General features: G+C 41.4%; 10 protein-coding genes, 1 long non-coding RNA gene, 6 other non-coding genes and 3 pseudogenes across 17 annotated transcripts in view; 12 read left to right on the top strand and 8 right to left on the bottom strand.

Annotated features, from left to right (window-relative positions):
* The first annotated feature begins 46906 nt into the window (after nucleotides 1-46906).
* On the top strand, nucleotides 46907-47580 carry LOC125525620 (zinc finger protein 2-like). Its single transcript, XM_048690631.1, has one exon. It carries the CDS (start codon nucleotides 47101-47103, stop codon nucleotides 47425-47427), a length of 327 nt encoding a protein of 108 aa, XP_048546588.1. The 5' UTR covers nucleotides 46907-47100; the 3' UTR covers nucleotides 47428-47580.
* Nucleotides 47581-62135: 14555 nt separating this feature from the next.
* LOC125519986 lies at nucleotides 62136-82910 on the bottom strand. The gene is made up of 3 exons (XR_007288385.1): nucleotides 82614-82910; nucleotides 64984-64985; nucleotides 62136-62150 (listed from the first exon to the last, which is right to left on the bottom strand). It is a non-coding gene; the product is annotated as an uncharacterized LOC125519986 (long non-coding RNA).
* A 6511-nt stretch (nucleotides 82911-89421) lies between these two features.
* On the bottom strand, nucleotides 89422-92133 carry LOC125523886 (30S ribosomal protein S18, chloroplastic-like). Its single transcript, XM_048688945.1, has one exon. It carries the CDS (start codon nucleotides 91525-91527, stop codon nucleotides 91015-91017), a length of 513 nt encoding a protein of 170 aa, XP_048544902.1. The 5' UTR covers nucleotides 91528-92133; the 3' UTR covers nucleotides 89422-91014.
* A 782-nt stretch (nucleotides 92134-92915) lies between these two features.
* Nucleotides 92916-92989, top strand: TRNAP-UGG. Its single transcript has one exon. It is a non-coding gene; the product is annotated as a tRNA-Pro (tRNA).
* Nucleotides 92990-93128: 139 nt separating this feature from the next.
* On the top strand, nucleotides 93129-93202 carry TRNAW-CCA. The gene has a single exon. It is a non-coding gene; the product is annotated as a tRNA-Trp (tRNA).
* An 8287-nt stretch (nucleotides 93203-101489) lies between these two features.
* On the bottom strand, nucleotides 101490-102755 carry LOC125525273 (ribulose bisphosphate carboxylase large chain-like). Its single transcript, XM_048690273.1, has one exon. The coding sequence runs from the start codon at nucleotides 102638-102640 to the stop codon at nucleotides 101558-101560; it is 1083 nt and encodes a 360-aa protein (XP_048546230.1). The 5' UTR covers nucleotides 102641-102755; the 3' UTR covers nucleotides 101490-101557.
* A 610-nt stretch (nucleotides 102756-103365) lies between these two features.
* On the top strand, nucleotides 103366-105492 carry LOC125524494 (annotated as a pseudogene).
* Nucleotides 105493-109994: 4502 nt separating this feature from the next.
* TRNAF-GAA lies at nucleotides 109995-110067 on the bottom strand. Its single transcript has one exon. It is a non-coding gene; the product is annotated as a tRNA-Phe (tRNA).
* A 1665-nt stretch (nucleotides 110068-111732) lies between these two features.
* TRNAT-UGU lies at nucleotides 111733-111805 on the top strand. The gene has a single exon. It is a non-coding gene; the product is annotated as a tRNA-Thr (tRNA).
* Nucleotides 111806-111910: 105 nt separating this feature from the next.
* On the top strand, nucleotides 111911-115786 carry LOC125524496 (photosystem I assembly protein Ycf3). Its single transcript, XM_048689540.1, has 3 exons — nucleotides 111911-113857; nucleotides 114602-114827; nucleotides 115553-115786. The coding sequence occupies exons 1-3, from the start codon at nucleotides 113726-113728 to the stop codon at nucleotides 115711-115713; spliced, it is 519 nt and encodes a 172-aa protein (XP_048545497.1). The 5' UTR covers nucleotides 111911-113725; the 3' UTR covers nucleotides 115714-115786.
* Nucleotides 113019-113105, bottom strand: TRNAS-GGA. Its single transcript has one exon. It is a non-coding gene; the product is annotated as a tRNA-Ser (tRNA).
* Nucleotides 115787-119567: 3781 nt separating the features above from the next.
* LOC125518613 lies at nucleotides 119568-120931 on the top strand (annotated as a pseudogene).
* A 777-nt stretch (nucleotides 120932-121708) lies between these two features.
* TRNAR-UCU lies at nucleotides 121709-121780 on the top strand. The gene has a single exon. It is a non-coding gene; the product is annotated as a tRNA-Arg (tRNA).
* Nucleotides 121781-122125: 345 nt separating this feature from the next.
* LOC125518617 (ATP synthase subunit alpha, chloroplastic-like) lies at nucleotides 122126-123283 on the bottom strand. Its single transcript, XM_048683446.1, has one exon. It carries the CDS (start codon nucleotides 123201-123203, stop codon nucleotides 122520-122522), a length of 684 nt encoding a protein of 227 aa, XP_048539403.1. The 5' UTR covers nucleotides 123204-123283; the 3' UTR covers nucleotides 122126-122519.
* Nucleotides 123284-125600: 2317 nt separating this feature from the next.
* On the bottom strand, nucleotides 125601-127112 carry LOC125518616 (ATP synthase subunit a, chloroplastic). Its single transcript, XM_048683445.1, has one exon. The coding sequence runs from the start codon at nucleotides 127020-127022 to the stop codon at nucleotides 126162-126164; it is 861 nt and encodes a 286-aa protein (XP_048539402.1). The 5' UTR covers nucleotides 127023-127112; the 3' UTR covers nucleotides 125601-126161.
* Nucleotides 127113-128061: 949 nt separating this feature from the next.
* On the bottom strand, nucleotides 128062-132157 carry LOC125519474 (annotated as a pseudogene).
* A 13-nt stretch (nucleotides 132158-132170) lies between these two features.
* LOC125519473 (DNA-directed RNA polymerase subunit beta''-like) lies at nucleotides 132171-133743 on the top strand (the record flags this gene model as incomplete). The annotated part of the gene is made up of 1 exon (XM_048684269.1): nucleotides 132171-133743. A coding segment is annotated over one exon (1566 nt), but the record flags the coding sequence as incomplete, so codon positions are not given.
* Nucleotides 133744-136619: 2876 nt separating this feature from the next.
* Nucleotides 136620-138195, top strand: LOC125519471 (DNA-directed RNA polymerase subunit beta''-like). Its single transcript, XM_048684268.1, has 2 exons — nucleotides 136620-136692; nucleotides 137316-138195. Exons 1-2 carry the CDS (start codon nucleotides 136620-136622, stop codon nucleotides 137831-137833), a joined length of 591 nt encoding a protein of 196 aa, XP_048540225.1. The 3' UTR covers nucleotides 137834-138195.
* On the top strand, nucleotides 138174-140414 carry LOC125518615 (ATP synthase subunit a, chloroplastic). Its single transcript, XM_048683444.1, has one exon. It carries the CDS (start codon nucleotides 138989-138991, stop codon nucleotides 139847-139849), a length of 861 nt encoding a protein of 286 aa, XP_048539401.1. The 5' UTR covers nucleotides 138174-138988; the 3' UTR covers nucleotides 139850-140414.
* An 8-nt stretch (nucleotides 140415-140422) lies between these two features.
* The window catches only part of LOC125519470 (ATP synthase subunit alpha, chloroplastic-like), a 5893-nt gene continuing 2136 nt past the window's right edge, over nucleotides 140423-144179 (top strand). Inside the window, exon 1 of the mRNA XM_048684267.1 lies at nucleotides 140423-140507. Coding sequence (XP_048540224.1) covers nucleotides 140423-140507 — 85 coding nt within the window. The remainder of the gene's footprint in view (nucleotides 140508-144179) is intronic.

The raw sequence follows: 144179 nt of genomic DNA, 5'->3' as shown, positions 1-144179 counted from the left end.
GGATGGTGTGAACACCAGCTCGAAACTGACAAGACATTTCTCCACATCACTCCTTAGCCTTGGTACGATTTCTGGATCGATCACCTTCTGAGAGATTGCATTGAGGAATGCACATAGTTTCCCAATGGCTAATCAGACGTTTTCCGGTAGAAGCCTCCTCAATGCAACCGGAAGCAGTTGCATCATAATCACGTGGCAGTCATGAGACTTTAGGTTCTGAAACTTTTTCTCTGGCATATTTATTATTCCCTTTATATTCGACGAGAAGCCAGTCGTGACCTTCATACTGAGTAGGCATTCAAAGAAGATTTGTTTCTCTTCTTTCGTAAGAGCGTAGCTGGCAGGACCTTTATACTGCTTCGGAGGCATGCCGTCTTTTTCGTGCAAACGTTGCAGGTCCTCCCGTGCCTCAGGTGTATCTTTTGTCTTCCCATACACGCCCAAGAAGCCTAGCAGGTTCACGCAAAGGTTCTTCATCACGTGCATCACGTTGATTGAAGAGCGGACCTCTAGGTCTTTCCAGTAGGGTAGGTCCCAAAATATAGATTTTTTCTTCCACATGGACCCTTTCCAAAGATTACGTGTAAATCATTGACCATAGCAAGTACGTGATCACCGGTACGCATGGTGGGCTTCTTCCGGTGATCTGCCTCGCCTTTGAAATGCTTGCCTTTCTTTCGACATTGATGGTTGGTTGGAAGAAATCGACGATGGCCCAGGTACACATTCTTCCTGCATTTGTCCAGGTATATACTTTCAGTGTCATCTAAACAGTGCGTGCATGCGTGGTATCCTTTGTTTGTCTGTCCTGAAAGGTTACTGAGAGCGAGCCAATCGTTGATGGTCACGAACAGCAACGCCTTTAGGTTAAATTCCTCATGTCTGTGCTCATCCCACGTACGTACACCGTTTCCATTCCACAACTATAAAAGTTCTTCAACTAATGGCCTTAGGTACACATCAATGTCGTCACCGGGTTGCTTAGGGCCTTGGATGAGAACTGGCATCATAATGAACTTCCGCTTCATGCACATCCGAGGAAGGTTATACATACATAGAGTCACGGGCCAGGTGATGTGATTGCTGCTCTGCTCCCCGAAAGGATGAGTGCCATCCGTGCTTAAAGCAAACCATACATTCCTTGGGTCCTTTGCAAACTCATCACAGTACTTTCTCTCGATTTTTCTCCACTGCGACCCGTCGGCGGGTGCTCTCAACTTCCTATCTTTCTTCCGGTCATCACTGTGCCATCGCATCAACTTGGCATGCTCTTCGTTTCTGAACAGACGTTTCAACCGTGGTATTATAGGAGCATACCACATCACCTTCGCAGGAAACCTCTTCCTGGGGGGCTCGCCATCAACATCACCAAGGTCATCTCGTCTGATCTTATACCGCAATGCACCGCATACCGGGCATCCGTTCAGATCCTTGTATGCACCGTGGTAGAGGATGCAGTCATTAGGGCATGCATGTATCTTCTCCACCTCCAATCCTAGAGGGCATACGACCTTCTTTGCTGCGTATGTACTGTCGGGCAATTCGTTATCCTTTGGAAGCTTCTTCTTCAATATTTTCAGTAGCTTCTCAAATCCTTTGTTAGCCACAGCATTCTCTGCCTTCCACTCCAGCAATTGCAGTACGGTACCGAGCTTTGTTTTGCCATGTTAGCAATTGGGGTACAACCCTTTTTTGTGATCCTCTAACATGCGATCGAACTTCAGCTTCTCCTTTTGACTTTCTCATTGCGTCCTTGCATCGACAATGACCCGGCGGAGATCATCATCATCGGGCACATCGTCTGGTTCCTCTTGGTCTGCAGTAGCTTCACCCGTTGCAGCATCTTTGGGCACATCGTCTGGTTCCTCTTGATCTTCACCAGCTCCCCCCGTTGCAGCATCACCATATTCAGGGGGCACATAGTTGTCATTGTACTCTTCTTCCTCGCCGTCTTCCATCATAACCCCTATTTCTCCGTGCCTCGTCCAAACATTATAGTGTGGCATGAAACCCTTGTAAAGCAGGTGGGAGTGAAGGATTTTCCGGTTAGAGTAAGACCTCGTTTTCCCACATTCAGTGCATGGACAACACATAAAACCATTCTGCTTGTTTGCCTCAGCCGCATCGAGAAACTCATGCACGCCCTTAATCTACTCGGAGGTGTGTCTGTCACCGTACATCCATTGACGGTTCATCTGCGTGCGTTATATATAATTAAGTGTCCAAATTAATAGAAGTTCATCATCACATTAAAACCAAAGTACATACATAGTTCTCATCTAACAACATATAGCTCTCCAGAGCATCTAATTAATTAAACCATACATTGAAACTATGTAAAACATTTCAATGCGAAAACAAATGCGATCATAATCGCAACGAAGGTAACAATTGATCCAACGGCATAATGATACCAAGCCTCGGTATGAATGGCATATTTTCTAATCTTTCTAATCTTCAGGCGCATTGCATCCATCTTGATCTTGTGATCATCGACGACATCCGCAACATGCAACTCCAATATCATCTTCTCCTCCTCAATTTTTTTTATTTTTTCCTTCAACAAATTGTTTTCTTCTTCAACTAAATTTAACCTCTCGACAATAGGGTCGGTTGGAATTTCAGATTCACATACATCCTACATAAATAAAATCTATGTCACGTTGGTCGGCATAATTTTCATAAACAATAAATGAACCAATAGTTATAAATATAATATATATACCACATCCGAATCATAGACAGGACGAGGGCCGACGGGGGCGGATACCAAAACCATCGCACTATATAAGATGCAATAATAAAAGTAAGAAAATAATACAAGTATCTATGTAAACATACAAGTAAGAATATTTTTTTCCTTTCAGAAAGAAGATAAGAACAAGAGGCTCACCACGGTGGTACCGACGATGAGCTCGGCGCGGGTGATCGACGGCGGTGAAGACGGGGATGGGGCGTGACGGACCGCTAAACCTAGACAAATATTGAGGAAAATGGAGCTTGAAGGTCGAGCTTGGAGAGGAGAAAGCTTAAGTAGTGTGGCTCGGGCATTCCATCTAACACCTTGTGTGCATAGGAGGTGAGCTAGAGCACCACCAAGCCCTCTCCCCCTCGGCCAGAAAAAAAATAGAGCAGTGTGCTCTGCTTTTACGCGAGGGGGTATATATAGGCACCTCATTGGTCCCGGTTGGTGGCATGAACCGGGACTAAAGGGGAGCCTTTGGACCCGGTTCATGCCACCAACCGGGACCAATGGTGGTGGGCCAGGAGCGAGGCCATTGATCCCGGTTCGTCCCACCAACCGGGACCAAAAGGTCCAGACGAACCGGGACCAATGGCCCATGTGGCCCGGCCGGCCCCCTGGGCTCACGAACCGGGTCCAATGCCCCCACGGGTCCCGGTTCTAGACTGAACCGGGACTAATGGGCTGACTCGTCCTGGACCATTGCCCCCTTTTCTACTAGTGAAGCACACTACACAGCTCTACAGAACTCTACCTTGGTGACCCCGTATGTCGATGAACACAAAAACAGTCTGCGGTCCAAACACCCGGAGCAGTGTGACGACTGGATTACATGTGAACACATCAGTACTTTCGGCAGTTGGTTGGAAACACGTCTCAAAGGTGACAACATTGTTTGTGATGAGCTGTACTCGTCGTCCAGGGGACCATCTTCGATTGTATTAACTTACAAAGGATACAAGATAAATGGGAATACATTTTACACGATCGCCCAAGATCAAAAGAGCATCAACCAAAACAGCGGTGTCCGCTTTGATGCAGCCACCAATAGGGGAAAGGACACATATTATGGTTACATAGTGGACATATGGGAACTTGACTACGGACATGATTTTAAGGTCCCTTTGTTTATGTGCAAATGGGTCAATCTGTCAGGAGGCGGGGTATAGGTAGACCCACAGTACGGAATGACAATAGTGGATCTGAACAATCTTGGGTACACTGACGAACCGTTCGTCCTAGCCAATGATGTGGCGCAGGTTTTCTATGTGATGGACATGTCTACCAAACCGAGAAAAAGAAAAGATAAGGAAGCGAACACATCATACGATGAGCCAAAGCGCCACATAGTTCTTTCAGAAAAAAGAGACATCGTGGGAGTGGAGGGCAAGACAGACATGTCCGAAGATTATGAAAAGTTTCATGAAATTCCTCCCTTCAAAGTCAAGGCTGATCCAAGCACCCTGATAAACGATGAATATTATCCATGGTTACGACGCAATAAACAAAGGGCACAAGCGAAGAAAAAGTGAAGACTTTTCTCTCCACAACTATTATGATGATGCCTAAACCCTAATCTTGATACTTCAAAAGATATTGTCCGTTTTGTACACGAAGTGCATTCAGTTTTTGCCGTAACCTTCTCTACTTTTTTGCACATGCTATGTGGATGAAATGATGATGTCATGCCAATTTTCAACCTTTTCAGAGTTTATCTGAAGTGTTTTTCAATTTCAGGGTCATTTAGCTCAAAGAATGAACTAATATAAAAAAGAATGATCTGGAAAACTTTAATGAAACTCTAATAGCAAAAATAATAAACTAAAAGAATGAACTAGAAAACTTTAATGGAACTCTAACAGAAAAAAGAATGAACTCAAAAACTTTAATGAAACTCTAATAGAAAAAGGAATCAACTAAAAACTTTTATAAACCTCTAGTATTGTTGAAACTAAAATTATATAAAATTTATGCAACTAAAACTATCAAAGTATTTTCTGTTCAAAACATTATAAGCAAAAAGAATTTTCATAAAGATTTTTTTGTTAGAAACTTTAATAGCAAAAAGAATTATCATAAATATTTATTTTGTTAGAAACTAAAATAACGAAGACTGCTTTTGAATATAATGATAAAACACAATAATATTCAATAGCAGAAAAAAGAATCACTCTGAAATCTATTTTTATAGTAAAGTTAATCACAAACTAGTCATTCACATAAATTTCAAAGAATTCAAATTGGAAAATTAATGGCACTGACAGAAAGTTTATAATTTGTATTACCTAAAACCAAAAAGAATAACTGAAAAACTAGTAAGTATTTTGCTGTTAGTAGAAAAAATTAAATAAAATAAAAAGAAAACAAAAAAACTGGAATTTTTTTAAAAAATGCCTCCTACTAGGCCACCACGGCCTGCATACGACTAGAAACCTGCTAGTTGAGCCAGGATGCAGGCCCTCAGTAGACCCAGTAGGCCCACAAGCACAGAGAGTGGATTTAGGCCCGTAAGCCTACAGTAGAGAGGAGCTCGAAGTGGTCGGCTCGGCAGGGCTTATAAACCACTCCGAGCCCCTCTCAGCTAGCGAGGTGGGACTAAACATCCCACCGCCCCGCGACAGTTCCAGTACAGGGTCTTTGGTCCCGGTTGGTGGCACCAACCGGGATGAAAGGGTGCCTTTGGTCCCGGTTCGTGGCACCAACCGAGACCAATGATCCCCTTTAGTCTCGGTTGGTGCCACCAACCGGGACCAAAGGCCTCTACTTCCCATCCTTTGGGCTGCTGAAAAGAGACCATTTGTCCCGGTTGGTGGCCCCAACCGGGACTAAAGGGTCACATTGGTCCCGGTTTGTGGCACTAATCGGGACAAATACTCTGTCTATATATCCAACACTTGTGAAAATTCCCGTTCAGTTCTTCGATTCTGCCCCGACGACGCCGCCAGGCTGCTGCCCCTCTGCCTTGCCGTCGCCGTCGTCGCCCCTCCCTCTGACGACGTCCCGCGCCGCCCCGCGCCACCCCTGCCCCGACGCCCCGGCCCTGCCTCCTCTCGTCGCCTGTCGCCGCGCCCCTACCCCACCGTCGCCGTCGTAGTGCCCTGCTTCCTCGTCGCCGTCGCTGTCCCCGTGCCCTGCCTCCTCGTCGCCGCCCCCTGCAGTGAGCTCATTCTCCTCATCGCTGAGCGCCCTAGCTAATTAAGTTTAGATGTGTAGTTGTATTAATTTAGATGTGTAGTTGTATTAATTTAGATGTTTAGTTGTTGTAATTTGTTCATAAAAGAATATGCAAAAGTAAGAATTTTTTCTGTTCATAGAATTTTTTGGTGCTATTATTGTTGAATATGCAATTTTTTATGATTTTTTCTGTTGTCATTTTGTTCATAGAATTTTTATGATTTTTTTTGTTCATAGAATTTTCTTTGTCAATTTATGTATATGTTCATATTGTGTATGTATAGGAAAATTGTGTATGATCAAAGTCATTTATGTATATGTTCATATTTAGAAGAAAAAGCAGGAGAGGAAAAAGGAAAAGAAGAAGAAGAAGAAGAAGAAGAAGAAGAGATGAAGAAGAGGAGAAATAAATAAGAAGATTAAAAAGAAGAACAAAAAAGAGGGAAAAAAGAAGGAAAAGAGGAGAAGAAGAAGAAATAGAATATTATTGTATGAATAATATTCTATTTCTTATTTATTTTAGTAAATACTACTTAGAAAGTGTTTAATATAATTAGTTAGAAAAATAATATAACTAGTTAAAGTAGTTTATTTTTAGTAAGTACTACTTTATTTTATTTATATAAAGTGCTTAGTAGTTCAACTAGTTGATTTAATAAAACTACTTTATTTCACTATAGAAGTATTTTATTTTTAGTAAGTAGTACTTTATTTTATTTATAGTAAGTGCTTAGTAGTTGAACTAGTTGATTTAAAAAACTACTTTATTTTACTATAGAAGTAGTTTATTTTTAGTAAGAAAATTAATAGAACTAGTTTATTAATTAGTTCAAGCAATTATTCCCGCATCGACGTCGACGATGCCTATCCCACATCCTCGTCGTCGACACGGCGGAGGAGGCCTGCTTGTTCAAAGGGGCCATGTTCGGGACTGGGCTCCGCCGGGCTGGTACTGGGAGGTGCTACCTTCAGGGGAGCGTAGGTTGGTGAGGATCCAGCCCGTCGTTGACCCGAACATTATTTGGTGGCGGTCGCGTGGGCCAGTGACGGTGCCGAGGCTTCCGGACACCGCGGAGGAGGTACGTCACCGTGTCAGTGAGGAGGACGAGCACGTCCATCGCTACATGGTTGCGTTGGAGGGCAGGTTCGACAATATCTGGCAGGTTCTTCAGGGATCTCACTGGAGCAATGATCCTATGATGGTTCCTTCTCTTTGGGTGTCCACCACCCGCGCCGATACCCGACGGGCGCTACGGTTCTAGCTAGTTGTATTAGCGATGCTATATGTATGATAATATTCGAGGTGTGTTAGTGATAATATTCGACGATGTACGGACGCAAAAGATGATGTAGTTTTTCTTATAATTGAATGCATGCTAATTTCAATACTACTTCTACTTTGAGTGCTAAAATTGGAGAGCACTATGCAAGGCGTATGCATTTGATTAGTTGATAGCTTACAGGGTTTTTTTAGTACATATATTTAATGGTATAAGTTTAATATTTGAATATTGAACATTGGAAATGTCATACTCAGACAACAAAAGTCTCCCGGGGGAGTGTGACTGGTGCCACACGACCGAGGTATGTGCGACGGGCCTCACCTGGATGAAGGTCGGCGCTTCAGCATTAAGCTCGAGGACACCTTTGATGTTGAAACGGTACGCAACGACAACAAGTGTGTTTTTTTTGTAATTAAGCATGATTTCAACTATTTCAACGTGTAATTTTCATCTTTTACAATTTGAGTAGCTTATCCCGTGAAATGCAAGATGCTATGTCTTGGAGGGGATGGGTTTTGAAGACCATGAAAATTTTGAAACAAAGAAAATTCACCTAAGGACCCATCATGATGTGGATTTTGAAGTAAATCTGTATAATTCTGAGAGCGTAACCCATTTTGGTTGCAAACATTCGGAAGGACTTTGCAAGATGTATGTTTTTTATGAGGGTATGCTTGTTGATGTCTACTACCTAACCTTCTTCTTGTAGGCGTTGTTGGGCCTCCAAGTGCAGAGGTTTGTAGGACAGTAGCAAATTTCCTCAAGTGGATGACCTAAGGTTTATCAATCCGTAGGAGGCGTAGGATGAAGATTGTCTCTCTCAAGAAACCTACAACCAAATAACAAAGAGTCTCTTGTGTCCCCAGCACACCCAATACATTGGTAAATTGTATAGGTGCACTAGTTCGGCGAAGAGATGGTGATACAAGTGGTATATGGATGGTAGATAAAGGTATTTGTAATCTGAAATTATAAAAACAGCAAGGTAACTAATGATAAAAGTGCGTGTAAACGGTATTGCAATGCTACGAAACAAGGCCTAGGGTTCATAATGTTGGAAATATGCCCTAGAGGCAATAATGAAAGGATTATTATTATATTTCCTTGTTCATGATAATTGTCTTTTATTCATGCTATAATTGTGTTATCCGGAAATCATAATACATGTGTGAATACATAGACACCAACATGTCCCTAGTAAGCCTCTAGTTGACTAGCTCGTTGATCAATAGATAGTCATGGTTTCCTGACTATGGACATTGGATGTCATTGATAACGAGATCACATCATTAGGAGAATGATGTGATGGACAAGACCCAATCCTAAACATAGCACAAGATCGTATAGTTCGTTTGCTAGAGTTTTTCCAATGTCAAGTATCTTTTCCTTAGACCATGAGATCGTGTAACTCCCGGATACCGTAGGAGTGCTTTGGGTGTACCAAACGTCACAACGTAACTGGGTGACTATAAAGGTATACTACAGGTATCTCCGAAAGTGTCTGTTGGGTTGACACGGATCAAGACTGGGATTTGTCACTCCGTATGACGGAGAGGTATCTCTGGGCCCACTCAGTAATGCATCATCATAATGAGCTCAAAGTGACCAAGTGTCTGGTCACGGGATCATGCATTACGGTACGAGTAAAGTGACTTGCCGGTAACGAGATTGAACGAGGTATTGGGATACCGACGATCGAATCTCGGGCAAGTAACATATCGATTGACAAAGGGAATTGTATACGGGGTTGATTGAATCCTCGACATCGTGGTTCATCCGATGAGATCATCGAGGAGCATGTGGGAGCCAACATGGGTATCCAGATCCCGCTGTTGGTTATTGACCGGAGAGTCGTCTCGGTCATGTCTACATGTCTCCCGAACCCGTAGGGTCTACACACTTAAGGTTCGGTGACGCTAGGGTTGTATGGATATGAGTATGCAGTAATCTGAAAGTTGTTCGGAGTCCCGGATGAGATCCCAGACGTCACGAGAAGTTCCGGAATGGTCCGGAGGTGAAGAATTACACATAGGAAGTGCAGTTTCGGCCATCGGGAGAGTTTCGGGGTCAACGGTATTGTACCGGAACCACCGGAAGGGTCCCGGGGGGTCCACCGGGTGGGGCCACCCATCCCGGAGGGCCCCATGGGCTGAAGTGGGGAGGGAACCAGCCCATAGTGGGCTGGTGCGCTCCCCCCTTGGGCCCCCCATGCACCTAGGGTTGGGAACCCTAGGGGAGGGGGCGCCTCCACTTGCCTTGGGGGGCACTCCTCCCCCTTGGCCGCCGACCCCCTAGGAGATCCCATCTCCTAGGGCCGGCGCACCCCCCTATGGGGCCTATATAAAGGGGGGAGGGAAGCCGCACCCTGAAGTCTTGGCGCCTCCCTCTCCCCTGCTACACCTCTCCCTCTCGCAGAAGAACGGCGAAGCCCTGCTGCGGTGACTGCTGCATCCACCACCACGCCGTCGTGCTGCTGGATCTTCATCAACCTCTCCTTCCCCCTTGCTGGATCAAGAAGGAGGAGACGTCACGCTGACCGTACGTGTGTTGAACGCGGAGGTGCCGTCCGTTCCGCGCTAGGATCTCCGGTGATTTGGATCACAACGAGTACGACTCCCTCATCCCCGTTCTTTGAACGCTTCCGCTCGCGATCTACAAAGGTATGTAGATGCATCCGATCACTCGTTGCTAGATGAACTCATAGATGGATTGAGGGAGTCCTGGATTAGGGGGTGTTCGGGTAGCCGGACTATACCTTCAGCCGGACTCCTGGACTATGAAGATACAAGATTGAAGACTTCGTCCCGTGTCCGGATGGGACTTTCCTTGGCGTGGAAGGCAAGCTTGGCGATGCAGATATTCAAGATCTCCTACCATTGTAACCGACTCTGTGTAACCCTAACCTTATCCGGTGTCTATATAAACCGGAGGGTTGTAGTCCGTAGGCAATCAACTCCATATACAACAATCATACCATAGGCTAGCTTCTAGGGTTTAGCCTTCTTGATCTCGTGGTAGATCTACTCTTGTACTACCCATATCATCAATATTAATCAAGCAGGACGTAGGGTTTTACCTCCATCAAGAGGGCCCGAACCTGGGTAAAACATCGTGTTCCCTGCCTCCTGTTACCATCCGGCCTAGACGCACAGTTCGGGACCCACTACCCGAGATCCGCCGGTTTTGACACCGACATTGGTGCTTTCATTGAGAGTTCCTCTGTGTCGTCGCCTTTAGGCCCGATGGCTCCTTTGATCATCAACAACGATGCAGTCCAGGGTGAGATTTTGCTCCCCGGACAGATCTTCGTCTTCGGCGGCTTCGCTCTGCGGGCCAATTCGCTCGGCCACCTGGAGCAGATCGAAAGCTACGCCCCTGGCCATCAGATCAGGTTTGGAAGCCTAAACTACACGGCTTACATCCACGGGGACTTGATCTTCGATGGATTCGAGCCACAGCCAAGCGCGCCGCACTGTCTCGATGGGCATGATATAGCTCTGCCGCCGAACAGCGCCTTGGAGGCCGCATACGCATCGGTTTCGACCATTGATTCGGAGCCTACTGCGCCGATCGAGGATCAGCGGTTGGACGCTGCCTCAGGGGCTGCGATCTCAGAGGCGATCGAGCCGAACGCTAGCTCCGCACTCTGCACTACCCGTGACTCCGAGGATCCGGACTCCTCCCTGGACTCTGAACCCCCCCGCGCCCCTGCCAATCGAATCCGATTGGGCGCCGATAATGGAGTTCACCGCCGCAGACATCTTTCAGCATTCGCCTTTTGGCGACATCCTGAATTCTCTTAAGTCTCTCTCTTTATCAGGAGAGCCCTGGCCGGACTACAGTCAGCGAGGGTGGAATACGGACGATGAGGAAATTCAAAGCCCACCCTCCACCCACTTTGTAGCCACTGTCGACGATCTAACCGACATGCTTGACTTCAGCTCCGAAGACATCGACGGCATGGACGACGATGTAGGAGACGAACAGGAACCAGCACCTGTAGGGCGCTGGAAGGCCACCTCGTCATATGACATATATATGGTGGACACTCCAAAAGATGGAGATGGAGATGGAACAGTGGGGGATGACGCCCCCAAGAAACAGCCAAAGTGCCGGTGTCAGCGGCGCCACTCTAAATCCCGCCAAAACAAAAACGGTGATTCCGGCACGGGAGATAATACTACCCCGGATAGCGCCGAAGAACACCCACCTCAGCAAGATTCGGCACAGGAAGATGGAGAAGCCAGCCCTCATGAGAGAGCGGCAGACCGAGAGGTCGAGGATGATAACTATATGCCTCCCTCCGAAGAAGAGGCAAGCCTCGATGACGACGAATTCATCATACCATCAGACCCCGCCGAACAAGAGCGTTTTAAACGCAGGGTTTTAGCCACGGCAAGCAGCCTCAAGAAAAAGCAGCAACAGCTTAGAGCTGCCCAAGATTTGCTAGCTGACAGATGGACTGAAGTCCTTGCGGCCGAAGAGTATAAACTCAAACGCCCCTCCAAGAGTTACCCGAAGCACAGACCGCTACCCCGATCAGAGGAGGAAGCACCTACATCACCAGCGCATGACATGGCAGACCGGCCACCTCGCGGCCGCGACAAAGAGGCCTCTTGGCCCTCCACCCAAGCCATGCCCCGACGCCGCTCAACTAAGGCACGGGAAAATGCGCCCGACCTGCGAGACATACTGGAGGATAAGGCAAGACAAACAAGATCGATCTACGGATCGCGCAGGCACCCTACAGCATGTGACAATGATCTTCACTCTGGATACAACAAATCCGGCCGGGCCGAACACAACAGACATAGCTCTTCCGAGCTGCGTCGTGATATAGCCCAGTACAGAGGCGCCGCACACCCGCTATGCTTCACAAATGAAGTAATGGATCATAAAATCCCAGAGGGTTTCAAACCCGTAAACATCGAATCATACGATGGCACAACAGATCCGGCGGTATGGATCGAGGATTATCTCCTTCACATCCACATGGCACGCGGCGATGATCTACACGCCATCAAATACCTCCCGCTCAAACTTAAAGGACCGGCCCGGCATTGGCTTAACAGCTTGCCAGCAGACTCAATCGGTTCTTGGGAGGACCTGGAAGCCGCATTCCTCGACAACTTCCAGGGCACTTACGTGCGACCGCCGGATGCCGACGACTTAAGCCACATAATTCAGCAGCCAGAAGAATCGGCCATACAATTCTGGACACGGTTCCTAACAAAGAAAAACCAGATAGTCGACTGTCCGGACGCAGAGGCCCTAGTAGCCTTCAAGCATAACATCCGCGACGAGTGGCTTGCCCGGCACCTGGGACAGGAAAAGCCGAAACCCATGGCAGCCCTCACGACACTCATGACCCGCTTTTGCGCGGGAGAAGACAGCTGGCTAGCTCGCAGTAACAACTTATCAAAGAACCCTGGTAATTCGGATACCAAGGACAAAAGTGGTAGGACACGTCGGAATAAGCAAAAGGGCCGCATTAACAGCGACAGCAATGAAGACACGGCAATCAATGCTGGATTCAAAGGCTATAAATCCGGTCAGCGGAAAAAGCCATTCAAAAAGAATACTCAGGGTCCGTCCAGTTTGGATCGAATACTCGATCGCTTGTGCCAGATACATGGCACCCCCGAAAGGCCACGCCAATCACACTAACAGGGATTGTTGGGTGTTCAAGCAGGCAGGCAAGTTAAGGGCCGAAAACAGAGACAAGGGGCTGCACAGCGACGATGAGGAGCCCAAGCCGCCGAACAACAATGGACAGAAGGGCTTTCCCCCACAAGTGCGGATGGTGAACATGATATACACAACCCACATTGCCAAGCGGGAGCGGAAGCGTGCGCTACGGGACGTATGCGCGATGGAGCCAGTCGCCCCAAAGTTCAACCCATGGTCCTCCTGCCCGATCACTTTTGATCGAAGGGACCATCCCACTAGCATCCGTCATGGCGACTTCGCCGCGTTGGTTCTCGACCCAATCATCGACGGATTTCATCTCACAAGAGTCCTCATGGACGGCGGCAGTAGCCTGAACCTGCTTTATCAGGATACAGTGTGGAAAATGGGCATAGATCCCTCAAGGATTAAGCCCACAAGAACGACCTTTAAAGGCGTTATACCAGGTGTAGAAGCCAACTGTACAGGCTCAGTAACACTTGACGTGGTCTTCGGATCCCCGGACAATTTCCGAAGCGAAGAGTTAATCTTCGATACAGTCCCGTTTCGCAGTGGCTATCACGCCCTGCTCGGACGAACCACATTCGCAAAATTCAATGCGGTCCCGCACTACGCATATCTCAAGCTCAAGATGCCAGGGCCTCAAGGAGTAATTACGGTCAACGGAAACACCGAACGCTCCCTCCGTACGGAGGAGCATATGGCGGCTCTCGCAGCGGAGGTACAAAGTAGCCTTCTCAGGCAATTCTCCAGTCTGGCCATTAAAAAGCCAAACACTGCCAAGCGCGCCTGGAGTAACCCACAGCAGGACCGCCTGGAACACTCTGAGCAAGCGTAGCAATGCGGCCCCAACCCCAGCCTTCGCGACATAGCGAAACCAGTACCTCGCGTACATAACCACACCCTTGAAATACCATGGGCACAGGGGAAGGGGCACAATAACGGCACGCCCAAAATACGGCTTAAAACGTACTAGGGGCTGCCGGATTCTTTTTTTTTATTTTTTCTTACTTTCAGGACTCCATACTTCGGACGACCTGTTCGGCAATTCGACTGCCGCACAAACGATGCAAGATCCAGGGAGGCAAACAAGCCATGCCACATTATGGAACTCCCAGGTGGTCTCTATTACGAGCGGTATACCTGTTTTAAATATAATTCCGCGGCCTGCCCCTGGTCAGGATATACTGAATAGTCCAATATCTTTTGCTTACCGCACTATTTGTATCGTTCGGCTTTGATAAATAGCCTCTCTATAAACAATGCATAGCTTTTGTCTATTTTCTGCATTACTCTCTTTTATATATGTTCATTAATGACATGTTGCACCTGTACACCGTGGTACGGCAAGTACGCTAGGGGCTTCAGTACCCTTTAATATGGTGTGAGAAGTCCATACACTTTCACAAGTGCGGCACCCCGAACTTATAGCACTATATGCATCGGCTCCGAATCATGATTTGGGTCAATAGTTGGGTTTGCCCGGCTCCTATGTTTTGGTGCCTTACGCTCCGCTATATCGGCTAAGGTAGCACTAGGAGAACCACTGCGATTTTGCCCCGGTTGAGCTGGGTTAAGCACCTCGGTGGAGAAAGCTAAAACTGACCGTCATGATGAGGCGAGAGACCGGTCGCTGTTCGAGAGGTTTTTCGAGTCCCTAAAGACTTATGCCGCTTCGAGCGAGGAGTCGTATTTGTCCGGCCAAGGCGTGGATAGCGCCCCGAACTCGGTCTTCCGAACTAGGGCTTCGCCGAAATTTAAAATTATAAAGTTCTATGGCTAAGTGAGAGTGTTCAAGCATTATAGTCTGATTGCCTGGTTCGTTGTGCTGAGCGCCTCCCTCGAAGGACCCAACTATGGGAAAAAGAGCGCTCAGGTTTATCCCGAACACCCCAGCACTAGTGGCATGGGGGCAGAAGCCGACGACTGGCCATCTCTCAATCTTTTAATAAACGGCCGCACAGAAAATAATATTTTAAATTCAACAAGCATTGCTTAAGCGCCCATGAACAAGTTTTCAGCGCACAGGATAAAAACGAGCGAGTTTATTCAAAAATTACATCCTTGGTACATTCATCCGCCACAAGGCGGGCACCCGCAAGAACATCCTTGTAATAGTTCTCGGGCTTGCGATGCTCCTTCCCCGGCGGCGGCCCGTCCTTCACAAGCTTCTCACCGTCCAGCTTACCCCAGTGCACCTTTGCATGGGCAAGGGCCCGACGGGCACCTTCGATGCAGACGGAGCGCTTGATGACCTCGAGCCTTGGACAGGCCTCCACCAGCCGCCGCACCAGCCCGAAGTAGCTCCCAGGCAGGGCCTCTCCAGGCCACAGCCGAACTATGAAGCCCTTCATGGCCTGTTCGGCCGCCTTGTGGAGCTCGACTAGCTGTTGCTGTTTCAGCTGGTCGCTCAAGGGCACAGGGTGTCCGGCCTCAGCATACTGAGACCAGAACACCTTCTCCGTCGAGCTGCCCTCTTCAGCTCGGTAGAATGCGGCGGTGTCAGATACGCTGCGGGGAAGATCTGCGAATGCCCCTGGAGAACTCCGGATTCGGGTAAGTAACAAGTAGTTTACTTTTATATTTCTGCTTTGTATAAAGAATGCCTTACCCACTGCTATCTTCTTCATCTCCTCCAACTCTTGGAGGGCCTTTTGGGCTTCGGCCTTGGCAGACTTGGCAGTCTCAAGGGCCGCCGCGAGCTCGGACGCTTGGGTCTTTGACTCAAGCTCCAAACTCTCATGTTTTTTCATGAGAGCCTGAAGCTCTTGCTGCACCTCTCCGACCTGAGCCCCAAGTTTCTCTCGCTCGGTGCGCTCCGCGGCCGTTTTCTTTTCGGCCTCGGACAGCGCCTGCTTGAGGGTCGCCACCTCAGTCGTGGCCCCTATAATAAGCAGTGCAATCCTGTTATTTTTTGCAATCACGCCTCTCTATAGGCACTTTTTCTGTAAGGTATTTCCTACCTTCTTTTTCCTCGAGCTGCCGCTTGGCAAGGCCGAGCTCTTGCTCGGTCCGCTTGAGGTCCTGTTTCAGGACACCCACCTCCGCAGTCAGTGCGGCGGTGGATAGCAGCGAAGCCTGCACACGCATATTGACTCTTTATTGTTGGACTCCTGCGAAAGTTACTAGATCCTCTATTCGGCTTTTCTTTCCAAACGCCAAACAGAGCATCCGGGGCTACTGTCTATGCGGTACTATTTTTATATATGTTTACTTACCTCGAAGCCTGTTAGAAGGCTAGCGCAACCTTCAGTCAGTCCGCTCTTGGCGGACTGAACCTTCTGGATCACCGTACTCATAATAGTACGGTGCTCCTCGTCGATGGAGGCGCCGTCAAGCACCTCAAGCAGATTGTCCGGCACCTTCGGTTGGACGGAGGCCGCCGGCTTAGAAGGCTTGCTCCTCTTGGAAGGAGTTCGCCTACCGCGGTCCGGAACTGTTGGAGATTCCGGCGCGGTGTCCAGCACAAAGCCGGACTTGGAGCCCTGGGGGGTCTTGTCCCCTTTACTCCTGGGGTCTGGGAGGTCGCCTTGTGACTCCTCCAGGACCACCTCCTCCTGCCCCAGAGCTCATTGCGACGCCACTTCGGTGTCGTCCGCAGTGCGGGGGGAGACAGCGGGCGGAACTGAGTTCATGTCCGATGAATCCAGGGAGCCGCTTGACGACTCGTTGAGTTCGGCCCGGGGCGGGCTGCATAATTATGTTCGACATTAGGGAAAGTTGTGCGACAAAGGAACGTCATGAGTTACTCTGATATCCGAATACTTACGGTTTCGCCGGACGCTTGGCCCTATCTGGCCACTCCTCTTCGTCCTCTTCGGTGTCGGGGGAGTAGTTCGGCGGAGGGGTCTTCCTCTTCCTGGACCCTTCGGCCTTCCCCGTTGGGGCGGCCTTCCTTTTCTTTCCTCCCCCCGCTGAAGGGGGAGAGTTTTCTTCTTCCTCCTCCTCGTTCTCACGGGAGGAGAGCGTCTCGGACTCGTCGGATGACGAGTCCGACACCACCACATTACGGGCACTCTTTCGAGTCCCCGTGGCCTTCTTCTTCTTGGCCTTCTTCTCCGGCACCACATAAGGCGCCGGAACCAGCAGCTTCACTAGGAGAGCAGGGGCTGGGTGTTCGGGCGAGGGAGCCAGACAGTTAATCGATCCGGACTGCGCCTGCCAAGCCTGTCAAAGGTGAGGGGGTTTAGATCCCGCATAGAGTCAGACTATGAAAAAACTTAACATCCTGTAAAAGGTGAAAATAGCTTACCTCGCTAGCGTGACGCCGCGAGCTGTATCCGCGGTCCTCGAAAGCGGATGTGGGAGCCTCGGCGCCTTTGGTTAGCACCTTTCAGACGTCTTCATACATCGTGTCGAAGAGCCTGTTAAGGGTTTGGTGCTGCGCCGGGTCGAACTCCCACAGATTAAAGTCCCGTTGTTGACACGGGAGGATCCGGCGGACGAGCATAACCTGGACTACATTGATGAGCTTGATCGGCTTGTTCACCAGGGACTGGATGCATGTCTGCAGTCCGGTCACCTCTTTTTCGTCGGCCCACGACAGGCCCGTCTCTTTCCAGGACATAAGCCGCGTGGGGGGTCCGGATCAGAACTCGGGGGCTGCGATCCATTTCGGATCGCGTGGCTCGGTGATGTAAAACCACCACGATTGCCACCCCTTCAGGGTCTCCACGAAGGAGCCCTCGAGCCATAGGACGTTGGCCATCTTGCCCGCCATGGCACCTCCGCACTCCGCCTGGCTGCCACGCACCACCTTGGGCTTGATGTTGAAGGTCTTGAGCCAGAGGCCGAAATGGGGGCAGATGTGGAGGAAAGCCTCGCACACGACGATAAACGCCGAGATGTTGAGGACGAAGTTCGGGGCCAGATCATGGAAATCCAGGCCATAGTAAAACATGAGCCCCCGGACAAATGGGTGGAGTGGAAAACCCAGTCCGCGGAGGAAGTGGGGAAGGAATACTACCCTCTCATGGGGCCTTGGGGTGAGGAGAAGCTGCCCCTCCTCGGGAAGTCGGTGCGCGATGTCTTTGGACAAGTATCCGGCCTTCCTTAGCTTTTTGACATGGCCCTCCGTGATGGAGGAGACCATCCACTTGCCTCCCGCTCCGGACATTGTTGGAGAAGGTTGAGGTGGGAAGTGCGGGCTTGGGCGCTGGAGCTCGAGTGCGCAGGAGATGGATAGGCAAAGGAGGAAGAAGGCGTAGGTAAAAAGGTGGATCCTTATCCCCTTATATGGGCGGATGCGGTTGTGCGTCCCCACCTGCCTAGTAAAACTCGCTTGCCTCCCAGGCACCGTGATAAGTAGCGCGATTGGATTACCCACGTCCGTATTGATGAGAATCCCGTAAAGGAGGTACACGATCTCTGCTTTGACAAGATGTGCCAAGGAAACCGCCTCGCAAAACATGCTGAGGTGGAAAAGTAAAAACGATTCGAGTAAAGGACTTGGCTGTAGTGTGATGACGCACTGCGGAATACGTCAGCAGATTTGATTTGTGTTAATATTATTCTCTCTATGGCAATATGTGGAAGCTTATTTTGCAGAGCCGGACACTACTCTTGGTGTTTACAATCTTCTATGAAGGACTTGGAGGAGGAACCCGCCTTGCAATGCCGAAGACAATTTGCGCGCCGGACTCATCGTCATTGAAGCCTGGTTCAGGGGTTCCTGAGGGAGTCCTGGATTAGGGGGTGTTCGGGTAGCCGGACTATACCTTCAGCCAGACTCCTGGACTATGAAGATACAAGATTGAAGACTTCGTCCCGTGTCCGGATGGGAATTTCCTTGGCGTGGAAGGCAAGCTTGGCGATGCGGATATTCAAGATCTCCTACCATTGTAACCGACTCTGTGTAACCCTAACCTTATCCGGTGTCTATATAAACCGGAGGGTTGTAGTCCGTAGGCAATCAACTCCATATACAACAATCATACCATAGGCTAGCTTCTAGGGTTTAGCCTCCTTGATCTCGTGGTAGATCTACTCTTGTACTACCCATATCATCAATATTAATCAAGTAGGACGTAGGGTTTTACCTCCATCAAGAGGGCCCGAACCTAGGTAAAACATCGTGTTCCCTGCCTCTTGTTACCATCCGGCCTAGACGCACAGTTCGGGACCCACTACCCGAGATCCGCCGGTTTTGACACCGACATGGATCTTGGTGAAAACGTAGAATTTTTTTTGTTTTCTGCAACGTTCCCCAACAGTGGTATCAGAGCTAGGTCTATGCGTAGTTCTCTTTGCACGAGTAGAACACAATTTGTTGTGGGCGTAGATGTTGTCAACTTTCTTGCCGCTACTAGTCTTATTTTGCTTCAGCGGTATTGTGGGATGAAGCGGCCCGGACCAACCTTACACGTACGCTTACGTGAGACCGATTCCACCGACTAACATGCACTAGTTGCATAAGGTGGCTGGTGGGTGTCTGTCTCTCCCACTTTAGTTGGAGCGGATTCGACGAAAAGGGTCCTTATGAAGGGTAAATAGAAGTTGACAAATCACGTTGTGGCTTTAACATAGGTAAGAAAACGTTCTTGCTAGAACCCTCTTGCAGCCACGTAAAACTTGCAACAACAATTAGAGGACGTCTAACTTGTTTTTGCAGCAAGTGTTTTGTGATGTGTTATGGCCAAAGTTGTGATGAATGATATATGTGATGTATGAGATCATGTTCTTGTAATAGGAATCACGACTTGCATGTCGATGAGTATGACAACCGGTAGGAGCCATAGGAGTTGTCTTTATTTTTTGTATGACCTACGTGTCATTGAGAAACGCCATGTAAATTACTTTACTTTATTGCTAAACGTGTTAGCCATAGTAGTAGAAGTAATAGTTGGCGAGCAACTTCATGGAGACACGATGATGGAGATCATGGTGTCATGCCGGTGACAAGATGATCATGGAGCCCCAAGATGGAGATCATAGGAGCTATATGATACTGGCCATATCATGTCACTATTATTCGATTGCATGTGATGTTTATCATGTTTTTGCATCTTGTTTACTTAGAACGACGGTAGTAATAAGATGATCCCTCATAATAATTTCAAGAAAGTGTTTCCCCTAACTGTGCACCGTTGCGACAGTTCGTTGTTTCGAAGCACCACGTGATGATCGGGTGTGATAGATTCCAACGTTCACATACAACGGGTGTAAGACAGATTTACACATGCAAACACTTAGGTTGACTTGACGAGCCTAGCATGTACAGACATGGCCTCGGAACACAGAAGACCGAAAGGTCGAGCATGAGTCGTATAGAAGATACGATCAACATGAAGATGTTCACCGATGTTGACTAGTCCGTCTCACGTGATGATCGGACACGGCCTAGTTAACTCGGATCATGTTATACTTAGATGACTAGAGGGATGTCTATCTAAGTGGGAGTTCATTGAATAATTTGATTAGATGAACTTAATTATCATGAACTTAGTCTAAAATCTTTACAACATGTATTGTAGATCAAATGGCCAACGTTGTCCTCAACTTCAATGCGTTCCTAGAGAAAACCAAGCTGAAAGACGATGGCAGCAACTATACGGATTGGGTCCAGAACCTGAGGATCATCCCCATAGCTGCCAAGAAAGATTATGTCCTACAAGCACCGCTAGGTGAAGCACCTGCTATCCCTGTAGAACAAGACGTTATGAACGCTTGGCAGACACGTATCGATGATTACTCCCTCGTTCAGTGCGGCATGCTTTACAGCTTAGAGCCGGGGCTCCAAAAGTGTTTTGAGAGACACGGAGCATATGAGATGTTCGAAGAGCTAAAAATGGTTTTTCAAGCTCATGCCCGGGTCGAGAGATATGAAGTCTCCGAAAAATTCTTCAGCTGTAAGATGGAGGAAAACAGTTTTGTCAGTGAGCACATACTCATTGTGTCTGGGTTACATAACCGCTTGACTCAGCTGGGAGTTAATCTCCCGGATGACGCGGTCATTGACAGAATCCTTCAGTCGCTTCCACCGAGCTACAAGAGCTTTGTGATGAACTTCAATATGCAGGGGATGGAAAAGACCATTCCTGAAGTATTTGCAATGCTGAAATCAGCAGAGGTAGAAGTCAAAAAGGAACATCAAGTGTTGATGGTGAATAAAACCACTAAGTTCAAGAAGGGCAAGGGTAAGAAGAACTTCAAGAAGGACGGCAAGGGAGTTGCCGCGCCCGGTAAGCAAGCTGCCTGGAAGAAGCCAAAGAATGGACCCAAGCCCGAGACTGAGTGCTTTTATTGCAAGGGAAGTGGTCACTGGAAGCGGAACTGCCCCAAATACTTAGCGGACAAGAAGGCCGGCAACACGAAAGGTATATGTGATATACATGTAATTGATGTGTACCTTACCAGTACTCGTAGTAGCTCCTGGGTATTTGATACCGGTGCAGTTGCTCACATTTGTAACTCAAAGCAGGAGTTGCGGAATAAGCGGAGACTGGCGAAGGACGAGGTGATGATGCGCGTCGGGAATGGTTCCAAGGTCGATGTGATCGCTGTCGGCACGCTACCTCTACATTTACCTACGTGATTAGTTTTAAACCTCAATAATTGTTATTTAGTGCCAGCTTTGAGCATGAACATTGTATCAGGATCTCGTTTAATTCGAGATGGCTACTCATTTAAATCCGAGAATAATGGTTGTTCTATTTATATGAGAGATATGTTTTATGGTCATGCTCCGATGGTGAATGGTTTATTCTTAATGAATCTCGAGCATAATGCTACACATATTCATAGTGTGAATACCAAAAGATGTAAGGTTCATAATGATAGTCCCGCATACTTGTGGCACTGCCGCCTTGGTCACATAGGTGTCAAACGCATGAAGAAGCTCCATGCAGATGGACTTTTAGAGTCTCTTGATTACGAATCATTTGACACGTGCGAACCATGCCTCATGGGTAAAATGACCAAGACTCCGTTCTCAGGAACAATGGAGCGAGCAACCAACTTATTGGAAATCATACATACTGATGTGTGCGGTCCAACGAGTGTTGAGGCTCGCGGTGGCTATCGTTATGTTCTCACCCTCACTGATGACTTGAGTAGATATGGGTATGTCTATTTAATGAAACACAAGTCTGAGACCTTTGAAAAATTCAAGGAATTTCAGAGTGAGGTTGAGAATCAACGTGACAGGAAAATCAAGTTCTTGCGATCAGATCGTGGGGGAGAATACTTGAGTCACGAATTTGGCACACACTTAAGAAAATGTGGAATAGTTTCACAACTCACGCCGCCTGGAACACCTCAGCGTAATGGTGTGTCCGAACGTCGTAATCGCACTCTATTAGATATGGTGTGATCTATGATGTCTCTTACCGATTTACCGCTATCATTTTGGGGCTATGCTTTAGAGACTGCCGCATTCACTTTAAATAGGGCTCCGTCGAAATCCGTTGAGATGACACCGTATGAACTATGGTTTGGGAAGAAACCTAAGCTGCCGTTTCTAAAAGTTTGGGGATGCGATGCTTATGTCAAGAAACTTCAACCTGAAAAGCTCGAACCCAAGTCGGAAAAATGCGTCTTCATAGGATACCCTAAAGAAAATATTGGGTATACCTTCTACCTCAGATCCGAAGGCAAGATCTTTGTTGCCAAGAATGGATCCTTTCTAGAGAAGGAGTTTCTCTCGAAAGAAGTGAGTGGGAGGAAAGTAGAACTTGATGAAGTATTACCTCTTGAACTGGAAAGTGGTGCAACTCAAGAAAATGTTCCTGAGGTGCCTGCACCGACTAGAGAGGAAGATAATGATGATGATCATGAAACTTCAGATCAAGTTGCTACTGAACTTCGTAGGTCCACAAGGACACGTTCCGCACCAGAGTGGTACGGCAACCCTGTCTTGGAAATCATGTTGTTAGACAACGGTGAACCTTCGAACTATGAAGAAGCGATGGCGGGCCCAGATTCCAACAAATGGCTTGAAGCCATGCAATCCGAGATAGGATCCATGTATGAAAACAAAGTATGGACTTTGACAGACTTGCCCGATGATCGGCGAGCGATAGAAAACAAATGGATATTTAAGAAGAAGACGGACGCGGATGGTAATGTTACCATCTATAAAGCTCGACTTGTCGCTAACGGTTATCGCCAAGTTCAAGGGGTTGACTACGATGAGACTTTCTCTCCCGTAGCAAAGCTGAAGTCCGTCCGAATTATGTTAGCAATTGCCGCATACTATGATTATGAGATATGGCAAATGGACGTCAAAACAGCATTCCTTAATGGTTTCCTTAAGGAAGAATTGTATATGATGCAGCCGGAAGGTTTTGTCGACCCTAAGAATGCTAACAAGGTATGCAAGCTCCAGCGATCCATTTATGGGCTGGTGTAAGCATCTCGGAGTTGGAATATTCGCTTTGATGAGATGATCAAAGCGTTTGGGTTTATGCAAACTTATGGAGAAGCCTGCGTTTACAAGAAAGTGAGTGGGAGCTCTGTAGCATTTCTCATATTATATGTAGATGACATACTTTTGATGGGAAATGATATAGAACTTTTGGACAGCATTAAGGCCTACTTGAATAAGAGTTTTTCAATGAAGGACCTTGGAGAAGCTGCTTATATATTAGGCATCAAGATCTATAGAGATAGATCAAGACGCCTCATAGGTCTTTCACAAAGCACATACCTTGATAAGATATTGAAGAAGTTCAATATGGATCAGTCTAAGAAGGGGTTCTTGCCTGTGTTGCAAGGTTTGAAATTGAGCTCAGCTCAATGTCCGACCACGGCAGAAGATATAGAAGAGATGAGTGTCATCCCCTATGCCTCAGCCATAGGTTCTATTATGTATGCCATGTTGTGTACCAGACCTGATGTAAACCTTGCCGTAAGTTTGGTAGGTAGGTACCAAAGTAATCCCGGCAAGGAACACTGGACAGCGGTCAAGAATATCCTGAAGTACCTGAAAAGGACTAAGGACATGTTTCTTGTTTATGGAGGTGACGAAGAGCTCGTCGTAAAGGGTTACGTCGATGCTAGCTTCGACACAGATCTGGATGACTCTAAGTCACAAACCGGATACATGTATATGTTGAATGGTGGAGCAGTAAGCTAGTGCAGCTGCAAGCAGAGCATCGTGGCGGGATCTACATGTGAAGCGGAGTACATGGCTGCCACGGAGGCAGCACATGAAGCAATCTGGGTGAAGGAGTTCATCACCGACCTAGGAGTCATACCCAATGCGTCGGGGCCGATCAAGCTCTTCTGTGACAACACGGGAGCTATTGCACTTGCCAAGGAGTCCAGGTTTCACAAGAAGACCAGGCACATCAAGCGTCGCTTCAACTCCATCCATGAAAATGTTCAAGATGGAGACATAGAAAGTTGTAAAGTACATACGGATCTGAATGTCGCAGATCCGTTGACTAAACCTCTCCCTAGGGCAAAACATGATCAACACCAGAACTCTATGGGTGTTCGATTCATCACAACGTAACTAGATTATTGACTCTAGTGCAAGTGGGAGACTATTGGAAATATGCCCTAGAGGCAATAATAAAAGGATTATTATTATATTTCCTTGTTCATGATAATTGTCTTTTATTCATGCCATAATTGTGTTATCCGGAAATCGTAATACATGTGTGAATACATAGACACCAACATGTCCCTAGTAAGCCTCTAGTTGACTAGCTCATTGATCAATAGATAGTCATGGTTTCCTGACTATGGACATTGGATGTCATTGATAACGAGATCACATCATTAGAAGAATGATGTGATGGACAAGACCCAATCCTAAACATAGCACAAGATCGTATAGTTCATTTGCTAGAGTTTTTCCAATGTCAAGTATATTTTCCTTAGACCATGAGATCGTGTAACTCCCGGATATCGTAGGAGTTCTTTGGGTGTACCAAACATCACAACGTAACTGGGTGACTATAAAGGTATACTACGGGTATCTCCGAAAGTGTCTGTTGGGTTGACATGGATCAAGACTGGGATTTGTCACTCCGTATGACGGAGAGGTATCTCTGGGCCCACTCGGTAATGCATCATCATAATGAGATCAAAGTGACCAAGTGTCTGGTCACGGGATCATGCATTACGGTACGAGTAAAGTGACCTGCCGGCAATGAGATTGAACGAGGTATTGGGATACCGACGATCGAATCTCGGGCAAATAACATACCGATTGACAAAGGGAATTGTATACGGGGTTGCTTGAATCCTCGACATCGTGGTTCATCCGATGAGATCATCGAGGAGCATGTGGGAGCCAACATGGGTATCCAGATCCCGCTGTTGGTTATTGACCGGAGAGTCGTCTCGGTCATGTCTACATGTCTCCCGAACCCATAGGGTCTACACACTTAAGGTTCGGTGACGCTAGGGTTGTATGGATATGAGTATGCAGTAATCCGAAAGTTGTTCGGAGTCCCGGATGAGATCCCGGACGTCACGAGAAGTTTCAGAATGGTCCGGAGGTGAAGAATTATATATAGGAAGTGCAGTTTCGGCCATCGAGAGAGTTTCGGGGTCAACGGTATTGTACCGGGACCACCGGAAGGGTCCCGGAGGGTCCATCGGTTGGGGCCACCCATCCCGGAGGGCCCCATGGGCTGAAGTGGGGAGGGAACCAGCCCATAGTGGGCTGGTGCGCCCCCCCCCCCCATTGGGCCCCCCATGCGCCTAGGGTTGGGAACCCTAGGGCAGGGGGCGCCTCCACTTGCCTTGGGGGGCACTCCTCCCCGTTGGCCGCCGCCCCCCTAGGAGATCCCATCTCCTAGGGCCGGCGCACCCCCCTAGGGGGCCTATATAAAGGGGGGGAGGGAGGGCAGCCGCACCCTGAAGTCTTGGCGCCTCCCTCTCCCCTACTACACCTCTCCCTCTCACAGAAGAACGGCGAAGCCCTGCTGCGGTGACTGCTGCATCCACCACCACGCCGTCGTGCTGCTAGATCTTCATCAACCTCTCCTTCCCCCTTGCTGGATCAAGAAGGAGGAGACGTCACGCTGACCGTACATGTGTTGAACGCGGAGGTGCCGTCCGTTCGGCACTAGGATCTCCGGTGATTTGGATCACAACGAGTACGACTCCCTCATCCCCGTTCTTTGAACGCTTCCGCTCGCGATCTACTAAGGTATGTAGATGCATCCGATCACTCGTTGCTAGATGAACTCATAGATGGATCTTGGTGAAGACGTAGAATTTTTTTGTTTTCTGCAACGTTCCCCAACACATACTTTCGGTAGTGTAAGTTCCCTCAACAATAATAACATATTTGGATCATATAACTATCCCTCAACATGCAACAAAGAGTCACTCCAAAGTCACTAATAGCGGAGAACAAACGAAGAGATTATGGTAGGGTACGAAACCACCTAAAAGTTATTCTTTCCAATCAATCCGTTGGGCTATTCCTATAAGTGTCACAAACAGCCCTAGAGTTTGTACTAGAATAACACCTTAAGATACAAATCAACCAAAACGCTAATGTCACCTAGATACTCCAATGTCACCTCAAGTATCCGTGGGTATGATTATACGATATGCATCACACAGTCTCAGATTCATCTATTCAACCAACACAAAGGACCGCAAAGAGTGCCCCAAAGTTCTACCGGAGAATCACGACGAAAACGTGTGACAACCCCTATGCATAGGTTCATGGGAGGAACCCGCAAGTTGATCACCAAAACATATATCAAGTGAGTCACGTGATATCCCATTGTCACCACAGATACTCACGGCAAGACATACATCAAGTGTTCTCAAATCTTTAAAGACTCAATCTGATAAGATTGCTTCAAAGGGGAAACTCAATTCATTACGAGAGAGAAGAGGGGGAGGAGAAACATAGGATCCAACTATAATAGCAAAGCTCGCGATACATCAAGATCGTGCCAAATCAAGAACACGAGAGAGAGAGAGAGAGAGAGAGAGAGATCAAACACATAGCTACTGGTACATACGCTCAGCCCCGAGGAAGAACTACTCCCTCCTCATCATGGAGAGCACTGGGATGATGAAGATGGCCACCGGAGAGGGATTGCCCCCTCCGGCAGGGTGCCGAAACGGGTCTAGATTGGCTTTCGGTGGCTACCGAGGCTTCTGGCGGCGGAACTCCCGATCTATTGTGCTCACGGATGTTTTTAGGGTATATGGAGATATATAGGTAGAAGAAGTACGTCAAGGGGGCCACGAGGGGCCCACGAGGGTGGAGGGTGCACTCCAAGTCTTCTGGGCTTCTTTCCTTCCAAAAATGAGTTCCGTGAAGTTTCAGGCCAATTGGACTCCGTTTGATTTTCCTTTTCTTCGAAACCCTAAAACAGAAATTGGCACTGGGCTCTGGGTTAATAGGTTAGTCCAAAAAATGATATAAAAGTGTATAATAAAGCCCATAAACATTCAAAACAATAGATAATATAGCATGGAGCAATCAAAAATTATAGATACGTTGGAGACGTATCACTTGTCACCATGGATCTTGGTGATCCTAACGTCGACCAAGATAATATGGACATTTGGGTCCTTGTTGATACGCTTCCAATTCTACCGCTATGTGAGTTTCTCAAACATAGTTATTAACTAATTTATATTGTTTTATTTCAAAATAGTTGCCAGCTTATTTCCATTGATAGCTTATTTTCATTGTTCAAACAATGTGCGGAACATGGTAGATAGAACCTACTACACCGATGTCTCTGAGTTAACTTATCAGGAGAAAAATCATCTGGTAGCATTTAGTACTGATCTTGAGAATTACAATATCTATAATAAAACTCCTCCACATTATGATCAGTACATGCCACTGGTGCACGTGTTGAACTACGGTAACATCCATGGAGATGCCATGGTAAGATTTTTTACTATTACGACATCCGTGCATCTTTTGCATTAATTCTTTTAAAACTTAACTACATTGCTAACTACGAAGTTATTACTATGTTTTTCAACAGAAAATCCCGGATGATTGTGTGCCTCATATGATTTATCCGAATGGCTGCCTTAATGTTTTGAACATGCAGCCATGTCTTCCTACGAATCTCACTTGTCCATATCGGATTTCTAAAAGAAGTGGAGACATGAAAATCACAGAGTGGAAAAAATGTATGGACAGTCGAAAGGAGGTTCTTGGAAGCAAAAGAAAGCGAAGCGCAAGAATTGGAGACCGAATGATCTCCATTCTCCATAATGGGAGTCGGGGCCTATATTGTTTTATGCAATTACCTTAAAGAGGGTATTTAGGTCCTACCTTGTACTGATGATCATGCGCTAAGAACAATTAAGTAGGGTTGGTTCGATGACTATGAGGATGATGATCATATGACTTGTTATTAATAACGAGTAGAAGTTGTATGATGATGATTAGTAGGACTTGTTATTATGATGATGCATGATGCGAGCATGAAGAGTTATTATATATCAGTGGGTGAAATGAACATGGATTGGATTGAAGTGAAGGCAACATGCATGTGGTGCATGTCGAAAGTAGTACTAATCCAAACTTGATCAAGTTAGGATTAGTATTAATTTTGACATGCACCACATATATGTTGCCTTCACTTTAATCTAAGCCACGTTTAGGCATAGCAGTAACGTTGGTAAAACAAGCACGAAGATAAGAGAGGACACTTCTTTCTATTAGCTAGGTAATTAACACCCTAAATTAACCTCCAAAACCCCCTAAACCACCCCCTTTCAAAAAAAACCTCAGCTCCTGCCAGCTGCTGACGCGTGGATGCCTTTTTGTCTCAGTTGGTGCCACCAACCGGGACCAAAGGCCCTCCTGCCTGTGCTCGCCGCAGCGACCACGTGGAGGCCCATCTATCCCGGTTGATGTAAGAACCGGGACTAAAGGTTTAGGGCTTTAGTACGACCCTTTAGTCTCGGTTCCCCAACCGGGACAAATAGGTCTTACAAACCGAGACGAATGGCCGTTTTTCTACTAGTGTAAGTTGATCATATATGTCACTTGACAGAATAGTTGGTGCGCAGTTACAACTCAACTAGTTGTGAGTGTTCTTTTTGTTACCCGTTTTTCCTGCTTGTGAGTGCCAACCTCTCACGGACAGATATTTCAGTTATTTTTTGCTCTATGCTAAGCAAGTCGATGTGGTGTAGTTGTCGTGTCAGAATTCAACAACTCGCTATATTTCGAAAAAGCATAATAAGTCAATTTATGCCTTGTAGTGTTACGTCCAATCTAGCACTTCAAGGGCCATGACTAGTCGCGTGACAACATCACAGTGGTTCACGGTTAGTGGTAACACAAGAAGGCAGTACTAATGCACAACTGTATGTCGATAAATGGTATTTGCACGAGAAGGTGGCCTAATAGCTGATCATCGAGGTACGATTGTCTATTGGTTATTGGAAGGCAACGGCTTTCGAGTATAAAGAAGCCGTTCTAGGTTATTTTCCCCTGGTTTGTATCAGAGCTGACCACTGATAATAGAAAAAATGAAACATTTGGTGTGTTTTAATTTATTCTCAATCTTGTTTCCCATTGCGCTCCGAGGGGATTTTTCATTACGACTCGACTTAAAAAAAGGTTGCAGAGGGCTAAAGGTAGTATCTTTAGTCTACCCAACTCGCTTGCTGCCTATTTCCTTTTATACGGTCATTCCATGGGGCCACAAGCGCCATCAATTGCATTATCCCCCGTGCCACACATCACTATATACAACACGCAAAGTCTCTATGCTGATCCATCTTGTACAGGTGAGGGAGTCCGATGATAATCCGCGCAGTTGGCGGCCCACTTGGTCTCTCGTGTACTCTGGACGCTTCATGCATCCTCAGCTAGCTCCACCAAGCTCGGACCAGCCGGCTTACACTACAGGAGGGAGGGGTAGTACGGAAGGAAGGGGAAGAGGAGGTAGGTCTGGAGGTTTAGCTGGAAGAGGAGGTAGAGGAGACAGACAGGGTAGAGGAGATATGGAGGGAGATAGGAGGAATTCTGAAGGGGAGGATGGTGGATCACAGACCATGGACTACACACATCAGGCCAGCTCAGAGGAGAACCAGAATGCCCGCAAAAGACTTGTGCATGCAGACGGGTCAGTCAATGTGAGAGGACAAGGTCTCCCTAACCTCTCGGGAAAGGTGGCCGAAACGGTCTTGTATTTGGAGAGCGGAGGAGAGGATACACACCAGGTGACATCTACAACACCAGGGAGAAACCCTATTGTGAAGAGGAGGAAGCAGGATGGTAGGCGTCAGGATGAAGATGAGGAACTTGATGATAAGGCGGCCTCCCTGGAGGAGGACCGCCGAGCCCAATGAAGCTTTTGTGCTAGAATTGTCGCGGGATTGGCGACCCCGCGACGGTTAGAGAGCTCCGCGATCTCGTGGAGGCGTGTGCGCCGGCGGTGCTTTGTATTGTGGAGACGCAGCTGGCAAAGTACCGTGTGGAAGGATTGGCGGGTACTTTAGGTTTTTCAGGTCGCTTTGGAGTAGATAGTAGTGGTAGGAGTGGAGGTTTATGCTTATTCTGGAAAAATAATGTTGATCTTGAAATAAAGACTTTTTCTCGCTATCATATTGATTCAGTGGTGAAAATGCCGGGGTTGGAACCATGGCGTTTGTCCTATTTTTATGGTGCAGCAGATAGGAGTATGAGGTACGAGACATGGGATACTATGAAAATATTACGTGGGGAGAATGCACTACCATGGGTATGTATGGGATATTTTAATGAAATTTTGAGGCCAGAGGAGCAAATGGGACCAAATGAGCGTGATAGTGCTCAGATGGAAGGCTTTAGAGAAGCAGTTGATGTATGTGAGTTAGCGGGCCTTGGCTATAAAGGTTTGGACTGGACTTTTGAGAAGAAAATTGTGGGGGGAGAATACTGCAGGGTAAGAATTGACCGAGTCTTGGCTACGGCCAGTTGGTCAGCTTTATTCCCGTATGCTACGATTGAACATCTTACTGCAGCAATGTCAGACCATAGCCCAATATTATTGATCAATGAGATGGAGGCAAGCAATCAGAGAATTGCCCTTAAGAGGCCGTTTCGTTATGAATGCATGTGGGAGAGTGATGATAGGTTCGGAGATACACTTCAGGAGGCCTGGGGTCGGGACCAGCCGGCGGAAACTATGGCGCAGCTTGTGACCAAGTTGTCCTCAGTTGGGATGGCTCTTTGACAATGGGGCAAGCTGTCGTTTGGCTCAGTTAGACAGGAGCTGCGCAGGCTGCGGCAGCAACTGACTGTGCTCAGAGAGGACCTGACTCGTGTTCGGCCGGGAGTGGAAGAGAAAAGGGTGTTGGACCAGATTGTTGAGCTGTCTTATCGAGAGCAGGTTATGATGAGACAGAGATCACACATGGACTGGTTATCTGCGGGCGACCGCAATACACAATACTTTCAGAGAAAAGCGAGTGCTAGAAGAGCAAAGAACACCATAACACGGCTCCAGAAGACGGATGGGAAGATCACTTCTGATCCGTAGGAGATGGCGGAGATGACGAATGAGTTTTATGAAAACTTGTACAAATCAGAAGGATGTATTGGCATAGAAGAAGTTTTGTCACATATTCCTGTTAGAGTTGATGGTAACATGAATGCAAGGCTCAACGCACAATACACAAAATAGGAGGTAAAAGAGGCACTATTTCAGATGTTCCCAACAAAAGCACCGGGACCTGCCGGTTTTCCGGTGCATTTCTTTCAGAGACACTGGGAACTTTGTGGTGATGAGGTAACTGGCGTGATTATAAGATTGCTCAATGGAGAGGACTCACTGGAGGATATCAACCGCACGGTTCATCGTTCTTATTCCCAAGATAGCTAGTCCAAAACTATTAGCACAATTTCGTCCTATAAGTCTTTGCAACGTGATCTATAAGATTGCGTCAAAGGTCTTAGCCAATAGGCTGAAGATTATTCTCCCCGAGGTAATTTCTGAGGAGCAGTCCACTTTTGTGCATGGACGTCTTATCACGGATAACTTCATAACGGCCTATGAGTGCCTACATTATATGAAGACCAGGAGAGTGAAAGCAAACCGTTTTTGTGGCTCTGAAGTTGGATATGTTGAAAGCATATGATAGACTTGAGTGGCATTATTTGAAAGCAGTGATGCTTAAGATGGGCATTAGTCCACGTTTTAAAGAGATGGTTATGAGGTGCGTGTCATCAGTCACTTTTTCAGTTCTTTTTAATGGTGGTAGTCTTCATGATTTCAGGCCAACAAGGGGAATGAGACAAGGGGATCCCATATCCCCGTACCTATTATTGTTAGCCGCGGAAGGCCTCTCGTGTCTGTTAAAGGCCCAAGGGGTGGGGGTCCGAGGACTGTCAGTGGCAAATACTGCTCCAGCAATCAACCATTTACTTTTTGCAGATGACAGTCTCTTGTTCTTTGAAGCTAACAGCGGGAGTGCTGCACAAGTCCGAGATGTCCTGAGAATGTATTGTGAAGCTTCGGGAAAACGTATCAACACTGACAAATCCTCGATTTTCTTCAGTAAGGGTGTGCCAGAGGCCACACAAGATGAGATAAAAGACGTTCTAGATGTCCACAATGAATCACTGTCAGAGAAATATCTCGGACTGCCGACGGATGTAGGCAAAAACAAGGAGGGAAGCTTTAAATATCTGAAGGACAGAATTTGGAAGCATATCCAAGGTTAGATGGAGAAATGCTTATCTGCAGGCGGAAAAGAAGTGCTCATGAAATCCGTAGCGCAATCTATCCCGACCTACTCAATGTCATGCTTTAAGTTGCCCCGAGGTCTGATTGAACATTTAAACAGTCTTCTTCAGAAGTTTTGGTGGGGCAGTAAGCGGGGTCAGAGGAAGCCAGCATGGGTTTCTTGGAAGACCATATGCAAACCAAAGAATATGGGTGGAATTGGATTTCGGGACATCGAGCTGTTTAATTTGGCTTTATTAGCTCGGCAAGTTTGGCGGCTATTGCAAGATCCCGAATCGTTGAGTGCTCGAGTTCTAGGAGCTCGCTATTACCCGGGAGGCAACATACTTGATGCTGCACTGGGTGCACATCCCTCGCAAGTTTGGCGATCGTTGATGGAAGGAATAGAATTGCTTGTTCTAGGGTTAATCAAGAGGATCGGGTCGGGCACAGATACCCGCATATGGGAGGACAACTGGTTGCCGCGTGACTATAAGCTGAAGCCCATATATACCATATCACCTGATCCACCGCAGCTCGTATCAGAGTTAATTGATGCTACAACGCGCACATGGAACAAGCAGGTTTTGAGCCAGCATTTCGTCAGTCCGGATGTGGATATCATAATGAATATACCACTAAGTCTCCGAATGCAACATGATTTCTGGGTGTGGCACTATGATCAGAAAGGGGTGTTTACCGTGCGTTCAGCATATAAGATGATTAGTGGCATCAAACATCAGAGAGAGGATTGGTTGGAACACAGGACGAGCCACTCAAATGTGGAAGCCGAAAGCAAAGCTTGGTCTCAACTATGGAAGGTTAAAGTCCCATCTAAAGTAAGGTTATTTGTATGGAGACTAGCTCACATGTCGCTACCGACTGGTACAGTGCGCAATGAGCGAAAAATGGCCACTTCTCCAGCTTGCGGACTCTGCGATGAGGAGGTGGATTCATGGCGCCATTCTTTGTTTGAATGCCGGATGGCACGATGTGTTTGGGCATTGGGAGATGAGGAGACCCTCGAGCATGTGATATCAAACAGGAGTGAAGATGCAAGGCTTTGGTTGTTTTGGCTTTTTGACACTTTGAATCAACAGGACCTTGCAAGAGTGCTCATCACCATGTGGGCGATCTGGTGGGCTAGAAGGAAAGCAATTCACGACGACGAATTCCAAAGCCCACTTTCTACGATGAGTTTTGTGAGCGGGTACTTGGAGGACCTGGAGATCGCTACCAAACGTGCACCAACGCGACCTTCACAGCCGGTGATACAAAGGTCGCGCAGGTGGATCCCGCCGGGAGAGGAGGCAATGAAGATCAATGTAGACGGGGCTATCTCTCGCCAAGGAGGAACTGGTGCATCGGCTGCTGTGTGTCGGGACAAAGAAGGCAACTACCTGGGATCTTCAGTGGTGGTTTTTGAAGGTCTAGTTGACACCCCAAGCTTGGAAGCTCAAGCATGCAACGAGGCGCTTGCCTTGGCTCAAGATCTACTGTTGACACATGTGATAATAGCCTCGGATTGCATGCAGGTTGTTTCGGATATTAAGGGGGTGGTGTCTTCCCCCTCTTATGCTTTTGTAATTCAAGAGATTAAAGCTAGAGTTACAGACTTTGTAGGAGTTAAGTTTCGTTTTGAAGGTAGGGAGGCCAACTTTGAGGCTCATGCCTTGGTAAAGGCAGCCTCGTCTCTCCCTACGGGTCGCCATCTGTGGCTAGGGAACCCACCAGACATTATTTGTATTTCGCCCGCTTTGGTTGATCAATAAAATCCCTAGTTACACCTAAAAAAAAGCTAGCTCCACCATATTTTGTTTTCTCTCAATGAAATAAATCCAAGCCACATGCGCCTGCGATCTAATTGTTCATGGTTCACAGTTAGTGGTACCACAAGGACACACAATTGTATGTCGATAAATGGTACTCCCTCCGTTTTTATTTACTTTGCTTATTAGGTTTGACCGAAGTCAACTTCATAAAGTTTGATCAAATTTTACAAAACAAAAATAAGTATTTACCTAAACAAACTATATGAAGAAAAGTATATTCAGTAATCAATCTAATGGTATTGATTTGTTATTGTATATGTTACTATTTTTGTTCATAAATTTGATCAATGTTTAAAAAGTTTGATTTTGACCAAAGCTAATACGCGGACTAAATAAAAACAAAGGGAGTATTTTCATGAGAAGATGACCTAATTGCTGATCTTAAATGTATGGTTGGTTCTTGGAAAACATGCACAACACACATGGTCGTCATGATTGAATCGTGTGGTTTAACACTAACCGTGTATTTTCACGAGCTCTTATATTTTTTTACAGAAGAAATATGTAGCAGACAGGGGATCATAGATGATCTATATCTTGTACCGGCGATCTAAGGAGTCCGACGAGATTAGGGACACCGAGGACAGACTTCTGCGGCAAAAAATACAAATTTGACCTATAGACGAAAAAAATTCACAAAGTGAATTGTCATCGAAAAAATTTCACTCCGCTGACCCTTTCGCATAGCGCCCGACATCTAGGCGTCACACTACACTATACAGCGTCTGACTGATATGCGCTACACGTCTGACCAGCGTCGCACTCCGAGCTGTCAAAAAATTGCTAAGTCAATGTGCAACGCCTAAGAGCTAGGCAGTGTAGCGCCTAAACACCAGGCGTTGCACTACTTGGATTACAACAGCTGCAGCAGCTAGCACTCTTATCATCCTGTACAGCACGGTTGTATGTAGACGACATGCACGGAGCATAATTCCGTCCGTGCATGCATGTACTACATGTATGTGTGCTGCCCCGCCGCTTTTGATCAAGTACTATTGTATTTTATATGCATCGGGCGTGGCTGGGTAATAGTGCTAGGGGAGTGTATTAATAAAGGGGAAAGGACCAAGAAGAGGTGAAGGGGTGATGGATGGATGGAGCCCAAGTCTAATAGGACATGCAGCTGGAAAGCGACGGGAGATACCACTGCTAGACACGCCTACATCGTATTAGAGGGAGTGCCACCTGCTGCGTAATGCAAGTAGTGCAGCGCCTAGTGTCTAGGCGCTACACTATACAGTGTAGCGTTTAATTCTTAGGCGTTGCACACTGACTTAATAAATTTTAGGTAGTTCGAAGTGTGACTCTGATTAGATGTGTAGCGCCTGTCAGTCAGGCGCTGCATAGTGTAGTGTGGCGCCTAGATGTCAGGCGTTACATGAAAGGGTTAGCGGAGCGAAATTTTTTCAAAGACAGTTTATTTTATGAATTCTTTTCATCTATAGGTCAAATTTGTGGATTTTGCCCATTAGGTCAAAAACCTTAACAAAACTCAAAAAACTATGAAAAATAAATCCCTCCCACCAATAAGGGTCAGGATCCATCACGCCACTAGTGTCCTAAGACAATAGAAGACGAGGTAGACCTATGGCAGCACCGACGGGAGGCATGAGAATCCCTAGCGAGAGTATACGAGGGCCCGTGAGAGTGGGGGGCACCAAGGAAGGTGAAACTTCAAAAATTTCGATGGTTTTGAGGGTGAGCGAAATATTTGTGTTATGTTCAGAAAATGTTGGTATTGTAAAATTGTCTTAATAAAAGAATGTTGAATCCTTATTAAACTAATAATCCTCCCCCTAGCCCAGTGCTTGGTTGCTATATTCTCGTGCTTCAATTTCAGTTTATGCATGTTGTAAGATACTTTATTAGAACAATCATGTAGGTGAGATTTGAACCTGGTTGGTAATGAACTTGATGTAAGGATGTCACGATTGTGATCGATCAAATTTTACATAAAATTACAGTCCCAACAGCTTTTTATCCAACTATTTAAATTCAAATTATTCAAATTAAAATCAAAAATTTGTTGATTTTTTGAAGCAAATTATGGCATTCATATCGCGCATTTGATGATTTCGAGGGTGAACGAAATTTGGGGATTAAGCCTACGGAATCTCGTCGAAGTCCCCTGGCCCTGTCCTTTATATACACAATCTAGTAAAACTATGTAGAATAGATTATTCCACAACCCCTAATAATGCTATATACACAATCTAGTAAAACTGTGTATAAAATGTAGTAATTTAGAAACTAATTTTTTTACTACCCAAGTTCGTAATATACTATATTTGTATGAAACTTACTATATTTATATAGTCTGTACTATTGACGGGGCAGAGATAGGGCCTAATTATGCTACCATATTATGAACCGCTTGACGTTGTCATATCACTTATTGTGCTACCACTTATCATCAAGCTCTTTGGTGTTGTTGTGCGACTTGTTCGAGTCCTTTCTGCGCTAGATTGGAGGGAACGAGCGACGTAATGAAAATATCCGAAAAGGCAAAACAAGCCGAGAGGAATCTAGTCTTTGGGCCCAACCACTGAACCACATTGCCTTTCTCAGCATAAAGTAACAGAAAAAAATTATTGAGATACAAGTCAGTGAGAGGTTATGGAAAATGAGCGGTAACAAAAAGAAACACAGACAAACAGTGACAACTGCCCGTAATGGTGTTGTCATGTGACGTGGTCAACGTATCCTGACGTGGTCAACGTATCCCTTCACCCGGAGAGCAGTCAGTTGGTTGTCTCCTCCAACAAGCTATGTGGACGGGTTTTCCCCTCTCTCACAAATTTGGTGCAAATATTTATCCAGAAAGAGATGCATTGGTATAAATATCAATGATGACATAAAAGAGGGACCCTTCTTTTTCATTCATCTTCATTAATATTACTGCATATATGATATCCTCGTAAATATATAGAGCTAAGGTGGGCGGCGAGGTCCAAGGTTCTGCACCATGTGGATGATGATTATCTATTCCTCAATATGTTGATGCCACTAAACTTTTTATGGAAACATGATTTCATGCAATTAAAATAATTTAAAGAAAATTTTAATTGTCTGTCAGCACCTTCCATGTTTAAATATTGCTTCCGCAAGAGGGAACTTTTTGGTTGAGGTGTGGGCTCGTTTCCTTTCAAATACATTTGCATTGCAATTCACCGCCAGAGACTACAAAACAAAGATTGAAAACAAACATAATTATCTAAATTGTATGGAGATATGTCTTCACAGTTGAAGGTACACAAACGGGATGGTTGAGCTCAAGATTGAGCTTGTTGTCCGACTCGCTTGTTCATCCATAGTGCAAGCTCCTGGCTGTTCTATGGCGGATGTGTGTCCGTGTGTCGTGTATGGTTTGTGTGTGTGAACTAGCTAGGTAGGTTAATATTGAGAACCTACCCCTGCATTGTCCCTCGCATGGTTTGGCTGCAACAAGTTCATCAGATCTGGCGGTGGTTAGGTGGTGCGGACTGCTGCATCTGGATCGGACCAGGATCTGTGTGCTTTAGCTAGATCTTCGCTATGAAGCGTAAAGTCTGTCGTGCAAGCCGTTGTTGAGGTGACTACCATGAACTAGAGACATTGCGGGATGCAGCCGGAAGGTGACTACCGCTCGCCAGTTTGCTTTCCTCACTGAGATGCAATCTACGAACAACAATTTGATGCAAAAGGTATGGTTGTGCAGTGACGACAATGGGATTTCTAACCTAGCGCTGCGTTGGGATCATGGGAAAATGATGGTGACAACACATGATTGACTCTGGGTTAGTGATACTTCTCGAGTACTCGGTCTCAAGTTTCAGCGTGAAAATCTTAGGTCTAACCCAAATTGGTTATACTTAGCAATAACGACATTACGTTGTTGAAGGCATTGCTCGGATATGTTCAGACCCATTCTTGAAGGTGAAAACCTAGAGTCCGGCCTTTGGTGGTTAGATCCGGTTACCATGGCGCTTGAGCATCATTTCCTTCCTGAAGGCAACATTGTTGAAGAACGTCGTTGTCTTTGTGATGTCAAGAAATGGTTGGTGCGGATATGGTGCTTGTTGTATTTTTTATCGTTGGGATCGCTTTTGGATCATTTTTCTTTTTTCCTCGCTTAGATATGGCTTTCGTCTTATAGACTTTGCCATTTGCTGTCATGTTTCATGTGTGTTGGTGTTCATTGTGTGCATTCTAATTATGCAAAGACCGGGTGTGTGCCTATTATGTTTGTATCCACTTGATGCTTCATTTTGAGTTAATAAAATTCACCTTTGTCAGATAAAAATGGTTCATATCGAGAGACAATGACCACACTCACCAAGCAATTGGCTGGTTGTGGTGCCAATTGCAATTGGCACTGTTCTCCGGGTGAGGTCTATGCCAGGGCAAGAAAGACGATGGGACGAGGCCCTAGTTGTGTATACAGGCAAATCTAGATTAGGCATACAAATCCACGTGCACCCAGCTGATTGGTATAGGCCCCAAACGTAACCCTGCAAACAGAAACTGTAAAAAGACAAAGTGCCTGCAAGGCACGGACCAATCTAGATTACTTCGGTCTTTAAGAAAAAAGCAACCAGAGTGGTTGGTCTTTGGGGCAGTTTAGGACCCTTATATGAAAATTTGATGGTTTAAACTGTTATAGAATAAACTCTAGTTGTGTCATTCGGAACGAAGGAATAGCTGACAAGGGTGGGAGCGTATGTGTTCTGATTATGTGGAAATGATATGATTTTTGGTGATACAATTTCGTTCAGAAGAACCCCGTCGGACCTCCTTTGAGGTCATAGCGACGATGTCACGGCAATGTGACTCCGCTGCTTCTACTCCATAGGTCTTTGCTCGTCATCACCGGGGATGCCGTGGCCGGCTACACCGCTTCCATCTTCACCTCGGCGCGCCTCGCCTTATTGGCCGTGGAAATCAACTTAGGTGAACATGATGATGACCCCGCGCCAGCGGTGCTACGCCGAGCATGCGAGCAGACAGCACGGCGTGTAGTTACGTGGTCGCTGTCTGGGTCTACATATACAGTACCCATCACAAGTATTGTATGATGGTCTGTTGGATCCGTTGATTTGTTCATGCATGACTGGTAGCCGCTCTCTGGCTCTCAGACAGCACGGCGTGTCCTGATACCAAAGCTACAGGCTCTACCACCACCACCAACAACCACACACACGGCCATTTTTAACAACGTGAATCTCCCAGCGACCAGCCTTGATTTGTTCATGCATGACTGGTAGCCGCCCGTACGATGGTCGGCCCCCGGCGCACTGGCGTTGCAGGTTGCATGTGGATAGGCCTGAACACCGGCCGGGCATGCATATGATGACGGTCTCAGCAACTGAAAAAGGCTGCAGCTAGGTCGGTCACAGTTGCTCCAGCAGATCACAGGCGCAAGTGGCTTGGATTTAATTCTGTCAGAGAAAACAAAATATGGTGATGCGTGCTGAGGCTGCGAGAAGCGTGCAGAGTACACCAGAGCTCAGGCTGCGAGAATCTCGTCGGACCTTTTGTTTTAGAAAGAAGGCGCTTAATGAGACCCATACAAATCTGACAGTCCCGCCCAACGGCCAGGACAGAAGTACCGAAGTACACAGCGAAAATACAAGTGCCAGAGCAAAATAAAGGGATACAAACTCGGAGGCGGATACATAAGGGCGCAGCGCTAGTAAAGGCGGTATGGCCATCGTTTGCTCTCGAGGTACCACGGGCACCATGCAGAAGTCGGCAAAATCCACAAATTTGACCTATAGATGAAAAGAATTCATAAAATAAACTGTCTTTGAAAAAATTTCGTTCCGCTGACCCTTTCATGTAACGCCCGAGGCAAAATCCACAAATTTAACCTATAGATGAAAAGAATCCATAAAATAAACTGTCTTTGAAAAAATTTCGCTCTGTTGACCCTTTCATGTAACGTCCGACATCTAGGCACCACACTATACTATGCAGCGCCTGACTGACAGGCGCTACACATCTAATCAGAGTCGCACTTCGAACTATCTAAAATTTATTAAGTCGGTGTGCAACGCCTAAGAGTTAGACGCTACACTGTATAGTGTAGCGCCTAGACACTAGGCGCTGCACTACTTGCAGCTTTGCTATCATTGTACGGAGCAGCAGCTCATCCAGTAAAGCACATTAGTTGTGAACTTGTGATCTGTACTGTATAAGATGTAGGCCCAGACAGCGACCACGTACCTACACGCGGTGATGTCTGCTTAATGCATGCCCGTGCCAACCACACACACATCTAGCAAATCACGTACCAAACGAAACGTTTAAACCAAACTTCGTTGCATGTTTGGTGTTCTAACCAACGGAGTGGACCGGCGCATGTGACAAAAAGACTAAAAAATCTTACACACAAAACAACACGGAAGCCCTGAATAAAGCTACATCAACGATTTTTTTTACAGATCTTAAGGGCATCCCCAACGGCAACCGTAAATATCCTTCCGCATCCATCCACGGATAAGGGAGCCAGTCCACGGATACGGATGTAGGAGGCTGCCATCCAATGCTAGCCGCATACATTTCAAACTGTTTTTCAACAAATCGGATGAAATTCATGCAAACACAGCTGGATTTCGTACAAACACGACGGATTTAATTAGATATTAAACATTTAGAAATAAAAAAGACCTGCTCCTAAAACTATCCTATGGTGGCGGCGTCTGGCGTTCAAGCCCGCACTACTAGGGAACACCTTATACGTGGAGGCTTATCAGTAGTGCGGCTCTTTTCAAGGCGCTATTGCTACCTTACAGTAGCGCGGGGAACCCAAAGGCGCTACTACTACCTCCTTAGCAGTAGCGCGGCTCGGCAAGACGCACTACGGCTATGGGGACCATATCTTAACCAACATGCTACGTATAGTAGTAGCGCGACACCAGTTTGCGACACTACTGCTAAAAATGTAGGAGTAGCGCGTTATCCAGGAACACCACTGCAACTAAGTTTGTACTGTGTTCATTGGCGGGCCTCATTTAGTAGCAGCGCGTCTGACAGGACTGCGCTACTGCTAGCTCTTTAGCAGCAGCACGTTTTCCCTACCCGCGCTAGCAGCCACCTTTTCTATCCTTCTCCCCCTCTCCCCCTCCTCTCTTCCTTCACTTTTCCCTCCACCCCCTCTCTTCCTCACTTTTCTTCTTCCTCACTACTTCTTCTCCCACATTACTCTCTTTCTTCTACCTCTCTTTCTCTCTCTCTAATGCCCATAGCTAACTACACAACCTACATTAATGCAACCCTTTTCTCTGTTTCCCCACTTTTCCTCCCCCTCCACTAGTTAGAGCCGTCTCCTTCCCCAACTAGCTAGGTAGATCTACCCATTTAATGAAGTGACTTATCTACCTTCCCCAACTAGCCATGCCAAGAAGTAATCTTTGTCCACTTTTGATCACTAGCTAGGTGTGTGGCGACACCGATCGAGACCTTATACTGAAATGGTGTATTAGGCGGAAAATGGCATAGAAGATTTAGACAATAAATTCTCTACAACAAGTAGGGGTCGGGGTGCCGGCACACATCTAGCTCCGGTGGCGGTGATGAAGGTAGTTTGAGAGGGTGAAGCGACGGGGTGGTGGGTTGCAGGCGGGAGCAGGGGTATTGGGCTGTAGGGCGGTCCAAGGCACAATGGAGGTTGAGGTTGGAGCAGGATGAATGTGGGAGATAGGTGGGGTTTGACAAGCAAGAAGGTGGGTTTAGATGGGGAGGTTGCTCAGGGAGTTGGGCGGTTCGGTTCATTTTGTGCGAGGGGTTCAGGTCGATGGGTTTTTTGTAGTGCCGAACTTTAGTGGATGGGTGTGTAGATAAGGATTGGTGGAAATTTGGGTCGGGCAGACACGTGTCTGTGGGCTACGTCTCATCCATTATTACAATGCCTGACCGGCAAGCACCGCAGGGCAAGATTGAAGGCAATCGTGTCTCTCACTCTCAGTGAATCTTAACCTCATTCCTCATTCTCTGCACGCTCCTCGCATCTGCCAACGTGCTACCAATTTCTCAGATTTGACAGGCAAAGCACAATGCCATATGTTTGTTCTGAACAATGTCGTATGCTAGGAATCACTGTGATGTAGATTTCAATATATTTAGAAATTGAACATGTAGGCTACAAAGAAATTGATTGCGCATTACAACATTACACGTAGAAAATGATACTTCTTAACATACAACATGCACCATTGACAAGTTCAGATGGCATATTTACAAATTTTAACCATATCTGCATTGATATCCTAAAAATGGGCTCTAGACCGAAATACAAGCAAAATAGATGAAATAGTTGATTGCAAGATCTTTCAAAATGTTCAACCAAATATGACATGTACAAGGTAAAACAATGTGCATTACAAACCTCTTACATCCACTGGTGAACAGTACACACATCATGGTTCATCCACCCGTTTCAAAGCAAAGTGCAACCAAAGTGTTAACATTTTCTTGTTTGCATTTGTTACAGGTTTAATACATCGATAATAATAACGCGTGAAAAAAATCACAAAACTTAAATCATGTTTAGTCTGAATTCCCCTTTTATATATAAAAGTTGCAACAAATGATTATATGGAAATGTGATGAAATACAACATTGAATTTTTAAAACTCATCTATAATAAGTTGTTTCAATCAAGGATAGCAAGTGCACAATAGAAAGGTGGTGCAAAGGTCCTACCAAATATATTTTCAAATGGGAAGAGATCAACCATCATCTCATTTCAAGTGGCAATGTGAGTTCAAACTTGTCATCATCAAAGATATATTGTAGGATCCAATCGTTGTTAGTTTGACATGCATGAGGAAAATGAAGGTTCATGGTAAACTTGTTGGATCAACTTTGGCAAGACACCTAAACCTTCACAAAGCAGACCAGCAACAACGATTTCCATGTGTTGTAACAATTTCGCACATACTTAATACATACATAAAGAGACCCCATGCATGGTTTCACATTTTTTTGACTATTTTGAGGTTGGACTATATATATTTTTTGATGAAAAATGTAAGGAATGTGTATGGTGCAGAAGTACACGCAAATTATATTCCACGATCCTTTAAAGTTTTCCCTTTCCCCTGATTTTCACCTTTTTTAGAACCGCATACGCCGAGGTCGTCTCGTGCGGTATATGGATTTTTTTTTTCTGTTTTTTCTATTTTTTTTCTTGCTTTGTTTTTCTTTCCTTATTTTTCTTCTATTTTATTAATTACTTCAAAACTTAAAAAGGTATAATTTTATAAATTTGAGAACATTTTTCAAATGTGTGAACTTAAAAAAAATACGAACAAATTTCAAATTCATGAACATTTTTTCTGAAATTCGGGAATATTTTTTAACTTGGGGAACACTTTTTAAAATACAGGAACAATTTTCAAATTCATGGACATTTTTTTTGAAATGCACGAACTATTTTGTATTCCTTGAACATTTTTTAAAATGTAAATCATTTTTTAAAATGCGGGAACAATTTAGAAGTTCATGTACTTTAAAAAAATCTGGAACAATTTTTAAATTGATGAACACCTTTTGAAATAAAAGAACTATTAAATTCATGAACACTATTTCAAATAAAAGAACAATTTCCAATTCATGAACATTTATTGAAATTTTGGAACATTTTCTAAATTTACTAACTTTTTTGAAATACAGGAACTATTTTGTAATTCATGAATATTGTTTGTAATATAGGAGCATTCTTCAAATTCAAGAACATTTCTTAAAACACATGATTGTTTTTGAAAAGCATGATTTTTCTGCTAATATGGGCACAATATAAATTCATGGAAGCCACCTGAAATTTAAAAAAAAATTAAGGTCGAATATTTTCTGAAAATGAATGTTTTTCAAATTCGTTAACAATTTTTCAAATCCGTTAACACTTTTTGAAATACCAATATTTATTCAAATTCAGGAGTATTTTAATTTTTTATGTTTGAAAAATTAGAACTTTCGAAAAACCCAAACATCTGCTTAACAAACAAATAAAACCAGGAATAAGAAACATGGGCTCGCCTCACTGCAATGGGCCGGCTCAAAACTAAGTCCGGGCAGGAATGATCGCTTTTTCCCATCAAAGGTCCTATACAGCGCCCTAGGAGCCAGTTGGCTTGCCAGCGCTCACCTGCCTAATCTATGGGCCGGCCCATCAAGCATGAGCGACCACTCCGATCTTTTGACCCATTGACTGTTGACTTTTCAAACTATTGAAAAAAAATCAGGAATTTGAAAAAAACATGCATTAGAAAAAGCTAGTGAATTTGAAACAATATTCGCGTACTTGAGAGGTTCATGAGTTTTAAAAGTGCTTATTTATTTGAACAAAAGTTCCTGAAATTTGTAAACAAGTACACAGATTTGCAAACAAATTCAGGAGTTTTAAAAAAGTTTGCAGATTTGAATTATTTTTTCTAAATTTGGTAAAGTCATCAGTTTAATAAAAATCAAGAATTTTACAAAAAGTTTACGGATTTGAAAAAATTGACCAGATTGAAAAAATGGAAAAAAGGGTAAACAAAAATGAAAAAGAAAAAAACAGAAGGAAGGCAAGCAAAGAGAGCAAAATATTCTAAAATGTTCACAAAATCGGCTAGTAAAAAACTCAATAATATGTTCTATCTGGGCTGGCTCAGTATGCAACCTACCTGCTAGAGGGGTGTGGACCTTTTATCAATCGAATTTTATTTTGCGATATAAACACCTAATAGAAATTGACTTTCCCCAGGTCGGGTAATAGGAGCTCCGATATGCATGGTGACTAAAAATCATGTCCACGAGGAGTTTGATTGGTCCTGTAAGCAGACCCGACACACCATGTCCATGAGTGCTTGGATAGGTCATGTAAGCAGGCCCAAGAATCATGGGAGATTAGTTAGGGGCTAGGTCCAAGTAATAGAGTATTCTCATAAAAATCCTAAATAGAAGTGTATTCTACTCCCTCTGGTCCTTTTTACTCCGATATAAGATTTGTCTGAAGTCAAACTATAGAAATTTTGACCACATTGACATGAAAACATATCAACAACTACAAAACTAAAGTTATACAATGTGATGAATAAATTCATGACGCATCCAGTGATACTGATTTCGAATTGTGAATATTGATATATTTTTCCTCTAAAGTTGATTAAACTTTCCAAAGTTTGAACATAGACAAATCATAAATGCAGGGTAAACATTACCGGATGGAGTAAAAAGAAGTTTCAAATAACAGAGGGACCACTACAAGCTAGCCAAAAAGATGGAGAAGGAAATGGAAAGTGATCTTCTTTCTAATAAGGACATGCAGAAGAAAAATAAGGGAGGTGACAAGTAGGAAAGCACGGGCACACACACAAGGTAATTCCCTTAGAGCGTAGCACCACGCATGCTTGTCATTTGAGTGGGGTGAGTGGCATACACATACTTTTGATACATAAGTTATCCTTGTGCGAAATGGACAATGAACTGTAGTCACCCCAGAAGCTAATTTTTTTAGTGTTAATATTGCCGCTTTATTTAATCAACGAAGTTTGGAACTCATCCGAAATAACATCCAGAATGCAATCTGGAGGAACACCTAACCATACCTTACAAAGTTCTTCTCTTACCCCTACCTTAGCTAGTTTATGCGCGGCAACATTAGCAGAACGCCTAACCCGGCCCAAGACACTTTGAAACCATCAAAGGAATGAAGCATCTCTTTTATCTCCTCCACCCATGGCCCTGCAGCTGAAAAGTTCTTTGTCGATTGATTGTCATCTGCACAACTGCCTGACTGTCGAGCTCGACGTGAACCTTGTGGACATTAACCTCAGCAGCAACTTGAAGAGCACGCTTGCAGGCCATAATCTCAACCGCTTCCGGATTTACCATGCGTGGAAAATGATGGCAAGCTCCGGCTAGAAATGCTCCATTAGCATCCCGTACTACCAGCCCCCACCTCCTTTTATCTCCATGTTTTGAGATGGCACCATCAGAGTTAACTTTTAACCCATCCCACATCTGGAGCACACCAACGATGGACAGGCTCTGGCGCACATGTGGGCGTCCTATTCTCCTGCACGTTAATTAATTAACGTGGGCACGCATGCATTCACGAACGCCAACGCGTGGATCTGACCAAACCTCAGGAAATAATTTAAACGGTGATTGGATCCAAGGGACTTATTTTTGTCTGACTAAAAATAGTCTCTTTAAGAGACTAAAGTTCCAAGCACATCTGACTAAAGAGAGGCTAAAACTAGTCTTGAGACTAAATTTTTTTAGTCAGGGATACCCTACTAAAATGTGAATTAGTACTCTCTCTTCTCATTTAACTCATCTCCTTTAACACAGGCAAATTCTGGATTGGAGGGTTTGGAGAATAATAAATACTCATTAACTTGATTGGAGTCTCTTTAGTATTCAGATCCAACCATGTGTGAGGCTAGCAAGTTTTAGTCTCATTACTTTTAGTCATGAGACTATAACGTATCCAAGCACCCTCTTAGATTGTCGTTACTCCTGCAGTCAAGTTTGCCACTCAGGATATGAATGGGAGCATATGGCCGAAAAGCGACCATCTCGGCGCCAATGCGCATTAGGCCATGCAGGGTTACGTTGGTCGCCAATCAGCTGACTGAGCACACACAATTTGTAGTATGACATAATATTCGGGCGGCCGTACGTCGTCCTCCCAATCATCACCACACCTCGCTTCATCATTTAAGCTTGGCGAGTTGTGCTCTCCAGATTTGGATGAACTTAGCTAGCTCGCCTCACACACAGCCACATACGATACGACAACAATGGAGCAAGCAGCCAGCAGCGCGCAGGAGGATCTCAGCCTCGAGCTCACCATGGCCTTTGCCATGTGCGTGGCGCCAGCCGCGCCCCGCCAGGGCTTCTTCCTGTGCGTCTACTGTGACCGCAAGTTCGGCAACGCGCAGGCGCTCGGGGGTCACCAGAACGCGCATAAGCAAGAGCGTGCCGTCGCCAAGCTCCGCCGGGACGCGTGGAGGGCTGCTGCCATTTCTCGGATCTCCGGGGAGCCTGCAGCAGGCTCCGTGGCGTACAAGCGCGGCAGGAGCTCATTGGAGCGCGGCCACGAGCTGGACTTGTCTCTCCGGCTGTAACCGGTTGCCAGATCGATCAAACCCTTTCAGTATCCATGGTCCGCACCCCTTTCCAGTGCTAGGTATGTTAGAGTGTAGCTACAACCATTTGCTTCAAGGTCCTGCCGTGTATGCGTTGGATTCATGTCAGCGCTCTTGTAGTTTATTGGACATTTGTTTTCAAGGTACCTTCCTGGTTCTTGGATTGACACTATATTTCGCAATTCATCAGACTATATCTATATGACCTTGGCGGGTAATGACTGTTTTGATTAGAGAACAAGAGAATAGACACGGAGATGTAAATGAACAGTCGTATTCTTTATTGATGATGTGATTACATATATATACAGTTTGAGGGGATGCCATTAGAGAGGTGTCTGTGTAGAGAGATGCCTGTCCGGTGAACCGACGCGACGGTTGCCAAAGCAACTGCCTGCGGTTAGATAAAGCAGGGATTAATCCCTTAATTAATCCTAACAATGACGTTGTCAGAAAAATCTGGATCTATACACGTCTGAATGTTCACTTTAGGGGCATTAAGAAGGCATTGTGAAAATAGGGACATTGGTCAACAAAGTGTTGACAAATACTAAGCTATCTTCCATCCAATTTTTTCTTTGAGCATCTATCTCTTTAAGACATTTTTTAAAACTTTAAAGAACTTCTATGTATTTCTAGTGTGTATTAGCTATTCCCTCCGTTCCATGATGTAGGATGTTTTTTAACACTAGTGTGGTGTCAAAAAATATCCTACATTATGAGATGGAGGGATAGTACATAGTCTATGAAAGTGAATTACAATGCCAAGGTATTTGAAAGCAAAGGAGCAAACACCACAACCAAACAGTTGGGCATACTCCTTGTGCTATTTAACCTCCCCGAGGCAATAAATTGTAAAAAATAGTCTTAAGACCCAAAAGTTACTCCACACTTGAAAGAATCTTTAAATTAGCTGCTTACTCAAATCCCCAGAAAGAGTACAATGTCATCAACATGTCAAAGTATAGATAACTCCTCGTCCACACGACGCAGAGCACACCTCGAACTTGACTGTCCACCTTAGCTCTATTGCATGGATAGCTAGCATATCCATAGTGTATTGAACAAGATGGGCAGCAAAAAATGATTCCGTAGATGCAGGCCGTTAACTTTTAGCTTTAAAAAATTAACATCAGCGTTGACATTACTCGACGCTTCCTTTTTGGATAGATATTGTTCACCCAAGTTTGCTAAATATTGGAAAACCCTTTCCACATAGCCCGTTAGAGGAAATACCAGCAAACTTTACCCAAGTTTGCCAAATATTCGTTTACCGAGTTTGCCAAATATCAGAAATAGTATCTCGAACACTTTCTTATACTCTGGCCTTGTTTGTCTTGCAAAAATCTCTTAAGACACATTCTCATAAAAGCATGATACCATTATGAGCTAGGTATATGGGCGATGGAAGGCTAGTTTTGCGAACGACCAGGGGAGGGAGGAGGGGAGGATAGGCACTCGAATCAGGGAGGCTTGTTGTATTGCTCGACTTGGGGATGTGGGGGAGGTGCTCGCGAAAGGGAGAAGAGACACAACCAGCAGCTAGTCGACGAGGGAACTAGGGTCCGGTGTGCAAGCTCGAAAAACATTAAAGTGCACACCAATTAAGTGCTATCACGGAGCACGACCGATGAGCACGTGTGTACAGCGCATATGTGCGTGTGTGGTGTTAGGTCACCAATGGTGGTGCTCGCTAGTGGTAACCGGTGTATCAGTAAGTGGTATTTCACAAGAAGTCACTACCAACACGGTGTCATCCAAACCCGTAGTCAATCCATCGGCGGCAACTTTATCACACAGCTTGAGATTGACGGGTCTTCACGATAAGTTAACCAGTTGCAAGCATGTAGGTCAAATGATACTCGTGTTACTTTATGCTAAACAAGTAAAAATGCATGGTTCACTGGTCGGGGCTGAACATCACTATTAGGAAAAGGGTTATAGATAATATGAACACTAATAACGCACCAGACATGTGGTGCGACACTACTATATAGCAGTGGCGCACCATGTGCATTAGTGTGACACTAATGGCGCACCATACCAATGGTGCGCCACTACTAACATATTTTTTTTCAAAAATACTAATGGCGCACCACTCACCACGTGCGCCACTACTATCATTTTTTTACAAAACTACTAATGACGCACCGCCAGCTTGTGCGCCAATAGTAACCAGGGTTACTAATGGCGCATTCGTAGGTGGTGCGCCATTAGTAACCTGGGACCAGCTAGATATTTTGGACAGCCACCTACACACTCACTTTCCCCACTTCATTTTCTCCACCTCCTCCTCCAAGCCCTGTCTCGGCTGCCTCCTCCTCACCTCATTTGCAACATAGATTTATCCAAATTAAGTGGTTAAATTACCTTTTTTGATAGGTAAGCAAGGGGAAAGTTTTCTTTATGTTATAGATCTACTTTTTTCTCCCTCCAACAACGTGCACATGCACTTTTTATGGCATAGCTAGATCTATGTATGTTTGTGGTGTTGCATATGTTTGTGGTGGTGCATATATGTTTGTGTTTGCAAGTACCGGTATTTGAAATGCGATAGTTGCCAATATTTTGCCGAAATGTTGATTCATTTTTGTTTCGGCGAGAATTTTGGCACTATGCATTCTTTTTGGTCCTATTTTTAGGAAAAGTCATGCCAAATTTTTTCTTGGTTCTAAAATATCGTTTTGCTCTACCCCGCAGGCGACCATGGTCCGCATGATGACCGAAGGTATCGTGAATAGGTTTTTGAGCTCCGCGAAGGCTGAGATGCTTCAAAAGAATGAGACGGAGACAACATGTCCGTGTCGAAGATGCAAGCTGAAGAGCCTTATTGCGGACCCGGATACTGGGCAGGTGCGGGACCACCTGCTCTTGCATGGTTTCATGGATGGCTATCGGTGGCAAGGTGATGAAGATGACTATGAAGTCGTCGATGGGGGCCGGGCAAGAAATGAGGATGGGCAGCAAGACAACCACCGCGGCGAGGGTGGGCGAGAAGACGAAGAATCTCTAGGACATGATCACGACGGTGATGCTGTACACAGTCATCATGTAGAAGATGCCGGACATGATGATGAGGAAGATGAAGATGCCGGAGCAGACGACGATGGACCATCGATGGGCTGGGTGCAGGACCCTCATATTCAAGAGTTGCTTCTCAAGAAAACGGATAACGCAAGAGTTGCCACCCGAGAAAAAGCCAAGCTGGATCAACTGGAGATAGACACGGCTTCTCCATTGTATGAAGGATGCAAGCCCGAGGATACCCGCCTGAAAGTAACGCTCATGGCTCTGGAGATGAAGGTAAAACACAAAATGACCGAGCATGCTTCGACGAGAACATATCATTCTGGCACGAACGTCTTCCCAAGGGGAACAAGTGCTCGACCAGTTTCGAGGAGGCGAAGAAAATTGTGTGTCCTCTGGATTTACCGCATGTGAAATTCCATGTGTGCATGAACAATTGCATCATTTATCGGGACGAGCACGCGGAGTCTACCATATGTCCGGTGTGCGGCGTCACTCGATACAAGAAGAGGAAGAAAACTCCTCGAAAAGAGGTGTGGTACTTTCCGATCACTCCTCGTCTGCAGCTATATTTCGCGGACCCTAAGCTAGCAAAGCTCTTGCATTGGCACGCAGATAGGGAGGAGAAGAAGCTAGAAGATGGCGGAAATGATCCGGAGATAAATAAAAAAAAAAGATGCTGAGTCACCCTAAGGATGCGAGCCAGTGGCAAGCGTTGAACTTTGAACACCCAGAATTTGGGGACGATCCATGGAACATCGTGCTGGACGCGAGCACCGATGGAGTCAATCCGTTTGGCAGCCAGAGAAGCACACATAGTATCTGGCCTGTGTTTGTGTGGATGTACAACCTTCCCCCCTGGTTGTGCATGAAGAGAAAGTACATTCACATGAGTATGCTAATTGAAGGGCTGAAACAACCAGGGAATGACATCAATCTGTATCTGGGGCTGCTGAAAGAGGAGCTAGACACGCTGTGGAAAACACCAGCCAATACGTGGGACGCCGCAGAAAAGAATATTTCCCTATGAGAGTCGCACTGCTCACGACGGTGCACGACTATCTCGGTTATGGATATGTCACGGGGCAGGTGGTCCACGGATTTTCTGGATGCGTCAGGTGCATGGATGACACAACATATCGCCAGCTAGATAGAGATCCCGGGTCTTTGAAAACCGTGTTCATGGGACATCGAAGGTGGCTTCGTGACGATGACCCATGGAGAAAACGCAAGGATCTGTTCGATGGTGAAAGCGAACCCCGAAAACGCCCGCGTACGAGGAGTAGCGAGGAAATAGACGAGCTGTTGAAAAATTGGAAAGATTGCCCACTGCCGGGAAAGAAGCAAAAGGTGCCAGAGCCGGGAAAGAAGCGAAAGGCGCCAGAGCCGCTGCTGAAGGTATGGAAAACGAGGTCTATTTTCTGGATCTTGCCGTACTGGAAGATCCACTGTGTGCCTCACAGCCTTGATGTCATGCATATCACGAAGAACGTGTGCGAGAGTCTGCTTGGTACTCTGGTCAACATGCCAGAGAGGACCAAAGATGGGCCGAAAGCAAGGGAAGACTAGAAATCAATGGGCATCAGGGAGGAGCTTCACGCTAATGATGATGATGATGAGGCGAAGTAGGACACGGAAAGTCGTCGCAAAGGCAAAAAGGCCAAGAAGACCGGAAATGACTTCCCTACCGCGTGCTTCACTCTAAGTCAGGAGGAGATCGATCAGTTTTTCACCTGCCTCATAGGAGTAAAACTTTCTTACGGTTACGCGGGGAATATAAGCAGATACCTAGACTCAGCGAAGCAGAAGTTCAGCGGGATGAAGTCTCACGACTGTCACGTGCTGATGACGCAGATACTTCCAGTTGCAATCCGTGGGATCATGGACGCGCATGTCTGTGAAACGCTATTTGGCCTATGCAACTTTTTCAACGTCATCTCTCGGAAGTCGGTGGGCGTGAGGCAATTCAGAAGGCTACAGGAAGAGATTGTGGTGATACTATGCGAGCTTGAGATGTACTCCCCGCCCGCATTCTTGGATGTTATGGTGCATCTGCTATTGGAAATATGCACTAGAGGCAATAATAAATTAGTTATTATTATATTTCATTGTTCATAATAATCGTTTATTATCCATGCTAGAATTGTATTGATAGGAAACTCAGATACATGTGTGGATACATAGACAACACCATGTCCCTAGTAAGCCTCTAGTTGACTAGCTCGTTGATCAATAGATGGTTACGGTTTCCTGACCATGGACATTGGATGTCGTTGATGACGGGATCACATCATTAGGAGAATGATGTGATGGACAAGACCCAATCCTAAGCCTAGCACAAGATCGTGTAGTTCTTATGCTAAAGCTTTTCTAATGTCAAGTATCATTTCCTTAGACCATGAGATTGTGCAACTCTCGGATACTGTAGGAATGCTTTGGGTGTACCAAACGTCAGAACGTAACTGGGTGGCTATAAAGGTGCGCTGCGGGTATCTCCGAAAGTGTCTGTTGGGTTGGCACGAATCGAGACTGGGATTTGTCAATCCGTGTAACGGAGAAGTATCTCTGGGGCCACTCGGTAGGACATCATCATAATGTGCACAATGTGACCAAGGAGTTGATCACGGGATGATGTGTTACGGAACGAGTAAAGAGATTTGCCGGTAACGAAATTGAACGAGGTATCGGGATACCGACGATCGAATCTCGGGCAAGTATCGTACCGATAGACAAAGGGAATTGTATACGGGATTGATTAAATCCTCGACATCATGGTTCATCCGATGAGATCATCGTGGAACATGTGGGAGCCAACATGGGTATCCAGATCCCGATGTTGGTTATTGACCAGAGAGTCGTCTCGGTCATGTCTGCGTGTCTCCCGAACCCGTAGGGTCTACACACTTAAGGTTCGGTGACGCTAGGGTTGTAGAGATATTTGTATGCGGTAACCCGAAAGTTGTTCGGAGTCCCGGATGAGATCCCGGCATCACGAGGAGTTCCGGAATGGTCCGGAGGTGAAGATTTATATATAGGAAGTCCAGTTTCGGCCATCGAGAAAGTTTCGGGGGTAATCGGTATTGTACCGGGACCACCGGGTGGGGCCACCTATCCCGGAGGGCCCCATGGGCTGAAGTGGGAGGGAAACCAGCCCCTGGTGGGTTGGTGCGCCCCCCATGGGCCTCCCCCTGCGCCTAGGGTTGGAAACCCTAGGGGTGGGTGGCGCCCCACCTGACTTGGGGGGCAAGTCCCTCCCCTTGGCCGCCGCCCCCCTTGGAGATTGGATCTCCTAGGGCCGGCGCCCCCCCCTAGGGGTCCTATATATAGTGGGGTGGAGGGAGGGCAGACACACCCAAGCCTTGGCGCCTCCCTCTGCCTCGTAACACCTCTCTCTCTCTCTTTCTTTGGAACTTGGCGAAGCCCTGCCGAGATCACTGCTGCTTCCACCACCACGCCGTCATGCTGCTGGATCTCCATCAACCTCTCCTTCCCCTTGCTGGATCAAGAAGGAGGAGGTGTCTTCCCAACCGTACGTGTGTTGAACGCGGAGGTGCCGTCCGTTCGGCACTTGGTCATCGGTGATTTGGATCACGACGAGTACGACGCCATCAACCCCGTTCTCTTGAACGCTTCCGCTCGCGATCTACAAGGGTATGTAGATGCACTCCCCTTTCCCTCGTTTCTAGATGACTCCATAGATTGATCTTGGTGATGCATAGAAAATTTTAAAATTCTGCTACGTTCCCCAACAGTGGCATCATGAGCTAGGTCTATGTGTAGTTTCTATGCACGAGTAGAACACAAAGCAGTTGTGGGCGATGATTTGTTCAATTTGCTTGCCGTTACTAGTCTTATCTTGATTCAGCGGCATTGTGGGATGAAGCGGCCCGGACCGACCTTACACGTACTCTTACGTGAGACAAGTTCCACCGACTGACATGCACTAGTTGCATAAGGTGGCTAGCGGGTGTCTGTCTCTCCCACTTTAGTTGGATCGGATTCGATGAAAAGGGTCCTTATGAAGGGTAAATAGCAATTGGCATATCACCGTTGTGGTTTAGCGTAGGTAAGAAACGTTCTTGCTAGAAACCCATAGCAGCCACGTAAAACATGCAACAACAATTAGAGGACGTCTAACTTGTTTTTGCAGGGTATGCTATGTGATGTGATATGGCCAAAAGGATGTGATGAATGATATATGTGATGTATGAGATTGATCATGTTCTTGTAATAGGAATCACGACTTGCATGTCGATGAGTATGACAACCGGCAGGAGCCATAGGAGTTGTCTTAATTTATTTATGACCTGCGTGTCAATGAAAACGCCATGTAATTACTTTAATTTATTGCTAACCGTTAGCCATAGTAGTAGAAGTAATAGTTGGCGAGGCAACTTCATGAAGACATGATGATGGAGATCATGGTGTCATGCCGGTGACGATGGTGTTCATGCCGCGCCTAGAAGATGGAGATCAAAGGCGCAAGATGATATTGGCCGTATCATGTCACTTTATGATTTGCATGTGATGTTTGTCATGTTTACATCTTATTTGCTTAGAACGACGGTAGCATAAATAAGATGATCCCTCACAATAATTTCAAGAAGATGTTCCCCCTAACTGTGCACCGTTGCTAAGGTCCGTTGTTCCGAAGCACCACATGATGATCGGGTGTGATAGGTTCTAACGTTCGCATACAACGGGTGTAAGCCAGATTTACACACGCAATACACTTAGGTTAACTTGACGAGCCTAGCATGTACAGACATGGCCTCGGAACACGGAAGACCGAAAGGTCGAACATGAGTCGTATAGTGGATACGATCAACATGAAGATGTTCACCGATGATGACTAGTCCGTCTCACGTGATGATCGGACACGGCCTAGTTGACTCAGATCATGTATCACTTAGATGACTAGAGGGATGTCTATCTAAGTGGGAGTTCATTGAATAATTTGATTAGATGAACTTAATTATCATGAACATAGTCAAAAGGTCTTTGCAAATAATGTCGTAGCTTACGCTTTGGTTCTGCTGTTTTAGATATGTTCCTAGAGAAAATTTAGTTGAGAGTTGACAGTAGCAATTATGCGGACTGAGTCCGTAAACCGAGGATTGTCCTCATTACTGCACAGAAGGGCTATGTCCTTAATGCACCGCTCAGTGTGTTGAATCTCGAGCGTCGTCTGTAGATGTTGGGAAACATCTGACATACATGTTTTGATGACTACGTGATAGTTCAGTGCGTAATACTAACAGTTTAGTATTGTGGCACCAAAGATGTTTTTGAAACGTCGCAGAACATATGAGATGTTCCAAAGACTGAAATTGGGATTTCAGACTAGTGCCCACGTCAAGAGGTATGAGATGCCGCCGACGACCCCCCGCACCCTCCCCCGCTCCACCGTCACAAATGAATGCAACTAAAAATCCAAAAAAACAAATTTGATTATATTTTCAAATAAAAAATTTGATGATATTTTCAAATAACAAATTTGATGATATTTTTTATATTCATAAATATTTTAAAATAACAAATTTGATGATATTTTTAAAAAATTATTAATGTTTTTATAAAAATTTATTACTGTTTCATATTCATATTCATTTTCTAAAAAATTATTACGTGCAACAAAAAAAGTTACTTATGGCGCACCGCTGGCTGGTGCGCCATTACTATCTAAAAAAAGATTACTTATGGCGCACCGCTCGGGGGTGCGCCATTGCTATAAAAAAAACATACTAATGGCGCACCGCTAGGGGGTGCGCCATTAGTAATCTTCCCCCCTAGCTAATTCGCCCGATCCCTTCATCCCTCCCTCGCCAGATCCACTCCCCCCCCTCGCCACACGCTCACGCCCCCTCCTTCTACTCCGACGACCCCCGCGCCCCGCCTCGCCATCTCGGTCCTCGCCCCCGACGGCCTGCCGCCACGACTGCAAGCCCGACGCCGCGGCGCACCCAGCCGTCTGAAGCCTTCGCTGCCCCGCGGCCGGCACAGGAGCCCAGCAGCGCCTCCCTCCATCGAGCAGCCGCTCCCACCAGCAGCGCCTCCCGCCCAGCAATGCCTCCTCCCAGAGCTACGCCGGCGACCAATCCATAGGTAGGTAGCCACCACTCCTTCGTCCCCCCTTATTCCTCCTCCCTCTTCCCTCACCCCCCTCCCTCCTTCCTCTTGCATCCTCTGTCTATTCATTTTTTTCCCTGATTTTTGCACTGGATGAGTACTTGTGCTAGATTGGGTATTGTGAGAATATAAGGATGGCCATTTCCTAATGAATACTTGATGCACGATTTTTTCCGGTGCATGTTAAAGTTTACTTGTGAAAGGATTTTGCATGATAGGTGTTTGTGATAATGCTTCAGATGAGCAAATGTTTTGGTTTAAACATGTTAGCAGTGAAACGTGCAATGACTGGTGATATATGAAAAGGAAAAAGGTTAAGTTGTTTTATCTGCACCGTCTTGACCTGAAATCAAAGCTTAGCAGTAACATTCAGTTTGAGAGAGAAGGAGCTTTGTCTTGGTTATACACTTATACTGGCCGAAATTTGTTAACACATTAGTACTGGTGGTCGTCTTGATGCAGGAGCTCAAGAACCTGCGGCCGCAGCTCTACTCCACCTCCGAGTACTGCGAGAAGTCCTACCTCAACACCCACCAGAAGCAGATGTGAGTAGCCACCTCTGCTATTCCTCCTCTCCTCCATTAGAAGTAGCCGCAAAGTTATTGAGTGGACGGACATGCTTAGATGGGCCTGGAAGACAGGAAGAACATTTAACTTGAAATGGTCATGAATTGGAACTAAGTGTGTGTAGAACAATGATAACTTACACTATTTTTGTAGCCTCCAGCAAGTTTACGAGCAAATAAAATTTTCCTTCTCTTTTAGAAATATGCAGGCAGTTCCCTGATCAGTGTTGTTGTTGGTTGCTATAAAAAATTAGTTACCAGTGCACAAATGAGTCTGAGACATGCCAAGCTAAGCTACTCACCATTTGAACTTTTTGCGCCATCATGAGTTATCTGGATGTTAGAGTACTCTAGTACAGTACTCCTATTTGTATGGTAAATTTGGTGAATGAACAGTCAACAGTGTAGTGAATGAACAGTCAACAGTGTAGTGATTTAAGGAGGAAAGGTATCCGGCTGGATTTTCTTCTTCTTAAAAGCTTCAACTTCAAAGTATAGTTTTACAAGCTTCTGCAACTTTTTCTTAACTGCTGCTGCTGCTGTTATGCCTGTATTCACTGCTGCTGCTGCTGTACTTGTGATGATGTTGTACTTGTGATGATGCTACTTGTGATCTTCTAAAATGACCCATTGGCGACTTCATTACGCGGGGATAATGATTTTGCAGGTACCCCAAGATGCCCTTGAGATTGTCGGAATGTCGATTAACTTCCGTTCCGGCAAATTCGGGTACTCCATATGTCCTATTTTCAGCAAAGGTCATGCTGAAATTTTCCATGAATTTTAGCATGACTTTGCTAAAAATAGGACATATGGGGTACTTGCGACTAATGCATGGGCCGGGGTATCTTAGTACTTAATTAAGTAGGATCAACTGCGTCAGCGTCAACCTAGCTAGGGTGCCTCGGCATCGATAAACCCTAAATGATGAAAACTTAACTTAGCATTTAGGGTGCCTCAGCGTCGACAAACCCTAAATTATAAAACCTTGGCTTTTAGGGTGCCTTGGTGTCGATAAAAACCTAAATGATGAAAGCTTAGGCTTTTAGGGTGCCTCGGCGTCGACAAACCCTAAATGATAAAAGCTTAGCTTTTAGGATACCTCGGTGTCCACAAACCCTAAATGATGAGACCATGATCTTGTTCCTTGACAATAACCAACTTTTTGACCAAACTTTTTTCCTATTTAGAGCGAAACATGGCCCACAACGATGAGGCTGACGGTTCGGGCAAGCAATTCTAGGAGCTGTCCCAGGAGATGGAGGAAGAACCTCACCGCTATGAGGACGCCGCGGAAGACACCGATCCTGACTACACAACCCCTAGTGGCGTTAGGGATGACACCACTGATGGTGCCGCCGAGGATGCCACCACTAATGATGGCAGCGCACACACAGATGGCAGCCAACCGAAGAGGCAACGGAAGGACCGACGCCCGAACGTGCTCCGCACCGTCAAGGAGGAATTTACTCAAGTGAACTCCGACGGGCATCCAACGGCGCCCAAAGAATTAGTCAAGGGGTACTCGCTTCAGCTCGGGTGCATTCTCCGTAGAACCGTCTCGATCAACACCGAGAACCTAAGGCATAAGGACCGAGGGAATTTCTGCAGCCTCCTCTTCACAAAGCTGCACGAACGATACAAGTTCCCCGCTGACTTTGCAAACACACGCCTCTCAGGGAATAAAGTGAACAATGCCGCCCTCACAACGATGAGCACGACCCTGTCTACTTGGAGAAGCGCGGTGACGAGAATGATTGACAAAGGTGATAGTTATGAGAAGATCAAGGCGAAAAATCCTTCGATCAGCGAAGATGACTATAAGGAGTTCAAGATCAAGTGCGAGAGCAGCACAACCTCCGAATCAAGTCAGTGGGGGAAAGAAATGCGGGAGTTGAACTTAGGGGAACACAAACTCGGTCCCGACGGTTACAGAGTGGCGGAGCCTATATGGGACAAGGAGGACGCGGAGCGTGCCGAGCAAGGCCTACCGCCCCGCTTTAAGAAATACCGTGACAAGCAGACCAGGAACTATGCCAAGGCCCGGTACAAGGAGGACCCGGTAACAAAGGAGCTTACCACGGATCCGAAGACCAGGGCGCTTGAGCTTGTTCTGGTAAGGAATACACCCCCGCATAATTAGCTCCATATGGTTGCATTCTAATTAATGAAGCCAAATTTCTAAATGGTTCACATTCCTTTCGCAGGAGACTGAAAGCAGTAGCGCGAGGTCGTCTCAGAGCACCCCTTGGGACAACACTCTAAATAGGGCATTGAACGTAATGAAAAACAAGGATAAGCTCAGTAAGCCGTCGTCAGCTGGTCGTGTGGCCGGCAAAGGCTTGTCCACAAAATGGTCGTCATACTATAACGTTGGTGGGCGAAAGGAAAGAAAGACCAGCTCGGAAAGCCAGTCGTGCGAGGTTCAAGAACTCAAGGCACAAGTGGCGTGGATTCCGGAGATTGTCCAAGAGCAAGTGCAATAACAACTAGGATCGACACTCACCGCCATTGTGCCTACCTTGATTCAGGGGCTGACAACGTGGATTGCGGGCGGCCAACAGGGGCCGCCCCCGGTTCCCAGCTTCATGGCCAGCAACTCGCACAACGCGCAGGCGGCGCCATTGGTGTCTCCGGCGGAGGCGGTATTGGTGTCTCCGACGCCGGCACGGGCATTGGAGTTTAATGCACCCGGGTGTACGCCGGTCGGCACCTCGGCAGCAAGCGGCCCCTCTGTCAGTTGCACGCCCACCGTTGGTGGTGCCTCGACATTAGCCGAGCTCGACGCCATCATGGTAACTAATTAAGCCTCTCGGCCGATGACTTTATCTCCTTGCCTTTGACTGGGCATCCCTGACGCCCTACATGTTTTCGCAGGGTGCCGCCGACGTTCCGTGCACTCTCCTGCACTTCGTGGGCGGCGAGTTGATCGATGTCGCCAAGGGCAGAACCATTCAACCGAGCAACCCCGTGTTCCATGGTAATCCGATGCCACCCACCATGTATAGGGTTGAACTGGTCCGGGTGCTGCCAGGCTGCGACTAGTTGTTACCTCCGATTCGACCCGCTGGGGCCGACGAAGATGATGTGATGACCCTCAGCGCCTGCGTAAGCTGGCCCCTGCTTTGGCCGAAGATCCAGATTCGTTTGGGGGCGAGGGACACCACCCCACGGACAACACCGCCAGTCGTGCCACCGCCAAGCCATGGCAAGACCGCCGCAACGCTACTGGACATGCCAGACATCCCTATGGCACAGGATCCGAACATGCATATGGCACAGGATCCGGACGACGACGGCAACGACGACGGTACATTTACCAACGTCGATAAGTACTTTGCCGAACATGGGTACGGTGAAGAATTCTTCGGGCCTCCTTCTCAAGAAACCAACCCTGAAAAAGACGATCGCGATCATGCTTGTAGCACGGAGAAACCAAATTGCAACAGGCGTCGTCTGGCGTTCAGTTCTCAGGAGACGCCTCCAGCTGCCGCCTTCACCGAGCCTCAGATAGCCGAGGTGCCAAATATTATCAGCCCCAACACACTCAAGAAGGCAGTCTGTGAGCAGAACTCAATCCCATTACAGCAGAAGAAGAAGGGACGGAAAAGAAAGAGTAACAAGGGTGCCAGCCAGCCGGCACCGAGTACGATCCGTGCTCAGGACGGTCCACCTTCACCTAAGGATATCTCGAGGAGGGTGCATGTGACGGATAGGCCGATGGTACCGACTAATCTGCTCAATGCTGCAACCAGTGCTATGCGGAGTATGCATGACAGTGTTCTTTCTTTGGAGAAGCGGCGTCTGTCCGAGAATGATGTGGCATACCCGGTTTTCGTGGCCAAGGTGCCAGAGGGCAAGGGCTTTGTGGATAACGCCATTGGGGGTACGATCGTCCTGTGGTTTGATGACATCTTCGCTATGTTTAACCTTCATCCGCTGCACTACACCTTCGTTCGTTATTTTTGCTGAGTTTGAAGATGCGGATCATTAGAGACAAGAGCCCGGACATCGTGATAGTCGACCCCTTCTACATGTGTGCCAAGATCTTGAGCAGCGCTGGGGACCGGCAAGTTGCGAGTTCTTACCTCGAAGGCGTCATTCTGGCAAACCCAGATAAGGATAACTTCATCGTGCCTTACTTTCCCGAGTAAGTCATCCCCTCACCGCCCCGTAACATATGATTTCTTAGATTTCGATCGTTTTGTTTTCTTCTAACATTCCATGTTTTGTGCAGTGACACACATTGCACACTCATCCTCTTAAGCTCGAAATATTCCATGACCACGTATTTCGACTCGGACCGTCAATCGAAGAAAGACTACACAAATATCAAGAAAGTTTTTGATGATATTCTCCCCGGCTATGCTAGATCTGGAGGCACCTTCACCAGGCCGGTTCATAGGTACGGCAAGCACGTGTTCGCCCACACTATGACGTTCCCCTGCGTCAAGTAGCCGCTTGGCGGTCATAAGGATGCCTACTACGCCCTCCATCACATGCGGGCGATCGTACGGGACCATAATCACCTTCTACTACCAAATAATCTCAAAGATTGGGACGCAAGCTTGTCGGCAATCCAGGACGCAAACATCAGACAAGAATTCTTTCACATCCAGTCGGAGTTTGCGGAAATCATCCATCAAGATGTCCTTCGTACCTCGGGGCAGTTCTACCTCAGACATCAACCGTCCAACAGTGAGATAGACACAACGCTACAAATGCAGGCTAACAACGCCCGCCATTTCATGACCATCACGAGAGACGGCGGCTTCATCCACGCTCCGGTCCGTGAGTAGAGTCGAAAGTAGTAATGCTATGTGTAGTTCTAAAATATCGATAAGCTCATGTTGTAATTAAACTTTAATGAACTTGTATGTCTCTTTGGTTTGGACAGTCGTTCAACTTAGATGTAATCGATGCTATTTATTAGTAGGACCATGAATCGTGCTATTAATGTCTTGTTTTTCTCTTCCGATCCTTTTGTTGCATACTTATATATTGCTTATGTATTGTCTGTGAATTGCTACTAACGTTTTGTTTGGCTAGTACATAGAGATTTCGTCGTATGTCGTGTACAAGGGTAAGGTTCCCGAAGTCTACGACGACTGGGAGGAGTGTCGGAGACAGGTTCACCGTTTCAGCGGTAACAGTTACAAAGGGTACACCACTAGGGCGAAGGCGAAATCTAGATACGCGTGCTATCTAGCGGGAAAGAGGAGGGAGCGGAGGAGGAACCGGATGAAGTCTAGTTTCATCGTGATGACCGCAGCTCTCTTCTATGTGATGGTAGTTTAGATGATCGATATCGACTTGTAATGTGAAGACAAACTCGCTACTTGCGGTCTCGAGACTTGTAATGTTCTATCTTTGTTCAGTCTTTTGAATTTGGAGACTAATATGATGAATTATATTCGGAGACTAATCTTCTATTGTATTCGATGAATCTGTTTTTGCTGTGTGGTGATGTCTATATTCTGTAAGTAAAGAAAAAAAATCCTAATATTCATACTAGTGGTGCACCACCAACTAGTGCGCCATTAGTAAGCCAGAGCGCACTAGTGGCGCATCATCAACTAGTGCGCCATTAGTAAGCCTGAGCACATGGGTATATATGGCCCTGGGAGGCATATTAATGGCGCACTGCATGGTGCACCATTAGTATATCAGATACTAATGGTGCACCCGTGATGCGCCATTAGTAAAAAATACTAATGGTGTTTTCCTAGTAGTGCATGTGGGAGGGCAAGAACAGAACTCGCCAGAGTGTTATATTTTACTTTCTGGAAAAAAAACATTTCGCTGGATTATACTTTCTGGTGTTCCGTCTGGTCCGTTCTGAAAATGACACCAGCAAGTCGATGGCTACGTCAAGCAGTCTATAATAAGTGGTAGCACCAAAACACACTACTACGAGTAATCGTCTCCATTCGTCAGCGGTAAACCTCTCATGGTAAGTTGTATTTTAAAAATATGTTAACTTGAGCGACATGCACATATGCTACACATGTTTTACATTATTAACGATAGCAAACCGGTTCTCACACAGTCATAATTCAGAAATGCTAGACACGGAAAAATTTCCCACTGACTGGATCTACCAACCTCGTGTCATTTTCCGCACAATCCTTCAAACTAACTCAACTCCTGTAGATGTCGCATTACTCGTCATAGTTATCAACCACGATTGATTCACAAGTCCGCTATGGTATACTTGAAGCGTTGCACATTAGCTATGGTTTAACATGCCCCGGTCATGTTCATGTCAAAACAGAAAAAGGAGATTGAAACTTCCGACCAATGCATTGTTGTGATGCACACAACCGTATATTTTCGGCCGTATGTTCCTGTCCAATTAAGGAGAGGTCCGTTGTCTCTGCGAGTTGTATCTGGATGAGATTTTGCTGCTGGGCGTGCCCAGCGTACGACCGCCAATCGTTCCTCCACACTTGTAATTGTTAGAATAAATTCGAGGTATACCGTTGATCATCCGAGAACCAAGCAATCACACGAGACACGACACCGAGATTTGTTAACGAGGTTCACCGATATGGCTACATCCCCGGGGCTTGACTACGGGCGCTCCTCCCCGTGACACCGTCACAATACCGCACACCGGCCACCCGGGCGCCGGCACACGCCGTCGGCTCCCCCTTGCGTGCATGTGCTATTATGTTGGCATAGATTATATCGTGTGTTTAGCCCCGCTATATATGAGAGGCCTAGAATACAAGTGTCCTACTAGGACACGACTCCATATCCTATCTAAACAAAATACAACTCAGAGTACAACTGTAACCTAACTTGTACGCAATATTCGACACAACTCTAACAAACTCCACTTTGGCGAATATTCTTCACCACCCTGAATTTGTCAATGCGTCAAACTTCCATGTACAATGGACTTGAGCTTATCCCATGAGCACCGCTGCTACTCCATATGACTCCACCTGCAACTTGTAGTCCCTTCTTTTTTGACAACAGTCAACACTCGAGCAAAATTAAGTTCCTTGTTACTCTAGTTTGCGTTCCCAACTTTCAGAGTATCCGTCCAACGCCATCACACACTGATCACTGACCTGCGTGAAAGTGAACAACTCACATATTGGGCGTCACCCATAAGAATTACATGAACTCAACATCACCGCTCATTTCTTGACCGCCTGTCTGAAACTTGAAAGAATTTCACCATTGCTTATAGTCATCCCGAGTCAAATTCGCAGTTGTCTCACCACATGTATGACCACCAGAGCTCTGGCCCATCTCCATGTCCCGTGCGTGTCGCACGCCTCGCCGCTATTACCGCGTCGAGCCTCCGCTGTCCCGGTCGAGTCTCAAGGGCTCCGAAATCACACCACTCAACCCCACTGCATAGTACCATCGATCATCACCGACCGATGATGAGTTTCACGCTTCCATCAGACCACTGAGCTCCAGTCCGAACTACGTGTCACTCGCTTTTCCCCTTGCTGAATAGGCTTCGACTCTCTGGATCCTTACACCGTAGCCCTTCAATCCAGCTCCACCTTCAGTCCACCCTCGCGCCCCGTCAACTTCAAACTCCGTGTGTACACCACCTTGAATCAACCCCGCGACATAGTCTTGTCAAAGCCGCACAAACCGTCAGGCCTGCGCCACGTGTTTCCACGCCCTAGAAGTCGGTCACCATCAGCATCACACTCCTACGTCGTTGTCGCCGATCTCACCACCGTCTTCTGTACCAACCGACTTACGTCGATCCGTCAGACTGTCCAGGCCAACTGCCCTATGTGTCTGACCCGAGCCGACTTTTCTGACTGCAACTATCTTCAACTCCTCACAGCCATCATCCATCTTTACTGGTTGACATCCCGCAACACCTTCAAGCATCCTTGTTGTGCCAACAAATCTTTCACCTTATCCGTCATAACCCAAGGTTTTGTGTCCTATCGAACTTCTTCACCTCAAACCTGATACCCCTTGATGCCAGATTCTTTGTATGATTGACCTGTGAAAAAATAACCAAGCTTCTTTCCACGATGTCAAAGTACACAAAGCAAACATACGTGCTCGCATCCCAGTACTAATAGCAATTTCACATGGTGTAGCTCCTGGCTCAATCCAGATGCTAGCTTGCTTTGTCTTCCTGATGGATTTTCTTGCCTCTATAGGTTGCCTTGATATTGCACACCTACCGCTCGGACTCGGCCCTTTTCTTTTGGTCCAAAACAAATCTCACGTCTCCTGTGTTGCACACTGTATCAGCACTAGCCTACCCAATCACGTCCAGGCAGCATCACGCCTCCACCTCGCAGCTACACCAGGCCTAGCTAATCAAGCACGCACAAAACCAGCCAACAGGGCCGGCTTCGCACGTCCTAAGCATGCCCACAAGCCGCGCTGGCTTCGGCTCGCCCGCCTGCAGCCGTGCAGCTTCCAGCCTTCCGTTGAACTTGTCACTATCTAGTCGTCATGGATTACAACATGGGGTACCTCCTCATATATATGAGGCCAAGGGTATAACTTGTCTGACTCCGACACTACAAGTATCCTACCCACACTATAACATCAAGTCCAAACGTAACTCAACTCGTAGACAATATTCGACATAACTCTAACAGTAATACTACTCCCTTCGTCTGGGTTTATTGTGCCCATGAGCAAGCTAGCGAAGTTCCTATTTGTAAGGCCCAGGCAATTAAAGTGCTAAGTTTCCCCCCTTGATTCTTGAGCTGTTCGTTGTGTTAATTCCGGTGGAGGGCATGTAGCCACTAAAATCGCTGTGGTTAATGACTACACAGCCAATTACGCCCAAGCTCACACATGCAGTAACTTAGGTGGTATTTGGTTCTCTAGTCCTAGGATTTTTTCTAGTCTCAACTAAAAAGTCCCTAGTTCCTAAGGCTGATCGTAATGGGAGTATCATAGGTAGTATTATGCATGTCAACTAGACAAATTTGATGAGATGGCATAGAATTAAATGAAGAAAGAGAAGGTTGAGTATCATATCATGATACCGTATCATATTAAATGTTGTCCTACTATGTGTCATGCATGGCAATAAATGAAATCATCTATGATATTAACATATGATACTATGCACTACGGATATAGTATCATACACTAGTATCATATGCATGATACTAGTCTATGATACTTGCCATTACGACCAGCCTAAAAAGTCCCTTCCTGTTTGTTTTCAGAGACTAAAAAGTCCCTAGTCCCTTCCTAGAGGTTATTAAATGACCATGTTGCCCCTAGTATATAAAATAACAATCAAACAACACCATGGGGTGGCGGGCCAATGGGTGCATGGAGGGGCATTGTTGGAAAAGGCTCAAAAAGTTCCAAAAAGACTCTTCTTGAGAGTCTTCTTCATTTAGTCCCAAATGCCTAATTTAGTTTTTAAAAAGTTCATCCTGTTTGGTAAAAAAGTCTCTAAGAGGAACTTTTTCTAGTCCCTACACAAAAAAGTCCCTGGAAACAAACAACCCCTTAGGCTCCTCCCAATGCTCCATGGTGTACAAATGCTAAGAGTGCCATATAAGCAAAATAATGATGTGATAAAGCAATTAAAAAGGAGAGAGCATTGTGCTGACCCCAAGAAGAAACGATGCTAAGTGCGTAGATCTATGCAAAGTGCCTACCAACCAATGTATGAAGGAATTTAGTTGCTAAACCATTAAATAAAGCAAGCTTAGCTACAAAAGCTAAACACCTGTGCATTAAGGATATTAGTTGTTAAGATTTGTAATGCACTTAGCACCTCATCTAAGCACTAATGCATTGGAAGAGATCTTAAATCAAGGTAACTAATACGCCTAAATTGTTGTGCATGCTGTTAATTGCGCCTAGAAGTGTGTATGCCTTTGTCTTAGTCCTTTGGCTCTGGAAGCTCCGGACAGCGTCTGACTCAGCTGAGCCATTTTTGTTTCTTTGTTCGTTACAATTAATGGCGACCGACCGGAGCTCCATGGTGGGCAGCATATCCACGTACGGTCTGCGGCCTTAATATTGCATCTGCTGCCTGAGACCATCGTAATCATATGCAAGGTCCAAATGACCCCCTGACAAGCTTGTCCGTCACCAATCATGCTGGACGAAAAAAGGTAGGTCCATAAAAGAAAGGAGGTTCGTTGCTGAAAATGGAAGATGCTCCGGAATGGAACGAGGAAATGTCCACAATACCCGGATTTAGTCAGATCCAATTCGTACACATCTGCGGGAGATCGATGTGGTTGGATGGATCAGCAGATCCATCTTCTCTCGAGGTACCGGGGCGTGCCGTCCGCCGGCGACAGTGGAGCTCGTGATACGGGTACTGCATCCTCACACTCCCCAATAATTGGCGGTTGGTGAGGTTGTCGGGAAGGCAATAGTTTACTCAGACTTCGGCGGCACGTTCATATAATACCCGCGCTCATTAATGGCATTCAGTGACCACCTAAATATATTTAACCACGATGAAAGGTCTCGCCAATTAATAAGGACATGTTAGGCTAGTCATAATAGGAGTAACTTAGGTGGTAACATAGCGCACTTTGAAAAAATTCTGCTTATGTGGCAAGTAATTAATGAAAGATGGTAACATAATATGTTACTGTAACATAACGCTTTTCAAGACAAGATGAGTCTACGAGCTAATAAATGAAGCCATCTATGATAATACTAGCATGTTATTTTGCATTATGAAGGTAGTAACTTAGACTAGTGTCATATGCATGACACTAGTCTAAGTTACTCCCCACTATGACCAGCCTTATAATATTATTTTCTCACAATTAATATGGACATGCTGGTATGTGTCGTTATTGCTTTCGACGACAGAGGTTATGATGACGGCGAGCTACTATATTCTGACTTTCTGAGTTTTAAAGACCACAAGTCATGTTGTTACAAATGTTTTCTTAGCCGTGTGTGCGCACCTTGTGAGTGCAACATTGCATAGATTGTGCAATCAGACGAAGAGAGAAGTGGTGAACTTCAGATGGCGGTGGGCACCACATGTTCGAACCTCCTAGCAGTATCAGTGTGTCACAACATCGGTTCTTTCCAACAACACGTCTGATCCATAGAGAATCCCCATGCATCTAAGTATGCGGTATCAAGCAGACACCTATAGCTATAGTTGACAATATTTTATTGACTAATTCGTCCGTCCTATTTTGTAGTACCCTTTGTATTTTGGAACGAAATTCATCATAAATTTGACTAGAAAAATATAAGTTATATGCTACAAACCTATTGTTCTTCGATGTAACTTTTACTCCCTCGTTTGCAAATATATGATGTTTTGGGTATTTTATATAGACTACATACAGACTGAAATGAATGAACAAACACCCGAAAATATGTCTATATACATCCGATTCACAAAAAGTCAAAACATCTTATATTTTCGCAGAGAAAGTATTTTCTAGTTTATTGACATCAAGGTTTGACCCAAAATGCGAGGGGTGTCAATAAACTAGGACAAATGAAGTAGTTTGACAATATTTTCACCATGTGCAGGTATGTCTGGTCTGTTACAATTTTGGTCACCCGTGGATCGGTACGTGCTTGTGGATGTGGTCAAAAAGGCCAGCTGGATGACTCACTAAAAAAGGATGATGAATTTCTATACCTACTAATAAAGCAAGGTACGTTTCTTCAATTTTTTCATCCGTTCATCATCAAAAGATTTTTTTTCTATCCGAGGTGGTACTAAACTTTTGTCGTCGTTTGTTAGCAAAGGAAAAACGATTTCTGCAGGACTACGTGCATGGGCCGCGCGCCCTATGGCCCAGTAAAGTCAGCCCAGTTTTCCCTGCCCACGCAGCAATAAAATATCATATTTCCCGCACAGTGCGAGGAATAGTTTCAGCTACGCACAGGGCACTCAAGACTCAGCGGCCCATTTTTGCTCGTGTTCTGTTTCAATTTTCCTTTTTCTGTTTCTTCTCTTTGTTGTTCCTGTTTCTTTTTTATTTTACACATTCTAAGTCTATTTTTAAATTTTCTTCTGAAATTCGAAATTTTCAATTTTTTTTTTGCAATTTCTGTTTTTATTTAAAATTTCGTAAAAAGTTATGAATTAAAAATGTGTTCCTATTCTAAAAAATGTTTGGAATTTTTTCTCATGCCAATAATTGTTAGAAATTTTAAAAATATTCCCATTTTTCCCAAACAAATGTTTTTTTATTTTCGAAAAAATCAAGATTTTGAAAAAACATTTGACTAATGTTCCAAATTCGAATTTTTTTTGTTTTAGCTATATGTGCAAAAATTGAAAGTAATGTTGGCATTAAAGAAACACATTTTCTAAAATTCTTCTAAATTTTCAAAACATATTCTAATTTTCAAAAATTGTTCACAACTTAAAAACTGTTCTTATTTTTTTTATAAAGGTTCATGTTTATAAGAAATTTATGTGAATTTCAGGAAATGTCCCGTTCAAATTTTTTGTTCTTGCTTTGTTTTAAAATCTATGGAATTTTCAAAAAATTGTTCACGTTACCAAGTTTATTCGGTAGTTTATGTTATGAATTCCAAAATTGTGTTCATTCTAAAAAATGTTTGCAATTTAATTTTTTTGTCATTCTGATTTTTTCCGAGTTATAAAAATTATTCCAATTTTTTGGAAAATATGTAGTTTTTTCGAATTTGTTGAAGATTTTAAAAATGTTGCAAATATGAAAAATATTCTTGTTTTTGTGATATATTGAAAAAGTTGAAAATAATGTTTGCATTAAATGACACATTTTCTAAATTTCTTCTATGTGTTGAAAATATGTTCCCATTTCCTAAAATTGTAACAAAATTAAAAAAATCTCCATGCTTTTAGGAAATGTTTGTGAATTTCTACAAATGTTCTGCTAAAAAAATTCGTGTTTTTTAAATGGATGGTATTTTCGAAAACAAATGTTCGTAATTTGTAAAATTGTTCACGTTGCCAAGTATATTTGGCAATTCATAGTTATCAGTTTCTGAAAAGTAAAAAAAATGTTTTGAAGTTGACGTTGCATTATGTTCTTTAATGTTCACGCTGACCATTGGTTAACAGGATGCGTTTGTTTGAGTGGCTAGCAACATGTGGTCGGTTTTTTGAGGTCGTGAGTTCAATCATTCCCATACTCCGTATTTGGCACATCGAGCTAAGTTAGCTTTTCAGAATAAGGGACACCATAAATTTTAACGGTGATAGCTTCCATGTGCCAATAAAAAAGAATATGCAGGTTAATTATTATTGAAAGAAATTATGGGCACGTGCCAATACAACAGAATATACTGGTTCGGCTCTAATTAAACGGTGCCATGTTCAACTAGAGAATACGGTCATGTGAGAGTCTTGATCCATTCTTATATTGAGCTAGAGGTACGTAACTTTATCATCGCGTTGCAACGCACGGGCATGTGTGCTAGTGTTACCTATAAGAGCAAGGCCAATAATATAGCTATCAACTCGTTATATAAAACTGCCATGTTATCAAGATCTAGTATTATAATCACTCATATAGGTTGGTTACAAAGTTAGGTAGTATTTGTTTCCCTTCGTATTTTTTTTTTGCACTCATTTACTCTTTTCACCGAGGAGCACGTGTAGACATTGGCTCTTGTATGAGAGTCCACTCCATCCCTTTTTTCTTATCCCCCATGTAGACCAAAGTGTCATTTAAGTAGGCTATAGCTCTATAATATACTTGTTGGTAGGGCATCTCAATAGTTTGTTCATTTGCTTCTTTGTAAAATCTGGCACGTCATCGAGCAACAACTTATCATACAACTACTCCAATAAGGTGTACCTAGTTTGTCCAATTATAGTGAAAGGACGCACAAGGTTCCAAAGGTGACATGGAATAAATAACGAGAAATAGCAATATTGGGTGTCCAGGAATCAACAACATTTGCACAGGCTTCAAGATACATTGGGAGAGAAGCATTGCACATTATCCCAACTTACGTTTGGCAAACTACACAAATTGTATTTAAGTAGTTGAATGATAAGTTGTTGGCCGATAAAATTGCTACTTTTACAAGTAAGCTAACCACAAAACTATTGGAGATGCCCTTATTAGGTGTCAAAAAGTGTCTTGTGACGGGGAGACCTAGAAATTAATTTGAATCACTACAAAAAGTTACTAACTTTTTGTAAAGGTTACCTAGGGATCCATGCATCCACTGCAAGATAAGTGAATCCTCTCCTCGCTCAATATTTGTCGCTCGCATGCATCCACTGCATCCACTATTCTTCAAAAACTTAAGCTAAAGAAAACTTTTAAATCAAGAGCCCAAATTATTAACCAGTTTCACCTTATATCACAATTTTTGATGAACCCTCTTTGAAAATTACTAATTATTCTAAACTTATTCATCCACATGTACTATCTTAGGAAAGAAAAGTACACATAGTCACATACATCTGCTTGTGCCCCGTAGGACTTTGCAAGAAAAAAAAGGCTAGTCACACAGAAAATATGGAGTCCTGCATAGAATGCCCATGCACGTCTACAGTAACCCTGCACAGAAGATTAACCCTTTCCGCTTCCTAATAGCCATATGTGTGTGTACACATACGTCCACAGATGATATTTTTTTTTCAGACATATGGAATCTTGGTCGGGTCATGCATATGCAGGCAGCCTGACCACATACAAAACCAGGGTCCCGGTGACGACGCCCGCGGGGCCGTACGTCGCCCTCCCGGCCAGAGCTACCGCGGAGAACAGTGCCATGAGCAATTAGCACCACATGCAGGCCGGCCGTCCAAGCTATAGCTAGCTCAGATTTGAATCTATAGCTAGCCCTGTTAGGGCTGACTTGCGCCGGCCCTAATTGAGGGCGCCTAATCAAACCATGGTTGGTGGGTCCCTGTGACCCACACTATACAAACAGAGGTGGGGGCCGAGGCACGACTCAAAAGGTTAATCTGTGCCATAATCCCTACCTACAATCCCTACCGATTTAGGGTTAGCGCGGTGCTCATGCGAAGCTCCACCACCGCCGCCATCTACTCTCTGTCCACCTCGTCACCGGCCCCTACTTCACCATGGCCGGCTCTAGATCGAGCTCGTCAGCTCAAGCAGAAGGTAGGTGTACCGGAATGATCTAACCGTCCCGATCCAAAGCATTCTATCAATGGTATCAGCCAGATTGGGTTAGATTTTTCGGTCGAAAAGAAATCACAGAAAGAAATCCCCTCCCCCCAAAGAACCCTAGAAGGGCAAAGAAATCTCAAAGAATGAATCCTCAACGGAAAAAGTAGCGCCGCCGCTCCGGCCGCACCATTCCTCTCGATCCCGAATCGCATCGGCATGCTGAGGATCCGGGAAGAAGAACACAACCCTGCAAAGGGCAAAGGGGGCACCGCAGCCACGCCGTTCGATGGCGGCACGCTTCCACTAAGGGAAACGCGTCACCGGCGAAGGGGAGGCAACGACGCCACAGATCGTCGCCAGATGCACAACAGCAGGGAACGGCTCCGTCGCGCCTCACTTGCCTCTCTCTGCCACTGGATTCGGTGGATGGGGAGAAGAGGATGGGAAAGGAAAAAGAAAAGGGCGCTACGGCGCGGTGCGGTGGTCGTTGACGCCGGCGCCTGCGCGCTGGTGCGGTGAGATGCCCTGGCATACAAGACAGAGCGACAGATCAGGGGGTCGTGCCTAGTCCTCTCTGCAACAGAGAAGGAGGGAGTAAAGAAGAAGAAAAAGGAAGGGAAAGAGAGGGCGCGGCGCAGTGGCCGTCGCCAGCAGCCGGGAGTGTCACGGTGGACGGACGGCCAAAGAGAACGCCGCTACGCGCGAGAGACAGAGGAGCTGGGAAGAGACAGAAAGGCTAGGGTTCAATTGGGGCTCGGTCGGGGTTCGTTTTTGTTCGAGCAAGAAGAACGCTGGATCGTCCGATCGGACTGGACGGCCACGATTGAAACCCTAGCGGCGGACTGAGTTTTTGGGCCGAAAGTGGGAGCGCGACTGTGCTGAGGCTGGCTTGCCGGCGCGGGCGCGGGCGTAGGCGGTTGGGCCGCGTCCAGCAGTCCCGCTCGGCTGGGCCGAGTTCGCCGGCGCGAATAAGGCAGGCCGCGGACTGCGCGCTAGGCTATGCTGCTGCTATTTTCTGTTTTTTAAAGAATAGAAAATTTTCAGAAAAAGAAATGTTCATGAATTTTTATAAAGAAAATAATAAAGTTCATGATTTTTTGTTTGGTCAAAGAAAAGTTTCTGTAAAGAGTAAAAAGTTCATGAATTTTAATTCATGTTTTTCCGCTGCATAAATAATTAACAGTGCTCTTTTACAAAGAAAATAAAAGTTCATATAGAATTAAGTTTTTTAAGAGCATGTTAAAGTAATATTAAAATGAATATGATTATGTTAATTTTATGACCAACGCTGTTAATAACATGATCATGTTTTATTATTGAAATTTAAAGGTGCATTTATTTCTAATATTTTGCCCAAAGGTAATATAGATTTAATTGCATAGACAATTGTATGTTTAATTTGACCAACGTTAGATTAATCCATATGATTGTTATACTGATGTCACTTAAATTGTGATTTCAGGAGGCTTTCACTTGATGAGTTGCCTAAAAGATATTCCGACACTCAGAGGTGACAATCACACTGAGTGGAGGAAGAAAGTTGAACTGGCCTTTGTTTGTGCTGATCTGGACTGGGTTCTGGATGAATCACAGCCGGTCAGACCTACAGAGCCAGTAAGAGAGGCCACTGATGATGATGATGTGTGGGCTAAAAGGAGGGGAGATTATGCTCCTTTGGAGATGTCATACATAATAGAATATCAAAAGTGGGTCAATGCAAATAAAAAGTGCATGGCATTTATAAAGAATACAATTGAGAGCACCATTGCGGGCTCCATTGCAGAGTGCACTTCCGCAGGGGAGTTGCTTTCAAAGATAAAGAGCCAGTTCACTGGCTCTTCAAATATATATGTCACCCAGGTGTTAAAACAACTGGTGACAGAACACTACACAGGTGGTAGAATAAGAGAGCACATCCTCAGGATGAGCAATATGGCAGCAAAGCTAAAGCCCATGGATGAGGATCTGGAGATCAAACCAAAGCTCCTGGTCCACCTGGTCATGGCTTCACTGCCAAAGGAGTTTGAACCTTTGTTGTGAACTACAATATGTCACCTGGAACATGGGACATTGAAAAGACAATAGCAATGTGTGTCCAAGAAGAGGACAGACTAAAAGCCTCACATGGTGGTACACTCAACTATGTGAAGGGTCGCAAGAAAAAGAACTACAATCAAAACAACAAAAGTTCTCCTTCAAAGCCACAAGGAAAATCTCCCTATCAGCATCGGCGTCAGCAATAGCCTTTCCCAGTGGACAAAGACACTTGTCTCCACTGTAAGCAGACCGGACATTACAAGAAAGACTGCCCTGTTTGGCTGAAGTCCTTAATGACAAAGCAAGGTAACAACATTGTTTCCTTAGTTAATGAATCCTTGTACACACAGTTTTGGAAATCTACTTGGTGGACTGACTCAGGGGCAACTGTTCATGTTGCAAATTGTTTACAGGGATTCCATTCGACCCAGACTACGCTAAGAAGAGAAAGAGGCACTGAAGTAGCCAATGGAATTCAAGCGGAAGTTGAAGCTGTCGGCGACATCTCCTTGGAGTTACATGATGGATTCAAGCTTCTACTTAGAGATGTTCTTTATGTTCCTTCATGTAATAGAAACTTAATTAGCGTTTCATGTTTGGACAAAGAAAATTATGAGTGTTATTTTGGACATGACAAGTGTGCCATATGGTATAATAATGCTTATGTGGGTGATGCTTTACTACACGATGAGCTTTATTTGTTATCACTTCGTGAAAAAGTGCATTCTGTATGCAATGTGAATGAACATGTTTCCGCGTCGAATAAAGAACAAAAGAAAAGAAAGAGAACATTCGACTCATCGAAATTATGGCACTGTCGCTTGGGCCATATTTTGAAGCGGAGGATAGAAAGATTAGTCAAAAGTGAAATTCTTCCTCCATTAGAATTCTCAGACTTAGAACAATGCGTAGATTGCATTAAAGGAAAGTATATAAAACAAATCAAAAAAGGTGCAATCCATAGCACAAGCACACTAGAAATCATCCACACTGACATTTGTGGACCATTTCCGGTGAAAACTGTGGATGGCTATGACTCGTTCATAACATTCACAGATGATTAATCTCGCTGTGGTTATATTTATCCAATCAAAGAAAGATCTAAAGCGTTGGATAAATTTAAAATATTCAAAGCTGAAGTTGAAGATCAGCATGATAAAAGAATAAAGATAGTAAGATCCAACCGTGGGGGAGAGTACCACGGTCGGCACACTCCATATGGACATGTCCCTAGACCTTTTGCGAAGTTCTTGCAAGAGACTGGCATAGTAGCCCAGTATTCAATGCCAGGCGAGCCTCAGCATAATCGAGTAGCTGAAAGGCGTAGCCGTACACTTATGGACATGGTGCGCAGCATGATGAGTTATTCCAACTTGCCATTGGGATTATGGATGGAGGCGCTTAAAACCGCCATTCACATTCTCAATAGAGTACCAAGCAAGTCGGTGCCCAAAACACCGTACGAGCTATGGACAGGAAGGGTGCCCTCCCTACAACACTTCAGGGTGTGGGGTGCCCTGCTGAGGCCAAAATGTTTAATCCAAACATTGCAAAGTTAGATCCCAAAATAGTAAGTTGCCACTTCATTGGCTATCCAGACAGATCAAAAGGTTTTCATTTCTACTGCCTAGACAGATATACAAAGTTTGCAGAAACGAGACATGCAGTCTTCTTAGAGGACGAAATGATGAGGGGGAGCTTGGTAGTTCGGAAAATTGATCTTGAGGAGAAGGGGGTGCATGCACCTAATCCGATGATTCAGGAGCCATTTTTCTCACTACCAGTTGCAACTCCACCCATGACAACTATGGGGGTAGACCCGGAACCTGTCCGTTAGGAGCCGACTGAACCCGTTGTTGAGCATGAAAGGGAGGTGCAACAACAAATTTTAGAAGAAGTGCCAGAAGTTGAGGCACAGAATGTGCCAGAAACTGAGGCCCTTAGAAGGTCTACAAGACCAAGAAAGTCAGCTATTTCTACTGACTTTAAAGTTTATAACACAGAATGGTTCATATGGGAAAAGATCCCACCTCATATGAAGAAGCCATGAGAATCCCTCATTCATCGAAGTGGATGAAGGCAATGGAAGACGAGATGAAATTGACGAGTTCCAAAGATGTTTGGGACTTTGAGGAAATTCCTAAAGGAGCCAAAACAGTAGGCTGTAAATGGATCTACAAAATTAAGTATGACTCTAAAGGGAATATAGAAAAGTATAAAGCATGACTCGTGGCAAAAGGATTTACACAAAGAAAAGGGATAGATTACAATGAGACATTTTCTCCGGTATCATGTAAGGATTCCTTCATAATCATAATGGCATTAGTTGCTCATTTTGATTTAGAGTTATATCAAATGGATCTTAAGACGACATTTCTGAATGGTGATTTAAAAGAAAAGGTCTACATGAAACAACCCAAGGGTTTTATCATGGAAGGCAAGGAAAATATGGGATGCCGCCTGAAGAAATCCATTTATGGATTAAGACAAGCCTCTCGGTAGTGGTATCTAAAGTTTAATCAAACGATTAAAAGTTTTGGATTTAAAGAAAATATTGAGGATTAGTGCATTTATGCAAAGTTTAAAAATGGGAAATATATTTTCCTAATCTTGTATATGGATGATATCCTGCTTGCTAGCAGTGATGTTAGTCTACTACAAGAAACAAAGAAATACTTATCCTCAAATTTTGACATAACAGATCTTGGTGAAGCATCATATGTTTTGGTCATAGAAATTCACCGAGATAGGAACAATGGAGTCTTAGGACTATCGCAGAAAGCATATTTAGAAAAGGGTCTTAAAAAGTATAATATGCATGCGAGTAAAGCCACACCTGCTCCTATAGTCAAGGGCGATAGTTTTGGGAAATTTCAATGTCCCAAGAACCAGTACGAGATCGATCAAATGAAAGCAGTACCATATGCTTCGGCAGTTGGCGGCTTACAGTATGCACAAGTGTGCACTCGCCCTGACTTAGCTTTTATCACCGGGGTACTCGGTATATATCAAGAGAATACAGGCATGGAGCATTGGAAGATGGTGAAGAAAGCATTGCGTTATGCGCAAGGCATGAAGGACTACATGCTAATATACAAGAGAAGTGATTCCCTAGAGATAAAAGGGTATTCAGACGTAGATCTTGCGGGGGACAGAGATGATAGAAAATCAACGTCAGGATACGTCTTCACTCTCGCCGGGGGAGCTATTTCATGGAAAAGCTCCAAGCAGTCGATAGTTGCATCATCCGCGGTGTATGCAGAACTTATAGCATGCTTCAAAGCCACGGGGCAGGCGATATGGCAAAAGAAATTTGTACCCGACTTAAAAGTGGTAGATTGTATTCACAAACCACTAAAGATGTACTATGACAACCAGCCCGCAGTATTTTACGCTCACAACAACAAGTCGAGTAATTCTGCCAAAACAATAGAGATAAGGTATTATGTCGTGAAAGATAAAATCCAGGATCAAACTATAAGTCTCGAGCATATAAGAACAAAGGATATGCTTGCAGATCCGCTAACGAAAGGCTTACCACCCAATGTCACTAGTAGAAAACGGAGCTTTAGCACCGGTTCGTAAGGGCCTTTAGTGTCGGTTCCATAACCGGCACTAAAGGGTGGGCACTAAAGGCCCCCCCCCTTTAGTACCGGTTCGGCACGAACCGGCACTAAAGTGCCACCACGTGGCGTGAGCTTGCGCCCTGGTATGGGAATGTTAGACGAAGAATAAGTAATCTTGTCTTCAGATTCTGTCCATTGATAGAATAAAAAATGACAAGAGACTTTTTTCCTGAAATCCCTGCAAAAGAAGAAATTATACCTCTTTCTATAAGATTTAATGAAAATTGATAAATCATTTAATATAATTGCTATGCTTAGTGTGTGACTTGTTATTTTTTTCTTTTTTTAAGAAAAAAACTTAGTAATTATAGAAAATTAACTAATAACCAACCTATTGCTTCGTATTGCCGAGATCCTAACTAAGAAACAGTCACTATATGAATAAATACCTCTATCATAACATAAATGAGTAGATGTGTCATATAGTTGTAGCAACTGCAATTTTTTCTCTAAAAAAGAAAAGGGATTCTAGGTTGTGAAGCAAAACTAAAGGGATGTGGATAAAGGGAGGGATGATAGAAAGAAGGAAGAGGAAATAAATAAGATATAGGATTCCACTATGTATGGTCTATGAATTACATCATAAAAGGCAATGTGATAAAGCATCAATATAATAAAAATAATAGAGAATTAAAAATTGTAACTTGAAACAAGAACTACAAATTTAAAGCAATAATAAAGAGCCGCCCGGGTTAATAAAACTGAGAAAATTAACCCGGAAAGAAATTTTTTGGAAGCTCCGTTGCGGGATTCAGACCTAACCATTCAAGGAGAAGCAGTGGGAACGACAGAACCTATGATTCCATAGGATTTTATTGAAAAGAATCCTAACACTTCATTGGGTGGGATGGCGGAACAAACCAAAAAAATTGTCTTATTTGGTAAGTTTATAAATTAACAAATAAGACAGGAAAGAGTAAAAATTCGCCCGCGAAATTCTTATTGAATTAGAATACTTTACCGCGATTCAATAAGAGTAAAAATAAGGATTTTTTTAAGAAGGATTACATTATCTATAAATATAGAATTTAGATAAATATACACACACATCTGGATATATTCTAGATCTTCTTTTTTGACTATATATTATATTTTTCTGTTTTAACAAATTCAATATAAAAAACCGAACTTTTTCTATTATCTATTAATGTGTATCTATCCGTACCGTAATATTTTGGAATATTATGAATTAGAGAAATTTACATGCTTTCTGATTCCATTCGCGAGGAGCTGGATGAGAAGAAACTCTCATGTCCAGTTTTGCAGTAGAGATGGAACTAAGAAAGAGAACCATCAACTATAACCCCAAAAGAACCAGATTTCCCAAACAACATAGAGGAAGAATGAAAGGAAAATCCTGCCGAGGCAATCGTATTTGTTTTGGTAGATATGCTCTTCAAGCACTTGAACCCGCTTGGATCACGGCGAGACAGATAGAAGCAGGACGAAGAGCAATAACACGATATGCACGTCGTGGTGGAAAAATATGCGTACGTATATTTCCCGACAAACCGGTTACACTAAGACCCACGGAAACACGTATGGGCTCGGGAAAGGGGTCCCCCGAATATTGGGTATCCGTTGTTAAACCTGGTCGTATACTTTATGAAATGGGGGGAGTATCTGAAACTGTAGCTAGAGCAGCTATCTCCATAGCTGCCAGTAAAATGCCCATACGAAGTCAATTTATTCGATTAGAGATATAGAACCCTAAAAGGGGTATGGAAGATAAAAAAAATGCCCGGTTTTTCTTTCTGGAAAGACAATATTTCTTTCATCCTTTTGCATTGAAATAACAAATTGAAATCAAAATAATATGATTCAACCTCAGACCCTTTTAAATGTAGCAGATAATAGTGGAGCTCGAAAATTGATGTGTATTCGAGTCATAGGAGCTGCTGGTAATCAGCGATATGCTCGTATTGGTGATGTTATTGTTGCTGTAATCAAAGACGCATTGCCCCAAATGCCTCTAGAAAGATCCGAAGTAATTCGAGCTATAATTGTACGTACATGTAAAGAGTTCAAATGCGAAGACGGTATAATAATCCGCTATGATGACAATGTTGTGGTTATAATTGATCAAAAAGGCAATCCAAAAGGAACTCGAGTTTTTGGCGCAATTGCCGAGGAATTGAGAGAATTGAATTTTACCAAAATAGTTTCATTAGCTCCTGAAGTATTATAAATACTAGTAGGCGAAATTGAGACCAAAGAATTAATTTAGTAGATTGTGTTTTACGTATATGTTTTAAAATCCAAAATGAAAAAAAAGAAAACATGTTGATTATAGAAAATTAGGAGGAACCTAGAATTAGAGTCTTATGGGCAAGGACACTATTGCTGATTTACTAACCTCTATAAGAAATGCGGACATGAATAAAAATGGAACAGTTCGAGTAGTATCTACAAATATTACCGAAAACATTGTTAAAATACTTCTACGAGAGGGTTTTATTGAAAGTGTTCGGAAACATCAGGAACGTAACAGATATTTCTTGGTTTCAACTTTGCGACATCAAAAGAGAAAGACTAGAAAAGGAATATATAGAACAAGAACCTTTTTAAAGCGTATCAGCCGACCCGGCTTACGAATTTATACCAACTATCAAGGAAAAAGCGTATCAGCCGACCCGGCTTACGAATTTATACCAACTATCAAGGAATTCCTAAAGTTTTGGGTGGAATGGGAATTGCTATTCTTTCTACTTCTCGGGAATAATGACAGATCGAGAAGCTCGACTAAACAGAATTGGGGGAGAAGTCTTATGTTATATATGGTAATCGCCCCGCCTATAGTGCTCGAATTCTATCTCGCCCTTCCTATTTTTAAAATAAAAATAGAAAAATAGGAGAAAAAAATATGACAGAAAAAAAATAGGAGAGAAAAAAAAACCCGAGAGAAGCAAAAGTAACTTTCGAAGGTTTAGTTACGGAAGCCCTACCCAATGGAATGTTCCGCGTTCGTCTAGAGAATGACACCATCATCCTAGGTTATATTTCAGGAAAGATACGGTCTAGTTCTATACGAATACTGATGGGGGATAGGGTCAGAATTGAAGTAAGTCGTTATGATTCAAGCAAGGGACGCATAATTTATAGACTTCCCCATAAGGATTCGAAGCGTATCGAAGACTCGAAGGATAGCGAAGATTTGAAGGATAGCGAAGATTTGAAGGATACCAAAGATTCAAAGGATTAAGTTTTTTTTTCTAGGGTAATAAATTCTAAGTTCTAAAATTCAAGCGAAGAGACTTATTTTTTCCAAAAGATTAGATTCATAGTTTAAAAAAGGATACGGAAATATGAAAATAAGAGCTTCCGTTCGTAAAATTTGTACAAAATGTCGACTGATTCGTAGGCGTGGACGAATTAGAGTCATTTGCTCTAATCCGAAGCATAAACAAAGACAGGGGTAATCTTTCGAAAAAGAACTTTACTTTCTAAAAAGTAAAAAAAGTACCCGCGGAAATGTTCCAATTCCAAATAAAATAATTTCATTTAAAATAATTAAAGTAAAGGGTTTATTTTACCCTGAAACAGATATCTTTGTATCTTTTTTTTCTTTTTTTTATTTCTAACTCATATTTATGAGATAATAAAATATGGCAAAAGCTATACCAAAAATTGGTTCACGTAAGAAAGTGCGTATTGGTTTACGTAGGAATGCACGTTTTAGTTTACGGAAGAGTGCACGTAGAATAACAAAAGGGGTTATTCATGTTCAAGCTAGTTTCAACAATACCATTATAACTGTTACAGACCCACAAGGTCGGGTGGTTTTTTGGTCCTCGGCCGGTACTTGTGGATTCAAAAGCTCAAGAAAAGCATCACCCTATGCTGGTCAAAGAACAGCAGTAGATGCTATTCGTACAGTAGGTTTGCAACGAGCAGAAGTTATGGTAAAGGGCGCTGGTAGTGGAAGAGATGCCGCATTACGAGCCATTGCTAAAAGTGGTGTGCGATTAAGTTGTATACGCGATGTAACACCTATGCCGCATAATGGATGTCGACCGCCTAAAAAAAGACGTCTGTAAAAGAATTAACCCGCTTTCAACTTTCATTTCAAGAGAAATAAATGATTCAATGATAAAATAATAATACTAGTCTATTATGGTTCGAGAGGAGGTAGCAGGATCCACTCAAACACTACAGTGGAAGTGTGTTGAATCAAGAGTAGATAGTAAGCGCCTTTATTATGGTCGTTTCATTCTGTCCCCGCTTAGAAAAGGTCAAGCGGACACCGTCGGTATTTCCTTGCGAAGAGCTTTACTTGGAGAAATAGAAGGAACATGTATCACACGTGCAAAATTTGGGAGCGTGCCGCACGAGTATTCTACAATAGCAGGTATTGAAGAATCCGTACAAGAAATTTTACTAAATTTGAAAGAAATTGTATTGAGAAGTAATCTCTATGGAGTTAGAGACGCATCCATTTGCGTCAAAGGTCCTAGATACATAACTGCTCAAGATATCATCTTACCGTCTTCCGTAGAAATCGTTGATACGGCACAACCTATAGCTAACTTGACAGAGCCCATTGATTTCTGTATTGATTTATAGATCAAGAGAGATCGTGGATATCAGACAGAACTCAGAAAGAACTATCAAGATGGAAGTTATCCTATAGATGCTGTATCCATGCCTGTTCGAAATGTGAATTATAGTATTTTTTCTTGTGGGAATGGAAATGAAAAACATGAGATACTTTTTCTAGAAATATGGACTAATGGAAGTTTAACCCCTAAGGAAGCACTTTATGAGGCTTCTCGTAATTTGATTGATTTATTTCTTCCTTTTCCACACGCGGAGGAAGAGGGCGCTAGTTTCGAAGAAAATAAAAACAGGTTTACTCCACCCCTTTTTACTTTCAAAAAAGATTAACTAATCTAAAGAAAAACAAAAAAGGAATTCCATTGAATTGTATTTTTATTGATCAATTAGAATTGACTTCTAGAACGTATAATTGTCTAAAAAGGGCCAATATACATACACTATTGGACCTTTTGAGTAAGACTGAAGAAGATCTTCTGAGAATTGACAGTTTTCGTATGGAAGATAGAAAACATATATGGGACACTCTAGAGAAGCATCTCCCAATTGATTTACTTAAGAATAAACTCTCGTTTTAAATCCATTGCAATTTTTTTTCTTCTTCTTTTTCGAGTTAGAATAAAAAGAAAACAATTTAGCATCTTTGGTACAATCTATATTTTCGCGAAATGGATCATAATAAAATGGATTTTAGGTATCTAGGGAAGATTCACTTGGAAGTAACTATTTCCTAGATACCTATGGTACTTCACGGTTGAATGAATCAAAAAATATCTAAAAAAGACCTAAAGTTAATGATTTATCAATGGGTAATGTTGCTCCAATACCTAACCAAAGAGCTACTACAGTACCGATTAAAAAAACGGTCGTAGCTACTAGGCGGCGAAATGGATTTTGGAATTTATTGACATTCTCTAGAAAAGGTACTGTCAATAAGCCTGTTGGCACAGAAACCATTAAAAGAACGCCCAATAACTTATTGGGTACCGTACGGAGTATTTGAAACACGGGAAAGAAGTACCACTCGGGTAATATTTCCAGAGGAGTTGCAAACGGATCTGCCGGTTCACCAATCATTGATGGCTCGAGAACCGCTAAACCTACATTACATGCAATAGTACCTAGAATTACTACTGGAAAATATATAAAAGATCGTTGGGCCATGCGGGTTCCCCATAATAATTATGTCCCATCCCTTTAGCTAATTTAGCTCTTAATACAGGATCATTTAAGTTTGGTTTCTTTGTTATTGGGATAGGTGAACTCTTTAGGATCCATCCCCCAAAGGAACCGGACATTAGAATTTATCATCATCCGGCTCGAGCAAGAGTGAAAGAAATAAGACCGCGGAAGATCCTTAATAGAATTAAGGTTTATAATGACTCAATGACTCTAGGCAAGAAAAGCTTTATCAGATTCTCTTTTCCGAAGTTGCACCTACAACTACTCATTGAAAATAATCCTATTCTTATGGGTAAATGCTCAATATCCAAGTGGGCTTACAAATTTGATCATGATCAATTGCTTTGTGGATTGTCTCATGTCTCTTGATTAGTTGGTATTTATCCCCTCAATATCGCAAGTTTCTTACCTCCAAACAAAATATTTACTTGTTACTAATAAAAAATCAAAAAGTTTAGCCTACATTCTTCCTTAGATCCCTTCTTTTACTCCAATAGTATTGCGGATCACAATCGATGCAAAGAAAATGAATGCATTTCCATACTATAATAAAAAGGTAAGTGTAATAAATAGAGAACTGGATCATGTCACATGACTTATTCCATTTCTACTCCATGGAATCTTACGGAGCCTGTTCATGGATGACATGGTTGCCGTATGATCATAGAAGATATTCTCCTCAAGTGAACCAGCCTATCCTTCCTAGGTAGGGGACTTACATGTTAATTGGATGCGGAGACACCTTTGGTTGTGAATTCTAATGTGGCAGATCCAATTCTTTATCTGCATGGCCAAATCAATAATTCAAGTCACACACTCCCATAATCCGCCTTTTTTCTTTCGTAAAATTAACTTCAACTATTTGTATTGTATAAAAATACTTTGGAGTTGAAGAGAAGTATCCAAATGACATGTGTTATTTTACAATAACCCATGCTTGTAGCAATGAAATACCAAAACCTACCCGATATGATATATGATAATTATAATTCTCTATGATATGCCTTCCCTATAAAGGACCCGAAATACCTTGCTTACGTATCATTGGAAAGTGCATTAACATAAATACGGCAGTAAGCAGAGGCAGTTCAAAGGTATGTAAACTATAAAAACGAGTCAAAGTGGATTGGCCCACACTAGCACTTCCGCGTAATAACTCCACTAAAGGCGATCCTATTACCGGAATGGCGTCAGGTACACCTGTCACAATTTTGACTGCCCAATAGCCAATTTGATCCCAAGGCAAAGAATAACCAGTTACACCAAATGATGCAGTCAAAACAGCCAAAACCACACCTGTGACCCAAGTTAATTCGCGGGGTTTTTTAAGTCCCCCTGTGAGATACACACGAAATACATGCAGGATCATCATTAAAACCATCATACTTGCTGACCATCGATGAACTGATCGGATTAACCAACCAAAGTTGGCCTCGGTCATTATGTATTGAACCGAGGAAAAAGCCTCTGTAACGGTTGGTCGGTAGTAAAAAGTCATAGCAAAACCGGTAGCGACTTGTACTAGAAAACAAGTAAGTGTAATTCCCCCTAAACAATAAAATATGTTGACATGGGGAGGAACATATTTACTAGTTATATCATCTGCAATTGCCTGAATCTCAAGACGTTCCTCAAACCAATCATATACTTTATTGAGATAGGTAACTAACCCGAGTCCCCCTCTAAGAGCCGTATATGAAAATTTCATCTCGTACGGCTCAAGCAGAAACACAAAAATTTTCAACGAATATTAGAAAAAAGGTTCAAAACTTCATCAGCCACTGAATTGGGTCGATTTGCCTTGAAGATATCAAATAAGAAAAATCCGGAATATCTTCTTTGTGATGATAATGCCAAAAAATCTCAAGTTGGCGCGTCTTTCTTTCTTCCTTTCCCTTTATGTTGGTCATTAGAGGCTTCTTGACTTTTCTCTTCCCTATAAAGGATTTGTTTTTTTATGCGTAATATAGAAATTATCTTGTTGAGATCCTATGAATCAGTTCAATTAAAACCTTAGATTCATACTAGAGCCACGATGATTTAGTCTCAAGCTAAACAAAAGGCAAGGGTTCTTCGAATAAGAACCGCTTGATAATCATTTATTGAATCAGTGTAATGACTCGACAAAATCGAGAGAAAAAAAGTTGTCTTTTGGGCAAACAAAATTGGAAGGAAGAAAATTTCTTTTTTATTTTTATTTAAGAACTACTTGAATTTTTCAGTCTGGTTGCGAGGTCTTAATAGTGAGTATGAATCATAGTTCCATTTTTTTATCCACTCTATCTATTTCGTGTTCTAGATACTATAATAAATAATATCTGGCAAATTAGAATCATCTTCATAGAGATAATAGGCCCTTTCTATGTATTATCAATAGGATCAATTCTAACAAGTCATACACTCATATTCCACAGATACCGAAACAAAAAAATCCGTGGTCGAACTACCATAATATCTAGAAATGTAGATCTTAAACTAGAAAGGCTTTTTTGGATGGAAAAACTCTGACTTCCTAGTTTTAGTTAGTAGAAACCTAATTGGTTAAAATTCCGTCCAGTAAAACGGAAGAATTATAAATTTCTAAAATGATAGATAGGAATATAGCGAATAAAGCCATTGCGATCCCCATAAAAGGAGTAGTCCCCCAACCCGGGGCGACTTTCCCATATTCCGAATTCAAGGGTTTCAGTAAACTACCTGCACCAGTTCGTTTTGGCCTAGGTTTAGAACTATCTTCAACGGTTTGTGTAGCCATAAATTCTATTTAATCATTGGTGTTGACTTTGTATACTATTCCGTTGTAGTTGTAAATACACGATCTTTTCGTAGATCCATTGTAATCTTGAAATTCTATAAAAATGGAAACAGCAACTTTAGTCGCCATCTCCATATCTGGTTTACTTGTAAGCTTTACTGGGTATGCCTTATATACCGCGTTTGGGCAACCCTCTCAACAATTAAGAGATCCATTCGAAGAACACGGAGACTAATTTAAGTAAGAAGTCTCCCAGATAGGGGGACTTCTTACTTAAATGAAATTATTTTATTCTTTTAGTTGGAGTTGGTGGAACCTTAGGTGGTTCTCGGAAGAAGATAGCGAAAAAAATTATCCCTAAAGTCGAAACTAAAAGGAACGTATAAACCAATGCTTCCATAGATTCGATCCTGGTTTATTTACAATTATAACTTCCACACCTATTCATTTGTCATTTGGGATAATTTCCCATATAAAGAAAGAAAAAGAGTCAAAGAAAGGATGGGAGATGTTTCCCATGTCAAAATCAAAAAAGAGAGGTGGAAAGATACTATAACAATGTGTATTCAAACTGCCTGTTTCTTGTAGTTGGATTCTCCCACTTTTTGGAATGTTCCAAATTCCACTTGAGCATCCAAATCTGGATCAATACCAGCAAAAACATCTCGGAACAATGTTCTAGCGCCATGCCAAATGTGTCCAGAAAAGAAGAGCAAAGCCAAAGGTAGCATGACCAAAAGTGAACCAACCCCTTGGACTGCTGCGAAAAACACCATCAGATTTCAAAGTAGCCCGGTCTAATTCAAAAATTTCCCCTAATTGAGAACGCCTCGCATATTTTTTTACAGTAGCAGGATCAGAATAACTTACTCCATTAAGTTCGCCACCATAGAACTCCACCGTTACACCTACTTGTTCAACACTATATTTGGATTCTGCTCTTCTAAAAGACGTCTGCTCTAACAATTCCCTCCTCATCTACCAAAACAACCGGAAATGTTTCAAAAAAAGTAGGCATACGGCGTACAAAAAGCTCACGTCCTTCTTTATCTCTAAAGACGGGATGTCCTAACCATCCAACAGCTATTCCATCCCCATTGTCCATTGAGCCTGCTCTGAATAATCCCCCTTTTGCCGGATTATTACCAATATAATCATAAAAGGCTAATTTTTCGGGAATTTTAGACCAAGCTTCTGATAAACTAAGATTTTCGGCTAAACCATTGCTAACTCTTCGATATATTCTTGCTGAAAGTATCCCTGATCCCACTGATAACGAGTAGGCCCAAATAATTCGATTGGGGTCGTTGCTGACCCATACCACATAGTTCCAGCAACTACGAAAGCTGCAAAAAAACAGCAGCGATACTACTGGAAAGTATAGTTTCAATATTGCCCATACGTAATCCTTTATATAGACGTTGAGGCGGACGGACACTAAGATGGAATAAGCCCGCTAATATACCCAATGTACCCGCAGCAATATGATGAGAAGCTATTCCCCCCGGAACAAAAGGATCAAAACCTTCTGCACCCCACGCTGGATTTACAGCTTGTACTTTTCCAGTTAGTCCATAAGGATCGGATACCCATATCCCAGGACCATACAAACCCGTTACATGAAATGCCCCAAAGCCAAAGCAAGCCACCCCTGCAAGAAATAAATGAATTCCAAAGATCTTGGGCAAATCCAAAGAGGGTTTTCCCGTCCGCTCATCAGAGAATATTTCTAGGTCCCAATATACCCAATGCCAGATCGCTGCCAAGAAAACACAAGCAGGAAAAACCACAATTATGCGTACCTGCCCACACTTCATAACTCAAATACCGGATTTGTTACAGTTCCTCCTGAAATACTCCAACCACCCCACGATCCGTTATTCCTTAACGAGTCATTGAAGGAATTACGAACATTACCTGTCTCCACATTGGATCCAGAACAGGATCAGAGGATCAAAAACTGCTAATTCCGTATAAAGCCATTGAAGCCAAAGCCAACAGGAAACTAGAGCTGTGTGCATTATATGCACCGCAAGAAATCACCCGGATCATTCAATACGACAGTATAACACGATACCAAGGCAAACCCATGATGAAATACCCCTTTAGCAAAGAAAAATAGACACGATGTCGCTATTTTATCGCAATTGAAAAAGACTATCCATATCCTATGTACCTACCCTTCTAGGGATCTGTGTCAGGAAAGCGCGAATATTATTCATTCCCATTAAAAATAAGAGCCATTCTGTTCATAGAAGAAGAGAAGCAGATCTATTCTATACTCGATAAGTGCCAATATGCAATGGTAACTTGGCCAATTTGGAAAAAACGAAGAATAGATCGCTACCCTCTTGTAGCATTCAAATCACCCATTCCCTTTTTCTTTATTCAATCTGTCTTACATTCCTTATATGTATAACCTTTCAATCTACGTATTAAGAATCTATAATATTTTCATATAGAATAAGAATAAAATTAAGACAATAAACTGCGGATTCTTTCTTCTGTTCCATTCTTACGTTTCCATATTAAAGTGTGGTTTTCTTACTTAAATTTAATAATATTAATCTAATATGGCCATTTGGTGTTCAAAGTACCTCGAGAAAGGACACTTTTTTTAGGTCAAGAGATTCGTTGCGAGATCACGAATCATATTACAGGTCTCATGGTATATCTGAGTATAGAAGATGGAATTAGTGATATTTTTTTGTTTATAAACTCCCCAGGCGGGTGGCTAATCTCAGGAATGGCTATTTTTGATACGATGCAAACGGTGACACCAGATATATATACAATATGCCTCGGAATAGCCGCCTCCATGGCGTCCTTCATTCTGCTGGGAGGAGAACCCACCAAGCGTATAGCATTCCCTCACGCGAGGATTATGCTTCACCAACCTGCTAGTGCTTATTATCGGGTAAGGACACCAGAATTTTTACTAGAAGTAGAAGAGTTACACAAAGTTCACGAAATGATCACAAGGGTTTATGCAGTAAGAACAGGCAAGCCTTTTTGGGTTGTATCCGAAGACATGGAAAGGGATGTTTTTATGTCAGCAGACGAAGCCAAAGCTTATGGACTTGTCGATATTGTAGGGGATGAAATGATTGACAAGCACTGCGATACTGATCCAGTGTGGTTTCTAGAAATGTTTAAGGATTGGTAGTGTCCGGATTTCTTGTAAAGTTATTTCACAGCTAAATTATTGTTTTCCTCGATTTAATAGAGAATAGAAAGACTTCATGATGAGAAATCATCAGGTTAAGATGGATCTAAACCAATCCATTTTTTTCTATATACATACAACATGCCGATGGTTAAACAACTTATTAGAAACGCAAGACAGCCAATACGAAATGCTCGAAAAACGGCCGCGCTTAAAGGATGCCCTCAGCGTCGAGGAACATGTGCTAGGGTGTATGTGCGACTCGTTCAGATCATGACTTCAAACAAATATAAAAAAAATTGAAGTATCCATGATTAGTACCAATGAATAGGATATAGCTTCTCTATCCTAGATTTCTATGGTATATGGAATTTATGGTTTCCTTTGGTGCAAATCCAATTATCTAAATTAGAAATAAGAAGCAATTCTCCCATTGGAAGCAAATGGTTATCCATTAAGCGGAGGAAATAGTAATAAAAAGAAAAAGGCTTATGCTCCTTTATCTTAAAAGAACGGACTAACAGGGTCAGCTACTTAGCCAACTTTCATAATTAAATACCGTCACTGTATGGATAACTCTTATTGTGAAAAGAGCTATTTACTCTATAATGGATATGTAGAGCCAAAGAATGTGGACTATACAAGTTCGCAATACCTTTTGATGAAAGAAAGGGCTCCGGTGTATAGAGAGGGCCTCACCGTTTAAAAGGGAACCATAGAAACGATGGAACCCACTATTTTTTTTAGTATCATTAGAATGAATTTGTTATTTCGTATAGAAATAACTGAACGGAGTGGAATAAAAAATCGTGGTTGGGAAGGTTACTATAGCAAAAGCCATTGGAATTAATATTTTATATATCGGAATAATTAGTTTTGTTATTAATGAGAAAAAGGGTGGCTAAAAGAAGAGAAATCATTAGTTATTCATTAAGGTTAATTTGATTCAATGACCAGAGTTCCGCGAGGATATATAGCCCGGAGACGACGAACAAAAATGCGTTCATTTGCCTCAAACTTTAGAGGGGCTCATTTAAGACTTAATCGAATGATTACCCAACAGGTAAAAAGAGCTTTTGTTTCCTCTCATCGAGATAGAGGTAGGCAAAAGAGGGATTTTCGTCGTTTGTGGATCACTCGGATAAATGCAGCAACGCTGGTATATAAAGTATTCGATAGTTATAGTAAATTAATACACAACCTGTACAAGAAGAAATTGATTCTTAATCGTAAAATGCTTGCACAAGTAGCTGTATCAAATCCAAATAATCTTTACACGATTTCCAATAAAATAAAGATCATCAATTAAAGGTATAAATAAAGTAATATACTAGAATAATAAAAGATGAATTCCCGGAGAGGGAACTCCGGGAAGATACAATAAATTAAGATTAAGTGGTAGGAATCAACGAGCTGGATTACTTTCTTTATAATATATATAGGTCTGGCCCTTTCGAATTCGAATAAAGCATCAACAATCGGAACTTAAGTTCCGGTTGTTGTTTCTTAAATTTTGGTTGTTGTTTCTTAAGTTTCGATTGGAATTGTACTTTTGCGTTAATTGAGGAATATGTCTATTTTTTCTGGGTCTAGAACCTGTAATTATTGAAATTGACTGGGCTTGAAATTGCTTTTCGTTCTCATAGTTACAAAACAGTAAGAAAGATAAAATACGAGCCTGTTTTATAGCAAGAGTAATTAATCGTTGTTGTTTCAAGGTTAATCTATTTATTCGTCTCGATAATATTTTTCCTTGTACACTAATAAATCTATTAATTAAACTCATGTTTCTATAATCAATTCGATCTCCCGGGCCAATCCGGGGACGCCTACGAAAAGGTTGTTTAGATTTACGAAAAGGTTTCTTGAATTTACGAAAAGTTTGCTTGGATTTACGAAAGGGTTGCTTGGATTTATTAAAAGTTTGCTTGGATTTACTAAAGGGTTGCTTAGATTTAAGAAAAGGTTGTTTAGATGTATACATGATTTATTCCTTATTTAAAATTTGAAAATTTGAAAATTCACTTCTTTATTTTATTAATTTAGGATCCAGAAGAAGTAGTTTCTCTTTGATCCATATCTTATTTGATTCATATTATAGTATATGAATACCCTCTATACATATGAAATAATATCTACCGGAAATCAGATGAGTTGATTTGTATTTTGTATTCTATACTATGTTTTCTTTATATATTAAATATGAAGTTCTTACTCTTTCTGTTGTTTGGAAAGATCAAACACACGATGTTCCTATTTCTTTATTTCGTGATGAGTCGTATGCTTGCGACAATAACGACAAATTTTTTTGAATTCTAATTGTCCGGGTGTATTGTGGCGATTCTTTTGAGTACTATATCTAGAAATCCCCGTCGATTCCTCATTGGCACCTTTTCGAACACAACTGATGCATTCCAAAATAACTCTGATTCTAACATCTTTTCCCTTGGCCATGAACCTCCTTTTCTTTTTGGATTGACTTAACTTAATTCTTCTACTTATTCTTTTATTCTTCTATTTTGAATCCGAAGAAGAAGAATAAAATTCATTAGAATAATTTTTTTATTCTTTAATTAAGTAATAAAAAATAGAGAAATAATTAAAGAATACAATCCTTGTCGAATTAGCAAAGATTTTGGTTCGAAATCCTTTCGTTTAATTAGCCAGCCCCGCCTTTTCTATGCTCTGATTTCTGAGGCCTTATTTAGCTTGGGTACCCCTTTAAATTGAATTTCTATTTTCAAAAATGGGGTTTACCAAATTTTTAATGACTCTGAGGTTCAACCCAATCCATCTTTTCTTTCTTTTTCCTTCCGATACTAAAAAAAGATTGAAAAGTATCACATTTTGTCATATCACGAAGAAATCTATCCCTCCCATAGCAATAACTAGAATTAAAAAAAAGGGAATGACAAAGCATCTGGGAATAAACGATTAATTTCTATCAATAAACCTGCTAAAGCACCAAACCATAGAGTACTTAGCACGGGTGCTACAGAGAGATATGTTTTTATATCCCGCATTGAAAATCCTCCTTCCTTGTTTGAATACATATATGATCATAAACTCTTGCCCAAGATTGTTATGCTATATATAAAATGAACCATATCGACGAAATTTTCCTATCCCTAAAAAAGAAAAAGATGACCCCTTCTTCCTATATATTACCAAGGAAAAGTAATCCTTCTTTTATAGGCGAAATTATATTGGATTTTATATGTATATAATTCCTTAATTATATGAGACCAAAAAGAAGAAATGACACGAGGGTTCTATATATAGATAGAGAAAGAAAGAAGAAGAAAATTATGATGTGGAAAAGGAAGACAGGAATTGTGTACAATGGCATTGTACAACAATTTAATTTGGAAAAGGGATGTAGCGCAGCTTGGTAGCGCGTTTGTTTTGGGTACAAAATGTCACAGGTTCAAATCCTGTCATCCCTACCTATTACTTCTTTCTTCTTTATAGGCAGTAGCGACGAGATCAATTAAAGTAAAGTGGGTATAACTTGAATTTGTGGAGACTATACGTACGTGAGATACATTAGGAATAGAAAAAGATTTTCTTTTTGAATGAATGAAAGCGCTCTTAGTTCAGTTCGGTAGAACGCGGGTCTCCAAAACCCGATGTCGTAGGTTCAAATCCTACAGAGCGTGATTCCATCTATTTTATGTCGAAGCAGAGTAAAATAACTTAACAAAATTGAATTGTAACTCCAATTTCAATTTGACCTCCTCTCTGGTCTGGAGGAGGTCAATCAAAAAAAAAAAATGACTCAATCAAAGATCCAACTGATCCCCACGCCTGTATTGCAAATACGCAGTCACGAATAATCCCGCTAAAGTAATAGGAATTAGGCCTAAGACGATTCCAAATAGAAAAACTTCAATCATTTCGATTTGTTCGAGGGGATAAAAAAAGAGGTACGATCTATCCCTAAATAGTACTCTAAATTATCCACGAATCTCAATGACCAAGAAAAGAATTCCTAATTAGTCTGGAAAAGAGTCGTAGAATGCCAGGAATCCCAAAGAAAGATTTTTCTTTTCTGAATTATAATTATTCAGTCAATTCAAATAAGGCGTATCTTGTTCAAGCCAATAAATAGAGCTGGGGTTATAGTTAAAGCAGCCAGTAGAAAACCAAAATAACTAGTTAAAGTAAGCATGAAAGAGTTAAATTCCATTTATTTTTTTTTACTACACTACATATGTTGGTAAAGCATTTACCTAAGTTATGGAAAATTCATAATTCATCAGTTATTTTAGATAATACTAAAAAACAAGATAGAGTAAGATACAAAAGTGTAAAAGAAAGTGGATTCATCAGATGATACATGAGTCCCTAGTTCCGAATCAAGAGAATTGTTGTGGAATTTGTCAATTGAGTAAAGTAATAATATTAAGAACTAGATCATCTAACCCCATTGAATGAAAAAAAGAAATTCAATTTTCAGGGAAATTTTTGAATAAGAGATAAATAAACAATTGAATTTGAAAAAAAAACTTCTTTCTATTTTGGATAATTTCTTTTTCAATAGGACCCTCTTTTTGGAGTGAACGATCGAATATTCCCCTATTCCTTCTTATTTTAACTGATTGTATTCCATATGGAATAAGAGGAGAACAAAAGCATTCCACGACCTGCCAAGGGGCTGTTAAAAAAAAAAAAAAAGAAAGCTCTTCCTTGAATTTACTTTATTTTTATTCCTTTTTCGAACTCCAACCAAAGTAGATTCGAAGACGAGTCACTTCAATTATCCTTTTAAGTTCTATTCTATCTTCTGTCTTTCCCTATTTCATCTCGTAAAGTTCCGCGCTCGCAGTTTGGTCAAGAAAGTTAGACCTAATCCAACAAACAATACAAGGATGAATTACGAATTATGAAAGGATAGATTTCACATATACTTGTCCTTGTATTGTGTCAGTATGAGAATATCCTTCCTAAATTATTTATCCAAACCTATTGATCATTAACTTAGATTTTCCCAAGATTTTGGCTGCTATTCCGAATTACTCTATTATTCCGAAGCCAATGAAAAGTAAGTAGAACCTACAAAAATGGGGTTTTCTATTGATGCCTTGAATAACATATAGCTTACCTATAGACAAAAAAAAAATAAAAAAGTAATTATGTTTCGGAACCAGGCAAAACCAGATTGCTGTGCCATAGGAAGGATAGCTATACTAATTCGGTATACTCAAAATACACCTTTGGTACAAAATTGACAATCTCACAAGGATGAAATATCAGTAATTTTCTATTTACTGGTCGATCCCATCTTTTACGGAATCAATTCCTTTTTTGAATGTACAAAAATTTTGGGAGTTCAGCATGTCTGGAAGCACGGGAGAACGTTCTTTTGCTGATATTATTACCAGTATTCGATACTGGGTTATTCATAGCATTACTATACCTTCCCTATTCATTGCGGGTTGGTTATTTGTCAGTACGGGTTTAGCTTATGACGTGTTTGGAAGTCCTGGCCAAACGAGTATTTCACGGAAAGCCGACAAGGAATTCCGTTAATAACTGACCATTTTGATTCTTTAGAACAACTCGATGAATTTAGTAGATCCTTTTAGGAGGACCTCAATGACCATAGATCGAACCTATCCTATTTTCACAATGCGATGGTTGGCTATTCACGGACTAGCTGTACCTACTGTTTTTTTCTTGGGATCAACATCAGCAATGTAGTTCATCCAATGATAAAACAAATTCCAACTATAGAACTATGGCACAATCAAACCCGAATGAACAAAATGTTGAATTGAATCGTACCAGTCTATACTGGGGTTTATTACTCATTTTTGTACTTGCTGTTTTATTTTCCAATTACTTCTTCAATTGAGAGAAAGAAAGAGACTAATAAGAATTCTCTTATCCCATTTGGAAGGATACCATCCTTATAACTACCCATGACTGTTTTTGTCTCTAGCATGACCAATTGATAAAATGTGGAGGAAAGTAGGGGAAATGGCCGATACTACTGGAAGAATTCCTCTTTGGCTGATAGGTACTGTAGCTGGTATTGCTGTGATTGGTTTAGTAGGTGTTTTCTTTTATGGTTCATATTCTGGATTGGGTTCATCTCTATAGTAATCGGAGGGACCAGATTGTAAACATGAAAAAGTAGGAGCTTAGCGGGTCCTTACCCCCCTTTATCTGATTAGAGCGGAAAGGACCCGCGGAATTTTTATTTTACTCTTATAAAGCGAATTGAATCTATTCGATTCACTCTTATGAAGCAACAAGAAAAAGAGATCACTCGAGGATCCAATATCTTATCCATGAAGGAAGTATCCTGAAAATCCTTGATTTAGTTTCGAGTAATAAACTAATAAAACCTTAATCAAAACTATTCAACTAGCCTAAAAATAAAACAAAAACCTTCAATGGAAGAGTTTACTTTTTTTTGCAAAATTTCTGTAAATTTGAAGTTGAACTTAATTAAACAAGCCAAGCAATTTGCTCACAATCACAAGAAATTTCCCCCCGCCATATTTTCTTCCCCTATGTTTGTCCACTACCTCGGCTAAACCTAAGCAAAAGAAAAAGAGGTCCAAGAGACAGACCCGAATAAAGAAGAAATAGTAATCTTTGATGAATTAGGAAGAAAAAGGATTCTTATTTTTATACAAGAAGAATCGGCACAAGAAAAAGGCTTTTTCTTGTGCCGAATAGACGATTAAGAAGACCTGCAATCCCTCCGAAAAGGAAGAAATTTTAATTTTATTGTTCTCGCCTTTACCTTGGATTCTCTTCTTTTGCATGGGATATAAATAAGGAATTCCAGACATCTCATAAAAAAAAGCAATCTAAACAAAAAAAGGATTTCCAAAATAGATCATAGATAATTCTAGCAATTGCCAATAAATCGAGGCTTTTTACCAACTTGATGGTAAGAAATCCCGGGACCTAGAAATTCATTTCGTACAATTGAACCTTTTCAAACTGTTTCTTTTTGAGAACCAAAAAAACTTGTGCCAAAATAACGGATGCGAAGAAGAACAAAAGGCCTTGGACACGTAATGGATCCTGAAGCAAGATTTCGGCGTCCGCCTGACCAAAACCTCCCACATTAGGATTGCTTGTTAATGGTTGATCAAGCTTGATGGATTCCCCCTCTGAAACAAGAAGTTCTGGTCCGGGAGGTATAATATCAATCACTTGGCGTCCATCTGATGCATCAACTATGGATATTTCATACCCCCCTTTTCTTTACGTAGTATTTTTCTTACTATACCTGTTGACGTAGCATTATAGACTGTATTGTTACTCTTTCTACCATCAGGATAGATCTGTCCTCTTCCTCGGTTTCCCCTACATATATGGGATATTTTAAGAAATGAGCATCTTTCTTTGTAGCAGGATCAGGGGAAAGAATGGGAAAGACAATTTCACTATATTTCTTACCGGGAACAGGGCCTATCACAAGAATGTTTTTTTATCGGGACGATAACTCTGAAAAGCAAGATTTCCTATCTTTTCTTTTAACTCAGGGGAAATACGATCGGGCGGCTAATTCGAATCCCTCGGGCAAAATAAGAACAGCACCTACATTCAACCCTCCCTTTTTTCCATTAGCAAGAACTTGTTTCAATTGCATATCATAAGGAATTCGAAGAACTGCTTCAAATACAGTATCGGGAAGCACAACTTGGGGAACTTCAATATCGACGGGCTTGCTAGCTAAATGGCAATTGGCACATACAATTCGTCCAGTTGCTTCTCGTGGGTTTTCATAACCCTGCTGCGCAAAAATGGGATATGCATTTGAAATAGATGTCCGAGTTATTACGTATATCATGATCGATACAGAAATCGATCGAGTTATCTGTTCCTTTACCCAAGAAAAAGTATTTCTATTTTCCATGTCCAATCGCAGATCCCAGAATTTCTACAATAAATTAGATAGGTAGCTAAGCTAATCTAGTTCCCTATACACGAATCTGTTGTCATTCTACTGCAACAGTTGTACTGCAATGATGAATACCTTAAAGTAGGTATAAATAGAAAGAATTTTGCTAAAATGGAAAAGGGCTTTCTTTCTAAAAAAAGATGCTTGCTAATTTGATTAATATTAATATCGGGAGATCAAATGAATTTATGCTTCACTAATTGAATGATAAATGACTACAAGCGAAGGAGATAGACGATTTAAACAAAAAAAGACCCAAAATTTCAAACATGTATCTAGAATTACTGGAAAACTACAAACAAAAATAGTGAGTCATTTAAATTATAGAAGAATTCCTGAACCCATCCAAAATCTGGTCATTTAAATTATAGAAGAATTCCTGAACCCATCGTTAGGAGCCCATCCAAAATCGTTGTAGACCCAACGAATTACTAGTTCCCAACCACGGGTGGAGTGAAATCCAACAAAAAAATCAGTAACTAAAAGAATAAAAAAAGCTTTTATTGAGTCATTTAAATTATAGAAGAATTCCTGAACCCAAGAATTCAAAATGACAAGTTCCTCTTTACCCAGAAAAAAAGAACCACTTAGAATAGCCAAACATATTATATTTGTCGAGAAATGCAAAATTGTATGGAGATGATCCTCATTATTTATTTTGACCCATTGTATTATTTCCTTGTGTATTCCTGTAGGAGGTTTTTGTACATGTGTCTTTAGTTTCCCTTTTATCATCTCGTCCAAGAGAGAAAGTTCTTCTAATTCTATGAATCTTTCTAGAATCCTTTTCTCTTGAATATCAGTTAAGAGAGTTTCGGATTGCCTGGTATTCCACCAATTCTTATTCCAAAGTTCCAGACATTTGTTAAATGAGGAAGAGACCCCCCAAGGCAAAAGTATGATAAATACAAGATATAGTAAAGAAGGCAATGCTTTCTTTTTTTTTCATTTTTGATCTGTAAATGGAGTTGTTAATGAATATGCTTCATTCGCTGACTCTATTCCATTCCCTGACTCTATATGATGATATTTCTATTTCATGATATTTCTATTTCTTTGAAGCAAAAACTCTCTAGGTTTGATACCCTGTATCTATTCTTCTTTTTTGTATATTAGTTATTAGTGGAATTTCAGTGCATTGGGTTCTTTCTTAGATCTAGATGGAATGAAATAGTGAAATAGAATAAAAAAAAGCCCTTTCGGATGAAAAAGGAAGAATAGTATGCGATATATCTAACTTGGATAAAAAAAATTAAAAGCAAATTTCTCTTATCCTCGTTTGTTCCTTCCTTTAGATAAATACTTAAAAATCCCCTTACAATAACAAATCCAATTTAGAAGGGACTTCCTCCCTGTGTTGAGAAAACTTTTCTTCTTCCAATTCTTCTTTTCTTCATTCAACTTAGTTCAAAAAAGATACCTCAAAATACTTCAATTGGTACGCGCAAGAAATAGGCCAATTCGGCAGCTTTTTGTTCAATTTCTCGTGGAGTAAAAAATTTATCATCAGTATGAGTCAAGGGAATGATCCCCTGGCCCCGGATTTCCATATAAAGAATACGACGAGGATAAAGACCCTCTTTAACCTGAATTCTAATTGATTGGATATCCCGCATAAGGAATCGAAGGAAGACGCGACGTTTTATTCCAGGGAATCCCCAACGAAAAATGCACACTATTCCCTCTTTTCTATCGAATCGGTCATAACCACTACCTACATTCCACAAAATAGTACACCACAAGTAGGAACTAATGAATAGGCCTGCGATTCCGTAGAAAGACATCACGACCCCCTGCGGAAAAAAAAGAATTTCTTGAGATGGAAGTATAGATATAATATCCTTACCAAGATAATTGGAAATCCCAACCGATAAGAATCCTAGTGAACCTAGAAAAAGAATACAGGCCCAGAAAAAATTACCCCTTTTTCGAGAACCTTTTAGAAGTTCTACCCATTTGTGTTCTGATCGCCAATTCATATTAGATATACTAAATCCAGCAGCGGTCGATTGAAATTGAGAGAATAAGCTAAATAATTTTGACTTTACTTTTTTTGATTCTGAAATCGCCTTCAGCAACTAGTACTCCTGTGAAATAATAGTTTAGATACATTGACTTTCTATTCAAAAAATATTCATTGATTCAACTAAAATAAATAAAATAAAACTCGCTATACCTGGCTCTGCATATTCATGCATTTATGCTCGTAGCCTATATCCGCATCCATAACCGTTTTTCATTTGTGTGTAGAAAGTGTGTGGAGAAAAAGCCACATACCCTACCATATTATATTACTTACACTAAAAAATACTAGACAATCTTATTTTTTTGCACATAAAGAAATAAAGAAGTCATTGCAATTGCCGGAAATACTAAGCCTACTAAAGGCACGAAAATAGAAGGTAAGTTTAAATCTGTCATGGAATAGGTGTCTCAATTCAAATTTACTATTTCTATCTAGTCGAAAAATATCTTAAGATTCTTATGATATAATTAAGTATATCTATTATAAGGAATATTGACTATTGTATTGTATTTTTTATTTTTAGTTTGAAAAATATTCTGTAAAAAAATGAAAGGATAATAAGAAAATTCCAAAAAAGGAGAACTAATTAAAAAGATTTTATTTTGATTTTCCCATCCTCATGGCCTTTCTATCTTTCTAATCTAATTTGAAATTGGATTCAAAAGAAAGCAGTTAGAATTTACTTCCTGCATACATACTTCTCTAGAAGCGCATACAATAATGCGTGGTAAAGGCAGAAAAATAGTATATTCAATCAAAATCAAAGGGCAAATTATCTTACCTACTATAGATCCCCTACTACCCTCTTAGACTTTAAAAGGCGATATACCACCCAAAGAAAGGGTATGAAAATGCCGGGTGGAGTTAGCTTTTCGACGAAGACCCGTCCCGTGCAGCGAAGCCCTGTTAGTAAGACCCCCCGCAATAATGGATTATAGAAGAATATTATTCCAAATACTCCTCTGGACGCATATAGTAGCATTGCGATTCCGAATCTTTTTTATTTATGAATATGAACAGAAAAAATTCATTGTATCGTTGGGTCGGAGCAGAGGTTTGGTCCAGAAAAATTAGAAACAAAACGTCTACTCTACCGCATTGAAGTCTATAGCGTTGTATTTCCACGAAATTATAATTCTTACCATCAGGATACGATCCTTTCTTTTGAACTAAACGTCTCTACGATGGGTCCAGGTTCTATGTCCAATCCCAAATCAAGGATTTCTCGCTCTTGATCGGAGTCATAAACTAAAAAAAAACTACCTTTTTATCCTTTTTCTCAAGGTTATAGAAAACTTCCTTATCTAGTTCTAGCATTTTGAAAAAAATGCTTCTTTTTTTACACACAGTTCGAGTCACTTGTTGACTCACGATTACGCCTGTTAAAAGTTTCAAACGTCCTCTTTTTTGAAATTGAAAGAGAGTCCCATAAAAAGGTCTAACTTCCAAACTATGTCTTTTTTCATTCATTCTCCTTTAGTTTTTTTCTCTATCTAGAAGTGGAATAGAATAACCCGGTTGAAGGGTAATGATCATACGTCTGTAATGCATTGTATGGCCCAGAATAGGTCCTATTCTTCTACCTTTTCCAGGTAGTCGATGGCTATTCACAGCTACCATCTTAACACCAAAGAAGAGTTCGACCCAATGCTTTATTTCTGTCTTAGTGAATCCCGATTCGACATTAAAAGTATATTGATTCTTTCCCAATAAACGAAGACTTTTTTCTGTAAATACTGCGTATTTGATTCCATTATCATTATCATATGATAATACTATATTTTATTATTTTATTTGTATTTATTTATTGTATTATACCTTAATATATATATTCTAGATATATAGAATAGACGAATCTCAATTTGTCAAGTCTCATGATCATATCATGATCTATTTTTATTCGGCTCAATCTTTTTTTTCTAAAAAAGATTGAGCCGAGTTTAATTGCAATCAATTAGAAGAATAAAGAAGAATTACTGCATTTCATAACTGATTTTTTTCTCTTTTTATTTCGTTTCTTTTTTATTTATACCTTCTTTATCTTTAGTTTTATCTAGTTAATCAATAGTATCTACCGGCTCGAACTCGAATTTGATCGCCTTCCATACTTTCACAAGCTGCGGCTAGTTCAGGACTCCATTTGCAAGCTGCTCGGATAATTTCATTACCTTCGCGAGCAAGATCGCGCCCTTCGTTACGAGCTTGTACACAGGCTTCTAAAGCCACTCGATTAGCTGCTGCACCAGGTGCATTTCCCCAAGGATGTCCTAAAGTTCCTCCACCAAATTGTAATACAGAATCGTCCCCAAAGATTTCGGTCAGAGCTGGCATATGCCAAACATGAATACCACCTGAAGCTACCGGTATAACACCTGGCATGGATACCCAGTCCTGAGTGAAAAAGATACCGCGAGCACGATCTTTTTCAATAAAATCATCGCGCAATAAATCAACAAAACCTAAAGTCATTTCGCGTTCCCCTTCTAACTTACCTACTACTGTACCGGAGTGGATATGATCTCCCCCAGACATACGCAATGCTTTAGCTAATACACGGAAATGCATACCATGATTTTTCTGTCTATCAATAACTGCATGCATTGCACGGTGAATGTGAAGAAGTAGGCCATTGTCGCGGCAATAATGAGCCAAAGTAGTATTTGCGGTGAATCCCCCAGTTAAGTAGTCATGCATTACAATAGGAACCCCTAATTCTCTTGCAAATACAGCTCTCTTAATCATTTCTTCACATGTACCCGCAGTCGCATTCAAGTAATGCCCCTTGATTTCACCGGTTTCGGCCTGTGATTTATAAATAGCTTCGGCACAAAAGACAAAACGGTCTCTCCAGCGCATAAATGGTTGTGAGTTTACGTTTTCATCATCTTTGGTAAAATCAAGTCCACCACGTAGACACTCATAACACGCTCTACCATAATTTTTTGCGGATAATCCCAATTTTGGTTTAATAGTACATCCCAATAAAGGACGACCGTACTTGTTCAACTTATCTCTTTCAACTTGGATACCATGAGGCGGGCCTTGGAAAGTTTTTGAATAAGTAGGGGGAATTCGTAGATCCTCCAAACGTAGAGCACGTAGGGCTTTGAAACCAAATACGTTACCTACAATGGAAGTAAACATGTTAGTAACGGAACCCTCTTCAAATAGGTCTAATGGATAAGCTACATAACAGATCCATTGGTTGTCTTCCCCAGCAACAGGCTCGATGTGATAGCATCATCCTTTGTAACGATCAAGACTGGTAAGTCCATCAGTCCAAACATCAAGGTATATCCCCCCCGAGAGTGCCATAATATTGAACCAAACCTTAAATATTTCTCTTACGCGAAATATTTATCTCAAGTTTTTGATCAAACGAATAAAGAATTGATCTATTAACTAAACTTCTCCGAGTATGGCAAAAATGATGACCTTACAGAATAGTTAATGATTCTTAGACTACTAAATAGAAAAGATTTGAAAATCATGGCATGGGTCTCCTTTTTTTCTTTCTATAGAGTTTTCTATATGCACAATTTCTCGATGTTTCGATGAGAATAACTTACCTGCTTTAGTTTCTGTTTGTGGTGACATAAGTCCCTCCCTATAACTCTTGAATTAAGAATTCTCACAATAACAGGGTCTACTCGATGTTAATTAGGCGTAAATGAAACTTTAGCAAAAATCTCGTAAAACAAAAAGGATATTCAATTAATATAATATCAACTCATTAAAGAAAATTGAGGGCATGCTTAGGTTAATGAATATGTTTCATTCATATATAATGCGTACACCCTGTGTATGTTCTATCCTATAGGAATTCCAATATAGGAATTCGATAGGAATTGAGTTGTTGTTATGGTAAGTTAACACGGTTCGTTATTAAACCATGGATTTGATTTACCAAATCCATAATTATTGTATACTCTTTGATAGATATAGCGCAACCCAAATTAATTCCTAATCCTTATTTTACAAGTTCTTAATAGTTCTCTTTTCTTATTTTGAATGCAAATACCTAACTAAATACTAATAAAATTCTTTGTTGACAGCAATCTATGCTTCACAGTAGTATATATTTTGTATATCGAAGTCCTAGATAGGAAAGTAGAGTAGGCACAGATCCTCCACAAAAGGCAAAATGTATATGAAAAAAAGATTGATTGAACTTTCCAATGGACTCATTCCATGAGTAAACGATTGAATGGGATTCGCTTGGGCAACGAAATCAAGTCCTGGTCCCCTTTTCTCTCTTATTGAATTAACTAATTCATTTCCTTTTTACTTTTGGATTTTTTTTGATTTGATTTGGCATTATTCAACAATAAAAAAAGAAAAATTTCGACAAATTCCTTTTTTTAATTATGTGATAATTATGAGAACCAATCCTACTACTTCTCCTCCCGGGGTTTCCACAATTGAAGAAAAAAGTACAGGTCGTATCGATCAAATTATTGGACCCGTGCTGGATGTCACTTTTCCCCCAGGCAAGTTACCTTATATTTATAACGCTTTGGTAGTCCAGAGTAGAGACACTGCCGATAAGCAAATTAATGTGACTTGTGAGGTACAACAATTATTAGGAAATAATCGAGTTAGAGCTGTAGCTATGAGTGCTACGGACGGGTTGATGAGAGGAATGGAAGTGATTGACACGGGAGCTCCTCTCAGTGTTCCGGTCGGTGGAGTTACTCTCGGACAAATTTTCAACGTTCTTGGGGAGCCTGTTGACAATTTGGGTCCTGTAGATAGTAGTGCAACGTTCCCTATTCATAGATCTGCGCCTGCCTTTATCGAGTTAGATACAAAATTATCCATCTTTGAAATAGGTATTAAGGTCGTCGATCTTTTAGCTCCTTATTGACGTGGAGGAAAAATAGGACTATTTGGGGGGGGGGGCTGGAGTAGGTAAAACAGTACTGATCATGGAATTAATCAATAACATTGCTAAAGCTCATGGGGGCGTATCCGTATTCGGTGGAGTAGGGGAACAGACTCATGAAGGAAATGATCTTTATATGGAAATGAAGGAATCCGGAGTAATTAATGAAAAAAATATTGAGGAATCAAAGGTAGCTCTAGTCTATGGCCAAATGAATGAACCACCGGGAGCTCGTATGAGAGTTGGTTTAACTGCCCTAACTATGGCGGAATATTTCCGAGATGTTAATAAGCAAGACGTGCTTTTATTTATCGATAATATCTTTCGTTTTGTTCAAGCAGGATCAGAGGTATCCGCTTTATTAGGGAGAATGCCCTTCGCAGTGGGTTATCAACCTACTCTTAGTACAGAAATGGGTTCTTTGCAAGAAAGAATTGCTTCTACTAAAAAGGGATCTATAACTTCGATTCAAGCAGTTTATGTACCTGCAGACGATTTGACCGACCCTGCCCCTGCCACAACATTTGCACATTTGGATGCTACTACCGTACTTTCCAGAGGATTAGCTTCCAGGGGTATTTATCCAGCAGTAGATCCTTTAGATTCAACCAAGACTATGTTACAGCCTCGGATCGTTGGCAACGAACATTATGAAACTGCGCAAAGAGTTAAGGAAACTTTACAACGTTACAAAGAACTTCAGGACATTATCGCAATTCTTGGCTTGGATGAATTATTGGAAGAGGATCGTTTAACTGTAGCAAGAGCAACAAAATTGAGAGTTTCTTATCACAACTGTTCTTTGTGGCAGAAGTTTTTACTGGTTCTCCAGGAAAGTATGTTGCTCTTGCGGAAACTATTAGGGGATTTCAACTAATCCTTTCCGGAGAATTAGACGGCCTACCTGAACAGGCTTTTTATTTGGTGGGTAACATCGATGAAGCTAGCACGAAAGCTATAACCTTAGAAGAGGAGAACAAATCGAAGAAATGAAATTAAATCTTTATGTACTGACTCCTAAGCGAATTATTTGGGATTGTGAAGTGAAAGAAATCATTTTATCCACTAATAGTGGCCAAATTGGCGTATTACCAAACCACGCCCCCATTAACACAGCAGTAGATATGGGTCCTTTGAGAATACGCCTCCTCAACGACCAATGGTTAACAGCGATTCTGTGGAGCGGTTTTGCGAGAATAGTTAATAATGAGATCATCATTTTAGGAAATGATGCGGAACTGGGTAGTGATATTGATCCGGAAGAAGCTCAAAAGGCACTTGAAATAGCCGAAGCTAACTTGAGTAAAGCTGAGGGTACGAAAGATTTGGTTGAAGCGAAGCTCGCTCTCAGACGAGCTAGGATACGAATCGAGGCTGTCAATTGGATTCCCCCATCCAATTGAAGACAATCCAGTGGTTTATAGTTGATACAAAGAAAAAGGGAAGAGGGGTAGAAAAAGTTATTAGATAGCGAAGCGAAGTAAGTCCAATGCTATCTAGTAATTTTTCTACCTACTTACCTACTACCGGATTTCAACCAATGACTCCCGCCGTATGAAAGCAATACTCTAACCACTGAGTTAAGTAGGCAATTTATCACCACAAAGGAAGACCCATTACTTCGATCGATTATATATTGAATCCCTTTTCTAAGCAATACCGCTCTGTTATTGGTCTGTTATATACTAAATACTAAACTAAATACTAAACAGATACAGATCAAAGGGGTATCCTCTGGCATTAGAAAATATTCATCTTGACAAGAAATTATCTATATGTTAAGATATCTCTGATAAGGGCTATAGCTCAGTTCGGTAGAGCAACTCGTTTACACGTGCGCCAATGCTTTTCAAAGGAGCTTATTTATGCAATGAACATAATCGATCTTATTGCAAAATCAATGTCTTACTTCATAGATTCGAGAGAATAGGAGAACAGTAGCCTGACAAACAGTCGGTTCAGTCCGATTCAGGTGCCAATTCAGGTGCCTAATCAAATAGAACCCTTATGGATTTGCTAGTTGATAAGGTAAATATCCAGCCCACTAAATGCTAGGCGTAATGAGGATAAGGGCCTCCAAAAAACTTCTTTTCGTTCTATGAACTTTAAGGTGTATGAAGTCTCATAGTTAACTCTTGCAGTGGAACGATAGAGACTCCATTTCACTTAGGTTGATTTAATTTAGACCGGAGGCAGACCTAAGTCAAGGTAATCCTCCTTTGAAACACTTTGGTATTGCTCCTAGATAGATCATAATACAAAAAATCAATCAGAGCACAGGGAGCCATCTCATTATCTTTCCGTAAAGAAAAACTATGGTGGACTAACTGATCTTTAAATCAGTTTATGAAAGAGCCCAATGCAAAAAAATGCATGTTGGGTCTTTGAAACAGTTCAAATCATTTCGATAATAATCCGTTTGATCTGTTTTACCGAGAAGGTCTACGGTTCGAATCCGTATAGCCCTAATATGCCCTTTTTTAGATTTTAGGATCTCTATCCTATGTTTTCTTTAGTTTAGTATAGTTTTCATTTTCTCATTAGTATTTGTTTATAGACTGGATAGGCGCCTGCGACATAGAATAGAGATAAAAGCATTACCAAAGGCTCATTCATCGAAAATCAAAATCATACAGACAGGAAAAGAAAAACGAATTTCTATCAAATCAATAGAAGAAAGGATCCTTTCCCTGATTTGAATCCCGTCCTCCTTCAAATAGGATATCTCTAGACTTCCCTATAATAACTGCAATGATTTTATCCATTTTGCGAATTCCTACTTTGTTTTAAGTATATTTATTACTTTGTTTATAGATACATTATGTAAATTGATCAACTTTAAATAGAAAAAATAAAGTAAAGAGTAAATAAGAAAACAGAATATTCTGTCTCATAGTTCTGAAATAGAGTTCTTTATTTTTATTTTATAGTATTACTTCTCATTAATTATACTGCATAGATTAGTCCTACTATCTTAATTAGGTTCTAATTTAGTAGTATTCTCATTTTTATTTAATAGTCTCTTATTATTTTATTATTAAATATTTAATAAAGGATAGAGCTATTCTTTTTTCTAGAGATTCTAGAGAAAGCGAGACAAAGTGAAACGAGAAAGTTTTCTTTATATAAGAATTAGATCTACATACACCATATCTAAATAGAATGGTAATCCAAAAGAAAGGGAGTTGGGATTCCATTGGATGAATCTTTAAAGAAGATGCAGCACAGAGGAAACAAAGGCTAAACTTAAACTAAGCGCTTTTGTTTGAACAAAAAAGATTCTTGTTTCACCGAGGAAAAGAGAGAAGTTCTGGATAAATTGACAATGCTGAATTGAATTAACTAATTTAAGTTCTGCCTATTCCACATTAATGGGAGTACATTATGTTTCTGCTTCACGAATATGATATTTTTTGGACATTTCTAATAATAGCAAGCCTTATTCCTATTTTGGCATTTTCGATTTCAGGACTTTTAGCCCCGGTTAGTGAAGGACCAGAGAAGCTTTCTAGTTATGAATCGGGTATAGAACCCATGGGAGGGGCTTGGGTACAATTCCGAATACGCTATTATATGTTTGCGCTCGTTTTTGTTGTTTTTGATGTGGAAACCGTCTTTCTATACCCTTGGGCAATGAGTTTCGACGTATTGGGTGTATCCATTTTTATCAAAGCTTTGATTTTCGTGCTTATCTTAGTTGTTGGTTTAGTTTATGCATGGCGAAAAGGAGCCTTGGAATGGTCTTAACTGAATATTTAGACAAAAAAAAGAAGGAAAAGATTCTATTGAGACAGTTATGAATTTGATTGAGTTTCCCTTACTTGACCAAACAAGTTCCAATTCTGTTATTTCAACTACACCAAATGATCTTTCGAATTGGTCAAGACTCTCCAGTTTATGGCCCCTTCTATACGGTACCAGTTGTTGTTTCATTGAATTTGCTTCATTAATAGGCTCACGATTCGACTTTGATCGTTATGGATTGGTACCAAGATCAAGTCCTAGGCAAGCAGACCTAATTTTAACAGCCGGTACGGTAACAATGAAAATGGCTCCCTCTTTAGTGAGATTATACGAGCAAATGCCTGAACCAAAATACGTCATTGCTATGGGAGCCTGTACTATTACAGGGGGAATGTTCAGTACGGATTCCTATAGTACTGTTCGGGGAGTTGATAAGTTAATTCCTGTGGATGTCTACTTGCCGGGCTGCCCACCTAAACCGGAGGCAGTTATAGATGCCCTAACAAAACTTCGTAAGAAGATATCGCGAGAAATAGTTGAGGATCAAACTCTATCTCAAAATAAAAATAGATGTTTTACTACCAGTCAAGAGCTTTATGTTAGGCGCAGTACTCATACAGGAACTTATGAGCAAGAATTGCTCTATCAATCACCATCTACATTAGATATATCTTATGAAACTTTTTTCAAATCCAAAAGTTCAGTACCTTCCTACAAATTAGTGAATTAGGAGAGGGGCTCTTTTGTGTAGAAAAATAAAAAACAGGGCAATCTTTCAAACTTGCATCCGAAATGTGAAATATTTATACAAAGAGGGAGAGATGAAGACAATGCAGCAGGGTTGGTTATCTAATTGGATAGTCAAACATGAGGTGGTTCATAGATCTTTGGGCTTTGATCACCGAGGAATAGAGACTTTACAAATAAAAGCAGGGGATTGGGATTCCATTGCTGTCATTTTATATGTATATGGTTACAATTATTTACGCTCCCAATGTGCTTATGATGTAGCACCCGGTGGATCTTTAGGTAGCGTGTATCATCTTACGAGAATACAATATGGTATAGATAATCCAGAAGAAGTCTGCATAAAAGTCTTTGCCCAAAAGGATAATCCTAGAATTCCGTCTGTCTTCTAGATTTGGAGGAGTGCCGATTTTCAAGAACGTGAATCTTATGATATGGTGGGAATCTCTTATGATAATCATCCGCACCTTAAACGTATCCTAATGCCTGAAAGTTGGATAGGCTGGCCCTTGCGTAAGGATTATATAACCCCCAATTTTTATGAAATACAAGATGCTCATTGAATGATAAGAAATTCATGCTCACTTATACAACAGAACTCCAGATTTTATTCAAGTCAAGGAATATTCTTTTCCTAGATGAAACGGAATACCTATTTATAATTAATTCCTAATTATACAAAAGCATTCCAGATAGACTGAGCAAAAAAAGGGTTTCATTTGGATTCCCCTATTTTGAAAATCGCATATTAATTTCCTTCATATGAACAGAAAAATAGGATGACTCAAAGAAGTTCTCTACCAGGAACTTTGTACCGCGCGCATTACTTAGCACAACTAGGAAAATAAGATAAGATAAAGATAAGCAAGACTAAAAAAATATTCGTCGGAATAGCGGAATACAAAATTAAGAAACGCAAAAAAATAAAGGGGAATCTCACCCCCTTCTTTATCATAAAGAAAAGATATATTTTAAAACTTCTTTAAAAAGAAAACGAAGTGCCTCTATATTTATATTATAGATTTATCCACTTAGATGAATAAATATTATTAATGAATATGTATCACAATCCATCTCGAGGTATTTGGATCAATACCTATTCGGTGGATCTTTTTTTTTCTCTGCCAGGAACCAGATTTGAACTGGTGACACGAGGATTTTCAGTCCTCTGCTCTACCAACTGAGCTATCCTGACCTTTTCTTGTCCATCATCCTAGTAGAGTATTTGTATCTATGTCAATTAAAAGGACTAAAAATTAATTAAAGTATTTCAAATTTAAAATTTGAAAATGGGGGGGGGGGTAGTCCTATGCATTGTGCATGGTTTACTTAAATAAAACTTAAAAATAGAGTGAATAACCAAGATTTCTTGCCGATACTCTAATAAAAAAGAAATCTATTTAATGAATAGGATAAGATCCATTGAGTTCTCTTCGCATTCCTTTGTGAAAGAGTAGAATGAGAAAGCTAATGAATCTTAAACCCATTGCATTGATAAAAAGAAAAAAAAAGTGCATTGATAAAAAGAAAAAAAAGAGGATAAATAATAATAATATAGTATAGTTAGGGAATAAAAGAGGATTTGGGGATAGAGGGACTTGAACCCTCACAACTTATAAAGTCGACGGATTTTCCTTTTACTAGAAATTTCATTGTTGTCAGTATTGACATGTAGAGTGGGACTCTCTCTTTGTCCTCGTCCGATTAATCCACTTTTTTAAAGATCTCGAAAACTTTGAATTTTAATTGAAGAATTTGATTATTCAATATTCGATTGGAGTGGATTCACAATAATGAAAAAAAAATTACGATATGAGTTTTTTATTTCATAATCATAATCATTTCTAATTTCATTTTTAAAAAAGATAAAGAACCTATATTATAATTATAATATAATATGAGTTCTGTGATTAATCGTTTGCTATGTCAGTATCTATACGTGTTTATTAAATGTATAAGGTATAAAACCCCTCTTTCTCTAATTTAGAACTAGAAGGAATTCCACTAACAACACAACGTAATCAACTCGATTCGTTAGAACAGCTTCCATTGAGTCTCTGCACCTATCCTTTTCCTTTGTATTCTAGTTCGAGAACCCCTTGTTTTCTCAAAACACGGATTTGGCTCAGGATTGCCCTTTTTTAATTCCAGGGTTTCTCTGAATTTGGAAGTTACCACTTAGCAGGTTTCCATACCAAGGCTCAATACAATCAAGTCCGTAGTGTCTACCGATTTCGCCATATCCCCATTTCCCTCTTCTTTGAGACCAGGATTCCTTGTGTAATTTCATCCATCTCTTAGTTTTTTTTTGAATCATTGAGTTCATCACTCAACGTAGTCTAGCAGTTCAGTTCGACTCTATTTGAGAGACCTTGCTTGCTTATTGCAATTCAGAATTGAATTGATTCTATCCTTGATGTATTTGCAATTCAATCCGAATCAATATATCCAAAAGTTTTTATCTCCCCCACCTCCCGTCTTACTTTTTTATAGTATTAAAAATTATACTATAATGCTTGATATTTATTCTTTTTTTCTAATCAGAATTAGCAATTTTATTTACTCTGACTCTATGTTCCCCTTAGTGAAATATTAATCCTCAAATTATTAACAAATAATAAAGTCTATAATGATCGAATGAAAATACCAATAAATTCTATAATTTTATTTTTTAATATCCTATAGTTAAGCATATCAAGCTAACTTTATCTTTAAGAAGTTTTAGTATTTTTTTATTTTTATAAGTATAACTTCAAATTTAGAACTAGTTAATAGCTAAGATTAATAACTAATATCTGAGATTTTACAGATTTCCTATACTATACCTATTTCTATTTGTTACACTATTTCCGTTATGTAAGCCCACTTAGCTCACAGGTTAGAGCATCGCATTTGTAATGCGAGGGTCATCGGTTCAAATCCGATAGTCGGCTTTTTTTCTCTATCGATGTTCTACGAACAAGAATCTCTTTTTTTCCGAATTAAATGGAGAATCCAGGATCTTTTATGTTTTTTACCTTACAATTTTGCTAGATACAAAACAATAAAATAAATAATATATATAAAAAAAGATTTTGATGAAATTCCATTTTTTGGGGTACTTTAGTTGATTTTACTCTGTTTATCCTGTAGTTTAATTCAGTTTTAATTTCGATGTATTCTGTAATGTAAATACAATGAAATTAATTGTGTAAAATGAAATTTCAATAAAATAAAAAAATGAGTCTTCATGTCCCGTTATCGAGGACCTCGTTTAAAAAAAATACGCCGTCTGGGAGCTTTACCAGGACTCAGTAGAAAAACACCTAAATCCGGAAGTAATCTTAAAAATAATTCAATTCTGGGAAAAAGGAGCAATGTCGTATTCGTCTTCAAGAAAAACAGAAATTGCGTTTTCATTATGGTCTGACAGAACGACAATTACTTAGATATGTACATATCGCTGGAAAAGGAAAAAGGTCAACAGGCCAGGTTTTACTACAATTACTTGAAATGCGTTTGGATAATATCCTTTTTCGATTGGGTATGGCTTCAACCATTCCTGGGGCCCGCCAATTAGTCAACCATAGACATATTTTAGTTAATGGTCGTATAGTCAATATACCAAGTTTTCGTTGCAAACCCCGAGATATTATTACTACGAAAGATAACCAAAGATCAAAAGGTCTGGTTCAAAATTATATTGCTTCATCGGACCCGGGGAAATTGCCAAAGCATTTGGCGATTGACACGTTGGAATATAAAGGACTAGTAAATAAAATCCTAGATAGGAAGTGGGTCGGTCTCAAAATAAATGAGTTGTTAGTTGTAGAATATTACTCTCGTCAGACTTGAACTTAACGAAAAAAGGAAAGGTTCATAGAATTTTCTTCCCCTTCCCCTTTCCCCGAACTAAATCACCCTAAGACCATTACCATTAATTTGTATTTTCCCATCAACTAGCTAAAATTGATTAACCCTAGGATTAGGATCCTTTTTTTCTTTTTTCCTCTATGTGTATTTTACATACCACAGTAATTTGCTATAGAGAATTTCTAATTTCTATTAAATCAAAATAAGATAATATAAGATATTATATTATTGCTGGAAAAAATTGTTATTTGATTTGATACATTGTGATCCTTAACGTTGATGAATTAAGAAAAACGGAAAGAGAGGGATTCGAACCCTCGGTAAACAAAAGTCTACATAGCAGTTCCAATGCTACGCCTTGAACCGCTCGACCATCTCTCCTACATAACTTATTATGGAAAATAAACTGAGTGAATAGCGAGTTTTCTTATTCCTGCAGTACAGGTACAACCGCAACCACTCGGGGGTTCCATAGTTCTATTGGAAAAATTCCTTTTGATCTAAGTGGAAGGATACATGATTTTTTACTAGAAATTGCGCTCGCTATAAAATAAAAGTTTTAATTTGGGTTTTCCCGCAACTAAAGAAAAAGAAAATGGAAGAATTCTTCTTATTGCATAATAAAATAAAGAAACCTTAGAATTCCGTTTGCATAAGATACGCTACACCATACTATCGAAATCAAAAATAGGGTATTAGACAATTAATAACTTTGAAAACACGAAATAGTTGATAACATAAGTTGTTGTTCAGAAATAGGAAAGTGGAATGAAATCCAGTCTTAGTCAAATATTTCATATCTCTTCGTGTCCAAGCAGAAGGAAAAGGATACAATTTGAGCTGAGCGGAAAATCCATATCTCTCTTATCCATTTAAAGCATATGGATTTAGAGTAGAGCATATGGATCAATCTATTTATAATTATAAGAATCGAATGTGTTTGTTTTTATGTTATTTTGTGAAGGAATGAAAACAATTCTATATAGAATGGGTTGGGAATTATGCCTAGATCCCGTGTAAATGGAAATTTCATTGATAAGACCTCCTCAATTGTAGCCAATATTTTATTGCGAATAATTCCGACAACCTCAGGAGAAAAAAAGGCATTTACTTATTATAGAGATGGTGCGATTTGACTCTTTTTTTGATTTTTTTAGCCCTACCTATACCTCAGTCTTACGAAAAAGAGAGGGAGGTTGGCATAGAGAGAACCAAATTTGTAAAGCAAACAAACCCACGCTTCGGGAAGGTGAGGTGAACTAACAATTCCTTCCGTCGTGTATCCTCGATTGATGCGGCTTCAGATACTTCAATTGTAGATTTGAGTATTGAGCGAAAGGTTACACCTACAGGATATGGTATGGTATGGATTACAGGCTAATCCTACTCTATTAGTATCCGTAGGCAGGGGAGAAAAGCACTACACCTAGAAATAGGAATCACCAAGAGAAAAACTTTGTTAGAAATTACCCCTTTCCTGATCGGTATCAGGGCTGGGAAGAATGGTTGGGATAACTAACAACCATCAGGTTTGTACTTTGGATACCCCTATAACCATCAAAGATCGTTGAAGTAGCTAATTCCTCTAAATAGGAGGCGTTGAGAACAAAGAAATTATTGGAGCTATCGTTTTCCTCTAGCATTAATAGAATTCATTGGTGTTAAGAAAAACCTCTTGTGAGAAGGTTGGCTAGAGATTTCTTGGAAAAATACCAGCCCCTTTCGGTTCATAATGAGACGGGCCTAATTCTATTTTGATTCTATAGATTATTTCGCTTAGTACTATTATGTACAGAAGGGAGGAGCCGTATGAGATGAAAACCTCATGTACGGTTTTGGAACGGAGATTTTTTGAATAGAATGAACGACCGTAACGGATGTTGGCTCAATCCGAAGGAAATTATGCGGAAGCTTTGCAAAATTATTATGAAGCTACGCGACTAGAAATCGATCCCTATGATCGAAGTTATATACTCTATAACATAGGCCTTATACACACAAGCAATGGAGAGCATACAAAGGCTTTGGAATATTATTTCCGGGCACTAGAACGAAACCCCTTCTTACCGCAAGCTTTTAATAATATGGCCGTGATCTGTCATTACGTGCGACTATCTCCACTATAGAAAGAAAAAAAAAAAGAGAGGATCAAATTTTCTAGTAAATACTAGAAAAAAAGGGCTTTCTACATAGGGATCGTAAAAACAACGATTTTTCCCTATCAGCTGTAGGAAGGAAGGACACTTCACGAGAATAAAAAAACGAAGAAAGTATGGCCTATACTACTACTCTATGGATAAAGTTTCTCAAATTGATAGAGAAAGCACCGTAAAGATCAATTAGTGAGCGACTGGGTCGATACAACTAAAAAAACTGCTTACTTATCCCATGATATGGGGCAAAATTTAGGAATCCGCTTATGTAATAGAGCCGATCCACTAAGGGATTAAGCAGCGGTGTAGTATCAGATCCCAAAGATAGTAAGTTCTTTTTTCTTTCTTATGGAAAAAAGTCTTTTTCAAGGATTCTATAGAGATTTCATATATGAAACCGGGATAGTTACCTTTCAGAAAATTTGAACGAAGGCTCTATATCTATCTATGCTTCATTCTTCTGAAGGTGGGAAAAAAGATCAAACTGATTATTGATAAAAATTAGGGTTTGAAACTTAGGTAATTAATTTCTTCTGCTTAACCCAAGAACAAATTGGATCGATTTTTGATAAATCGAATTCAGTTAAGATAGGGGAAATTCAGATAGCAATTTCTGAGCCGTATGAGGTAGGAAACTCTCAAGGACGGTTCTAAGGGAAGGAACTTCCTATTCTAACCGGGGAGAACAGGCCATTCTACAGGGTGATTCGGAAATTGCGGAAGCTTGGTTTGATCAAGCTGCTGAATATTGGAAACAAGCTATAGCGCTTACTCCGGGAAATTATATTGAAGCACAGAACTGGTTGAAGATTACGAAGCGCTTTGAATTTGAATAAGACCATGCTCCTTCTTTTTCATAAAATGGGTGGTTTGGTTGTTGATCCATTAATCAAATAAATTAGGTCGTAAGATCGAATCAAGAATTTCATTATATCCATTTCTTATACCTTCTATTTTATATGATATTTCATAAGAATAAACCATAGGGATAGGGTCTAGAATAGAAGTAATAAAGTGAATAAAAAGAGGGGGCAATCTAAATATTGCTAATATATTAGGACCATCTTATTAATAATTCTAATGAGTTATCTTGGAATTTAGAATCAAATAAAAAACCCTATATTATGCTCAAGGAAAGTAGATATAGATAGGAGCTTATGCCCTCAAAAAAATACACTAGTTTCTTAAATTAAAAATAAAAAAGATTTTTTTCTTACGTCGAGAAATATTTGTTTTTCAAGATAAACAATGTCCGTTAGGCACCTAATCTTTATGTCATAATAGACCCGAACACTTGCCTCGGATTGACTTCAATATATAATTGCTCCAAGTGAATAACTAAAAAAATAGAAGGATGGTAGATAGTAAAGAAAAGAACTAATCACAATATCTATCTTTCGAAATCTATCTTTCAAAATATATATCTTTCAAAGATTCACTAGAAAGACAGTTGGCGAATCTCTTTCTATGTCTTGTCCGGAAAGAGGAGGACTTAATGATTATTCGTTCGCCGGAACCAGAAGTAAAAATTGTTGTGGATAGGGATCCTGTAAAAACATCTTTTGAGGAATGGGCTAGACCTGGCCATTTCTCAAGAACACTAGCTAAGGGCCCTGATACTACCACTTGGATCTGGAACCTACATGCTGATGCTCACGATTTCGATAGTCATACTGGTGATTTGGAGGAGATTTCTCGAAAAGTCTTTAGTGCTCATTTCGGGCAACTTTCCATTATCTTTCTTTGGTTGAGTGGCATGTACTTTCATGGCGCCCGTTTTTCCAATTATGAAGCATGGCTAAGTGATCCTACTCACATTGGACCTAGTGCTAAGGTAGTTTGGCCTATAGTAGGGCAAGAAATATTGAATGGTGATGTAGGAGGGGGTTTCCGAGGAATCCAAATAACCTTTGGTTTTTCACCTCTGGTTTTTTTCAGCTTTGGCGAGCATCTGGAATAACTAGTGAATTACAACTCTATTGTACTGCAATTGGTGCATTGATTTTTGCAGCGTTAATGCTTTTTGCTGGTTGGTTCCATTATCACAAAGCCGCTCCCAAATTGGCCTGGTTCCAAGATGTAGAATCCATGTTGAATCACCACTTAGCGGGATTATTAGGACTTGGGTCTCTTTCTTGGGCGGGGCACCAAATTCATGTATCTTTACCAATTAACCAATTTCTTGACGCTGGGGTGGATCCTAAAGAGATACCACTTCCTCATGAATTTATCTTGAATCGGGACCTTTTGGCTCAACTTTATCCTAGTTTTGCCGAAGGAGCAACCCCTTTTTTCACTTTAAATTGGTCCAAATACGCAGAATCTCTGACTTTTCGCGGAGGACTAGATCCAGTAACCGGTGGTGTCTGGCTGACCGATATTGCGCACCATCATTTAGCTATTACTATTCTTTTCCTAATCGCATGTCATATGTATAGGACCAATTGGGGTATTGGCCATGGACTTAAAGATATTTTGGAGGCTCACAAGGGCCCATTTACAGGACAAGGCCATAAGGGTCTTTATTAAATATTAACAATGTCATGGCATGCTCAATTATCTCTTAACCTAGCTATGCTAGGCTCTACAACCATTGTTGTAGCTCATCATATGTATTCTATGCCTCCCTATCCATACCTAGCTACTGACTATGGTACACAACTTTCCTTGTTCACACACCACATGTGGATTGGCGGATTTCTAATAGTCGGTGCTGCTGCACATGCAGCAATTTTTATGGTAAGAGACTATGATCCAACTACTCGAGTAAACGATCTATTAGATCGCGTCCTTAGACACCGCGATGCAATCATATCCCACCTTAACTAGGTATATATATTTCTAGGTTTTCACAGTTTTGGCTTGTACATTCATAATGATACCATGAGTGCTTTAGGCCATCCACAAGATATGTTTTCGGATACTGCCATACAATTACAACCTATCTTTGCTCAATGGGTACAAAATATCCATGCTACTGCACCTGGCATAATAGCTCATGGTGCAACAACAAGTACTAGCTTAACGTGGGGAGGCGGTGAGTTAGTAGCAGTAGGTGGCAAAGTGGCTTTGTTACCTATTCCATTAGGAACCGCAGATTTTTTAGTCCATCACATTCATGCATTTACCATACATGTGACTGTATTAATACTTTTGAAAGGTGTTTTATTTGCTCGGAGTTCCCGTTTGATACCCGATAAAGCAAATCTAGGTTTTCGCTTTCCTTGCGATGGGCCTGGCCGAGGGGGAACATGTCAAGTATCCGCCTGGGATCATGTTTTCTTAGGTTTATTCTGGATGTACAATGCAATTTCGGTAGTCATTTTCCATTTCAGTTGGAAAATGCAGTCAAATGTTTGGGGTACTATAAGTGATCAAGGGGTGGTAACTCATATTACAGGGGGAAACTTTGCACAGAGTTCCATTACGATTAATGGGTGGCTTCGAGATTTCTTGTGGGCACAGGCATCGCAAGTCATTCAGTCTTATGGTTCTTCATTATCTGCATATGGTCTCTTTTTCTTAGGTGCTCATTTTGTCTGGGCCTTCAGTTTAATGTTTTTATTCAGCGACTGTGGTTATTGGAAAGAACTCATTGAATCTATCATTTGGGCTCATAACAAATTAAAAGTTGCTCCTACTACTCAGCCTAGAGCCTTGAGCATTATACAAGGACGCGCTGTAGGAGTAACCCATTACCTTCTGGGTGGAATTGCCACGACATGGGCATTCTTCTTAGCGAGAATTATTGCAGTAGGATAGTGGCTAGGAGGATTTGAAAGGCATTATGGAATTAAGATTTCCCAGGTTTAGCCAAGGCTTAGCTCAGGACCCCACTACTCGTCGTATTTGGTTTGGTATTGCTACCGCACATGATTTCGAAAGTCATGATGATATTACTGAAGAACGTCTTTATCAGAACATTTTTGCTTCTCACTTTGGGCAATTAGCAATAATCTTTCTATGGACGTCCGGAAATCTGTTTCATGTAGCTTGGCAAGGAAATTTTGAATCATGGATACAGGATCCTTTACACGTAAGACCTATTGCTCATGCGATTTGGGATCCTCATTTTGGTCAACCCGCTGTGGAAGCCTTTACTCGAGGAGGTGCTGCTGGTCCAGTGAATATTGCTTATTCTGGAGTTTATCAGTGGTGGTTTACAATAGGATTACGCACCAATGAGGATCTTTATACTGGAGCTCTTTTTCTATTATTTCTTTCTACGTTGTCCTTAATAGCGGGTTGGTTACATCTACAACCCAAATGGAAACCAAGCCTTTCGTGGTTTATAAACACGGAATGTCGTCGCAATCATCATTTGTCAGGACTTTTCGGGGTAAGTTCTTTCGCTTGGACATGACATTTAGTTCATGTTGCTATTCCCGCATCCAGGGGGAGTACGTTCGATGGAATAATTTCTTAGATGTATTACCCTATCCCCAGGGGTTGGGACCCCTTTTGATGGTTCAATGGAATCTTTATGCCCAAAACCCTGATTCGAGTAATCATTTATTTGGTACCGCTTAAGGAGCGGGAACTGCCATTCTAACTCTTCTTGGGGGATTCCATCCACAAACACAAAGTTTGTGGCTGACCGATATGGCTCACCATCATTTAGCTTTTGCATTTCTTTTTCTCATTGCTGGTCACATGTATCGAACTAACTTCGGAATTGGGCACAGTATTAAAGATCTTTTAGAAGGCATACTCCTCCGGGGGGTCGATTAGGGCGTGGGCATAAGGGCCTTTATGACACAATCAACAATTCGATTCATTTTCAGTTAGGTCTTGCTCTAGCTTCTTTAGGGGTTATTACTTCCTTAGTAGCTCAACATATGTACTCTTTACCTCCTTATGCATTCATAGCACAAGACTTTACTACTCAAGCTGCTTTATATACTCATCACCAATATATTGCAGGGTTCATCATGACAGGGGCTTTTGCTCATGGAGCTATTTTTTTCATTAGGGATTACAATCCGGAACAGAATGAGGATAATGTATTGGCAAGAATGTTAGACCATAAAGAAGCTATCATATCTCATTTAAGTTGGGCTAGCCTCTTTCTAGGATTCCATACCTTGGGCCTTTATGTTCATAATGACGTCATGCTTGCTTTTGGTACTCCAGAAAAGCAAATCTTAATCGAACCTATATTTGCCCAATGGATGCAATCTGCTCATGGCAAGACGACATATGGGTTTGATATACTCTTATCTTCAACGAATGGGCCCGCTTTCAATGCGGGTCGAAGCCTATGGTTGCCCGGATGGTTGAATGTTGTTAATGAGAATAGTAATTCACTTTTCTTAACAATAGGACCTGGGGATTTCTTGGTTCATCATGCTATTGCTCTAGGTTTGCATACAACTACATTCATTTTAGTAAAGGGTGCTTTAGATGCACGCGGTTCCAAATTAATGCCAGATAAAAAGGATTTTGGAAATAGTTTTCCTTGTGACGGCCAAGGGCACGAGGTACTTGTGATATTTCTGCTTGGGACGCATTTTATTTGGCAGTTTTCTGGATGTTAAATACCATTGGGTGGGTTACTTTTTATTGGCATTGGAAACATATCACATTATGGCAGGGCAACGTTTCACAATTTAATGAATCCTCCACTTATTTGATGGGATGGTTAAGAGATTACCTATGGTTAAACTCTTCACAACTTATCAATGGATATAATCCTTTTGGGATGAATAGTTTATCGGTATGGGCGTGGATGTTCTTATTTGGACATCTTGTTTGGGCTACTGGATTTATGTTCTTAATTTCCTGGCGGGGGTATTGGCAGGAATTAATTGAGACTTTAGCATGGGCTCATGAACGCACACCTTTAGCTAATTTAATTCGCTGGAGAGATAAGCCCGTGGCTCTTTCCATTGTGCAAGCAAGATTGGTTGGATTAGCTCACTTTTCCGTGGGTTATATATTCACTTATGCAGCTTTCTTGATTGCCTCAACATCAGGCAAGTTTGGTTAATTTAGTTTGTTTTTTTGTACTGTATCAGCACCTAGTTCATTACTCTTGATAGAGAGGGAGGATCTACCTTTTTAAATTTCTTTTTCTATTTATTTTTCCATCTAGGATTAGAACCGTATACTTGGTAATAATAGCAACGACACATTATGGAAAAAAAAAGTTTGATTCAGAGGGAGAAGAAGCGGCAGAAATTAGAACAGAAATATCATTTGATTCATCAATCTTTAAAAAAAGATAAGAAGCAAAGTTTCTCCCTTGAGTTTGAGTGAAAAAAATGAAAATGCGAGAAAAATTGCAATCCCTACTGCGTAATAGTGCACCTACACGCCTTCATTGATGTTGTTTTTTGACCGAAAGACCTAGAGCTAACTATCGACATTTTGGGCTATCCGGACACGTACTTCGAGAAATGGTTTATGAATGTTTGTTACCGGGTGCAACAAGATCCAGTTGGTAAGGATAAAATACCCTTTCGTATTTGTATGGATTTCTGGAATTGATAATCATAGAGGAGCCCTCTTTACCATTCTGTATAAATGGACTATTCTATTTGTATAGATATTGGTAGAGGGGCGTATCCAACCCTCTTTTATCCACTAGTTACCCCTCTTTAGTTTAAGAGTATAGAGCAGTTTGGTAGCTCATAAGGCTCATAACCTTGGGGTTGCGGGTTCGATTCCCACTACCGCCTCCATACTCCTTCTTTATGATATATGCATGATATAATATATACATCATGCATTTGTATCTGGATTTTTTGATTTCCTAAAAGAGTTTTGGTCTAACAGTTTTTTCTCGGAAGAAGCAAAAAAATAAAAGAAAGAATAAAATATGAAAGAAAAGCGTCCATTGTCTAATGGATAGGACAGAGGTCTTCTAAACCTTTGGTATAGGTTCAAATCCTATTGGACGCAATCTTATTTCTATCTATTCTTTAAATAACTATACTAAACTAAAAACAAAGAAAACTTTTTTGCATGATTCAAATGAAAAAGCTTTCTCAACGATTCCTATTCTACTAACAAGAGTAGACATGCAAAATTTATTTGTTACTGAAGAGAAAACCGTTCCAGCTGTTCCTGAATAGCTTCCTTCAAAAGGATTTCCGCTTGCTCGGTGAATGTCTTGCTAGAAGATATAATTTCTTGGAATTGAGGTTTAGTATCTTTTAGATGTTTACGTAACTCATCCAGAAATTTATTTACCTGTTCAATTTCTAACGAATCAAGATATCCTCTTGTTCCGGTATAAATAGTAGCTATCTGCTCTTCCACTGGGAGAGGATTTGCCTGGGATTGTTTAAGCAATTCCCTTAATCGTCGACCCCTTGCCAATTGATTCTGACTTGTTTTATCGAGAGCAGAGGCGAATTGTGCAAAGGCTTGTAACTCTGCGAATTGCGCTAGTTCCAATTTTGATTTGCCAGCTACTTGTTTCATGGCTTTAATTTGAGCCGCGGATCCTACTCTGGAAACAGAAATACCCACATTAATAGCGGGTCGAATTCCGGCATTGAATAGATCCGCAGATAAGAATATTTGTCCATCTGTAATGGAGATTACATTAGTAGGAATATAGGCGGAAACGTCTCCAGATTGAGTCTCAACTATTGGTAAAGCGGTCATACTTCCTTCGCCTAAAAGAGAATTTAATTTAGCGGCTCTTTCTAAAAGGCGTGAATGCAAATAAAAAACATCCCCTGGATAAGCCCTCACGTCCGGGAGGTCTTCTTAATAGAAGGGACATTTGGCGATAAGCTTGTGCCTGTTTGGAGAGATCATCATAAATTATTAAAGTATGCCGTTCGCGGTACATAAAATACTCAGCCAGGGCTGCTCCCGTATAAGGAGCGAGGTATTGTAATGTAGCAGGTGAATCCGCCATTTCAGCTACTACAATAGTGTATTCCATGGCCCCCTCCTCATGGAAAGTAGTTACTACTTGAGCTACAGAGGATGCTCTTTGACCGATAGCTACATAAACACATATTACACCTTGCCCTTTTTGATTGAGAATTGTATCTGTGGCTACTGCTGTTTTGCCAGTCTGTCTGTCCCCAATAATTAACTCTCGCTGACCGCGCCCTATAGGGATCATCGAATCGATAGCAATAAGCCCTGTTTGAAGAGGTTCATATACGGAACGCCTGGAAATTATACTTGGAGCAGGAGATTCAATTAAGCGAGATTCGGAAGCTATAATTTCGCCTTTCCCATCAATAGGTTTAGCTAGAGCATTTACAACACGACCCAAGTAAGCCTCACTCACGGGTATCTGAGCAATTCTTCCTGTTGCTTTTACAAAACTTCCCTCTTGTATCATCAACCCATCGCCCATTAATACAATCCCAACATTTTTGGATTCCAAATTCAGAGCAATACCCCTAGTACCTTATGCAAATTCGACTAATTCACCTGACATTATTTTACCAAGACCTATAATACGAGCAATCCCATCCCCCACTTAAACTACGCGACCTATATTCTCAATCCCTACTTTCCTATTATATTGTTCAATACGTTCGCGGAGAATTTTATGAATTTCGTCGACTCGAAGGGTTGCCATTAGTGTTTCTTGACTCTTTTTTCGGAAGCAAGGGGAAAAATAATGCCTAAATTCTAAACGAAAGTAGAAGTTCAAGGCCTAATTAATTTAATTATCTCTTCCATTCCAGGGACCCGAGAATGCCAATATTAGCACGAATCGTACGGAAATGTAACTCGGTATTCAAACAACTATTCAGAGTTCCTAGAGCTCCTTGTATGGCCTGTTGGAAAACCCGCTGTCGGACCTGATTCATTGCCCTTTGTTTTTCAAAATAAAGGGTTTCGTTTTTAGAATTTTCCAATTGTTCCAAACTAATAGAAGTAGCATTAATCAAATTTGCTTTTTCTCGTTCTATCTCAGAGTATCCATTCATTCGATACTCATCCGCTTCTAGTTCGACTTTCTGTAATCGAATCCGAGCTTTTTCGAGTTGCTCAATGGTCCCTCTACGCAATTCTTCTGAATTTCGAATAGTACTCAAGATCCTCTGTTTTCGATTATCTAATAAATCTTTTAATGAAAGTAGATTATTTTGTAAGTTTACAACTTTTATGATCTCTTCCCGAACCAAACATGAATCTTTCGATTCATTTGGCTCTCACGCTCCTTTTTTTTTCTATAGCTATTTCCATATCTTTTTTTAAGTAATGAGCCTATCCTCTATCTTCTTTTTTATGTTTATATTTCAATATACCGAAACCTATATAAGACTAGATAAATATTAAGAGGACTCTTCCGCCTAGATAAAAATATATCATGGTCAGCAAAGTTGTTTCTTTATTTTTATTTGCCCTCTAGTTAATAATTTCAATTTCATTAAGAAAAACTAACTAAATAAATGGAAAATGAAAATTAATAGAATTCTTTTTTATTTTTTTTTCTTCAAATCCAAAAAATTTCTCTTTTTTATACATAGGTCGTCGATTCGGCATTGGTTAAAAAAGGGCAGGGTGCCCCCTTTTTTTTCTAGTAAATAGTTCAAACCATTTTATCGATATGAGTGTTCTATATCAGATAAATTTTACATTAGCTATTTCCCGTTTAAATTGGTACTAATACTAATATAGTTGTAGAAAGAGTACCTCTTTTTGCCTGGACTTCAAGCAGTTTAGCTTTAACCGTGTTAATGGTCTCACATTCTTGGTTTATAGAGAATCAAAGTTGATTTACCAATGAGTCACGAAATGCTATGGTTCTTCCATATGATTTCTGAATTTATTCAGAAGTAATTCGTCGAGATCGTGCACCCTTTTCTTATTTATCCGAAAAATACTAAAAAATATTATAAAGTGCAGCCGGATAGATCCAATCTATTCTTGAAATAGACAACTCGCACACTCTCCCTTTCCAAAAAAAATCAAAACACTGACCACTACAGTTAGATTTATTAGATTTGTTGCTAAAATATCGGTATTAAGCCCGAAACTGCTAGCGGATGGCCAGTGAGCTAAAAAAAATAAAAGAATGGGTTACATTTTTCATATGCTCTCCTCTTATAGATAGGACGAACAAAGAACAAAGTTTTTCGATCACTTACTTCACTCGCCCTTTTTTGATCGGTTTTTTAATGCAAATAGATTCAATCTAGTAATTTCTTTTAGATTAAGTCTTACGTCTTGTTTGACCGGTGAAAGACTTCCTTTGTTGAAATGTTCTGTTCCCAAAATTCCTAAAATAAAAGGAAAAGACTTTCCACTTTCCTAAACTAAGGACGGGAAATAAGAAGGTGAGCATATCTTCTAAATTAATAATACTCAACTCAGCCCTTCCTAGAATGGGGTATTATCTGTCCCGATAAATAGATAATTCCAGGAGTAATAAATAGGAGTAAATTAAATAAAGTATTGATATAATTGGAATTGCGGAAGCAAATACCAATTTACTAAAAAAAGAAAAATGTATCTAATCGAAATCGAAAGAATTTTTTTTAAGATTAAACAAAAGGGTTCGCAAATAAAAGCGCTAGTGCCACAACTAGTCCATAAATTGTTAAAGCTTCCATAAAAGCTAGACTAAGCAATAAAGTACCTCGTATTTTACCTTCTGCTTCTGGCTGTGTCGCAATACCTTCTACAGCTTGTCCTGCAGCAGTACCTTGACCAACTCCAGGTCCAATAGAAGCAAGCCCTACGGCCAATCCAGCAGCAATAACAGAAGCATCAACAATTAGTGGATTCATGGTGAGTAGTTCCTCGTGTCAAAAAAAAGAAATGGTTAAGGATACAATCAACCAATAAATTCTTACTTCTAAGCTCTATTGGGGAGAAGTAAAGTAACTAAAAAGTACAAATTGAAATCAAATTGAAATGATAATGTGAATTGTCCGAACTACATAGAAGGGAATTCCATATCCATATATCGGATTAGATAATGAATCTAACCTAGGAATATATAATATAATATCCTATATATATACATTTGTTTCTTCTATTTTGTTTGCATATTTTCTCATTTTCTATTGAATCGGATTCTAAAATCATTGCTTAAAGTGGAAACCTGCATAAAAGAGGACTCCACTTATAGACATTAAGGATATTATAGTATAGATCTAGCCTGACTCCACCCTCCTTAATGCATATATACTTTGAAAATTCCATAATATAGTCTATTCTATTCTCTCTCCTACAACTCTAGGCTATATATTCATACGCATTTCTAACTATTTTTTTGCAACCAAGCAGATTATCTGGAACCATGCATGAATTGAGCTAAGCTGCAAAAAAAATACTATTTCCAAAAAGAGTCAATTCAATGATGACCCTCCATGGATTCACCTATATAGGCTGCGGCTAATGTTGCAAAAATAAGAGCTTGAATACCGCTTGTAAATAATCCAAGAAACATGACGGGTATAGGGATTACTAAGGGGACTAAAGAAACAAGAACAACAACGACTAATTCATCTGCCAATATATTCCCGAAAAGTCGAAAGCTAAGCGATAATGGTTTTGTGAAATCTTCTAGGATGTTAATTGGTAAAAGGATTGGAGTTGGTTTAATATATTTCTCGAAATAGCTCAATCCTTTTTTGCTAAGACCAGCATAAAAATATGCCGCTGACGTGAGTAAAGCTAAAGCAACAGTAGTATTTATATCATTCGTGGGCGCTGCTAATTCCCCATGGGGTAACTCTATAATTTTCCAAGGTAAAAGAGCACCCGACCAATTCGAAACAAAAATAAAAAGGAACATAGTTCCAATAAAGGGAACCCAGGGACCATATTCTTCTCCAATCTGAGTTTTGCTCAAGTCTCGAATAAACTCAAGGACATATTCAAAAAAATTCTGACCGTCGGTCGGGATGGTTTGTGGATTCCGAACAGCTATGACAACTGAACCTAGCAAGATAGTAATTACGACCCAAGAAGTGATGAGTACTTGGGCATGAATTTGGAAACCTCCTATTTGCCAATAGAAGTGTTGGCCTACTTCTACACCCGATATATCATATAACCCCTTGAGTGTTTTAATGGAACAAGGTATAATATTCATATTGTCCTCTGATAAAAATTGAACTTCAAAAAAGGAATTCTTTTGATTCAACCATCTCTTTCTCAACTCAGCAACTTGAAGTATTAATCTTATATTTAGGATACCAAGAAAGCACATCAGATCATAATATATATCAATACCCTCTAATATATATCAATATTCCCCTTCTTTTTTCTATGCAAAAAAAATTCTATGCAAAAAAAAGATATAGTAAAGTAAGTGATTCCATAAATTTACACAGTTGCCCAAGAATTCACTATATATTCTTAATCAACGATTTCTTATATAGAGAGAACGGCCCTCACAAATTGAAAATACTAATTTGTTAAGAATCAATCGAATTGAAGTCATAGTGTCATCGTTGGTTGGAATCGATATATTCGCGAGATCCGGGTCACAATTTTTATCGACTAAAGAAATAGTAGGAATCCCCAAAATGGCACATTCCCGAAGAGCTATATACTCTTTTTGCTGATCAAGGACGATCACAATGTCTAGCAATCTCGTCATATATTTGATCCCGCCAAGATACCTTTGCAAAGTAGATAATTTTCTCTTCAAGATTGCCACATCTCTTTTTGGGAGATGGTGGAATTTTCCCATTTTTTCTTCTGCTCTTAAGTCTCTAAATTGAGAAAGTCTAGTTTTCGTAATCGACCAATTCGTTAACATACCACTGAACCACTTTTTATTAACATAATGACAACGAGCCCTTATTGCAGCTGATGCTACTAAATCTGTTGCTCTTTTTTTGGTACCAACAATTAAGAAACTTTTTCCCTGACTTGCTGCATCAAAAACTAAATCACAAGCTTCTGATAAAAAACGAGCCGTTCTAGCGAGATTTATAATATGAGTACCTTTACGCTTTGCCGAAATGTAAGGGGCCATTTTAGGATTCCATTTCTTAATATCATGACCAAAATGAACTCCTGCTTCTATCATCTCTTTCAAATTATTTGTTCCAATATCTTCTTGTCATTTTTTCCACACTTCCTTTTTTTAATCCTACCATTCCATTACGGAATTTAGTTCTTTTTGAAGATTAAGAAAGATCCAAAATAGCTTGAAATAAATAATAATTGTTCCGAGAGAACCTTGTACTAAGATAAGAGTTGGCCATTGATACATGGTATAAACATAACCACCTTAATGAATTAAATGACTTGTTTCACTTATTAAAATAAAAATCTTAAAAATCTAAAATTTGACCTGTTAGTGTTCTAAGTTCAAAAGTCTAGTAAAGTAAAAAATATTTTTATGGGGGTTCTTATGTCTCATAAAAATTGTTTGTTACGTCAGAATCTGAAGAAACTAATTCTGTATGGAGAAACAAAAAATCTCTCATTTCCGACGCGAATAGATTTTTTTATTTCCAAATAAAGGTTCTTGTCTTGTGGGGAACATGCACAAATTTTTGGAATCCGGTACCAACAGGTATAATCCCCCCCAGAACTACGTTTTCTTTCAAGCCTTTCAACCAATCAATGCGACCTCGTAGGGCAGCTTTTGCTAAAACTCGAGCAGTTTCTTGAAAACTTGCTTCAGATATGAAACTTTGGGTATTCAGGGAAGCCCTTGTTATTCCCAATAAGATTGCCCGATAATAGATCGATTCATCCAAAGCTCGTCCTGCTCGTTCCGCTCGCGATAGTGTGATTAATTCCCCAGGCGAAAAAACATTAGACATTCCATCTTCGGAAACCCGCACTTTTGATGTTACTTGGCGTATAATAATCTCTATATGTCTATTATGGATCTGTACCCCTTGGGATCGATAAACCTTTTGGATTTTATTAACCAAAGAGATACGACTTTGGGCTATGGTTAGCTCAGCTCCAATCAAGAATCCCCAAGGGACCCCAAGAATTCTTGGTATACGCTCATTCCAATCCTCAATTCTCCTTTCGAGATTCGGGGATAATGAATCAATTGAACGCGCTTCAAAGATTTGTTCCACTTTTGGAAGACCTTGCGTTATGTCACTAGATCTCGATTTTTCATATATAAACGTAACTAACCTATCTCCCTTGTAAAGGATTTCTCCATAATGACCATTAACAGTTGCTCCTGTAGTGGCCAAATAAGGTTTAGCTGCTCTTATAACAAAGGAATTCATATTTACAATGAAAATTTGACCGGATTTTTTTATGTGCGATTTAAATAGACATACATTTTCACAAATAAATTGTCCAAGGTGAATTATTGCCAATGTCTCTTCCCAAGAATCATGATGGACAAAGTGACAATTCAAAAGGAATGGATCCAACATTATGTTACTATAGAAATTAGAAATCCTTTTATTTTCATCTATTAAAGAGTATTTAAGTTCTTGAAGTACTTGGAAGGTTTGTTTTAAATTGTCAATGAACATATATTTTTTTAACAGGACTTTATTATGCGTTAGTAAATAGTAAGATGAAGAAAAATGCGATATACTAGCTACAATAGCGCCTAAGGGCCCAAAAATTTCTCGAATAGGAATTCTAGGATTCCATTCTTTTATCGCATTGGGATGTTTTGAATTCTTGAATAAACCAATTCGAGAACAGTTGGATGCCGACAAAATCATCAAAGAGTGGTATTCTTTATTTCGATTCAACAAAGTGCCAATAGCTTCTGGATGTTGGCTAAGTGATTCAATCTTCGCCTTGGAATAAAAAGAATTGATATTGGCGCGATCTAACCTATTATGGGGAATCGGTCCTGCACTTGTCCTACCATACCTTTTTCGTGTATACGAAATAGTGGACTTGACTAACTCAATTCTTAGGAAATCGCGAATAAGATCATTTGCCCTTACCTCAACGAGGGAAGCACCAGCCTTTTCTTTTTCTTCTTGTTCCCAATTCACTACTAAGCAAGTTCTAACAAATTGACTATTTGTGTGATAAATTCTTTGAGTTAACTTGCTATTTTCATGAGAAATAAAATTGACAAATCGAATTTGGAGATTATTTTCTTCTTGCAAGAGATCCTGCGGGAAAAGTGTTGCTAAATTTCTCCCTTCGTCCATTTCATATGCCACTGTAGGGCGAACGGAAACAAAATACTTTTCCTTGCTCTTGAGAATTTTTTTCCGTTGAACATAGACCCAATTTTTCCTTTTTTTTGATTCATTAGAATCTTTTTTTGTCTTTCTGGCGGTATCAAACAGCCACCTAATACCTTATCCGCCTCTTCAGGAAAATGAATATCTCCGGAAAATATTTTGAGTTCCGTATGGATTTTTTTCTCTTCACTCGGACCAGTCCGCCTAGTCGAGTTCTTGTATTTTTTGTGAGTTGTGTATTCACTCCAATAATACTATTGTCAAGTATCTTTAGGGATGAAGATCTCGGCAAGATATGAAGTTCTTGAAGAATGAAAAAAAACCGATCTACTTCTTTTTGGTATTTTAGACTAAATTCTTTTGTTCCTCGATGCTCAATCAAACCCTCTTTTTTTAAGATGGAATCTTCCTCTGGGCTCTCGTATTCGTCCTTTGAATCTTCTTCTGAGTCTTCCTCTAAAGTACCATATTTTTCCTCTGCGCTTTCCCCGGGGCTGCCATATTCGTCTTCTGAGTCTTCCTCTAGAATTCCATATTCATCCTCTTGGGTCCTATATTTGCTCTCTGGGCTCCCATATTCCTCTTTTGAGTCTTTCTCTAAAGTCCTATATTCGTTCTCTGGGTTCCCATATTCGTTTTCTGGGTTCCCATATTCGTCTTCTAGGGTTTCATATTCGTATTCGTCTTCTAGGATTCCATATTTAGATTCTTCTAGGGTTTCATATTCATATTCGTCCTCTCGGGTCCTGTATTCGTCTTCTAGGGTCTCATATTCCTCTTCTGAGTCTTCCGCTCGAGTCCTATATTCTTCTTCTAGGGTCCTATATCTAAATTTAACAATTCCTGAACCCTTTTTATCTTTTCTGTATCGGGGATCGTCAAAATAAGCAAAAATAGTATTTCTACGTAAAACACCCATAAGGGGGATTTCAATCGAAATCCCAAAACAGGATGTTAGTTCTTTCTCTTGTTCTTGATGATATTGTAATGGAATGACGAACCTATTTCTTCACTTTTTCGCCAACAAATCTGAATTATCTTGAAAAATAGAAGGATAGATAAAATTCCAATGGCCATTGGACATGATTCGATCCGACGTTGAATAATCAAGAATTTCCCTATCTTTTTTACCATAAGTATTCATTTGATCTTGATCCTTGTGGAGTGAAAAAGACGCTATACTGGATCTGCACATACTTACTGACAATATCCATAAATGGCTTGTTTTTGGTAATCGGCGAAGATTACCATATTGATATTCGGGCGCATGGTAAACATCAGTACTCCAGTGCATTTCGCCGTCTGATTCAGAATAAATATGCTTTTGTACCCTTTCTTTAAAATGTAAAGTGGACGTTCCGGCACGAATCTCCGCAATTACTGTTCGGATTTTACATATTGATCATTTTGCACTAGAATCAAGCTTTTTGAGGGAATATTCACACTATATAGAATATCTTGACTCTGAATAGTTACATGCAAGTCTATATAACATAGAAAAGCAGGCTGCCCATGACGGGTACGTGTGGGGTGAACCAAATTCTCATTGAATTTTATTTTTCCATTCGAAGGGGATCGTACAAGGTTGGCAGTACCCCCTGTGAATACTCCACCAGTATGAAAAGTTCTTAATGTTAGTTGAGTCCCTGGCTCCCCAATTGATTGACCTGCAATAATACCTACGGCTTCTCCCAATTCGACCAGATCACTATGAGTAGGACTCCGGCCATAGCATAATTGACAGATCCAAGAAGTGCTTCGGCAAGTAAAGGGGGTTCTAATATATATTGACTAATCCAATTCCAATATCTTGATTCCGCGCGGCAATGCATCGTGAACCGATATATATATCGTCTGCTAATACACGACCAATTAGTGTTTGGACAAAAAGTTTTTCTGTCATCCCATTTTGAGGACTTACAGAAATACCTAGGATAGTACCACAATCTCTTCTACGCACAATAATATGTTGAACTACTTCAACAAGTCTACGTGTAAGATATCCAGCATCTGCTGTTCGCACAGCAGTATCTACAACCCCTTTGCGGGCTCCATAGCAGGAAATTATATATTCTGTCAAAGAAAGTCCCTCGCGTAAATTGCTTTGAATAGGTAAATCAATCATTTGTCCTTGAGGGTCCGACATTAATCCTCTCATACCTACTAATTGGTGTACTTGAGATGCATTTCCTCTGGCCATCCTGTTGATAGTTTTAGAAGAGACCAGAGGAAATGCATCTCAAGTACACCAATTAGTAGGTATGAGAGGATTAATGTCGGACCCTCAAGGACAAATGATTGATTTACCTATTCAAAGCAATTTACGCGAGGGACTTTCTTTGACAGAATATATAATTTCCTGCTATGGAGCCCGCAAAGGGGTTGTAGATACTGCTGTGCGAACAGCAGATGCTGGATATCTTACACGTAGACTTGTTGAAGTAGTTCAACATATTATTGTGCGTAGAAGAGATTGTGGTACTATCCGAGGTATTTCTGTAAGTCCTCAAAATGGGATGACGGAAAAACTTTTTGTCCAAACACTAATTGGTCGTGTATTAGCAGACGATATATATATCGGTTCACGATGCATTGCCGCGCGAAATCAAGATATTGGAATTGGATTAGTCAATCGATTCATAACTGCCTTTCGAGCACAACCATTTCGAGCACAACCAATATATATTAGAACCCCCTTTACTTGCCGAAGCACTTCTTGGATCTGTCAATTATGCTATGGCCGGAGTCCTACTCATAGTGATCTGGTCGAATTGGGAGAAGCCGTAGGTATTATTGCAGGTCAATCAATTGGGGAGCCAGGGACTCAACTAACATTAAGAACTTTTCATACTGGCGGAGTATTCACAGGGGGTACTGCCGACCTTGTACGATCCCCTTCGAATGGAAAAATAAAATTCAATGAGAATTTGGTTCACCCCACACGTACCCGTCATGGGCAGCCTGCTTTTCTATGTTATATAGACTTGCATGTAACTATTCAGAGTCAAGATATTCTATATAGTGTGAATATTCCCTCAAAAAGCTTGATTCTAGTGCAAAATGATCAATATGTAAAATCCGAACAAGTAATTGCGGAGATTCGTGCCGGAACGTCCACTTTACATTTTAAAGAAAGGGTACAAAAGCATATTTATTCTGAATCAGACGGCGAAATGCACTGGAGTACTGATGTTTACCATGCGCCCGAATATCAATATGGTAATCTTCGCCGATTACCAAAAACAAGCCATTTATGGATATTGTCAGTAAGTATGTGCAGATCCAGTATAGCGTCTTTTTCACTCCACAAGGATCAAGATCAAATGAATACTTATGGTAAAAAAGATAGGGAAATTCTTGATTATTCAACGTCGGATCGAATCATGTCCAATGGCCATTGGAATTTTATCTATCCTTCTATTTTTCAAGATAATTCAGATTTGTTGGCGAAAAAGCGAAGAAATAGGTTCGTCATTCCATTACAATATCATCAAGAACAAGAGAAAGAACTAATATCCTGTTTTGGGATTTCGATTGAAATCCCCCTTATGGGTGTTTTACGTAGAAATACTATTTTTGCTTATTTTGACGATCCCCGATACAGAAAAGATAAAAAGGGTTCAGGAATTGTTAAATTTAGATATAGGACCCTAGAAGAAGAATATAGGACTCGAGCGGAAGACTCAGAAGAGGAATATGAGACCCTAGAAGACGAATACAGGACCCGAGAGGACGAATATGAATATGAAACCCTAGAAGAATCTAAATATGAATCCTAGAAGACGAAAATCGAATATGAAACCCTAGAAGAGCAATACTAATCGAGGTAGCCACAGTCAAGACCGAACTTATTGTGTGGACCTCTCATAAAGACGGACATATAGGATCTGAGTCATAACTACTCTACAGAAGCCCAGTGTACAATATCGAGGGAAGCACCGCAGAGTATGGCAATGATTAGACCCCATAGGCCAGTCACTGACACTTATTGAAGAACTGCTCAAGCGCAAACAACTCAGATACACAACTCCGAATCATCTTGGATTAAAAATGAGCATGGAGCATGCGCGTCGTGTGGGAAGAGCGCAAGTGAGAGAAAAATATTGCATGAGTTAACTTTACGTCGACTCAGTATACGAATTCTGAGATGGAGCCTCTGCATGTCGAGAGCCCCAGAGTAGTGATTCCATCTTACAAATAACAACACTGATTTGTCTCCACACACTGAGGGAATATTAAGTCTAAATACTCCTTCCACTCGTAAGATATACGAGTCTCCTATTCATCGCTATCTATCTCCAAGAATCTCAATCATCTGGACCGAATAATATCCGTATATAAACTATACTCCTCTCTAGCAACTAACAAATACATACATAAGAGTCAGAGATCTTGAGTGGCGTGTACTCTTCCTGATTGATGGGAAGAACACAAATAAAGATCAATTCTCCGGCAATTCTCTCCAATATACATTATTTTCCGTGAGATATTCATTTTCCTGAAAGGCGGATATAGATAATAGAGTGGCAAGGTAGGTGCGATCAGTGAGCGTGCCTGCGAAGAGTCGTCAACATTGTCTTCTTGAAGTACCCAGTAACGCACTCATAAACATAAAATAGTTTACATAATGGAATCAAAAACAACATATGGGAAAATTATGGAGGTCTGATGTATCTAACTCGTGCTGAAAAATACTTACATCTATATGAAGCGAAGTGTGCGAATTTTGCGTGCTTGCCGTGAGCAGTGTTACTATATGTCAATGACACGATATTGCATAATCAAAAACTTCTAGTCAAGCTCAACGGAACCTTTTCCGCATTCGGATTCTCTTGCAACGTGCAAGAAAATAAATTTCCTATAATTCACTTGTCAATTATGCTAATTTCATACTATTGATACTAGTGCAACGCTTCAATCTTCAAGACTTATGAATGCCTACTACAATATAGTACGACATTGTGATTTGACTGCTATGAGGCTTGAATTGGAACAAAGTGAATGTATGAAGAGAGCTTATAGAGCTGTTGCATTCCTTGTTGCACTGGAGGTGTAATGAGTGCATATCACTCCTATATCGCATTTTCTTAGAGAACTTGAGTGAGAGTCGCTAGGTCCACAATGTATCTGCTATACCATCTCGTGGTCAAAGCAATTGCAGTTCTCTGGTAGCTTACCTGGAAGCTGTGCAGACCTCGACTTCCACCTCATATGGTAAGAGATAGTGCGTTAGTACCTCGCAACGACTCATCAACTTCTTGTTGTCTCAAGAGTCGAAGATCTTGATCATCCACTCTCACATGTCCCAATCTACTCCCTCTCATGATATGCTCCTCATCTGGACTTTGTCTGCAACTCTCTCAAGAATAAGAGAACTACTCACTGCTTGTATGATTTTTGTCGGCCACTTCCTCTCTCTTGCTTTTAATTCCCAGTGTTAGATTATCTCTCTCACCGCGTATTCAGGAATGGACAATCCTTAGCAATTGTGCGTGATTCGACGAAATATATATGGGCCGCCTCTCGACGCTATTCTAGTGAGTATATCGAGGCATTTGTCTCTACATGCATCTCATTTACACTCATTGACATTGACTACTGCTTCATAAGTCACCATATCTTCCTGCGTTTGAAAAGACTAGATCAATATTTTCTTCGTTCGTATCCTCTTGTAGGCACACCAAATACCTCTCCTCAAGATATCTACGAGAATAGCTAGACTTGACGATTTTTCTAATACTGTCTTGACAACTGAAGGAGGTTTAGAGCTTCGATCAATATATATATACATACAATATATACACATATCTTTAGAATATGTCATCTTTGATCACACATGCGAGTGAAAATTATCTTGAGGTAGAAGGAGACCACTTGGCCCTCAATCTGATATGCGATGCTTGCATTGACAATTTATTTATAGTGCCACTACAACCATATGCCTAACTGTAACTCGTCCACTATTAACAAGAAATTCCTCTTCGTGTCAGAATGTGTTCATCATATTTGCTTAACTAATGAAATCTACCCTTGTGTGTGTATAACGAGACAGACCTAACACCTATATCTGTGACGCCAACCAATAACACACGCGTGATCCACTACGTGATTTATATGTCAATAGTGTAGAGAATGAGATGACCTATTACAAGGAGAATGATGATAGTTACGATGTAGTCTATTAAAACAATCGAGTATCCATAGATGAGCGAGTGAACGTCTATGTGTCCTAACCCAAAAGTGATATCAAAAAATCTTTGAAGCTGTCAGGTGTCATAGTTTCGATTCCTCAGAAATAGTCCCCGTATACTCTCAGAAGACTAGTCGAGTTATATATAATCTCGAGTTATTGAGGAAATGCGGACGAGCAACTTGAACCGAATAGGATCATCGGAATTGCATTGCCGATACCCACTTGCAGTATTCTCCTCGCGTGTAGACTAGAAACGCATAAGTTCCACATTCGTATTCTCTCATGTTATGAAGTAGATAGTACCATCGTGCAACTACATTCCCGAGGTGTATCGTCCCTAGACCTCGAAACGCATCATAATGTCGACTAATAATGCCAAAATCGGTGAGACTGATTTCTACAACTCGTCGGTCCGAAGGAGTGTCAGTGGAACCTACCCTAAATTTTCGAAATCAAATCGAAGCCTAAGATGTCTCTGATAGAGGTGCATACAGGAAAAGACATGGCCGAAGATGTGCTGGAACGGAAGGAGTTAACACAAGGTACAACCCACTACCCCTAGCGCAGGAGGCGGTACGGTCGACTAACGGCGGATCAGAATGCCGCACGGCGCGAAACCAGTGGGTGAGTCACCGTCGCCGTGGCGAGGAGACACCCGGGGACCGACGAGTAGAGCAGATACGCGCGATTGAAGGGCTGTGAGAATCCACAACGTCGGATAAAGCCCACACTGGCGGGTGACCGAGGGAACAACTCGGCGCACCAATGCAGCACAACGACGGCAACGCGGGGTGTTGACCGAAAAGGCAAAGCGGTGGGCACCAAGGGAACCCGAGGAGCAACGGGGGAACGTCGGGACCGAAGGAGACTGCGGCAGGCCAAAAGCACAAGAGTGGGGGAGGGGAAGCCCGACAAGCGGGAACCGGAGCGCGCAACAAGGGCAAATCGGGACGGAGCAACGGATAGAGCAGGAAGAGAGAGAGAAAAGCAAAGACGTAAAGGCGTAAGCCGCCAGCAGTGCAAAAAGCCAAACAAGACAACAGCCCAGATAAAGCAGCACCACGAAAAAAATGAAGCAAACCACAACCAGCGAGCACATGCAGACGAAAGCGGAAAGACGGAAGAAGAACGGAGTCGTATCTCTTTGGTTAATAAAATCCAAAAGGTTTATCGATCCCAAGGGGACAGATCCATAATAGACATATAGAGATTATTATACGCCAAGTAACATCAAAAGTGCGGGTTTCCGAAGATGGAATGTCTAATGTTTTTTCGCCTGGGGAATTAATCGGACTATTGCGAGCGGAACGAGCAGGACGAGCTTTGGATGAATCGATCTATTATCGGGCAATCTTATTGGGAATAACAAGGGCTTCCCTGAATACCCAAAGTTTCATATCTGAAGCAAGTTTTCAAGAAACTGCTCGAGTTTTAGCAAAAGCTGCCCTACGAGGTCGCATTGATTGGTTGAAAGGCTTGAAAGAAAACGTAGTTCTGGGGGGGATTATACCTGTTGGTACCGGATTCCAAAAATTTGTGCATCGTTCCCCACAAGACAAGAACCTTTATTTCGAAATAAAAAAAAAAAATCTATTCGCGTCGGAAATGAGAGATTTTTTGTTTCTCCATACAGAATTAGTTTCTTCAGATTCTGACGTAACAAACAATTTTTATGAGACATAAGAACCCCCATAAAAATATTTTTTACTTTACTAGACTTTTGAACTTAGAACACTAACAGGTCAAATTTTAGATTTTTAAGATTTTTATTTTAATAAGTAAAACAAGTCAGTTAATTCATTAAGGTGGTTATGTTTATACCATGTATCAATGGCCAACTCTTATCTTAGTACAAGGTTCTCTCGGAACAATTATTATTTATTTCAAGCTATTTCGGATCTTTCTTAATCTTCAAAAAGAACTAAATTCCGTAATGGAATGGTAGGAATTAAAAAAAAGGAAGTGTGGAAAAAATGACAAGAAGATATTGGAACATTAATTTGAAAGAGATGATAGAAGCAGGAGTTCATTTTGGTCATGGTATTAAGAAATGGAATCCTAAAATGGCCCCTTACATTTCGGCAAAGCGTAAAGGTACTCATATTATAAATCTCGCTAGAACGGCTCGTTTTTTATCAGAAGCTTGTGATTTAGTTTTTGATGCAGCAAGTCAGGGAAAAAGTTTCTTAATTGTTGGTACCAAAAAAAGAGCAACAGATTTAGTAGCATCAGCTGCAATAAGGGCTCGTTGTCATTATGTTAATAAAAAGTGGTTCAGTGGTATGTTAACGAATTGGTCGATTACGAAAACTAGACTTTCTCAATTTAGAGACTTAAGAGCAGAAGAAAAAATGGGAAAATTCCACCATCTCCCAAAAAGAGATGTGGCAATCTTGAAGAGAAAATTATCTACTTTGCAAAGGTATCTCGGCGGGATCAAATATATGACGAGATTGCCAGACATTGTGATCGTCCTTGATCAGCAAAAAGAGTATATAGCTCTTCGGGAATGTGCCATTTTGGGGATTCCTACTATTTCTTTAGTCGATACAAATTGTGACCCGGATCTCGCGAATATATCGATTCCAGCCAACGATGACACTATGACTTCAATTCGATTGATTCTTAACAAATTAGTATTTTCAATTTGTGAGGGCCGTTCTCTCTATATAAGAAATCGTTGATTAAGAATATATAGTGAATTCTTGGGCAACTGCGTAAATTTATGGAATCACTTACTTTACTATATCTTTTTTTTTGCATAGAATTTTTTTTGCATAGAAAAAAGAAGGGGAATATTGATATATATTAGAGGGTATTGATATATATTATGATCTGATGTGCTTTCTTGGTATCCTAAATATAAGATTAATACTTCAAGTTGCTGAGTTGAGAAAGAGATGGTTGAATCAAAAGAATTCCTTTTTTGAAGTTCAATTTTTATCAGAGGACAATATGAATATTATACCTTGTTCCATTAAAACACTCAAGGGGTTATACGATATATCGGGTGTAGAAGTAGGCCAACACTTCTATTGGCAAATAGGAGGTTTCCAAATTCATGCCCAAGTACTCATCACTTCTTGGGTCGTAATTACTATCTTGCTAGGTTCAGTTGTCATAGCTGTTCGGAATCCACAAACCATCCCGACCGACGGTCAGAATTTTTTTGAATATGTCCTTGAGTTTATTCGAGACTTGAGCAAAACTCAGATTGGAGAAGAATATGGTCCCTGGGTTCCCTTTATTGGAACTATGTTCCTTTTTATTTTTGTTTCGAATTGGTCGGGTGCTCTTTTACCTTGGAAAATTATAGAGTTACCCCATGGGGAATTAGCAGCGCCCACGAATGATATAAATACTACTGTTGCTTTAGCTTTACTCACGTCAGCGGCATATTTTTATGCTGGTCTTAGCAAAAAAGGATTGAGCTATTTCGAGAAATATATTAAACCAACTCCAATCCTTTTACCAATTAACATCCTAGAAGATTTCACAAAACCATTATCGCTTAGCTTTCGACTTTTCGGGAATATATTGGCGGATGAATTAGTCGTTGTTGTTCTTGTTTCTTTAGTCCCCTTAGTAATCCCTATACCGGTCATGTTTCTTGGATTATTTACAAGCGGTATTCAAGCTCTTATTTTTGCAACATTAGCCGCAGCCTATATAGGTGAATCCATGGAGGGTCATCATTGAATTGACTCTTTTTGGAAATAGTATTTTTTTTTTTTGCAGCTTAGCTCAATTCATGCATGGTTCCAGATAATCTGCTTGGTTGCAAAAAAATAGTTAGAAATGCGTATGAATATATAGCCTAGAGTTGTAGGAGAGAGAATAGAATAGACTATATTATGGAATTTTCAAAGTATATATGCATTAAGGAGGGTGGAGTCAGGCTAGATCTATACTATAATATCCTTAATGTCTATAAGTGGAGTCCTCTTTTATGCAGGTTTCCACTTTAAGCAATGATTTTAGAATCCGATTCAATAGAAAATGAGAAAATATGCAAACAAAATAGAAGAAACAAATGTATATATATAGGATATTATATTATATATTCCTAGGTTAGATTCATTATCTAATCCGATATATGGATATGGAATTCCCTTCTATGTAGTTCGGACAATTCACATTATCATTTCAATTTGATTTCAATTTGTACTTTTTAGTTACTTTACTTCTCCCCAATAGAGCTTAGAAGTAAGAATTTATTGGTTGATTGTATCCTTAACCATTTCTTTTTTTTGACACGAGGAACTACTCACCATGAATCCACTAATTGCTGCTGCTTCTGTTATTGCTGCTGGATTGGCCGTAGGGCTTGCTTCTATTGGACCTGGAGTTGGTCAAGGTACATGCCTCGAGACCAACGCTGCTAGCAGTGTGATTTTGACACAGGACAAGCGGCATGTCAGCCCAGACGTGTGATCGTGAGCGATTACTATCGACAGAGGTAGGCTTACTAATTGGGCGTTAAGCCTAGCACTTTCTTTATCCGTCTGCGAGAGCTTGTACTAACAATTTATGGACCTAATTCATGTCCGCTGATACGTATGTGCCGCTTTTAATGTTGGCGTAGCATAGGACCCATATTGTTTTGAAATACTTAGTTCAAAACTCTATGCAGAAATTTTCTTTCCGATTTCGAATTAGACTACACATTTATTCTTTATTTCTCTTCAGATAAACTACTATCGGTAATACTTGCTATAGTCCACACATTGCATCTATATCCAATAGCGCCTTAATGGTGTAAAATTTTACTCCCCTATCTATTATTACTCCTGGAATTATCTAGTGTTTAATGCATGTGACAGAGATATACTCTCAAAGAGACAGGAAGAGTGGAGATATGTGATAACTAAGAATTTATTTCTTGCGTATTGGGCGTGACTTCCACGCTTCCATTACTTATACCGTCTCCATCTCTATGTCTCTCAGTGGATGGACAAGTGAGAGAGAAACAGTTTTATCCTCATCATATATCTTTAGAGGAGAGCTTTTCGAGCAGAATCATGAACACTTAGTGCATTACAAGAGGAGAGTCTTTCACCGGGTCAACCACACAAAACGCTACACTACTTTAGATCTCTGATAAGAAAATATAGCTAAGATTGAAGTCTTAAATTTGCATTAAATAAGAATTTACCCGCAGTGAGTGCGAGAGACTATCATACCGTGAGCGCTCGCGTACAGTATACGTATCGATACTATCAAAGTCTCTCGGTATTATCATTGGTTTTTCTCCCTTTTATGCTGAGGTAGGAGCATGCACATACATGTAATAATATGTAGACTCACTATACGTATGTCGATGAGTGTTTGAGCGACAACTTCCTAGCCATTTCAGACTGTGGGCATGTTGTCTTCCCGCGAACGATTCAATAACCGATATTTTCCAGTGACTCTTTCAAATAACGATAGCGTGCTCCTACATAAAGAGGTTGGCTGTTATCATGAATTCTAATCTATTTGTAACGGGAGCGTATGCGAAGAGTTGTCAATTCATTTTCAAGGAACACCAATAAGATTGGATCTATCTACTGCTATACCTTAATTGAGCTCTAATAGCATACATCTAATTTTGTGATTTTTGCGGCGATAAAACAATAAGAAAAGGGTGCACCCATCTACGACGAATTACTTCTGATAATATTCAAAATTTCAGTATGACGGAAGAACCATAGCATTTCGCCGACTCATTGCTAAACAACTTTGATCGTTGATACACCAACCAATGGCATTGTGAGTCAAGAACACATTCACTACAGACCCTCACTCTATGATGACTATCTAATAAGCGGTGATGAGGAGGCCATGAGCTCAGAACTACAATTATACCTCTTTCGATCCTTCAAAGTCAATATATTAGTTAATTCAGATTATCATTATTACACATCAGTCGATCAGCACTAAGTCTGACAATGTGCGTAATAGCTATGTATATACTGCTTAGTCAGATTACTACTCCAACATATCGAGAAAATGTTGCTTTGTAGCCAATTCTACTATAGTATAAGCTATCACGTGAATTAAGAATAGAGGTGTGTCACTCTCCTAAGCTCCTTTAGGTATTACAATCATTTATGCTTGCGGTACCAATGACGAATCGACGACCTATAAAGAGAAATTTTTTGATTTGAAGAAAAAAAAAATAAAAAAGAATTCTATTAATTTTCATTTTCCATTTATTTAGTTAGTTTTTCTTAATGAAATTGAAATTATTAACTAGAGGGCAAATAAAAATAAAGAAACAACTTTGCTGACCATGATATATTTTTATCTAGGCGGAAGAGTCCTCTTAATATTTATCTAGTCTTATATAGGTTTCGGTATATTGAAATATAAACATAAAAAAGAAGATAGAGGATAGGCTCATTACTTAAAAAAAAGATATGGAAATAGCTATAGAAAAAAAAAAGGAGCGTGAGAGCCAAATGAATCGAAAGATTCATGTTTGGTTCGGGAAGAGATCATAAAAGTTGTAAACTTACAAAATAATCTACTTTCATTAAAAGATTTATTAGATAATCGAAAACAGAGGATCTTGAGTACTATTCGAAATTCAGAAGAATTGCGTAGAGGGACCATTGAGCAACTCGAAAAAGCTCGGATTCGATTACAGAAAGTCGAACTAGAAGCGGATGAGTATCGAATGAATGGATACTCTGAGATAGAACGAGAAAAAGCAAATTTGATTAATGCTACTTCTATTAGTTTGGAACAATTGGAAAAGTCTAAAAACGAAACCCTTTATTTTGAAAAACAAAGGGCAATGAATCAGGTCCGACAGCGGGTTTTCCAACAGGCCGTACAAGAGAGCATCTAGGAAACTCTGGATATAGATTGTTCATAGTGGGATACTCTGAGCTTACACTATCTTCTCTACGGGAGTTCGTATGCGTACAAACTGAGATAGGCATTTCTCGTGGATCCCACTTTGTATCTCGTAGATACATTCAGCCAGTTATTTCACTTATAGAGAGTATAGTAGATCTCAGGCCAGTGACTAATTAGTCGTCTGAACTTCTCAGTTCCAGACTATAACTTCTCTTGTCTTGGCATCCCATGCTCCGATAAAGTAAGACCTGATGTCTCTAGATAACCACAATGGCAACCGCTTCGAGTCGACGAAATTCACACTCGACAAGATTTCGTCTCCGCGACCGTATTGAACAAGATATTTATAATAGTGATATACCTATAGAGGCAGTGAGGTTGAAATTTTAGTGATAATTGGCTCCGCCGAAACCTTATTCCTAGTTCACAGCTCGGACGGTGGGGATGCCGTGGACATTGCTCGATCTACCGCTCTATAGTGAGGTGCGTCCGCTTGGTGAAATACAGTTACTGCCTCGCCTGAACCTTAGTCAGCGCGTAACCCTATCTCGACATGTATGCGTTCCGGGCCGTACTCAGGGCGTATTGCTCTGAATTTGGAATCCAAAGTAATCGTATCGAGAATTATACTGCAATCGGCGATGGCCGTGATTACAGAGTGCGACGAAGCTATTTCCGATACTATCACATAGCAGACAGCGTTAGAGAATTGGCTCAGACTAGGGCTCCGTGAGTGAGGTACCTTGTGTTATTTCCTTTACCTTTGCGCGGAGTGGCGCTTGTTGATAATCCACATGCTTACGCCCTCTGATCCTTAATATCCTCAGTGATGCAAGAAAAGGCAAAAATTTCTTAAGCTCTCCGAACATCGACTGTAAAACTAGTCCATTCTCACTGCCCAAGATAATATCCATCTCGCTCTCGAATAATATCTGAGAACCTCTTCGAAGTCAGGGGCTCTCTCTAACTCTGATCTCGATTCTCTGAGTCGCCTAAAGCGGCGACAGTTGCGCTGATCGAGCGAGAAGCTCTAATTGTTTCGAAGACAGGAACTGGTGTCTCAGAGAGACTATGCAAGTCAAACTGATAAATTCAGACACTGGCAAAACAGGCAGTAGCCACAGATACAATTCTCAATCAAAAAGGGCAAGGTGTAATATGTGTTTATGTAGCTATCGGTCAA

Source organism: Triticum urartu, chromosome 7, assembly GCF_003073215.2.
Source record: "Triticum urartu cultivar G1812 chromosome 7, Tu2.1, whole genome shotgun sequence".
Lineage (NCBI taxonomy): Eukaryota > Viridiplantae > Streptophyta > Magnoliopsida > Poales > Poaceae > Triticum > Triticum urartu.
The sequence above is the reverse complement of the archived record's forward strand: the minus strand, read 5'-3'. Positions and strand labels throughout refer to the sequence as shown.

What these genes read in the sequence shown, in the direction of transcription:
- LOC125525620 (XM_048690631.1), top strand. Translation starts at nt 47,101, where the DNA reads ATGGAGCAAGCAGCCAGCAGCGCGCAGGAGGATCTCAGCCTCGAGCTC.
- LOC125523886 (XM_048688945.1), bottom strand. Translation starts at nt 91,527, where the DNA reads ATGTATACATCTAAACAACCTTTTCTTAAATCTAAGCAACCCTTTAGT.
- LOC125525273 (XM_048690273.1), bottom strand. Translation starts at nt 102,640, where the DNA reads ATGTTTACTTCCATTGTAGGTAACGTATTTGGTTTCAAAGCCCTACGT.
- LOC125524496 (XM_048689540.1), top strand. Translation starts at nt 113,726, where the DNA reads ATGCCTAGATCCCGTGTAAATGGAAATTTCATTGATAAGACCTCCTCA. An exon ending in ATTATAGAGATGGTGCGATT is followed by an intron (nt 113,858 to 114,601) that starts TGACTCTTTTTT and finishes CGACCGTAACGG; the next exon opens with ATGTTGGCTCAATCCGAAGG. An exon ending in TATGGCCGTGATCTGTCATT is followed by an intron (nt 114,828 to 115,552) that starts ACGTGCGACTAT and finishes CTTCCTATTCTA; the next exon opens with ACCGGGGAGAACAGGCCATT.
- LOC125518617 (XM_048683446.1), bottom strand. Translation starts at nt 123,203, where the DNA reads ATGGGCGATGGGTTGATGATACAAGAGGGAAGTTTTGTAAAAGCAACA.
- LOC125518616 (XM_048683445.1), bottom strand. Translation starts at nt 127,022, where the DNA reads ATGTGCTTTCTTGGTATCCTAAATATAAGATTAATACTTCAAGTTGCT.
- LOC125519471 (XM_048684268.1), top strand. Translation starts at nt 136,620, where the DNA reads ATGTCTCTGATAGAGGTGCATACAGGAAAAGACATGGCCGAAGATGTG. An exon ending in ACGGAAGGAGTTAACACAAG is followed by an intron (nt 136,693 to 137,315) that starts GTACAACCCACT and finishes AAAATCCAAAAG; the next exon opens with GTTTATCGATCCCAAGGGGA.
- LOC125518615 (XM_048683444.1), top strand. Translation starts at nt 138,989, where the DNA reads ATGTGCTTTCTTGGTATCCTAAATATAAGATTAATACTTCAAGTTGCT.